The sequence below is a fragment of the Nipponia nippon genome, unplaced genomic scaffold (genome assembly GCF_047370975.1).
Source record: "Nipponia nippon isolate SJK-2023a ecotype South Korea unplaced genomic scaffold, ASM4737097v1 scaffold_3, whole genome shotgun sequence".
Classification (NCBI taxonomy): Eukaryota; Metazoa; Chordata; class Aves; order Pelecaniformes; family Threskiornithidae; genus Nipponia; species Nipponia nippon.
The window spans coordinates 78,832,946-78,955,693 of NW_028262347.1; the positions used below are offsets into that span (position 1 = coordinate 78,832,946).

The window sequence follows — 122,748 nt, forward strand, 5'->3', positions numbered from 1 at the left end:
TACAAGCATATGTATTGCTGCCCATATGGTATAAGCGGATTGGGCTATTGGCATCCACATAATTATATATATGCATATATGTAATATTACTTATATATGTACTTTTATATAGAGAGGTAATATTATTTCTATAAAGAGCAGTCCAAATTTAGGATGGTTATAAATTTGACCTGACATTGTCGTTTTTCTGGAAGGAGTCCTGAGCCAGCTTCTCTGTCTGACTTTAGCTACAAGATGCCATCATAAGCCAGATGGCATAAAGGTGGTGGCTAGGTCAGCCTTCTTGACTAGACTTGGAGGCACAGTTTCATTCACACTAGGGAACAGAGGAGGCTCTCAGTCCTCCCACCTTCCTTTGCTTATCTAGGGCCTGGCATGGCTCAGGCTGGTAGCCATTTGGTGTGGATAGTCAGTAGTTTGGGATTTGAGAATGAAGATGACCCTGCAGTGTGGGGGACAAACTGACTTATCTAAGGGGAGGTTTTCTTCCAAGCTAATACCTAACAAGGACATGCTAGATGCGTATGAAGTGTCCACAAGCTACGCTACCCTAGGGTGCTTTGATGGTCACTGATGATGCATAAAGCATTGAGTACATAGTGACAGTAACTTCAACATGAATACAAACCCAGAGATCTATTAAAAACTAAACTAGATTGATTGAGACTCAAAATAAGCAACAAATTGTTATCTGTAATGCTATTAACAGTTCAAAAAATAACCAAGGATTATTGTGCATCTGTCTCTGAAAACTCTGACTTTAAAGTTCTAGTTCAATCGGAAAGCCTGCCTACACTATTCAGAAGGATAGGCAAGATGATCAGAATGGTGCCCATAAACCTTAAAAATCCATTTCCAATATTAAGATGCTAAAAACTAAAAATTTCCAAAACTTCCAGTATTAAAATTATGTGAGACAGTTGTTACCACATCTCTTTTGGACAGAGGTCTTCCTTATTATTCTAATTATTTTTTAATTCATAAAAGATTCAGGTAGCATTTTCTCCAGGAAAGAAGCTGAATGCCAATTTTACTTTGCACATACTAGTGTCTGGAGCTAAGCTGACTGAGTGGATCATTTGTACTCCAATAGCTATGGATTTGCCTACTGTAGAGTCTAGGGTCTTATTTTTACAGTGGGAGATGGTAAGATCCACACAGGCTTTTCTTAATCCTTGTGCGTCCATAGCAGTCGGTGAAGTATTTCTTCCTATTAAGAAGGAAAGAGGCCTTTTATGCATCTTTAGTGTGGCACATTACCTTAATGAGAGCCAAACAGTAGCTTCATTTTTTGCCATAGGGGCCAAGGAGTTTCCCTTCACTAACTATGGGTAGATTTCATTTCTAGGTAAATGTTTTCTTACTTACAACAACCTTTTTGAAAACAGGGAAGATATAGCAATATCCTTTCCCTCTCTTTTGCTCAACTTCTGGGACAGATGGATGGAGGGAAAAAAAATATCAGGGTTTGGGAGCTGCAGTAAAACAGAGGAGCTGGGAGGCACAACAGCTGGGACTACGGGGCAGCTTTGTTCACCAGGCAGACGTTGATGTCCTTATATAGGCTTATTCAGGCCATCTCAAGAATTCCTGTTCCCATGAAAACTAAGTAGCCGAGGACAACTGTGAACCTGCTGCCATAGATGGTAATGGATTTGTTAGAGTAATTCTAAATTCTTTGTCAGTCTACTTGCGTGTATCTACTCTCAACAAGACCCTTGGAAATGACTTGCGCAATGATTTGTTACGCTGTCATTACTCATTAATCTGAGCTTCTGCAAATGATTTTTATTCTTCTGAAGTAAAAATAAAATCCTCATTAAAGAATTTGTTTGTTTTAAAAGCTACACAAAGGATTACAGGGCCTTTGCAAATTGATGTAAGAAAAAATGTGGTTATGCAAAATGTTCCCTCTCATAAGCCTTTACTTTCCGTTGACTTCCAGGAGCTTTGAATCGAGCCCGAAGTGCACGGCTTAGCTCACTACAAAGCTTGGGGTCAGTAATTAGAATCACATGTACTCGAGGCCACTGAATCTGATTGTAGGCGAGAGCGCCAATTTATTCGGGAAATGTGTATTAATATTATGCAAAAAACCCCACCCCAAACCAAGGAAAAACCTATTATCAGATCTGCAGATGACCATAGCCGTGATAGTTTCTAGAAATATTTCTTACACTGTTACTTGAATTTGCCTCATTTCTGGTAAACGGCTTGTGGTGGCAAACTAAACAGGAACAAGGAATTCTTACTCTGGAGTAAGAATGTCCACACATGGTGTTAATCAGGGTAACTCCATGTGTGGACAGGCTAATATGTGTGACTCTACACTGTTTTAGTCGAACCGGTGAACTTCTTTCTACCCACCTTTAATCAATTAGGAGAGGATTTAAAGTAAAGTGAAATAAACCAATACTGAACTGAATCCAGGGTTTCTGTAGAGGGGATTCCACTGGTTCAGTTAAGCTGGTACAAACTCGAGACAAGGTGTGATCTGTGTTAGTTGCCTCCTGCAGCTGTCTGATACATGAAAAACAGTGGCTTGGAGGTTGTGATGAAACACTGCCAAGGTCCCACTATAACTGATGTAAAAGATCCTTGTAAACTGAGTTAGGGCATTTAAAGAAGAGACAGAAATAGACATGCATGTGTAGGAAAAGGAAGCAAAAAATACCCCTAAATAAAGTCAGCCCTCCATCCTTCTTCCCCTTTTCTAGTTGCCCCTTCCCAATAAAATAGGGGGGGGGGGGGGGGGGAGAATGACAAAAAAGAAACAGCAGTCGAAAAAAGATGACCTGGGCGGGATATGATAATGGCATTAAGAATGTGGATAGGGGTCAGCTCTTCGATGTCTCTTCCTGCAGCAGAGTTAGGAGGGACCACGAGAAGGTTGGTGGAGCCAGGTTCAGAAGGAACAAAAGGAAATGGCTCTTCACACAGTCACGGGTAGCTGCGTGAAACCTGTTGCCACAGGATATTTTGGATGATAAAGGTTTACAAGAACTCATGGGGAGACAGGATAAATACCTGGAATAGAAATTCACTGGGGGCTACTAACTGCACAGAAACCACATTCCACTGAGGAAATGCTCCAAACTCAAAGCAGCTGGAGGCTGGGAGAGCAGTTGGGAGAATGATCACGTATGTTTTCCTTGGTCATACTCTTCCTTTGGTGACCACTTATGATCATTGCTGAAGACAGGCTATTGGGATAGTTGGACCCTTGGCAGTATGGCCATTTTTATCTTCTTGTCTAAGAAAAGAAAATAGCAAGTAACCTGGGGCAGAACAAAACATGCGCACTTTCAACTCTGACTGCCTTAAATACTTTTTCCAGTTGGACATTTTAAGGAGACATATTGAAAAGCTGAGTTATTGAGTAGTTACAAGAGGAATAGTCAAATCAGAGTCCACGTGGGTCAACTACCAAGTAAACACAAACTAACTTCCAACTGTTCTTCTGAGTAAAACCGAGGGCAAAGTATAGCGGGGTGATGAACTCTCCATTTGCTTCCATGCGCATTTGCCTGCAAATATTATCCCCCACATTATCTTAAGGATCTTGGCAACAGCATAGCCAACTGGGTGCTTTCAACTCTAGCTCTTCTTTCGACCACTATCAGTGTTTGTGTTCCTGTTTAAATAAGATAAGGTTTAAAAAAAAAAAAAAAAAAAAAAAAGAGGGGAGGGGAGAGAGAGAGCAGAGCTGACTGCCTCATTTGGGTTGAAATTCTCATCCTGACTTTTGAAGAGGAGGGGGAGGAAAGAAGGGATTTTTTTCCCAGTGAATTTCATTGAAAGATTCTAGAATATCTCTCCTTTTTAAAATCCTTTTTACTGACAAAAGTTGTGTTGATGTAAAATCCACGGAAAGACCGAGAACGGGGGTTGAAAATCTCCCCTCCAGAGGTTAAACCTTTCCTTCTCTGCTAGGTGGCTTCTTTTGTTTTGTTTTTCTTTGCTTTGCCTTTGTTTGTGGCTTTCTCCTACTTGGCACCGAGAGAAGTCGCTGCATTTCCATTTCTCCTTCACAGAATCAGTCACGCCGGCCCTAGGTTCACGCTGAGTATCTGTAAAGTTTTCCGAGCTGAAGGGAGTCACTTTTACAGCGTGTGTGGGGCTGGCGGGGAGAGAGGCAGGGGTATCAGGAGCAACAGGGTCTCTGCCTCCGAGCTGCGGTGGCGGCTCTGTTCTGCTAAGCACTTGCAGGCTGTATAATTAACCGGGTAGGCAGTGAATTAAATCTTTGTAAAGCCCACTGAGTGGGGGGTTCCTGCGAGCTCTTTTCCAACCGGTCTCAGGCGGCTGGGATAACATCAGAAACAGCAGCGACGGCAGCAAGCAAAAAGGGGGGAGCCCACTGGACGCTGCAGGAGAGCCAAGCCCCCGCTCGCTGCGAGTGCTCCCGGCGGCGGGGAGCTGCGGGCGGCCGATGGACAACCTCCGCGGGGCCCGGCCGCTGCGGCTGCTCTTCCTCCTGGCGCTGGTGCCTCCGCTCCGGGGCCAAGGTAAGTGCGGGGAGCGGCGCCGAGCCGATGACCGGGCGTCCGCCGGGCTGCGCTGCGCTGCGCCGCGCCGAGCCGCGCTCTCCCCCGCAGCCGCCGCCGCCGCCGCGGCCCCGGCGGGCCCGGCTCTGCCCCGCGGGGTCCCGGACGCCCCGGTGGGCTGCGGGGCGCCGGCACAGCCCCGCCTGGCCGGGAGGCTGCCGGCGGCGGGGCGCCTCGCTGCCCCCCCGGGCTGCCTGCCCCGGCCGTGCCCGCTCCCTCTCTCCCGGGGCCGCGGAGGGCGCGGGCGGCCGCGCTGCGGGCGCCGAGCTTGGCCCCGCGGCTGCGGGGCGGGAGGGGGCCCAGGGGGTACGGGGCGGCTGGGTTTCCCCTGATGTCTCCCCGGTTCCCGTGCCCCTGGACGTCCCGGGCAGAGTTTAAAGCGCCGCTGCCATGTTCAAGTGAGCAGAAAGGCGTGGCGTGCACCGGCTCCGCCGCAGCCGCCCGCTGCCGCCGCCGGCTCCCGCTCGCCCCCCCCCCCCCCCCCCCGCGCCCTCGGGGCCGCTGCCGCCCGAGCGGCTTCGCTCTGCTCCGGAGGGTCGGTACGAGGCTCCGCCGGGACCGACCTCGCCGCTGGGAGCTGGTGAGTGCGACCGCCGCGGGGCCGGGCTGCGCCGTCCGACCGGCGCCCCCCGCTCCCGGGGCCGGGCGCCCCGCGGGCTCCCGGCGGCGGGGCCGGCCGGGCTCCCGGCGGCGGGGCCGGCCGGGCCCCCGGGGGCGGCTCCGGAGCTTTTGCAGCCCCGCGTCCCGGGAGTTGCGACATGTCGGGGCGGTTGGCGCTGCCGCCCGCCCTTGTGCGGTGCCACTCTGCAAGGAAGGGCGCCCGGCGGTGGGCGGCGGGTTCACTTGCACGGCGCGAAGGTGATGTGTCCCGAAACCGGCGGTCAGGAGAGGTGTCAGGTCTGATCTGCTGGGGACCAAACTGCGCCCCCCAAAAATGAGAATCAGGATCAACAGTTACTTGAGATCTCCCTGGAGCAGGAGGAATTGTGAAGCAAAAGATGCAGGCTTTTTTGAAGACAAAACGTGAAACCTTTATGAATGATACTGTGTGATGTGGTTGCTTTTGAAAGCAGGGATCTGGATCTGGGCCGTGACTCCCCTTCCATACTGTGCACTTTTTTTCTGTTCTCTTAACACTGTATAAAAAGAGGATATTCTCTTGATTTAATTCGGTGTAGTAATCCAGCCAAAACCTAACGGGTAAGATACACCAAAGAAACTTCTTTCCATATGGTGATAATGAATTTATCATAGCTAACAGATAAATGACCTTTTTCTATTAGAGTAACCCCGAGGGGCCCATTCAGAGCTGAGGCTTGATTATGCTGTACTCCAGGCAAACATTTACAAACATATGGTCTCTGGCCTAGGCCTAACAATGGCAGACAAAAGCCAGTGAAGTAAATTATTTGTTACTATCGCAGTATTTTGGCTCTTAGATTTTCACATAGCAGAGGGCTTGTCACAGATATCCTTCAAAATATTTGCTTTTGATAGAGAGAAGAAGGAGGGACAGAATAAAGAAGGTTAAAAAAGCAGCGTTCAGTGCCAGAATCCCAAGATAGCTCCTACTTTCTCTCAGACAACAGGGTACATCAGCAAAACTGTGGCTTTGATGTATCCCAGTGAACAGGCATAGTAATGTTAAGCATTCGACATTACTGTAAAACACTGAAGAACTTAATTTTGTAATTTCCGTGTACATTTAACCTTAATTACTAGACTACTTTTTAAAAAAAAGATAAGTAAGTAGATATGTAAGTTCAGGTTTTCAAAATTTTTTTAACACAAAGTATAGCCAAATTTGGCAATAAAAGGTATATCAGGTTTTTATTCTCAAATAAAAATCCATATTCTAGTTTCACCAAGAATTTCTACACTCTTAGAACTTTGAAAACAGTACGCTGGATAAAATTAGATTTAAATGTCTGAAAGCAGATGAGGATCCTTGCTTAGCACAGTACCTTTTGAAGAGTAGACTTTGCTGAGGTAAAATAACTACTAGTAATTAATAATGTAATAATTACTAGTAATTGCTGTAAGAAAGATCTTTTCTGCGTTATTTCTCATGGCCGTCTGTGTTTTGCAGGCAAATGAAGTAATTACCTTGTGAGATTATGTTGTTGAAGTGCAGGCTCTTTGGGGCAGAGCCTGTGATCCTCTGTGTGACGAGCGTAAAGGGGCTTGGGGCAAAGCCCAGCTCCTAAGTGCTTTAGTGATACAATTGCCAAGTTACTAGGACAACGTATTTCTGAAATAGACCCTCCTCATAAGCTTGTTACCATCACTTTTCTTAGCATGAAATCATCGGTATCTATTAATGAAACTCCTCATTCCGAAAAAACAGAAGGGACTACCTTCAGTGGAACTGCCCAGTGCATATGAATATAGATGTGCACATCAGTCTTTGCAAGAGTAAGAGTCTTAAAAACCTTCTAAATTGTACAACGCAGCTTCGTTTTATTGTAAACATTGCATTTTTTCTAAAACTTTTTTTTGCTTATAATATAAACTGCCATCTACTGAAGAAGATGAATTACTGACATCGTTATGTCCAGTCAGTGTATGAATAGTTCATCCTCTAGCTGCGTCTTTGGCATGTCTTGGTACTACAGGCACAGACAGTTTAACTCACTAAACATCTGGAAACATGTCTATTCAGGGTGAGCTTATAGTTTGTAATAAAAAAAAATGTTCCACTGACTTTGTGGAATGAGTTTTATTTTAAGATTATGATTTTTACATGTGCTTTTATAGCAGTAAATTTATAAGAAGTATATGGGTGGAGGTAGGACTTATAAAAGGCTAAATCTATGCTTTCTTGCCTGCTATCATAGATAAAATCTCCCTAAAAATCACATATTACCAAAAACACAGTTCTAAAATGTGAGTGCTATCTCTAAATTAGTTTTCAGTTGAGTTTCTTTTTAATAGTCCATTTTCAGACATGACATTTTATTGCAATCAGGGGAAGAGTGAGATGTTAAACTCTTGTTTTTCATGTGCATAATTGAAAGCAGACATGTTAGTGAAATCCAAGATGAAAATCCATAAACTAGCTTATCAAGTTACTGCAGTATATTTATACTGTTCTGTCAGATTTCAGGCATTATCTGATAGCAGATCAATGTATTCTCAAAAGTTATTTATTTATTGTTACACTTTAGCCCATTCTGCAAATTTCATATCAACTTTACGTGTGTTTTTAATAAATAGTTGTGTTAAGACCAACTTGTTTATAATACTTTTATTAACATTTTCAGAAATGAAAGATGGATCTTAGCCCTCTGCGACTTGACAGAAATAGAGCTACCTGGAACCATAAAAGAATTTGTTTGGTTTTGAGTTATGGATAGATCTAGAGAAGTAGGTGGCAAAATCAATTCAGTAAACAGAGAATATGGGTTTACTAGATGTAGTAAAATATCTGTAGAGAATAAAAGGGGATGAGACAGAGAAGGTCAAGAAGGAGAGAGCTGAAATTGAAATTAAAAGAAAGTCAGGGCACAGGCAAGAATTTTAATGGTAGCGTAAAGTGGTTTAGTATGAAAGAGATAAATGAACAAAAGCTTTTGTGAAGAAGGTAGCAAAAAGTGATGGTTGACAGTGACAGGGAATAAGGAAAATGAGTAAAGTTAAGAAAGAACAAAATAAGCAGATCATTTTAGTCAGAATAGGTGACAGTTTTTGTAAAGCACTCAGGAAATGTCAGTCACATGTATTTACATGTAGATTCAATGGAAGGAAGTAGGCCAGGTGTGGAAATTTTAATAGTCAAGTCATCACATGTAATTAAACTGGGAGAGTGGATAACATTGCTCCAAGATAAAATGTAGAAGTGGAGGCAGGAGACTGAGAAGACTACAGGGTGAGAAAGAACAGAAAAATTGTCATAGAATGATAGAATCGTTTAAGTTGGAAAAAGACCTTTAAGGTCATTGAGTCCAACCATTAACCTAGCACTGCCAAGTCCACCACTAAACCGTGTCCCTAAGCACCACATCTACCCGTCTTTTAAATACCTCTAGGGATGGAGACTCAACCACTTCCCTGGGCAGCCTGTTCCAATGCTTGACTACTCTTTCAGTGAAGAAGTTTTTCCTAGTATCCAACCTAAACCTGCCCTGGCGCAGCTTGAGGCCATTTCCTCTTGTGCTATCGCTTGTTACTTGGGAGAAGAGACCGACCCCCACCTCACTACGATCTCCTTTCAGGTAGTTGTAGAGAGCAATAAGGTCTCCCCTCAGCCTCCTTTTCTCCAAACTAAACAACCCCAATTCCCTCAGCTGCTCCTCCTAAGACTTGTGCTCCAGACCCTTCACCAGCTTCGTTGCCCTTCTCTGGACACGCTCCAGCACCTCGATGTCCTTCTTGTAGTGAGGGGCCCAAAACTGAACACGGTATTTGTCCACAAAGAAGTCAATGAAGGAGTCGTCAGGAGCAAGAGGGAAAGCAGTGGAAGAGGGCACGAGAAGCAAAAAGACAGAATATAAAAGAGAGGAAGAGCCCGTACAGATCAGTGAAGAGCCCTAGAAGAATGTAAAGAATTACTGGCCATAATATTTTGTGAGTAAAAATTAGTTTAGAAATGCTCAGGGTAATGTCAGGGAAGTGGAGAAGGAATAGTCATAGTATTTGCAGAGATGATGTACTGGGTAATTTGCAGTGATGGAGAGTTTGTACAGTACGGGAAAAATTGTGACGGTAATCTGCCTGTTTATGAGACTGGGTGATGATTGTTGTCCTGCTGAAATAGTCTCTGGCAAGACACTGGGATGGTCCAATAAAAGTTGTGTTGAAAGTCTTCTCCGAGCAACAGTTCTAAAGAAGGATCTCCAGTGCTAATGTTTTCCTCAATACACTGGCATGTCTTGGGCTAATGTAGCACCCACAAATAACCCACGCTGCACAAGGATGCAAGATGTTCCCTGCTAAAGGGTTCACTTTTGAATCTAGCACTATCAAAATCTGGATAGAGACCTTAAGCTTAGTAATAAAGAAAGAAATACCTAAAAAAATCTTGGTATCAATGCCAAAGTAAGTGTACGGATGTAGAAACACTTTGTCTGGTATATTCCAGCTTTTTAGGATGTTTCCTAGGATTTACGAAGCATCCAAATGATATACTCTACAAATGCTACCAGCAGTACATCCATTCAAAATATTACAGTCTTCCAGCTTTGAAGGTCTTATCACTGACTAAGAGTACTGAGTACTTCTAATATCAATACTATGGCAGAAAGTCTGGAAGAGTTAGATATCACTTTGCAGCTCAATATACATAATTTCAATCATGAAGAAGCTCTCATTGAAGCGAGAGTTTTAGTAACATGTTCTCCAAAAGAAAACTTTCCCTAAATCATTGCTGTATAAATATATACAAAAAATAGATCTTTATTTTCTCCCTGCTCTGTAAAGTCTGTTGTTTCTTCCATGTTCATTAGCTACTTGAACCTTGTCTTGCTGTGCTATAAATTTTATCCCATCTACATAGTGTTTCCAGACTATTCTTTAAGTAAGGCAGTAGTAGAATATCAAAATCTTTCCTCATTGTCCATCTTTTTTTTTTTTTTTTTAATTCCACGATAAACAGGCCTACAGTCACTTAAGCAGTATATAAAAGCATAGTTATTCTTGCTAATTTGCTGATCAGGTGAAAATAGAGAAATCCCAGTGTGAAAATGTTTTTCCTGTAACCATTTTACATGAGAAAATATAGGAACGTTTGAGCATATATGTGTTTGATACTCTGAGACATACTGCTCTGTCATTTTCTTATATCCTTCCTATTTCAATTGCTTTAATTTAAAAAAAATATATATATACTTGGACTCAATCCAAAACTCTTTAAGGTCTGTCTAAAGACTCTCATTTACTACAGTGTATTTTGGATCATGGCCTTTATACAAGTGAACAGGACTAATAATAGATAAATTGTAACACCAAAACTTCCTAATCGCACTTTTTTTTTAAGATTTGAAATGAGAAATCAAGAGAAGATAAAAATTTGTTCTTAAATGAGAAAGAAGTGCCACGTTAGGCTATCAACACGCTGTGAAGTAATTTCATTGTTTGCATGATTTTTTCATACAAGGAGGAATGAAGGACGGAATTCAGCATGTGCTTGTCAGAAAGAGCAGTTCCCGTTCTTCTTCCAATTATAAGTCTTTTTTGTAGGCCCACCCATGTCATCTTGGTGAGACTGGGTTCTTTAGGCCACCTGTGTCCATCAGAGCTGTGAATGCATCCTTGTTTTTCACGTTCTTGTGAGTATGTAAAGTGTAGGACAGCCATTACTTGTACTAAGCTGTTTATATGATGCTGACTCAGTGGACTCCAACACTAAAATTCTCTCAATTTCTTCATGTCTTCTAGAAATCTTCAGAACAGCCTCAGTCTTCTAGTCTTAGTACCTTTCGAACTCCAGCCTCCTCACAGAAGTCTAAAAAGTAACCTATCCAGAAAGATGAAAAAATTCAATTAATTTGTTCAGAGAAAAGACGTCTCCATGAAGTAGCAGTCTTCAGATACATAGAAGGTTGTTGAAGTGTGTAAGAGCCTGTGTATAAGAGGTAGTAACAAAAGAATGGATGTAAATGGGCTTTTGGAGTGGACAGTGAAGTAATATACTATTAAAATTCTCTGTCATTAGGGGCATTGAAGCACAAGAGCAGATGGCCTAGACATGTTGTGGAATCAGCCTCACTTGATACCGTTTTGAACAACTAAATAGAAATCTGCCTAGAACTGACCGAATTTTATCAGTTCTGCCTGACAGGAGTGGGTAGGACAAGGTAACCTCTTGAGGGCTCCTACATCCCTATCTTCTGTGGTATTTTGATGTGTCTGTAGGATGCCTTATAGTCTTCCTGCAATAGGGGGAGTCTTCTTTTCTAATTTTTTAGTAGCCGGTTGTCTTCTTTTTTGAAAGATTTTTTTATTAGACCTGAGACAAAATAAAAAAACCACAGTAAAGCACTTACTTTCCCCACCAGAGAAAATAAGACATGTTGCAATATAGCATTGCCTCCCTTAGGCCCCTCCTTATCGCCAAACACAGCAACTACCTCATCACCAGCTATTGCTGTCAATGATTTTAAGAGCTTCTTTTATAATCTGCAAACAGACACCTCATAAAATGAGGTTTGGCCGTATCTGAAAAATCCCCCTAATTGTGTGATGGCCACTGCTGGTGCTACCAGAGCCACATTCCCCATAAATGAGTGTTCTCCAGACCTAGGAAATTTTCCAGTAAAACGTTGGCTGTTTTAAAACCAACCACAAAACACACTAACATACCAGGCATTTCCTTTAGGGTGCTGCTGCTTTAGTGAGTGGGCTAGCTGGGTTTCTTCAGTGATTTCAGCTATCCTGAAATAATCACACTCAGCTGAGAATTCATCTGAAAGTAAAGGTTCAAACCCTTTAAGGCTGTTTAGGGAGAACATCATATTTCTAAGCAGCACATGAACTGTAAGTGATTGTCTGTCAGTCCATAAAGATCCGAGATGACCTCTACACTTGGGAGAGACAGGCACCATTGTCATCGGCCCTCTTTGAGGGCAAAGAGGAGTCTAGAGTAGCACTGGAGAGGGACAGCTGGTGATGAACACAGCCTTGCAGACTGCAACAGATGCATTGGAGGCTGCCTCCTGGCTCGTGCTATTGTGGGGATTACAAGAGAGGGCATCCTGACTCCAGGTTTCATGCATTTGTTACGAAGTTCAAACTGGTATATTCTTTAAAGGAACCTGTAAGAACAACCTAGTGGAAGGACTAAGAATAGCTTGCTGTACAAAGGTGACTAATGCTGCAGCTCAGCTGTGTCTATTCATCTTACCCCATGAGTATATTGGCATATTTGATGTATGGACTTGGGGTAAACGGGAACGTCTGTGCAGAAAAAGAAAGGCTCTTATTCCCCTCTTTCTTTGCCTATAAAATGGAGGAGGGGCAACTTCATTCAAACTCTAGTCTGAAGAGATCCAGCAAATACTCACATCATCTCAGATGGAGAATGGTAATGCTTTCCTGCATCGTTCCATTACTCCCAATTCAAAGCATTTGTTTCAGGGAATCACGAGGCCAGATTTTCTGTTGTACGTTTTTCTCTTTCATAGTTTCAGGTCTCCTCTACCCTTCCTCTACTCTGTGTGCCTAATCCCTAGGCTTATACACAAGATCAAGACGCAACAAGGCTGTACTTATCGTTTTAGTCTATTACCAGTTCGACCTTTGAAGTCAGCTGGCTTCCCTCTTGTCTGAACATGTCTCTGGGTCTATTTGATGCCTTAAATGGCCAGCCAGAGTGTATTTGCATTGCCAGAAACAGCATTTCCACAGTTTGTTGTAAGGACAGCCAAAAAATCAAGACTACAAATCCCAGCTGCCAGCAGTTGACTGCCATCCCTGCTACAAAGGCAGCTGGCTTGTCCACCTAATATTAGCCGGGTGTCATTGTTTCAAGAACAATTGGTTTGGCATAGCAGATCAGGCCAAGCACATTTTGTCTGCCCTGAACCGATAGCACAGTGGAGCCTTGGCCAAAGGGATATGCAGTTGCTCTGGTTTTGTGTCAGAAGAGTACAGATGTGAAGGGAGGCTGGAAGAGAAAAAATGTGATCCTGAATAGTACAGATGGCTGATCTGTCATTTTGACGATCAAATTCTGTATGTAGACTTGCTTTTTTTTTTTTCAGCTGACAGTTAGATGGATGAGCATCACTAGTAAGAGAGTTTTCTTGACAGGACAAGAAAGGTTTCGTCAGAAAGGTACGCTGTGAAAGTTGAAGGTATTTTTCTTACTGGAAACCTAAACCAATGCATGTCTGTTCCGAGCATGAGTTCCAAAAATTCTGGATGACATGCTGTTACTGAAACTTGTTGGATTACTGCTGAGCTTTCACAGAGTCCATCTGCTGCCTGTATCTGCATATGCTGAGAAGTGATAATCATGCTCTGTTTTCTCACATTCCATAGTGCTGAGTCTCTTACAGAGTAAATCGAGTGAAGGGCAAGACCTGCACCACATTTTACAAACTTGTCAATCAATGTGCTTAAAAGATTGAAAACATCTTAATAAGGAGGTGTGACTTTGACCCCTTGACCTGGACTCACTTCCAAATCCATACCCAACTACAGCTGGTTATGTGGGCTGGGTAGTCGATGAATTTGACAGTCACATCACTTATTGCACTGAAGAACTGGAAAGCTTTACTAGCAGTAGCTTGATAAGGCCACCTAGGCTCAAGTGTAGCTTTGGTTTGATATTATCATCAGCTTTATAACTGTTCCATAGATCAGCACTGAGTAATGAACAGCTATCTAATCCTGGATTGTACATAGGCTTTTCCATCATCAGCAGCTGTACAGAATAGCTGCTCTTGTGGATTGTTACTTAAAAAATCTGTCCCTTTTTGATCTAGCTGGAATGCTGCTGCTGTGAGAATGATCCAGTCCTTTTTACTTCTGCTTATTTTTTGCACAATTCCCAGAAACAATTCAGGGTTTCTCATTCCAGGAATCATGCTTTTGGGTAACATTCTTAAGCTTATCTTTCTTTTGCAGAAAATATTCACTGTAGCAGCTGAATAAGCAATTATTACATCATAGAAGTCTAAGGTTATACAGATTTTAACCACATTTCTTGCTTTGAACTCCCACACAGTATGTTAAGATTAGCAAACTACCTTTTTTTAAAACAACCATATGCTCATACACATTTTGTCTATGTAAGCATAGTTCATAGCTAGCACATGAATGCATCATGTGCACAAAATGTTTTAATTTGTGTGACCTTTAATCACTTCTTATCTGATACATCTTCTTCATGACAGCTTTTGTAAAATTAAAGATCTGAGTTCCAGCTGTGTTTCTACTGTCCTCTTCCCGAGACTCCTGAAATCTCTCTCACAATACTACATATACCACCTTAACATCAGGACAGGCATCCTTGCTGTTATCATACTAACACAACTCAAGTTCTTTTGGATGCCCTGCTGCACATACTTTTTTACAGGGACAAAGTAGTGATGAAGCTGCATTTGATTTTGTCTAAAATAGACTTGGATTTTCTCAATTAGTCAATTAGCATGCAAAATTACTTTATCTGAGTGAAAAGGAAGTAAACATGCTACCATCTTAACAGATCTCGGGTTTATCTTCATATTTTTCTGTCTTGTGGTATCAAAAAGCTGAACAATTGCTTCACAAACTTACAAAATGGACCAGACAGTGTATTCCTGCATGCTACAACTTTCCTGAAGGGCTTCTCCCTCCAAGTAAAAGGGCACATTTCAGCTGAACGCAGACAATGTCATCAGCCTTTCCCAGAAGTGTTTTGTCTCTCAGGTGCCTGAGATTTCTCTGGCTGATTTGCATGAAACATTATGCACTTGGCTAAGCAGTTGAAGGGGCACCGGGTTCAAAAGAGCAGTCCTGTAATTCCTGTTCGATCACCTTTGGCACTCCAGCACTGAGGGGTGCCACGAGCCCATCAACTGCAGTAAGAGACACATGGTCACATTCAGAGAAAAGAGAACCATCACTTTCTGCACAGTAAGTGAGATTCTTCAAGATGTCGTAATCACAGTAGTTTCTACCATCTGCTTTCCATTATCCCTTCCTTTCAGATGCCGTGCATTACAGACTTCTAGTTAGGAGAAACTGAGGAGGGGCCATGACCACACCATGCTGTTGGTCTCCTGAAGAGGGTGTAAGGAGGCACAAATAGCCTCAGTGTGAACTGTGTGCCCAAAGATTTCCACCTGGGAGCCACATGAATATGCATATGTACAGTTGAATCCAGAACACTGGAAAAACACAGTTATGAGACAATAAGTTTGTCTTGTTTCTAAGTACTAATTAACAACTCTTGATGCCAAAATTGTCAGAATCAATTCCAGTGCAATCAGGAGCTGACACCCGAAGTGTGAGACATGTACTTTCTGAGATTTTGAAAGGGCAGAGATTTGTCCACGAATGAGCATTTTTGAAAGCAAACTGCAAAGCCAAGCTAGAGAAAATGTTTTTTCACTGTTTTATTGTTATGTTTTAGAAGAATGGCCTTGAGGGTGGAGTTCTTTTTTTTTACTGCTTGTTTTTCACTTCCCTTTATTCTCAGGAGATTTTTGGCAGGATCTTTGGAGGATATGAATTGTGATGTCACCAAAAAAATGAGCCTGGACCACAGTTCTCCCTCAGCAAACTATCCGAAATCCTTCTTTGTCTGGATGCGCTCCTACAGACGAGCTCGCTTAGCTTGGCCTGCTTTGAATTCTTGAGTTATTTGGTTGGAGTAGAGGTGTGTTGCCAGAGCTGGGAGGGAAGAACTGGTGTCCAGAGCCAGGGATTGTCCTTCTGGGGAGGAACTTGGCTAAAGACCCATTTGTACAAAGCCCTGCAAAAACCTGCAGCCAGCTCTGCACTTCAGTTAAATGTGTATCATTTTTCAACACGGTTAAGATTAATTGCAGACAACAGGACTAAAAATATGGTTATTTGTAACACATTGTATGAAATTCGATGCATATAATGTTTGTTAGCAGTACACTGGCAGACAGAGAGAACCAGACAGGGTCCCTATTCCCAAAGAAGAGATCAGACACAAATTCATGTCTTTCACCACAGGCAGATATTTATTTACAAGACTGATTTTCTCTGTAGCATTAGAAACTACAATTAGCTTTCAGACACTGGCATGAATTCTGGACACACTGAGGAATTGAAGAGAAATATTGCCTTGACTTCATAATGACAGAATTTTGACCATTATTTTGGGTATGTAAGTAAGACTAGAAGGATGACCTGGGTCATAAAGTACAGAGCTCTGTTATAAACTAACATTTAATGTAATTCCATTTATAATTATAATGATTTTCGTATTAAAAATGTCTGGTTTACTTGATCCCATAATTCTGATTATTGTTTACTGCTGTAATATTTGTTGACAGGAACCACATCCTTTCACAAGCTTTACTTATGTAGGCTTAAAATAGTCTATTTCTTCCAGTTTCTCCTCATGTAATAGAGCTCAGATTCCCCGACCATCCTCCTAGCCTTTCTTCACACATTTTCTATTTTGATGTAATCTTTTCTAAAGAGGGATAGCCAGAATTATGCTCAGTGCTCCAGAGCTTTGCACTGTAGAATTGATAACTGCCTTAAGACTACCTACCTTAAGATGACCGATGCATCCTAAAATCTCATTTAACTCTTTCCTTTTTGCTTTGAATTGTGGATTATAATCACTAGTCAGGAATATAGGTTGTTCCCTGCAAACAACTGAGTTACTGGAGGGAGTTATCTTCTCTGCTTGCTTTCAGCTGCTTTTTCCTTTCCCACGCATGAACATCTGCCAGTTGAGGTACTCATGTAAACTCTGTCTGATGTGTGTCAAAGTCAGTGTAATCATGAACAGGTTAAATAATATTTCCACTTATTTTGATAACTGCAGTAGGTTAGGAGGTGAATACATGGACAGATGGAACGAGGCTGTAACCCCCGTACATCAGGAGCACCTGGGGAAGGACGGCTTTGTAACTGGTGTAGGGAGAGCCGGAGGAGACAGATGCTTGTCCTTACTAGACTCTGCAGGAAGTAATTTGTGAAGATGGATAGTCTTGAATATAATGCTGCTGCTTATTGAATTTTGCTCCCTTTAGATGTGCTTGGAGCAAAACTAAGAATGAGACAATCGTGTGAGGCATTTTATGATCCAGTGGAGGGAGAGGGTCTGGGAATGACCTGGTGTGCTCTCCCTGTTCTGTCACCAGCTTGCTGTGTAATTTGGGCAAGTCATTTCATCCTTTTGTACTTCAGATTCTCCCTCAAAAAGGAGTAAAAGAGATTTGCCTTCCTCTGTGCAGCACAGCGACCTACAGATGAAAGGGTCTTATTTATTTTTCATTAAGTAATCAGTCACAGAATCGTTGAGGTTGGAAGGGACCTCTTGAGATCATCCAGTGTTTGAAGACTCTCACAGTAAAGAAGTGTTTTCTTCTGTTCAGATGGAACTCCATATGGTATAATTTGTGCCAGTTGCCTCTTGTCCTGTCAGTGGACACTATTGAGAGGGGTCTGGCTCCCTCTTTTTAATCCCCTCCCATCAGGTATTTATAAACATCGATCAGATCCCCCTGAGCCTTCTTTTCTCCAGGCTAAACAGTCCCAGCTCTCTCAGTCTCTCCTCATATGAAACATACTCCAGTGCAGAAATCATCTTGGTGGTCCTGCACTGGACTCACTCCAATAAGTCCATATCTTTCTTGAACTGGGGATCCCAGGACTGTACACAGCACTCCAGGCGTGGCTTCATCGGTCCTGAGCAGAGGGGAAGGATCACCTCCCTCAACCTGCTGCCAGTGCTCTGTCTAATGCAGCCCGAGATGGTCTTGGCTCATGATCAACTTGGTGTCCACCAGGACATCCGGGTCCTTCTCTGCAGAGCTGTTTTCCAGCTGGTAAGCCCCCAGTGCGTACTGGTACATAGGGCTTATTCCTCCCCAGATGCTGGACTTCGCGTTTCCCTTTGCTGAACTTCATGAGGTTCCTCACTGCCCATTTCTCCAGCCTGTTGGGATCCCTCTGAATGGTACCGCAACCATCTGGTGCGTCAGCCACTCCTCCCAGTTTTGTATCATCTGTGAACTTGTTGAGGATGCACTCTTTCTCATTGTTCAGGTCATTAATGAAGATGCTGAACAGTGTTGGAACCAGTACTGACCCCTGAGGTGCACCACTAGTGACTTGCCTCCAACTGGACTTTGTGCCACTGATCACACCCTGCTGGGCCTGGCCATTCAGCCAGTTTTCAGTCCCCCTCACTGTCCACTTACCTAATCTGGACACTGTCAGCTTGTCTATGAGGGTATTATGGGAGACAGTGTCAAAAGCCTTACTGATGTCAAGGTAAACAACATCCACTGCTCTCCCCTCGTCCACCAAGCTAGCCACCTCATTATAGAAGGCTATGAGGTTCATCAAGCATGATATCCCCTTCATAAATCCAATCTGACTTCTCCTGGTCACCTTCTTGTCCTTCATGTGTTTGGACATAGTTTCCAGGAGGATTTTTGCTATCACCTTCCCAGACAGTGAGAAGAGGTTGACCAGCCTGTAGTTTCCCAGATCTTCTCTCTTGTCCTTCTTGAAGACAGGAGGGCATTTTTTCTCTACCAGTCTTCAGGAACTTCCCTCATTTTCATGACTTCTCAAAGATAATCATGAGTAGCCTGGCGGTGACATCAGCGAGCTCCCTCAGCGCTTGTGGGTGCAGCCTGTCAGGGCCATCAGTCAAAAAACTTATGAAACAAAGAGAAAACATTAGAAAGCTGTCCCTCTGGATAATCAGATGGGTTTTTACACAGATTGTGTATTTGTTACACAAGGAGCTGTTCAGTGTCCGGACAACAAGATAATTAATAGGAAAATGTGACTCGTGTTTTATTCCAAGTTCTGATACACCTGCTGTGCAGTGAACTTTTGCACTTGGAGTATGAAGCAAACCTGTAGTGCCTGTCAGTTCATTAACAGTATTTAGTTTTATTAAATTAGAGACTTTTGCAAAAATCATACTCTGCACAAATAATTATCTTCAGTATGCTTTTCCCTTTAGTTTCAAGGTTGGTATCAGTTGGTATCTATATTATTTTTTCTTTCATATGTTAAGTGATCAAAATACCATATACCTTTCTGTCTCTTTGTACAATACTTTTGCATTTACAGACATAGTTTTGAGTAAAACAGGTTAAATGGATAATAACCTCAGGAAAAAATAGTTCTGCAAATTAACTTGCAATGATATTCATCTGTCTTTCATATCAGGCATTTATTTGATTTATCCTGTATTCTTCATGATTTTAAAAGGTTGCTAATTGCTACTGCTGCTTTTGATAATAAAGGAGTGCAACCCAACAGATCCTTTTAGGACTCTATCTGAACTGTTTTTTGCTGGAGTATCAGTCCTTAGGCTGTGTCTTTATGTGGAAGGTTAAGGGAAACTGCAGTTTGCTTCACTGAGGAAGGAATACCTCCAGCGCTTGGGCTGATTGCAAGGTGCTAACGGATGCTCCATTTGGCCACGGCTGCCGTTTGGATGGGTGCACTATTCTGTGTGTAGATTAGGGAGAGGAAACCAAACTGACTCTTTTTTTTTTTTTTTTTTTTTTTTAACTGGCAGATGCAATACCATTTACTAAGGTTGTATTAAATATATTGTGTTTTTCTTTCTTTCCTCATTTCTGCAGATCTTTCAATGGAAGAATGCTGTGACAAGGGTATTGAATGGGCAAATAAAAACAGAATATGTACTTCCCTACCGTTAATATCCGAGGCCAGAGAATGCAGGTATATAGTTATGAATTATATATTAAACTATAGTTTATATTTTCATGTAAAACCATGGGAATGGCAGGTATGAAAGCTGATTTGGAAGATGAAGCTTCCAGCTCTTAAATCCAAGTTTTTCAAATCCACATCTAGCCTTGGGGACTACCTACTTTTCTTCCACTACATCCTTTAAATTGTTGCTGTTGGTTAGAGTCACCCAGCTGTAATCTCTTTGACATGTACTTTGTCTTAGTCAGAAGTTTCCACTGTACTCTACTTGCAGGGCTTGGACTCTGCCTACAGTCAATACATCTCATGGCTCCCCTGGTGTCAGCAAAGCTTCTTCAGTTTATACTGATTGTGAATCTAGCCCAACGATGGTCCAAATTCTTGGGCAAAAGTTTATCAAGAAACACAAAAGATCCTGTACATTGATAATCTATAGATTGCATACGTACGTATGTATATTTGTAAGACAGCCTTTGAAAACTTTCTCCTATGTGATGCCACACAGATAATTGCCCTGCAGTTCTCAGTTGAATTTATCTTAATTCTACTGACATTTAATAGGATACTAACTTCGATTATGTAATCTAGCATTAATGAATATATAAATTATATAAACAATGAAGTTAAATGTTAAAATTATTTGCAGAGTAATATTTTGGTTATACTGAATCTCTAACATTGTTGGGGCATTCATTTTTTATGTCAATGAGTTTGCATTATTTTTGCTGTTAAATGCACTTGTTACATTTAATTTGTGGAGCTAACAATTTGTGATTGGTAGTTAGAGGGGCAGTTTCACAGAGGACTTTGTACGTAGAACACATTGCATTACTCCCCCTCTATCTTTTCAAATGGATTGTAAAGTGATTTAACCTTGCTAATTGTAGAAGTGTTGGATTGATCTTTATTACGGAAAGAATGTGTCTTGCAGGCAAGTCTGTCCATGTTTTTGGACTTTTGCATTTATATTGGCATAGAAAGCAGTCTCTTACGCAGAAGAATTGACAGATAGGACTTAAATCCCAATTTAGGAAATACTTGAAGTGTCAGAAGAGTTACAGACAAAACAGCGGCAGGAAAAACAGGAAACTAAGTTTATTGAACAATCTGGGAGTGAGAATCTTGATGATTTAATGATCATTTGATTAATGTGAGTTGCGATTCTGCTGTAAATGTAATTTTTTCTTTTAAAGATTGCCATTTTAGAGAGTCTTTAAGACTTCACAGGAACTGAAAAAAAACTTACTAATACTTCCTCTAGCTTTTGTTCATAACAGATATGTAATTAAGAATATTACAGTGATGTAATGGTAAATGAGAAATGGGTAAATGCACATATTCTGTGAGAGGCATGAGCACTTACTGACAAAAAAAGAAAGCAGATAAATTCAGTGCAGTTGCATTTATTCATGACTGTACGATAAATAAACATAAGTCCTCGTGAAGCTTGGCCTCAGTATAAAAATGAGTAAGTAAAATGGGCACCTTTGACTGCTTTCTTTAATGGCAATATTGTTTTACTCCAGTTATGATTGCAAACTGGCATATCTGTGAAAGGTACAGAAAAATCACTTTATGATGCCGTTTCAGACACAAAAGTAAGGGCCAAATTCTACTCCTAATTGCTGGTGTAACTGGAGCCAGAATGAACAGTGAGGGAGCATGGCTCTCTTTGCAAGCACGTGAGGGTAATGACACTGATTTTATACGTTTAGTCCTACTGCACAGAGATGCAAGCAAAACCAAAACCAGGTTCATTCCACTTGCTGAGATCTAGGCAGGTGAGAATATGGTACAGGATGCCTTACTGGTTATAGATTTTCAAAAGAACTTGCTTCCTATTCAGACACCTACATGCAGTGGGAGCTGCCAGGGGCCAGATACCTGTCGTTTATGTGGTCGCTTAAACCCCAGCTGCGATCTTTTGACTGTCTAGTGCAGAACAGTTTGGACAGTGTAGATCATCTGACTTTGAGTGCTCTATAAAAACATGGCCTGTTGGGTGTACAAACCCATATTACTTCATGCCAGCGGGAGCTCTCTTTGCCCTGCGTATTTCAGCTTGGGTTTGCAAGGTTAGCAGTTGAATGCAAGGGAAAAATACATTGTGAAGTGAGCAGATTTGGTGAAGTTACTGTAAAGTAAAAATGGTTTTGCACGGCTACATTGCAAAGACCATGCAACACAGAACAGATTGGATGTGAGTACTTTCCCCAACACGCATTACAAGAATGTACATGCTGGTTTTGAATCCTCTGCTTAGAATAGCAATAACATAATGACATCTCAGAGTCAGTCCTTCCCTCAAAGCAAGCCCACTGCTAGAGTTTCTTTTGTTTTTCTAACCACCCTTTCTTTTGTTCATGTGAGGAACAAGCTGCCTTATTGAATTAGAAGTGCGCCCACTTGACCTTTTGCTAGCCATTTAAAGCACATTCATGGTAATCAAGAAGGGTTTCCACGCAAGCACTGACATTCGGATGTCTGCTGTGCACGCTAGAGATAAGCTGAGAGTTCTGGGTTTCAACATCTTTCTAAGATCCTTCCCCCAAAGTCTCTTGTGGTTCTTGAGGGACTTGCCGTCTGTGTGAGCATCACTGGCTGAATATGGTACAGTTCAAACTGCAGATGTGCTCACTTTCTTGTCCTACACCACAGGTGAGCTAGCCCTCTGTCTGAAGTTCACATGAATTTGTAAGATCCATCTGGCTACCGTTACTCAGTTGCATTTAAGTTGAAACAAGGCTCCTGGCTCAATGTCCAGTCATGTCTGCAGTCTCCTATTGTGGTTGCTTGTCCCACCAATGAGTATATCTCTCATTGTATTATCACTCTGGAAATGACAGTATTTTTCTGTGTCTTCATGACTCAGTAAATATGAGTGTAGAATTTTAATGAATGATATCTTTGGCTGTCATAACAGCAGCTTTTTCCCCATTCATCCATTTTCTTGTGATGTGATTAAACTCACAGCAGCTGGAAACAGCTGCCATTTATTTTTGGAACTCAACCTGCCCAGTAAATCTTCTTCCTTTCAAAATGAAGAGTTTCCTCTGCCTAGAGCTCTTCGCAAGTGAACTTAATTCCTGAGCCAGAAACAGCATATCTCCATATGAGAATTGCATGCCTTTAGCACTGTGTAAAGTTTTTGGAGTTATACTGGGAATAACATTATTTATTATTAGTGTTGCAAAAATGCATAAAAGAAGAAGCTACAGAACACTCTGCTAGGTGCTGTGCAAAAACGGAACAAAAAGGTGATCTGTGTTCCCAAGCAGAGACAAATGGCAGCACTTGGATACAGATTCAGATGGGAACACAAGGAAATAATAAGACAAGAATAAGACAAGAGTGTCTGGAGTGATAGGCACCAGATGCTTAACTGCTGATAGATGTTTATTGATTTATGCCACTGTAAGTCTGGAGGAGCCTGAGATTTTGGACATCAAAGTTCTGACAGTTTTATGTCTGAAAAAGCTGTTTAAGTTATTTTTGGAGCAGTTGTCTTTATTAATGATTATCTCTTCTCTGTAGCCTGCTAAGTGTGCCTCACAGTCACTAACATTTTTGGCTGCACAGTCAGAGGGATAGAACAGTCTGCTATGTTGTCAGGGGTTTATTGCCACTTACTTAGAAAAAAATTGCTTACTTCGCTTTTTGAATAATGTCAAACACGGTCCTTTCTCTGCCACAACATTATCAGTATTGTTTCTCTACATAATATATGATATCAATATAATTTTACCCTTTACCTTCAAGAAAACTTTTATTAAGTAAACTACAAAGTTGTTTGTGGATTGCAGCTGATTAATTTTGAGGTTTGTTGAATCAATTATTTTTACTTGAGTGCCTTGCTAATTTATAACGCATGTTCAAATATATGTATTTTCATTGTTGAGGCACTCTTTATTATTTTCATTTGTCATATTGTGTCACTCATAATACCAGATCTTGTTCTTGCTCTTAATTTTCCTAAGTTCATTTCGCTTGCATGTTAAACTGCAAACTGAAAGGACTAAGGGTAGAAGACCCAGCATCTTTTTTCAAAATAATTCTGGAGCGGAATCATTCCCTTTTTAATTTTAATATTTTTTGTCAAAGGCCTTCTACCGTGCACATGAATAGCACTGACCCAGTTTGAAGACAGGCTAATAAGTAGAAGGAGAGAGGCAGAGCGTAATGAAACTAGACTGACAACAAAGACATTGTTTTCAGAGCAAAGTTAAATGTTAATGCTTTTATGGAAAGAAATGAAGGGAGAAATAGGTGATTATGAAATCTGTGCTGGTTTAGGAGTGCATCCTCTGGGAAGGAGAAGAATAAATGTGAAAGGGTTGTGGAGGTAAATGGGCATGTAGCTTCTCAGCTGGAAGTTTATTCCATGAAAATGTGTAACATTGCTTCATTTTTAACAGAAAGTAAAAGTGAGAATATAAAACATGGTTTCTTAACTTTATTTATAATCAGATCCCCTAGTAATGAAATAACTTGGATTTTAGATCAGCATCTGCAACAAAGAATAAGGATTTTTTTTAAATGTCTGGGTGATCTCTGTTCACTAGTGAGCCATGAATAAAACTCATCTTTCAGAGAAACCAGAAAATGCATGATTTTATCTGAAATATCTTGAGTGAATGTCGGTTATGAGGCCTCATGCTCCTAAAGATTCTGTATTTAGTGTTTTAAGATTTGAGCCCTATTGTAAATATTTATTTATTTCAATAAAGTTCTGTGGCACTGTTTTAACTGAAAATCAGAATATGGCAGATAAGGAAGAGGTAGCCTTCGGCTTTTTTAATTATTAGGAGTAATTAAAAAAAAAAAAAAAACCAACCCAAAAACACAGGAGAGTACTTTTCTACTTTCACCTTTTTTTTAGAGACCAATATTATAAGCTGTCCATAGACATGAAATTAATAGGTATGCTACACAGGAGGAGTTGAAAGGTTTTATGCAAAGAGGCAAATCTAGATGTCCTATTAGCCATTAGAGATGGCTCCTTTACTCTGCTGTGAAGTAGAAAGTGGGTATGTATTGTATTAGGGTCTAAGCCAAGGAGACACACATAACTTACTTAGCAAAGACAGGGAGAGACACTCTTAATCTCAAAAGTCTTGGAGTCTGAAGAGCTTGTGGTGGTATGCTCTAGTGACCATCAGCACGTGGGCTGGCATGCAAAGGGAGAAGGATGGTCAGCTGGGCAGGCGAAGTCGCAGCCGGAAGACCAGTACGGTGCAGATTTTTCTAGCATTTTTCTCTGCCATCTTTCAAGGATTTCTACCTCTGTTACAGCCACACAAGTGCTTACAGTGTCAAGCAATATTTGCTACCAGTGCAACTTCACTGTAGGATTTGGGCAATGAAGTGTGATTTTTATTGTTGTTGTTCTGAGAATGAACAAATGGTATTTTAATCTAGTATTCAACTGATGTTTAATTCCTTATTACAGTTGGGGTGGGCCACGTGACTTACGAATACACCTGTGGGAAACATTTTAAGAAACTTTTCTGTTTTGGTCGAAATTGCCAATTTGTCAGAGATTTCAAAGAGATTACTTGTATTTGAAAAAAAAAAACCCACACTGGAAATCAAACAGATCTACTGAAAGACTGCTGCTGTTTGTTTGTTTGCTTGTTTGTCTGTGGCTAACATATCTAGCTCCCCAACAGGACTTGGAGGGTTAAAGGAGCTGGAAAGTCTCAGCTCCTGCACTCTTGGGCTTGAAGTTCAGGTTTTACAGGCTTCCAAAGTCCTGACAGTCAGACCACCCCAGAGCTGGGCAGGGAATGGAAATTCTGCTTCAGAGGGAATTTCAGCAACAAAAAAGCTACATATTCTTCCAAACTGGAACTAAATCAAATATCAAAAACTGCAAATATTCTGCCAAATAAAGTTACTGTCCTGGGCTTAACTTCTTGCTATGACTTTAGAATCTATTTTTGAATAATTTGTTCATGAACTTATCCTGGGTTTTGTTCCTATGCATTGAAATCTCATAGCTGTTTTTGTCCAAGTGAGAACTGCACAGTCAGACCATTACAAAATCCAATAAATAAGAATTGGGAATCTTCAGGAATGTAGCTTGACAACCTTGCCTCACCAGTGTGCACAGAGATGCACGATCGGAGCCCAGCACCCACGTGTCCCCTGCTTTTAGTGGGCTGGACTGGATGGCCTGGCCTTAACGCTGAGGGAATCCCTCTCGCTGCCTGGGAGCTGAAAGCTCATCCTATGGTCATCGAGAGCAGAGAAGCTCCTCCAGAGGTGATGCATGGGAATCCACTTACCTCAGGTAACAGTAGGAGAAGCCTGTAGTTCAGTGGTGGAACTAACACACCCGTCTTCCATATACTTCCAAAATTTTCAACAGTGTAAATAAAGGATTTTTAAGAGTAAAGAATATTGGTTTGCTGAATATCTTTATAAAATTCTATGTATTTCTAGGTAACCCTTGAAAAGATTTACTCATCAGTTCAAATAATTAGAGTTGAGGGGAAAAAAAAGGTGAATACTCTTAACAGCAAAGAGCATGCGTTCAGTGTTGTTGGTCTGTAAGATGTATAAGGTTTCTGATGCCAGTGGGTATAAAAGTGCATTTATAGGGTTTTTCTGTGCATTTCTTGTAGAGCTCTTAACATATCAGGGCATGACTTTTAGGTGCTGCCCCTGTTGTATCATAAGTAGAATTTATCAGCTTGGATTGCCTTTGGGATAGTTTCCTTTCCCCCTAGCAACCAGGTAGCATTATTCTTAGTGAACGCGGGTTATCACGAAACACATGGATATGTTTATATCCCTGTATGTGTGATCTGATTTGTTACTGTCTTAACTTTTTTTTCTGTTTCCCGGTGTCTATTACAGGAGGTAGCGGTGGAAGAGCTTTAAACTGCAAGCTCCACCCACAGTGCTACCCGACAAGGCAGAGTTGACTGTAAAAAGAGAGTGGAGAGAGGGAAGAGATCTCCTTGAATGGGCTTTGCATGCAAGTGGCAGTAGCAACAGGAGTGGAGGAGTTTAAAGCCTTCTCCCGCAGATTATTTTCCACAGGAAGGAGTTTTCGATTTATTCACTGAAAAGGAGATAAAATAGAATGATTTTATGAGCAGTGGAAGTAATAAAGCTGAGTTTCCTGTAGATTTATATCCTGTCTCCTCTCCTCATCTTCCTGCCCTGTAGTACCCTTCTCTCCCTTGTTTTTCTTCGCCTCTTGCTGGCAATACACTGTGTTTCTCACTGTGACTTTTGTCCGTATCTTCACTTCTCCCCATATCTCCAGTTGTCCCACAGAGCAACATTATGAGCTTCCTTCAACATGCCTTACCTGTTTGTTTGAGCAAGGGGCAGCAGGTGCCAGGGTTGACTGGCCATAGGACTGCAGACTCTCACAATGTCCAGGGCCTGTCTTCTCCCTTCCATCAGTTGGAGCACTGATTTCGTTCTCACTATCCTCTGTTCAGCCACCAGCTGTCACAAAACATGCAAGAAGGCAAGTCCTGGAGACCTTGAACCCTGTGGCAAATGTGGTTGAAGTTATCGATTTCCTTAAAAAATTGTTAGGACAGACTGCAAGGTAGACAGGCAGTTAAACTGTATTAAACATACGACCTTACCTGTATTAAACATATCACCTACGCATTCTGTCTTCTCCTAGAGAATATTTTTATTTTGTAACAACTAAAATGCATGCCCACAGAACCTCTTTCCATGAGACTAGTGCAAGTGCTAGATGTTAAAACTTGCATCATCTGTTTTTTACCTATATATGACATTCTTCTCCCATTGCTTCCATTCTTTTGTCAGCATGACTCAGATACAGTGCTGCCACAGCGAGCTGGAGAAGCAGTATTGTTCAGATGGGACTGAATTTGCCAACCTGCGTGAGGAGTGTGACTCACATATTGTTGAAAATTCCACCTGTGAAGCTGAATACTTTAAGGTGAGACATTAGAGCTACTTCTGTTCATCTTGAAGAAATGGTATTGACTGTCTAGATTGCTTTTAAGGGTTGACCCTGAAGGTCACCATATTCAGTTTGATGCACATAAACAGTTTTTTCCCACCTGCACCTCATGTCTTTGTTAAGGCTGTCCACTTTGTGCTTCTTGGAGAAAAACAGTTCCCCACTGAGTGAAGCAGACTGTCTCATTGCATTTTAGCAAAGGCAGAGGGTTGAATGCAAAAGGGCAGAAAGTCTTGAATGGGTAATTGGCTAGGAAACTACTTTTGCATGAAGAGAAGACATCAAAACTGTATGAAGGGATGGGTAAGAAACTCAGTCTCATTTCAGACTTTAGCTTTCATTAGAGCTTCATGGCCTAAGGTCAAACTCAGTGGTTTTCAGTCTTGGTGGTCCAAAGGGGTAGGACTGAAGTTAATCCTCTCAGTGTGCTTATAATTCCAGCTTGTGTACATGTCCTTAGTTAACATGACTTTGATTTACAATTGAGTAGAGGCATCTATAAGCTTGTGATAATAGCATTTAGTATTAGAATAAAAATGCCTGTTGTTGGCATCTTTAGTTAATCTGTGCCCTGCCCTCCACCTTTATTACTATGTTTGTCTCTCCTTTCTTGAAAGTGAGCATATTCATACCACTCTGCAGAGTGTTTTTGGAAGAAAGTTCCACCAGTAAGATCATGACCTTGACCATGACCCGGTCATGAACAGCTCCGGTCCTATTACAGATTTCTTTCAGTGGTCATGAAAATAGATGAGAGTGATTTTACTTCTGCCCACTGCCAAAGATACTGAATGTTTTGGTTCATTCAGTTAAAAAAAATGTACTGTATAGAAGATGGCAGGCAATGTCTGACTTGCAAGTTGCATCTCTCTCCAGAATGCTGGGTTGATCATGTTCCTGGCAGTAGGATGCCGCTGATGCCAGGGCTATGAGGTAAACCATGTTCTCGCTGTGAGTAGAAGAAAGGTAACACATACTGATGAGGCTGGCATTGTTGGGTTGTCACAAACTTGTCTGCATGTGCAGCGTGATTTTGTCCCACAGTGGAGCATGTCCCACAGAGGGGACATTTCTCACCTGTTCACCACGTCCAGGGTATGCCCTGCTTCTGGCATGGAGATTCCTCTCTGCAGCCTGTCCACCCCAATCTGGATGTGGCATGAAGAAATATTTAGCCCTCTGTGTCAGTACTTTGAGGGGCTATGAACAAGGACTGTGATGGTGATTACTCTGCAGATTCAAGTGCTTGCTACCAGAGACAGGTTTATAACAGCAGCACTATTTTAAACACGTGCCAACTCTAAAACAGAATGCAACTGTTCAAGGAAACCCACTTTCCCATCAATGTGGGCTTGTCAGCCTGAGGAAGAAGAGTTAATGATGTTTTTTAAAATGGCCAGACTTCTGTAAAGATGGCAGGTTTTCATGGTGACAGCTGTATTATTAAACAAAATGGGCTGGGCCTTGATCTCTGGCCCTGAGAATAAATGGTTCAGCACAGCTCGTCACGTAACTGATGCCTTTTCCCTGCAAAACACAGTGCATGAGGGCTTTTGGGACCACGCGCTGGCCTGTGCTATCCCCAAACTATGCTTCAGCATTGCCTGAGAGGATGTTAGTTGCCATTAGAGCTTGCTAATATTTAAACATTACAGACGATTGCGGGACAATGCCTGAGCCCATATTCTGTCCCTGTTTAATTTACTGGTATAAACATTCTCAGTTTTATTTAATTTTTGTGAGCCATGTTCTGCCCCCCCATTCCCTAACAGGAATATCCTACACTTAATAACTATACTGAGGTAGTTGTAGGAGTATCTTTGTAGATAATCTCTTCGATCCATGATGGACATAGATGATTTATGATCTAATATCGGTGAACAATTCATCATTTCTTTTGTTGAATACATTTTTAATCTGATGACCTTGAGACATAAAATTTGTCTGGCAATTGTGCCCTGCTGTGGTAAACTTTTACATTCACACCAAGCCCGTCTCACATGGGCTTGAATCTCATTTTGCCTAAGTTGGTACATTTTAGTTTAGCTTAGGTAGCATGGGAAATCTTTTGGATCCTCTTTGTCTCCTTCAAGGAAGTAGAAGGAGTGATTTAGTAATTCAATTAGTAGGATTAATCGCAGCACTTTGCATCAAATGAGGCAGCTAATCTTTCTTTTGAATCCAAAACTTGTGATTGGAAAGAAGATAAAAAGACCTTATTTTGAAAACACTTGCCTCAGCTTTTAGACTTAAAGGTGGTAGGCATAGGTAATAATGCATATAATTTTACTCCTCTGTTTTTTTGGAAGCATAGCTTTTCTTACCTTGGAAAGAAGGATGCAAAATTAATCATTAATCTTTAAAATCTTCATCAAAAGACAGAAATCAATTTCTAGATTTATTGCTGATGCCGGAGATGTAGAAATGGTTTTATGAAAGTTTCTACCACAACAGCCCTGCAGAAAGGAATGATGCTTGTAGAAATTTGACCTTTTTTAAGGTGCTCGGACATTTTCCCCCAAATTTGTCATAGGTAGTTTCTTTTTCCAAAGATCGAGGTACAGCTGTATCTCCCCAGTTTTGTCAAGAATACTTTGGTTCTGTATATTAGGTGAGCACAAAAGTTCTACTGTTTTGGACTGTTGAACATTTTTTACATTTTTGTTCAGATCTTCAAAAGTTCTGAAAAAAATTTGCGCTGAGTTGTTTGTATTTTTTTCAGTCTGTTTTTCATAGCATCTACTAGTTAGTCTGGATTTCAGCAATTGAGAGACCTCTTGTGGACAGATACACAAAAGCAATGTTAATACATGGTTCACCCTTCCAGAGCTGGTAACTTAAATGGTGACATAAATAATAAAGAACTATTATAAAATTTATTATATTATATTATTATTTATTATTTTATTTATTATATTATAAACTAATTAAGAGAGCTTATTGATGAAAGCAATTTCAGGTGCTTCCTAATCACACCAAAAATAAAGCTTCAAATTTCTTACATGTAACTATTTATTCATTTATTGTTTCCATCTTTATTCCTTTCTGTGAGACGGCAAGGTAAAACAGCAGTCAAGGGATCATTGGACTTAAAGTAGGTTGCAGCTTTCTATCCAAACACAAAGATCAAGGCATGGCTTTGAAGCTGCATGGGCTTTTGCTAATAACAGGGGAGAGGCAAAGGAAAAAATATTTGAGATTATTATCGGGATCACTTAAGAAGCAAAGGCTTACAGGCTGTGAAAGTGTGTGATAACAACTCAATCATTAGCTTGTACCATCCATGAAGGCAGCGATGGTTCTAGCAAATGGGTGAATGGTCATTGCAACATGCCTCCGGGCAGCTGGCAACCTTTGGAAAATGGCTGCAAACACATCAAGAACTGAACTAATATGGAGTCTAGACTACATTCCGGATTTCAAATCAGAGTCTTCAGATCACATCAAAGTCTTTCAGAATAGGCTTACAACCCTGAAAAAAAGAGTGTGAAAAAGGAACTGTTGAGATTAATCTTACCAGGATAGTGATAGTTACAATGACATACTGCTTTGTGTCTCAGAATACCAGACTGCTCCGTGAACGAGTTAAACTAGCCTTATCACTGCTATATTATTACCATTCCACAGTGGGAGAACTGAAAGAAAAGGTGACTTTCCAAGTTCACAGGTGAGGTATGTGGAGACGTATGTGGTTCTACAGAGTCCTGGGTGTGCTCTGAGCACAAGGCCATTCATCAGCTTCTCCATCTTTTTTTCTTTACTTGAACAGGAAATATTAGCCTTTAGGACTGCCAGTGCAGAATCTTCTAGGGTCAAGATTAAACACCAGTTACCATAAACATCAGTTAAGAAAACATTTGACACTTTCCATCTCTGGATCATTTTGGCTATGGTATAGCAACATAAATGATTGTAAAGATGTTAAATCAAGATGCATCATGCACAGTTAGAACAAATACAGGTTGGAACAAATGGTTCAATGCATACAATTATGTTAGATGAAGACAGAGTCTCTTACAGACATTGCAAGACTTAGCAAGCTCTGTACTTGAAGATTCACATTAGCTGGAGACAGAGGTCTTTCAGGTGGAGGCTCAACCTGGGAGAAATAAAGAACATAAGGTTATTCAACACTTCAAGAATGACAAGATTAATGATCACTCTTTATAAAAAAATGCAGAGAAACTCTGTAGCTCCCAATTTGAGCATTGTGTGACAAGACAAAGAAATAGATTGAGTCAATACATACGCCTAACAGTAGAAGCCAGTGAGGATATCCAGAAGTATATAATGTCAAAATTTGGCAAGGCATCAGCTGTATTCAGTAGCTTAAATAAGGTTTGGTTAACAAAAATACGCACACGTAAGTCAAACAATGAATCTTCAGCTCAATTTTCATTTCTGTCTTCTTATTTATGGTTGTGAAAATTGGAAATCTAACAAAATTATAGACAGATGTTAAAAACTTTGAGCAAGATGCATCAGGAAAATGTTTGACGTGTTAGACGGAATAAATATTCAGAAATGTTGCAATTCTTGGAAGAGGTCATCAAGTATTTATTTCTAAAGTCATCCAGAAAAGCCAGAAAAGATGGAAATATCCCAGACATACTAGTGATGAAACCAGAGCATCCGTCACTGGATGGATGTAGTTGGAGAACCAAGTCAAAAAAGTGGGTAGTGAGCAACCATCCTACCAAACAGTAGCTAATAAGGGAAAACATGTATCTTAATGTTATGGTGGGCATGAAAATAACACCCCAGCACTGGACAGGAGGGAAGAGTTCCAACCGTACAGCATTCTGCATCAGGGAAAGGATTCAGTTGTGTATTTAAAGACAAAGTACAAAATGGCATGCTGACATACTTCAGAGTGCTGTAAAGTAAAAAAAGATTGAAGAAACAAGGAAAAAGGATTTTATTATTTTACTTTCCTGCTGCTCTAGGTTTTAAAAAAACCTTTCACTGCAGTACAGAGAGAGAAACATATGTAATACTTTGCAAGGGAAAACTTAGAATATAGGCAGGGGTATACATCTCAGAGTAGTGAAAGAAATTTAATAGTTGCCTTCTTTTCAATAGGTGTGGTGCTTAAAGTACCAAATTACAGAAATTTAGTTCAATGTTTAGTTATTTATATTCCATCTGCTCTGCTTAATAGTGCAGGCTATTTTCTTCAAGCAAAAAAGAGTCTGGAAGAATAATAAAATTAACAATAAAAGCTTAAATCTGCTTTTACATGACAGTAGCAATTGGCAGACGCCAGTTCCAGAGAACCAAACGTCTTTGCTGCTTTCTAACAGCAAGGAAGAAAACTGAAAATATCAGTAGTCCCCCCTCAATTTAAAATAAAAGGAAACCTCCACAGGATTAACTTGTCCTGTGTTCACTTCTGTGGTGTATTCTGGGGCCGTAATTCGGCAGGTCTGGAAGAGGCGGATCACATTTCATTGCTGGAAGCCATGTCAGGACTGTGACGCTTTTAAATAATGTTTGACCACGTAGTCTGTTTTTCAGAGCAGAATTGCTTCTCTTTGTGACCTGTTAACACTAACCTTGGATGAATCATGTTTGTTCACTTGTTTGTCTGTTAGTTCAGAGAGGGGTATCTTTTGCTGGGAAGTTGAGTAGGCAGTTTAATTATAAACTGAGTCATGCACTTCATTGATCATGTCCCACTTTAATTGAACCGACACAAAAGGGAAGCAGAGGTGTTAAGAGTTCCCACTGTTTGCTGGTATTTGAAACTGGGCTGTGCAGGCAGGGAGCAATGGAATTCCATATACATATGCGGACCATTCTGGTCCTCCACATCACCCTGCACACACATTCACACATACACAATATTTGTGAGAACTGGATCCAGGTTCTGTGCTTGGCTCTGTGTAGGCCAGATGCAGAGCTCACTGAACTCAACTACAGATTAAAATGTCTGAGCCTAAGTATACCAGGAGTTCTTAAAGAGTTTGCAGAAAAATTTCCATCAGTTTGCCAAGGTGAGATAACACTATTGACACTACTGACAAAATTTGCATTGCTTTGTTGAGGGCTAGGTTATGACTTTTTCTTTTTTTTAACAGATATGTTGTTACTGTTGTTTGCTGGGAAAGGCTGCCCAAATTCAAGGACAGAGTTGTGAACCCAACCCAAAGACAGGATACCAGTGTGGAATTGTCTTCAGAGCTTGCTGTGTGAAGGGTCAAGAAGGCATTGATGTGTCCATCAGCGATGATGCTCCTAAAAAGGAGCAAGGTATTTTATGTTGCATATTATAAAAGAGTGAGACACAAAATGATGTGGGGTACAAGGAGTGCTTGTACTGTAAATTACTTCTGTTGGAATTCCTCTAACTTGAGATCTCCTCTGAGTAATTTAATGATGCATGTTCTGAAGCTCATTTTTTTGGCTAGTGATAGCTGAAACATTGTATACCACAGGACGCTAAAGGAGCTGGAAATTGGTCACCCAGTTCCTGGTGTCAGAACTTAACTATAAGACAGATTATTTTGGTCACTAATGATCTTATCTTGGAAACTGGGTATAAGCTATTCATTTTTAATAGCATTTTGCCCACTGATAAATTCTTAATTAAAAAGAAAATCGAGAACCAATTCTTTTAATTGGATTTAAAAGCCAGATGGCCTTTGCCAGCTCATCAGAATTCAAGTCTTGCCTTTTGTGTGAGAGGCAAATGCCCACTAACTGGGGGCATTTGAAATGCCTGGACTGTCTGGGAAAACTGAACATTTTCAGGAAACATGGTTATCTGCATTTCTTTCGACATTATCATAAGAGAAGGGCGTCTAGATGGCAGCAGCTCATGCCGCCCTTCTCCATACCTAGTCCACAGAGCTGAAAAGAGTGAATGTGGACATACCCTTACAGACCTGGGTTTGGGGGTTTTTGTCTTTTTCACTTAGTAGACAGACCTGAAACTGCAGAAAAGTCATGCTGTATAGTGTTGTCTCCTTCATGGGCAGCTGAGTATTGAAAACATGCAGTCTGGCTTGCAGATCACCCGTGACAGATTTTGGGAGACATCATCCTAATCAATCACTTAAACCCAGACCCCACCACAAAAGCTTGCATTGGTCTGCTTGAGCCAGTGTGTTATGAGACTTGTTTCAGGTCTTTCAAACCTGGCTTATGTCAGTGTACACCCTTATCAAGTAACACTGAGAAATGCCCTGCCACTTTCTTTGTGTACCACTGTCTCAGCAGGGGAATTCCCCTTGTCCATTAGCACTGGATGAAGTGACTGGACTGGTAGATACCTTGTACTTAGACCACTCTGCTAATAATAAAAATTTGTACACTCAGTGTACCCGCATGACATGAGAAGTATATCAACACCTGAAAATCCAGAACTGTGAGCACAGCATACAGTATTTCCCCACTCACCCTTGTGGGCAAGTGGCACACATAATAACCATTATGCATATGGTTAGTATGGTTATTATGGCACACATAATAACCATTATGCATTGCAAAGATGGGTCTATGTCAACAAGCAGGGTAGGACAATGTTCTCATTGTTAAACTAAGAAACAAGTAGGTGGTTGAACGTATGTAAAATACCCCTATCGACAATAAAAATTGCCTGTAGAAAGGCAGAGCAAGCAACATGAATAGACACCTTTGTTAGTCATGAAGGGGAGATCAGTCTCCATTTTGTAAGGCAGCTTCTTGGACTAGCACCTTGTGTTTATATTATGCAATAGCAAGGCATGCAAGGCATTGTGCTGCAGAGGGTAAGGCAAGCTGACTCCCTGTACAATGCTTTCTTAGTCACATAAAGGGTAATCTCTGGTACTGTGTCCCCAGAGACCTCTACAAAATCAGACCAGACTTGGGCAAACTAATTTCATTAGCTTCTGTGTGACCAAAATGTACCCCTATGGCTTGAGGACTCAGTGTACCAACCCAGTCTTGTGCCACTGCACAAAAACTTGCTTTCACATCTGTGATGTATTATTTGCTTGTAAGTGACCACTGGCTGAATAGGCTTATGGACAATCACTGAAATGAGACTAAGCTTCCTATTCAATAGCTAGAGTATTTTGAGATTGTGTTTTTACACATCTCACTACCAACCTACCATTTCCTCTGTGTTCAAAGTGGCGGGATTGGAGGAAGTCCATTAGCTAGTCCTTTCAGCAAGCAAAGGGTTCAAGCAATGGATGTATTCAGCCCTTTTATGTCCTCCACGTGGAGAGAAAGAACTCTCAGGACACATGCACATAGCAGAAGTACCGCTGATCAAACCTCTCCAAGCTAAGGTATATTATATACCTTAGTAAAGTATATATGTATATTGCCAGCAGGACCAGGGAGGTGATAGTGCCCCTGTACTCAGCACTGGTGAGGCCGCACCTCGAGTACTGTGTTCAGTTTTGGGCCTCTCACTACAAGAAGGACACCGAGGTGCTGGAGCGTGTCCAGAGAAGGGCAACGAAGCTGGTGAAGAGTCTAGAGCACAAGTCTTACGAGGAGCAGCTGAGGGAACTGGGGTTGTTTAGCCTGGAGAAAAGGAGGCTGAGGGGAGACCTTATTGCTCTCTACAACTACCTGAAAGGAGGTTGTAGCGAGGTGGGGGTCGGTCTCTTCTCCCAAGTAACAAGCTATAGCACAAGAGGAAATGGCGTTGAGTTGCACCAGGGCTGGTTTAGGTTGGGTATTAGGAAAAACTTCTTCACCGAAAGCATAGTCAGGCATTGGAACAAGCTGCCCAGGGAAGTGGCTGAGTCTCCGTCCCTGGAGGTATTTAAAAGACGGGTATACGTGGTGCTTAAGGAGATGGTTTAGTGGTGGACTTGGCAGTGCTAGGTTAACAGTTGGACTCGATGGTTTTAAGGGTCTTTTCCAACCTTTTCCAACCTTCCAACAATTCTATGATTCTATGTTTCTATATGAAGTACATTTGAAAGAATGCCATAAGTAGGTGCCCAAAAGTTGGGTGTGGAGTTCTTTTTGGAATGAAGTCTAAATAAATAACTGAGGTTAATCTGATTTTCATTAAAACTGTGAGTACCCCAAGCTACTATAAAGTCAGTGGAAGCCAAGCATGCCTCAACAACATGTCTTATGAAAATGAGGTTAAGCTCTGGTTAAAAGCCTAATGTTAAGAACCTGCATTTGAAAATCTCAGCCCATATGTAATCTATGATCACAGCATGACTTTCATATTGAATCAGTCAGATAGAAAATGCCCCATGGCCATGTGCATTTGAATGTCAAATTTGAGTATGAAATAGCTGTAAAATATGTAAATAATGCTCTTTAATTTTGTCCTGGTTTATCCAAAACCCTGGTCTGAGTCCCGTCCCAAGCAGGCAGCTTTTTACTGTGAGAAGAAAAGTGCTTTCTCCTCTAATGTCTGTCTCTCCTCTTTTTAGTTGAAATTTCAAAGGAGGAACTAGACCAAGAAGATCCTTATCTGCATGATGGCTGCAGAGGTAAGTCAGGTGACTAGTCCTGTTAGCCAGCTCTTTTGTGAGTGCCTCCAATAAAAGTGAAGCAAACTTAGATCTAGAGATTAGCCAAAACCTTTTGCCTAGGCTAGTTATGGGTAAAAATAACAGAATGAAGATCCTTTCTAAGAAATTGTAGGCCATTATCTGATGCCTCAGTAGTTCTTAAATATAAGGGAGGCATTGTCTTCCATTGTGGAGTTTGTTTTACCCAACTGAAGCTTGGACTATACATTTAACTTTTATTTAACTTCTGGTGGGTAATATCTCAGAGGTGTTACCATTGAACCTGTGGAGTACTCTGGATTCTTCAGAACATGGGGATCCTATATTAAATATGTGCATTCTTTTATTCTCCTCTTGGGATGATCAGGGCGATTGAATTTGAAATGAAACTTGTTTCCTTTTGAGATGCATCACCTGAAAAAAAAGGAAGAAAAGCGGCTATTGTCCTCATTAGTCAGGCTGTTCTGCCTCCTGGGAAGAATGTGTTATTGGGATATTGTTCTGCTAAGTATTCTGATTTATTGCTTGTCACATGTGATTTACATGTCTATAAACTTAAAACAGCAGTGATTTATTATTTTCTACAAGCATTTCAGAACTAAGTAATTTATTTAGGATAAAATCAATTTAATAGACTTATATTCCAGTTGAGAGATGATTTACTGTGCTGCATGTTGTATAGCTATTACACTCCTAGAGAGGATGGAAACGTCTACTAGGTTATTAGCTAGTCAAAACCAACACTGGCTCTCTTCCTTGTCTCCAGCTCCTAATTACAAGAAATGACATAGAAAAATGTGTTATATATTTTCCTAGCATTATTTCTTTATGTAATCAGTTGTTGCATTTGTCAGTTAATCAGCTGCCTGCAAGAGACAGATTGGTATGACTAATTACAAATTAGAGTTTCTGTCTATAGTACATTTTCTGATAAACTTGGCATGCCAAAATTACTTGTGATTGTCTGATTCTCACCAGGGGAAACTTAAATTTCCTAGGCAGCGGAACTTCCAGCAGTTTGTTTTGGACCACCTTCATGGTATATGAGGAAATTAATTCTGTTCTTCCAGCACCTCCACGATAGGTTTTACTGTGGCTGACAGGAGTTCACAGTATTAGCAGAGGTTTAGAAAGCAGTAGCTGTCCATCTCAACCACAAGACTATGGTTCCTTCTAATTGCCTTTGCCAGTATTGTGTAAAGGCGTAATTTTCTGTGGTGCATTAATGGCCCTGTCCTCATTAGAATTTGTTACAATTAAAAAATTTTTTTTATTTCACTCAAAAGTTTAAAGCATTTTAGCTGCATTTGCCCACATTGATTGTGCTTATCTCAAACCTTTTGTTTAATGCCTATGCAGCCATTCTGAAAAATGGAAGACAGGTTCTATTTGTACTAAGAATATCAGTACTCTTACAACAAATAGTTGGGAGTATATAACCTTTTCTCTATTGTGAGAATATTAAATGTTTTTAATATTAATTTATTATTAACAAGATCAGAAAAAGTAAGTTTTCTTAATGATGAGCCAAATTTTGTGTAAATTTCCTATAGTATCCTCTCTTTCTGTCTGCCAGAATAACCCCAGCTCTCTTTCACATCCTTTGTGACTCCTGCACATGCCTCACTACGTCCCTAGTACCCCAGTAGTAAGTCTTGATTCCTTTAGGTTCTCTGAAGCCTTTGTCACGCACAATACCCTCTTCTCCCTTTCACGTTTCCTGCCTGCTGAGTAGGAAAAGAGCACATGCTATAGCTAATTCAGGAGCATGGTTCTAATAATGATGGGCTAAAAATTAAGCCTAGTGCAGCTAATAGTGAAAATGTTTCATTAACTTAGGGTGATTGTCTTCCTTAGTGTACAGTAATCACCATACAAAGTTTTAACTTCCCAGCCAAAACCTGAGTAGGTGTCTGAGCTCATGATGGGCTATGAGCAACTCCTTAATTTACTTCCTTCTTATATTCATTTTTAGAGCTAAAAGAATCCGGTGATTACCAACACTTCTTTCAGTGTTTAGCCCTTTCCTTCTTTTGTATGTGTGTGTTTAGTTATCTGCTTTTCTAAATAAATCAGCAAGTGTCCTGTAAATCAATGATTTGACTCAGTTCCTGTGAAGAGCTTCTTAATTATAAAAGACTTCTTAACATACCCAATTAGGTGGTGGTCCCTGCTCTCAGCAGTGCAGAGACACAGGATCCAGTTATGTCTGCTCCTGCTTTGTTGGCTATCAGCTTCAACCAGATGGTGTCAACTGTGAAGGTAAAAGAAATAAAACCATTGCCTTGATTATCAACATCCTTGTTTTAAAAGAGCAAGAACAGATAGATAAGAGAAGATCCAGACAGAAGAGATCAGAATATGCTTATGCCAACTGGGGAAAGAGGTGAGATCATGAAAAGTTGATTTAAATGGAGTGTTGGAGTGAGAGTTGTGGGAAGATGGAGTTAAGAAACAGTCAGTAAAACAGATGAAGGATTTAGAGTGGAGAAGAAGCAGAAGATCTTTAATTTATTGTTGTGAATAAAACCAAAATAAAATACCTGTTCTCTTTTATAGTAGCAGATAGTAATTGATAAGGCAGATGAAATAAAGTAGGATTCTTCAGCTTGTTAAGGACATAACTGACAGAAATGATGAAAGTCTTGGATATCATGAGTGGCATGGGAATAGTCAAGGGGGAAGAATTGTTAAGTTTCTTCCAGAACAACTACTAAAGGGACATCAGATAAAGCAGGCTGGGATAGAGCTTATGACACTTGACTTCAGATATGTGCAGTGCGGACATCTGCTTCTGGGCTAGTTAGCCAAGGCTCCTTTTGTTGCTAACTGAGAGAAACAAGCACTTCCAGGGCACAGTTTATCTTGCCTATTTTGCATAGCTGTTGTAGGATGAAAGGCGTTACTCATCAGGAGTGCCTTTTTCTCTCATTGACTGAAAAGGGAGTCTAGGTAAGTAGCTCATACAAACTTCAGAATATAAAATAGATATTGATGATTGGTCAGATTAACACTAACCTAGTGTGAAATATAAAAAGGAAGAACTTTTACATTTGATACACATGGATGCCAAATATTCTTATGTGTTTAAAGAGAAAAAGAAAAAAATTCCAAAAGAAATGTCCATCAGTAGCTATGAAATAGAAAGTTGCAACTTGTGGCTCAGGGAGTTGCTAAGCCATATGTGGGTGGGAGGCAGAGCAAGCAAAGGATTTCTGAAAGTTTGCCTCATTCATACAGTCACTATAATCATCTGCTACTGGACTCAGTCAGATGATGTTGGTCCTTTGCTCTCACTCAGTACAACTTTCTCCTCTTTCTTAAGTACAGTGAATCAGCAGTCATAAGTCCTGTTAACAACAGGGTCAAAATGTCTTTACTGGCTCACGCTCTGAGAACAGAGATGAGTAGCCACATTGTGGGTGTGCGAGGCCAAATCCCCACCATTCTTTGTATCCTGATGCTCAAAGTAATGACTGGTTGGAGGTGTGCCCACAGCTAGCCTTTGATCTCATCTCTTCCCAGTGATTTCATGTTTCTTATTTACCCTTTTTTTAATTTTAATAATTTTTCATATTCTAGATATTAATGAGTGTATCACTGGGACACACAGCTGTGGGATTGGACAAACTTGTGTCAATACATTAGGATCCTTTCGCTGTCAGCGGGACACGAGCTGTGGAACTGGTTATGAACTGACGGATGACAGTCGTTGCAAAGGTACGTCATGCGCAGAGAAACTGAAATCTTTTGGACTTAAGTAAAAAAATAAGTACATCATCATGTCATACTCTCTTACTTTTGGTAAATACACATGTAAGCTGTAGTTACACAGGGACACACAGACAGTGCTAGTTCTTCTGGGACGGTAGTTTTCCACCTGTCACCTTGCAGATACCAGATCAGGCTGTCTGTGGACTACTACAAAGACTTCCAGGAGAGATAACTACATTTATTTTACACTAGCAGTTTGTGTTGTGCAATAGGAACTGGTCTGGGGACTGAAACAGTTGTTTTTCAAGGCCCAGCATTCACACTATACCCATTTTTCTGGTGTTTACTTCTGGCTAGCTCTAGTCGGGTCCTGTGAATTAGTTGCTCATTAGTGAGTGGAGTGGCTAAGTCCTGCTCCTGGAGCATATCTAATGGTTTGGTTTCCCCTGAGAGAACCAAGTTTGCACACCTCAGAGTGTGAAATGAAGTGTGGCAAGTGGAGCGACCAGGTGATTCAATTTGGAAATGCTAAGGTAGATGTATCTTTTAAAAAAAAGTAAGCCTTTATCCTCAGGAAGTTTGAATTTGTTGCAAAGGGATTAATTTCTTATTCACAACATTCTTAAGGATTTAAAAATGAAAAAGGGTTAAAAGCACTTTTTCATGACTTTTTCTTGACTAGCTATGTTTGAACACAAGGGTAATAGTTTTATTTACTAAAGTAATGACTGATTTCAAGTTGTATCTAGCTCAAAGTATGCTGTTAAGTGCACCCATAACTTTGTCTGACATGCTACCTTCGCAGAGATATAAATTAGCAGCAAACTCCATTTGATGTGGAATGGGTTTCCACTATGAGAAAGTCTGTTCCCCAGAGCTTAGAATTGTTCATAAACAAACTAATTTCATTCCACTGAGTAAATTAACTCAATCAAAATTCTGGCTAAAGTTTTGTTGTAGGAACTGACCAGTGATGAATAATAGATTGAATAAAAAACCTGATGAACAAACTCCAAGGCAAAACCTGCAGAACATACAAACAATGTTTTTCAAAGTATCATGGTCTAACTTTGATCCCTTTGAAGTAAGATTTCTGCTGATTTGAATGACATCAGATTTAGGCCAACAAATAGCTTACCAGCAAGTATTAACAGTCTTTCGCTGGTGGAAAAAAAGGGGTACAGGCAGTAAATTATGCATGCCATTAATGTTAGAAAGTTCATATCTGGATAATATATGTTAATAATGTTAATTATTAATGTTATATCAATAGCAATGAAAACAGAAAATGTATAATCTTCATGTATGATTTTTAAATGCCAAGTAAAATGACTGAGTTGTGCAACATGTAGAACCCTGCTGAACCCAGTTCAGTATTAACCCATCCTAAACTTAAAAAGGGCTCCACAATAATTATTAAAGTCTCACAAAGCTCTAGGGATAAGCAACTGCATCTACTGTTGTGTCAACTGCATAAATGGGAAAGCTGGGACATCCTATTGCTAGAAAGTTTCTGTATTTTAATAGCTTTAGGAGATTTCATCCCATTGCAAGGTGGCAACATTAAATTTTAGCTGCTTTTATGTGGACAAGGTTACATTCATGAATGAGGCGTCGTTAGCCCTTGTCTGCTTTATGTGGATCATAATTTATTCACAAATATTTCTTGTCTATTCTGAACTGGAATGGAATATTAAAGTGAGCAGAAATCATATTTCTGTGCATTTTTAAGCACAATATTGCAAGGATATTGCAAGCCTTAATATGGATGAGAATCAAGGCCAATTAATTCACTTACAAAAGAAATGAGCAATGTCTGTACTGGATCTAAGGTTAAAATTAAAATTGCACTTGGACATACAATTAAATCTTACTGACTTCAAAGCTGAGCCCATGTATAAGCACACTGCTGAGGTGCTCTGTAATAATTTTGAATAATTTGGTTGTGAGAACTAAACTTGTAAAGCATAATAAACACACACCCCCCTATATATAATGTTAAAAACAAAATAATAAAAACCCCTTAACTTATTCTACCTGTTTTTACTGAGATTCTGTTTGAGGTAGTAGGTCAGATTGATCCTGGCTCACTGCATTGAACTGCATGAAGATATGCTGAGGATTAATCTGTCTGACATTTTTAACTATGTCTTATGTTTTAAATGTGATGAAGAAGCTTCTCTCAAACTCCTGCTAACCATGTTTTTTTTTGTGATGTACCAGATATTGACGAATGTGAGACTGGTACTCATAACTGCCCCCCCGATTTTATCTGTCAGAATACTCCCGGATCTTTCCGTTGCCGACCCAAGCTACAGTGCATGAATGGGTTTATACAAGATGCACTAGGCAACTGTATTGGTAAGATATATTCTTATTTCAGTGAATACTTACGTCTCGCCTATGAGGTAAGTTGTAGTTTCACTGGGTGAGTTCTGAGCTTCTCAAGTCATTCTTCATGCATGTATGCATTGCTCTGCTATGTGTTTTTTCTGCTCCTTTAAAGGCAGGCTTGGTCCCACAGGTAAGATTTACAGACAAAAACCATTTAAATAAAAGACTTACATACTAGATCTCTGTTTGTAGTGAGATTTGGTTACCTAAGGCACTTTTAGCTGCATTTAAGCATTTTCATTAAGTCTTTGGGGATTTTATCTGAAACAAAATTTGTAAAAAATTTGTGATATGGTTTATCTTTCTCTATCCAAAAGGTTTTAGCTAAAGCTTAGTATAAAAAGCTGTAATTTATGACATCCTTTGTAACATACTTTGTTGATATTAGTATGCATGGTTCTGCAGGTATGTAGGTATTTCCAGACCTGTCCCCCTTTAGTTACAGCTTATCAAGAACCTTACTATGTATGAGAACGATGGGCCAGTTATAATACACCATGGAGAGGAGTTTTATTTTAAAGACTGATTACCACCTGTCGGGCTAATGCCTTGTTTCCAAGGCTCCTATAAACAGAATGATAACGTTTATATATATAAATATGTTAGAATTACTGGTATCCAGCAGACTCTAAATGGAATTGTCTAATGTGACCTACAAATCTATCAATTATTCCCTTGAGTAGTATTTTCAAGTCTCAACTTAACTTTGAATTCCCCCAGCGGCGTAGCGTGTCTTGGACTTGTGGAACTGGCTGAGCAGCAGCAGCTGCCAAGTCTAGCTCACTGTCAGCCCCTCATTCTCCTGACCATATCATACCCTGTAGTGCCGAAATCTGACACTGGAAACACTGAGGCTGAAAACAAAATTGCAGCCTTTAAAATGAAGGGGGCCAGGGCTTGTGCACAACAAACCCTTTGAAGACGTATATCTGCCATAGCTAGCACCAGGTCCATGGTTGTTAGAAGTCAGCGTGCCTTCACTGACACTAGCAAAGCCACATCAATTTGCAGCAGCGATAGTTATGTCCGCTAAAATGCATTTGCTCAAAATATTTACCAAAACGATTTCACAGGCTGATTTTACAAAATGTGAATCAAATGCTGCCCTACGTGGTGTTGATGGGGGAAGAGTATGAAAACTTTCCTGTATTTCCAGTGTTAATTAAGTTGAAAATTTTACACTCCAGTGAGCTGGCGTAGGCCTGGCTGAAATGACATACCCTTCTCCATCTTCAGGCAGCCAACGTTTTGCAAGCTAAATACTGTGCTTAATACTATACCAACTGGAAGGCAGTAGCTCTTCAACAGTTAACAGTACCACTGTGTAAAATGATGATAATACCCCGGAGAAACAGTTGGGAAAATTTTACGCAGAGAATTTTAGTCACGTGAAGCTGGACCTTGCTGAAGGTTGTGGGATGCAAGCCCATACACTCACAAACAGTGCTGCTCCTGCAAACTGTCAGGTCTTAGTTGTATTAACTTTTCCAGGTAGCAAAGGCTGCCTCGGTACCTCCTGTAGCAACTGATTGCCAACTCTGAAACTCCTTTCCCCCAGACTAATAGCACATGCTAACCTTGTGTAACAGTGAGTTCCTTACCTTCATGGCTAGATACACCACACCAGATCATACTCTAATACGGCTTAGTCTCACCTCATTACATTTTCTGAGATTTTACTTTATAGTGGCTTCTTACCAGGCAAAGGATATCTTTGTCACAAAGCGATATGATGTCCAGTTTGTAACAAAACAGACATTCATTTGATGGATGGTAGAGGGCTGCATAGTCCTGTGAATACATGAAGAAGCTATTCGCATTCTTATGTGTTTACATGGACAGCTTATCATAAGACAAGGTAAGGTACTCATGGTGAATACCTGTGAGCAGTAGTTTATCTCTAGCAGCTACTACCTATATGAGTACATATTACCAAATAGGTCCTTCACTGAATTGTTGATCATCTCTTTGTATGTTTAGGGGAGACTTTCAAAGGCTTTTAGACAAACACAAGTTTTTGTATACCCAATTTCCACTGCTTTTCAGTGACATCTGGGCCTCTCATACCTCTCCTGATCTTCACCCTGGAAGCATTGTATCGGTGAAGCTAAATGACAGGAATAGTTGTGTTTTCCCATGGGCAGAGCTTTTCAAATTCTGAAGGATTACAGCAGGATGTAATCCTCTTAAGGTTTACATGAGGAAAGCATCTTGCCTTAAACATCTTCAGACAGCAGATAGTTACTCTGACTTGTTGTGCTCTTGTAGATATCAACGAATGCCTGAGCACCAACATGCCATGCCCAGCTGGGCAGATGTGTATTAACACTGATGGCTCGTATACCTGCCAGCGAATCTCACCCAGCTGTGGCCGAGGTTATCACCTCAATGAAGATGGAACAAGATGCGTAGGTAGGTAACAGTTTTGAAGACAAAACTGTTTGAAGAAAATAAATCACATCTATGATTTACGTTTACCAGTTTCTTGCAGTTTGCCCAAGTTTTTCTCATTCTCACAGTCAATTCTTGATCCTGTTCTTTCCCTCATGGCTGTCCCAACAAGTGAAAAATGACAAGGATCCACTCTCTGACCTTCATATAACTCATGAAACCCGATATTCTGAGAAAAGGAGAAATGATCATCATCCCCAAAAAATGGCATTGTCTGTGACTATATTAGTGTATTGGAACAATGCTGTATGGTTTCAAATCCCCCCAATACAGAGGTATAACATAATGCCCACGTAATGTCCCACGGAAGACATTCAAGTAATGTTGAAAGGCATATATGCCTTTGGCTGGCTTTTAACTAAGGCGGCTTTTCCAAAAAGAGGTGTTTTTATATGTGTTTTCAGTTTTTTTAAATGGCTTATCAAAGCACTACTGACTGTGGGTCTCTGGCATCTTACGCTAGCTGAAGATCTGATCCATGAACATTGAGTGTGCATAATAAAACAATTTTGCACCTGATTTCCTCCAAAGATTGTCTGATTTCCTGATTTCTTTTCCCTCCTAAGTCCATCAACATTAACGGGAGACCTGAGAGATTACCTGTTTCAGTAAGAATAGTTTGGATTTGTGACTCTGACCTTCTTGTGGAAGCTGAGAGCTAGATCAAAATCTTGCTTTCTGTTTCAAAACACTTCATAACTCTGAGGGGACACAGAAATATGTTAACATGTTGCTCCTCTCTCAACTTGCATGCTCAGAAGTGTACTTTCATCACTTCTCTCATTTTTTCAGATGTGGATGAGTGCTCATCCTCTAATCAGCCTTGTGGAGAAGGACATGTTTGTATAAACGCCCCAGGCAATTACCGTTGTGAGTGCAAATCTGGCTATTCTTTTGATGTCATCAGTAGAACTTGTATTGGTAAGTTGCACCTATCAACTTAAATATGTGCAGCCATGGCATTTTAAAAAATGATCCTGTGTAAAGAATGTTATTGCTCTCTGCGTAACCTCTTTCATCTGAATGTAAAATTGACTACTATATTATTTGTATAAATCTAATACCATATTAAAGAGATGCTGATACTTCAAAGGAAGCTGAATTAGTATTGTCAACATGTTATCTGTTATCCTGTTAAAAGGTAAGATTATGAGAGTGCGTGTAATTGTTTTCTATGATACTTTTGTATGTACCTACAGCAAAACATTCCTTTGGAAGATCAAAGCAACTTTCTTCTTTACAGATCTAATTCAATTATTCACTAAGGTGCTTCTAAATGAGCATTTTGAGCAAGTCCTTCCCTCTCTAGTATGAAATTTAGATGTGGAAAATAAAAATAAAATTTTTGTGATCACATTCTTGTCCAGACTACCACTGCAGTGAAGCCAGCCAATACGTAGACCTCTGTATATATTTATCATTGCAGATATCAATGAATGCAGACGCTATCCAGGCCGCCTGTGTGCTCACAAGTGTGAGAATACTCCTGGTTCCTATTACTGCACTTGTACCATGGGATTCAAACTTTCAACTGATGGCAGGTCATGTGAAGGTACGGCTGTCATATGCTTTGGCGTATAGTGTGAGATACAGCTCATTGCTGTTTAGGTATTTCTGTTTGATTTTAGCTTGTAAGACTGCACTGGAATGGCATGAGAAATCAACACAGTTATGATTAATCAAGGCCACTGTGGCCCAGCTTCCACTGTATTGCCCTTTGGCTGGATCACACAGAGGTGTATGAGTCTGCATTTACTGTGTTTTGAAGGCTGATTCAGCTAGATCAGATTCAAGACCTTCAAAACCATCCTTGCTGATATCCAGATATAAAAATGCAAGTGTGGTCCTAAAGACTCCCTCCAAGTCACACACCTTGAAGGACAGTGGGAAATAATAGCACAGTGCAGATTAATCTATACTGGCAGACCCTGTTGAGAGTAATACACTCAAAGCCCCTTATTTCTAGCTTACCCAGTGACATGCATACCATCTTTTTTTAATTTAAAAAATTGTTTTCCAGAGTTTTGCCTTAGTCCTGTAATAGGAGTGATGAATATAGCAAGAAATTTGGGGTTCAGGTATATAATTTTGCATTTCAGATGTAAATGAGTGTGAAAGCAGCCCCTGTAGTCAAGAGTGTGCCAATGTGTATGGCTCCTACCAGTGTTACTGCCGCCGTGGCTTTCAACTTAGTGACATAGATGGGATTTCATGTGAAGGTAAGCATTATCATTTTGCAGGTAGAGGATGAGTGAGCATTTCTTATTCTCACTGTAACATACATGAACAGTTCCATGTTCCTGTAATTGTTTCATTTTAACATTTGATTCTCTTGGGTATTTTCCTGTGAAACTATGAAACTTTATTTAATGAAGGTCTTCCACCCATGTCCTAGTCTAGAAGTATCTCTGCTTGTGTGGTGTCAGTTTTGCTGTTTACACTGAATTGTAGCTTGGCATACTTTTGTAAATTACCAGAGTTTTTTTTTTTCTTTTTGTGAGGAACTAGCAGAATTTCTAGTCTTCAGCAAGTGAAGATACAAACACATTTATATGTTACATATGTAATGCATAACATTACTAGGTACTATGTCATATATCCTCTTTTTGTGGCTGGTTCTGAACTAATGTCTAAGTAGGTTTTCCTCAAGTACAAGAAGGATGTGGGTGTGACTTCATGAACAAGATCCTGAATTTGGACTTAGGTCTCCAGGACTTACTTAGACAGTGAGACCTTGGGCAGAACACCCCGTCTTAATTTCGTTTTTGTAAGAACAGGGATAAAACTATTCATCTCCCTCCCTTTTGTAAAGTACTGTAATACACGTCACTGTAAAGTGCTTGCTCTTATCCATTAACTTTGTGTCGTGGGCCTGTATATTGCTTTTAATTTTCTTCACACCTCCATTTATTCCTGACAGCCTTTATTGACTAGAGCCACCCGTATCTGATGATTTTTTTCTTTGCTCAGCAATTGGAATAATGAAATTGTGTTTGAAGCTTGCAGCAGGAACACCGTACATATGTACTCGGTTGAATGTCATGAACACATAGTAAATTAGTGGTGTTTTCTTCTTGCAGATATTGATGAATGTGCTTTACCTACTGGAGGGCATATCTGTTCCTTTCGATGTATTAATATTCCTGGAAGCTTTCAATGTACTTGTCCTTCCACTGGTTACAGGTTGGCACCCAACGCACGCAGCTGCCAAGGTGAGTTCAATAACTGCAGGAATACTTAACTGGATTGTGGACCTCTGAAAAGTTCTAGCAAGTTTTTATGTTTAAAAGTATGCCTTTCCTAATAGGGAAATAATACAATATTAACAACAATAATACAGGTAAAGCAGTAAACATCAGCTTGAAATCTGAAGAAACCATTAATTTATAATGAATACACAGGAAATTTCTCTTATAAACTATAGAATGCAGTGGAGAATACTTTTTATAACATCATTGAAGAATTCTAACAAATTCTGAAGATGAAGATTCCCACTGTGAAATGGTATGAGTTAGTTTAGCCATTAAAAGGAAATATCATGCTATAAACATTTGAGCAAGTATTTAGGTCTTGTCCACTTAGTGGCACTGCTGCTCTTCCTTTTCCTGTTCTTGCCCGCTTTTTGGGTTAGTTTTCTTCATTTTTTGTTCTCCTGTCCTCCCCTTCCAATCCTGTAATGATGTTTAATTGCATCCCATGTTCAGTAGTATCTAATACGATACTTTTATCATCTGGCACCTGCAAGTAGAGGAAAGGCACATGTTTAATCCACTCACCTTTTTCCATTTGGCAGATATTGATGAATGTGTTGCAGAAAGCCACAACTGCTCTTTCAATGAGACCTGCTTTAATATCCAAGGGGGCTTTCGCTGTCTGTCTTTGGAATGTCCAGAAAATTACCGCAAGTCAGGAGATACGTAAGTACTTTCTTTTTCAAGGTTGAACAGCTTTTTGGTGACATGATCTCCTTTATGTCATGCTGCTGCCAACTGAATACATAACAGATTCTGGCAAATATGTTATTTTGTAGGTAGGTCTTCTGTATGTTTTGCACACACAGGTCTAATCCCTTTCTCATGCTCCTGTTTCAGTCTAAGAAAGAGGTATTCCCTTAAAAAATGCCATGTGTCAGTGGTTTGCATCATAATGATCTCTAGAGCCATAAGCTGATGTCCTCTCTCTGGCTACCTTGCAGGCAACCTGTTAGGAGGGTTACATTCAGCTTCAAAATTCTGACATTTATTTCCTTTCACACGTAGTCTTTCCTTACTATTACACTCCAGTGAAAGAGTTCTTTTTAGCTCTCTCTCTGAATTCTTACCAATGCTGCTGCAAAGCATTGCAAGATTGTCTTATTTTTAGTACCATTTCACCTCTGTTAAAAAAGCTGAGAATCCTAGCAAGGGTGGTATGTTAGCTGCTGCTCTCTCTTAACCTAGCTCAGAGAAAGTCTCTGCATTCTGGTGTTGAAAATATGAGACAGCTTTGGGAGGAGGGGCAGCTGGCAACTCATTTATACGCATCAAATGGTGCTAGCAAAGGGGAGAAGTTGTTGCAAAATTTCAGTTGCATAGCTAGAGTTTATGGCTGATGCAGATGACTGCTTTTCCTCCGGCCCTGTGGCTTTATGGCCCCCCTGTACTCCAGCGATTCCACCAAAGGCTGCTCCGCGGTCCCCCCCATGTGCCCCATACCCAGGTAAGTGTATGCTCTACCAGCTAGGGAGGAAAGCTGGTAAATCACATTTATCATCAGCCTGCTATTGCTTTTCACAGTCAGTGTTCACATGCCCATCATCTTTTCGATAAAATTGAGTACTCTGTGCCTCCTCTGTAGAATGAAGCTAATGCTGATCTTCATCAGAGGGACTTTGTGGGGATTAGTTTCCTTTTAAACCTTAATCTGTGAAATGCCGTATAAGTGGCACGGCAGATATATTTGATCAGAATGCTGTAGAGGGAGTTAATGGTATAAAAACAGATATTTATAAAATATGCTTGTATTCTGAGAAGTGTCAATAGTAATTAAATTATATTTGTCACATCAATAAACAAGCAGTGCCTCGTGATGCAGATGTTCTCTTTATTTGTAATATTGTGGGTTCATTTGTATCCTGATTCAAAAAAAGTCATTTGCAATGGGCCACTAAGCAGAATTAGCAGATTTCTACTCTTATGGACATCCCTGAGTTGCAAAGTTAGGTTTATAAAATACACATCGTACACACACATTCCATTTCATCTTCTTTCTTATCTATATTTTTATGCATGTGTTGAAATTAATGGTTATTTGAGATGTAAGGGATCTTTTGGGGAAGTAGTAGAATGTCTGAGTTGTTTTTCTGTGTCTGGGTTGTTGGGGCCCTGTAATGGCTTACTCTGCCTAACTCAGATTCATAGGGAGAGATTCTTCTGATGTGCTAGGGCTATAATTAAGCTATGAGTCAGACACAAATCCTGTAGCTGCTCAGTGAAGTTCTAATTACTTTAATTCCTTGAGTTATTATCTTGTTGGATTTATTATTTTTTTTCCCTCTCAACAGCTACAGACACAGTTACTAAATTTATTGTCGAAAATGTGTTTGCATAAACCAAAGACAATATGAGTTCATTATCTTTATTGCAAAAAGTCCAAGTTAGTTCAGTGGGTAGATAGGTAGTCTCATACTTAGCCAGTGTACGAGTATTATACCAACATGCCAGGATCAGGGTTTATGTATTGGGTTACCTTGTGCCCACTGGGGAACAGTTTCATAAGACAGCTCTTTAGCACCCTTTTTACATCCAAACCAGTTTACATATTCTTGAATCATTTATTTTTGGCACATATAGCCCAAGATAGCTGATAGCTAGCATATCTTCATTAGCTTTTGCATGATAATGACATTAAATCACTTTTTCACCCAGCTTTGTGCCAGGACTCTAAAATCAAAATAGTTGGCTTCTCATAACATCGCATCTATTACAGATACCGTTTTCCTCCCCTTTTTATTCAAAACACATTCCAGTTTCACCAACTTGGCACATCATAAGAAAGACAACACATTTTCCATTGCCATCAAGTTGGCACCTCATGGGATTTTTTGCCCTATTCTCCAGTATTTTCTTTGGAACAGCTATAATTTAATAGGCCTCAGTCCTGCACATCCAACTTTGTTCATTCTTATTTGTCCTTAAAATCCTTACGTACAGGCAACAGCCCTCAGTGATCCAGAAGCTTCCTTACCCAATACCTTTAAAGCAGAGATTTTTGCATGGTGGCTGTTGCAGTGGTGATTGTCATCAGGTGAAGTAATCGCAGGATCATCCCATGCTACAGGCTAAAAGCTCAGGATGCTGTTAGGTAGCCTGAGCTTCAGGAGGAAACAGCCTGTGTAACCTTCCCCAAAGACCAGCAAAGTGCCTGGCGTGGTCTGATCCTTAATGGTAACAATTTTATTGAAGGTCTTATCTCTTTTGCTTAAATTCTGTTTTTTGGGGTTTTTTTTGGTTTGTTTTTTTTTTCCCCTTGATCAGCCTATAGGCTTGGTATTTTTCCAAGGATAATTAAGATCTACTGCTACTCACAATAGGACTTAACTTGCTGTACTGCCTTGCCAAACACTTCTTGTTTTCAAATTGCATAACAATTAAATTCTCTTTATGCGACACTGAAGTCTAATATTTGTAATATTTAAGCCAAGAAAAAGAGTAGAAAAGATAAAGAAGTGGTTATGGCGGTGTGTCAGAAATGCGTGCTGCACTGAGCCAGGTTGGGAAATATTTTTATATTCTAGACATGTCTGCGTATTATTAAGGTTGCCTGTCGCTTCTCATTATTAGGACCTGTTTTCAGCTGCTTAGAATTTTGCCAAAACATAACCACCAGCTGAAATTTTACATGCCAGGTGTCTGACTCAGGCTCAAGTTTTGGCAAATTTCAGCCAAAGCAGTTCAATCATTTCCAAGAACAAGGGTAGGGAGGAACACATTGTTTTGTGTGTTTAAGACATTTTGGTGATTTTTTTTTTTCTTTTAACAGTTTACTGTCATGTTTTGGTGCATAAATCTGAAATTTGTTAGGAGATTACTTTTGTGCTTTTTGTCATCCTTACCAAAAACCTCTGAAACTTGTGAAATTACGAACTTTGTAAAATTGCATTTAGCCTTTTTTTCATTAACCTTAGGAAATTAGGACCTTGATGGGTGATCTTAATCCACCCCTGTATGCCAAAACAGAGTCAGGTCTACCTGGAGTATTTCTGAGAGTTGTTTGCTTAACTTTGCTTCAAGTCCTTGAATGATAAGGATTTCATAGCCTCAGTGGCAATCTGTCTTTGTGTTTGACTGTCTTCCTCAGTGCAATTTAATTCTTCCTATCAATAGAGAGGTCTTTTTTAGCAACAGACAATTCTCTTCTGATTTAGCAGACCTGAGCTTCTTGCAGCTCTTTACAGCAGTCTACAATGTGCAGGTACCAACTCCACAGACTGTCTGAGCCTGCTCCCAGGTATAGCCACAAGAAAGAAGCCTGATCTTCCCCATAGTGTCAGCTCCTATCTGTCCTGGGCCAGGTGCTGCTGGCCCTGACAACCCCAGAGCCTGTTTCTTCTGTGCTTTCAAAGATCACCCAGACTCCATGGATAAGAAAGCTTCTTTCTAGCACGGGTGAGAGAAGAGCCGACTTGGTAAGAAGGAAAGGCGTACTTAGGGATAAGGAGGCTGAATGCAGGGAGGGAAGGATCTGAAGGTATGACCAGATGAGGAGAATTAATCTGGGAGATGCTTGAGGGGTAGAAGGTAAAATTGGGTAAAATTGGGTAAAACAATTTAGAGACAAGTCAGAAACCAACCACAGGAGTCAGGAGCTTCTGGTTAAGGGTGATTGATGCCAGATTTGGATGAAGACCATCAGAGCAAGGAATAATTTGGGATGGCTGCACAAAGATACTAAGGGAAAGGGTGTATGCTTTGGGACTAGGGCTGTGAGGTAGAAACTGAGAGAACCAAGTGTCAGCCAGGAGAGGATGAAGCAAGAATAGGAGGATTGGTACTGGCTGAGTAGACAGTCCTGATGCCAAACATTGGAGTGACCGGGAAGGGCAGTAGGCAAGGAAGGAGGATAGGAAGAAGGAGCCAGGTTGGGAAAGACAGATGAAGGAGACAAGGATAGGACATAAAGGCTCAGTGCCGAGGGCAAAATGAAGATGGGTCTGTCTTTTCTGTAGCTTGAAAACTCCTTGAGACTTTCCAGCTCCAGACAGGAGGAACATGCAGAGTATTTGTCCATCCTGTCTACTGTACTGCTGTATACTGTATTCCCACCTGAGCCTGAAGTGGGACTCCAGATTCTCCTCTGGTTAAGAAATATCTGTGAAAACCAACCATCAGTTGTTTTCATTCCCTTTAAGTTCTGGTCTGTTTAAGACAAAACCCACCTTCCCTACAGAGCTGCTCTATTAACATAAATATAGACATCCACGGTGTGGTGATGCAGCCCGGCCAATGGCTCATCTGGGCCTCAAGGTGTGGTGTAACCTGCTGAAAAGAAATACACACTGATGATAGCATGAGTGAGTGCCGTTGTAGTGGAGTATATTCTAGGAGGCCTGGAAGATTGTTACAGCTCTGGAAATCTACAGGGTCAAAGCTCAGAGATGTGTAGTGTATAGTTTGGTGATAATACTTGGTTAGTTGTTCAGCATGTTTAGCAGCAGTATATGCTTATTTTTCTAGCCAATGTGCCTAATTGCAGAGGTTTGCAAAGATGCGTATAAAACTGCTTCACTGCAAAGCAGTGCAAGTGTTGCTTGGGCTCTGGGTTGGGTTTCTCTGGCAGCGTCTGCTCAGCGCTCCCCTTCTCCTGCCGGGTCCCCCCGCCCCCCATGCTTTCTCCCACAGCGACACGGCGCAGTGGCAGGGCGCGGTGGCTGTACGGCCGGCTCATCCCTCCTGAGATGCCACGGAGCTGGAGCAGCGCCCGGGGTCTTGGGCTGCTCACTCACTAGCAGTAGACTGTTGTATTCCCCCACTGCATGACTTTCTTCTGCCCACTGAAGGGAAGCATTTAAATAAGATCTAGAGTGTACACTGGGATTTAAATGCTCATTGCTTATTGCCTTTGTGATGCATGACCCCAGAATGAACTCTGGTTCTTGAAAGCAATAATATTTGCTATCTCTCCTTTGTGGTTATTTGATGGAACAATTAGTGCACATTAACTAAACATATAGTGAAGTGTGCAGTGTGTAGTGTGCACCACCAAAGAATAAGATAAAAGATGATGAATTTTGAGTAATTCTGACTCCTAGCCGCAGGCACATCTGTCTCCACAAATAACTTTCTGAATCAGCAGAATGTCCTTTTTCAAATCTTAGGAAGCTGGGAGCTTTGGGTTTTTGTTCTCTTAAAATTCTGGCTATTATTATAAAATGCCTTCTACTTTTATAAAAGAATAAATCATGGCATCTTTATGAGCATCTAAGTGCTCACGAGCATGTAAGTGCTTCCAAAAAGATTTACATGAAGAAAACATTTCCAACTAAGAAATTAACTGCCTTGACTTGCTTCTTGATTTCTGCAAAACCAAGTAGCCTCATGATTTCAACAAAACCAAGTCATTCTTTTTAGTGGAGTTACTGATGACATTTCAGAAAAGAATGCAGAACTCACTATACCTGAAAATATTCCAAGAGTATCCACACCTAATTAGCCGGCCATCCTGTGAAGACTTGTGTGTGCTCTTTACACACATGAATAAAATTAAGAATGCATTTAAGTCTTCAAAGAATTGCTTTGTACTTTGGTTTGCAAGTGGTATTAAAAGAAAACATAGAACACATTAACTGAAGAACTGAGGGTGCTTTTAACTAGTCTTTTTGAAAATGATTATTTTGCATATAATGAGAAGTTCCTGCAATTCAGGTCACCATGCACTGGCAACAAAGTAGTGCTTGCTTATGAGCCACAGTTCTATTGATACCAGATACTCCTGACAGGAGCTCAATTTTATATGTCAAAATAAAATATATGAAACGGGCACTCAAATTTCCTTGAGGTAGTACAAAGCAAAACATGCTTTCATGCTGGAGCACTTCTTAGTAAAGAAATGAACGAATAGTTCAGGTTCCAAAACCTCAGCCTGTGGACTGAATATTGCTTTTGAGTGGAAAGACTCTTGTACATAATTTAATTGATTCATAGCTGTGCATGAAGCAGGTTTGGAGCTAAATGCACAACCTGATCATCCCCAAATTTTGCAAAGTCAATATCCAGCTGAGATTGTCCTGTCTACCTCTACTTCCATGTACCTGTCTGAGAGGATGTTCGGATACCAACTTGAATGTGGTGATTTGGACATATCTTTAATCTGAAATTCATATAATCTTTCCTTGTATGCAGTTCTCTAAAGACTTCTCAAACCCACCAGGTAGCATGACATGTCAGATCTTCATTAATATGCTGGTAAACTACGACATTCTTTAATAGCAGTTACTTTAATGCCCATACCTGTCTGTGCCATATTTTACAGGACAAACTTCACTTCTCTCAGTAACAGAAAGGGAGGGGATTGCTCCCACCATGCAGATCCTGATTTCTAGGGCTGACATTCATTGTTCACTTTCAGCCTGTATGGGTGATCTCTTCCTAGTTCTCTGGATTTGAGGCTGTAATACAGTGCTTAGTGATAAGGGAAGGAAACAGCAGAGGGCAACTTTCTCACTCACCAGCGTCATTCCTTTGACTCAAGGCCGCGTAAGAGTGGACTGAATGCGTAGGGCACATGCTGGAGACATCACACCGTTGGATCTTGTTTTCAGCGCTTGCCTAGGCGTGTGTTAGACTGACTCAGGTTGGTTCTCCTGGTAGCACAGAGAAATACTGTGCCACATCAGGAGGAAGGTTTGTCTTCAAAGCAAATATACCTTAACATACAGGCAGTGTTGGAAATAAGTTTTGCATTCCTCTGTGTGCTGTCAGATGATGAATATGCATAGTGCAGTATCTAGAGTGCCTCTTCTCTCTCAGAAAGACCAACTCCTTGTACGTTTGTGGTTTTCATAATACTTTGCTCAGTCTTAAAATCCAGCCAGACATCCTGAGTAGGACACAGTCAACTCACTAACCACATAGGATCTCTTCCTTTATTTAACATATGTCCAATCAACAAAAGCATAAAACTTGGGGGGGCAAAAAAAGGTCAGTGTTCTCCCTAGGAAGAGCTTAGCTGATCTAAATGCAAATAAACTCTCACCCCCCCTGAGATGCCAGACTCAATCCATCTGTGCATGCAAAGAAATGGCAACACTTCTGAAAACGGCAACGCTTCTCCAAAAGCACCAACTACAGACAAGTTCATCCTTATTTAATAAGTGTCCATTTGCAATATGACTGAGGTGCCAGGCTGAAGAATGGATACAGTATGCAAGTCAACATATCTTTTCCCACCCCCACTGCCCTTGCTCTCCTATCACGCTTGCTAAATGTACACTAATCTTCCTCTTGTCTTGTGTTCTCACTTTTCTTGCAGTCGCTGTGAGCGCTTGCCTTGTAATGAAAATAAGGAGTGCCAGAGCCTGCCTCTGAGAATAACCTACTATCACCTCTCTTTTCCTACCAACATTCAAGTACCCACCGACATTTTCCGCATGGGCCCTTCCAATGCTGTCCCTGGGGATAAAATTCTGCTGTCCATCATCAGCGGGAACCAAGAGGGTTTTTTCACCACAAAAAAAGTGAACAACCACAGTGGCATTGTGGTCATGCAGCGGCAAATCACAGAGCCCAGAGACCTTCTTCTGACAATTCAAATGCAACTTTCCCGTCATGGAACTGTCAACACATTTATTGCCAAAGTTTTTATCTTTGTCTCTGCACAGCTTTGATCCCTACCTTACAGGCATCAGTGGCTACTTTTTCTCTTCTAAGAGTAGCTTTTTTTTTCCCAATTTTAATAAAGTTTTAGTTCATCTGTTGCATGCTGCACTTGCATTTTATTTGCCATCATCGTTACAGTTCTCCACTTTCCCCTATCGCTGAACGTCTCAGTTTGGGGAGATTCTTACGTGTACTCTGCATCATTATAAAAAGCAGAAATTGGTATCCAAGAGCTTATTATCTGAATATACTGAACACTGATGACTATTAATTTACTTCACACAGAAGTGAAGTCGGTCTCATTTGATGATACACAGCTGCATATGTTTAGGTCTAAATTTTTAAAACAAAATAGGTGCATAATTTGAGTTGTCTCAACTGAGACATCTTTAGAGAGTTTCATCACGTAAGGGGCAAATACTGTGCATTTTCTGAAAATCTATTAAAAGGGTATAACTTAGGGCCTTAGGACCTCAGAGGTGCCGCAGCACACAAATCACTTTGAAAGTGTGGAGTCAGATTCTCAAGCTGCGCTAGTTATCATTGCTGTGTTGTAGCCAATGAGCTTGTGCTGATGTCCACCAGGTACAGATCCCAGTTCTAACTTCTAAGGACAGTGCAAAAGAGAATCTCCTCTAAAGAACATGTATTTTAAAGATTTTTCATCTTCCGTTCTGTGGAATTCCCACTGAACTGAAAAACTAATGATGGGAAGACAGCAATGAACTTCCTAACAGTATTCAGCTAGTAGCAGAGAGCTCCTTTCTATTTCACAGGCTATATCCTGAGATGTGTCTACAGGAACATTTGAAAAAGATATTTAATTGGTCTCATAACATTTTTGTCTCTCCAACTTCCATATCAAAGCTGATACATTTTTAACTGTAAAGACTTCACCCACCACCACCAAAAAAACCCCAGCCAAACCCTAGCAGCTCTGAAAGATCAGCCAGAATTCCAATATCCACATCTTTCTTCCTTTACTTCTACGACTTTCTTCCTTTACTTCTATGGAATTTGCTACAACTGGAATTTCTTTGGAATTCTTTTGTTTTGTGAGCTGGAAGAAGATTTATTTTACTCTTCAGTCCTTGTATTGATAAATATTAAAAGGTCAGTCCCAGAGGTATGATCTAAAAATTAATGTTCTTTTACACCATCCTGGGCTATCCAGATATCTCTGCTGCCCGGTGCATAGGCAGAATAGTCAGTCCATAGATGAATGAGGAATAATCCATGTGAATGCACGTATGAAAAATGCCTCACTATGTAAATACAGGCAGCACAGGCAAGGTACAAAGTTAGAAACTGGAAACCTTCTAAACCAAGATCACAAGCCTTAATCACCTGAACACAAGGAATTACTCTGTTAGCTGTAAGCTGTGGGCTCTCAGGCTCATCATCAGCCAGGGACTAGATTGGGGCATGATCGCAGCACTCTGCCAGAGTATTACATGTTCCCTAAGGCAAAGTTTATCCCAGCTGGCTGACAGGAGTTCAAGTCTCACGAGGAATGCCAATGTTTAATAAGTCTGTTGACACATACTTATAAAGCTGCCAGAAGTTGCCAGTGGGGATAGAGTCCCAGCTTTAAATATTGAAAGCACAAGCCCATGCTACTTGAGCTAATGGGGTTTCTTACCGCCACAGAAGATGCTTGTATATAAATGCCCTCTGGCTACCAGTTCATTATGAGGCCATAATTAAGTAGGATAAGATTCAAAAATAAACTTCATTTTTGCAAGTATTAATATATATTTGTTTGGCAGGAAAAGAAGGGAGTACGAGAATTTGGCCCTCAGTATTGTAAAATACTACCATATTAATTTCATTCAGCAAGTAATTCAAGAACATGGAGCTCAGGTTCTCCTGTATTAGATGCTTTAATGCTGCAGTGTAGCTACAGCTTTCAAGAACATGTGTGTAATTATGTAGCACCATTTATGTGCGTGTTTTTTTCCAAATGAAAATGAAATCATGGTTCCTGGTCCAAAGAACTTACTAATTGAATCTAACAGAGAATATGAAAAGGAATGACACCAGGACCCAAGAAGAAATAAAAAATTATATTCAGGAAAGGATTATTTGCAAAATCATCAGAGCAACTGAGCTGTTTCTTAACTTTTTTAAATTAAAAAGGCCTGGAGGAGGTACCAGCTCCAAAGCTGCACTTTTTGTTAGAGGGAGAAAACTTGAAGGGAAGATTTGAATACAGAAAGTTCTCAGCACTTAGGAGGAAACTTTTGTCAGTCACAGTCCCCAGTATAGGAGGACATGAGCAAAAAGGAAAATGTCAGCTAATCAGAAGATCAAATGCAAAGATGATGTGTAAGGATAAAATAAAAAGTGTTTTGAGATCAGAGTACATCATTAATAGCAAATAAGAGGATTTGAAATAGATGCTGGTTGTCAAAGAAGTTGCTCCAGATGTCTAAAGATGTCAAAGCAACGAGAGAACAAAGTGTTACCAACTGCACTTTGGATATGCTGAAGCAACTAGCAGGGATATCAAAAGAAAGGAGATCGGAGAATGAATATTTAGGCAGTGGAAAATGAAAGCACAAACCCAAGTTTAGCAGTGTGGACAGAGCATGCAAAAAAAAAAGGTTGTGGGATTTGTAAGAGGAGAGAGAAATGGTGCAATGAAGTAGAGCTGACACAAATGTTTATCTATATCACATGTATGGTCACAAGCTGGGTGGATCTAGAAACTAGTTTTAGTTAGGAGCTAACACGTATCGATTGTGATCGTTGTGATCTTCCATTTCTGTATTCAGGGTACCTAATTCATGTCAGAATGCTTTACTCCAGTGAATCAGAAGTGAGAATTATGAACGTAAGTCTTACTTACGACTTCATCTTAAACAAATTTATGGCATTATCGAATGAGAATTTCAGAAATATTTGTAGTGTTTGCCAAATTTTGTTCCAGCTGAAGTCGAGAGTAAAGCTCCCTTTCCTTCCCAGGAAGGAGCAATGGCAGACCAATACTGAACACTTCAGACACTCCCACCACAATGTTTTTGCATACAAATTCTATTATCTAAACACAGCTATGAAAATTCAGCATGCTGTATGCATTGTACCGGTACTTCATTAGTGATAATGTCCCAAAATGAGTTATGCAAGCTACTGTTTATAGGTGTCCCTAAAACCTTTAGATGATGGTATAGTTATTATTTATGTGTTATATAACACAAAGAGAGAAACTTTTAAAGAACTTTTTCAGAATTTGGAAACACATTATTGGAAGTAAAACCCGTCTGGCTTGGCTGTTGTGACCCCAGCTAAGCGGGGTCATGAGGAAAGATGCAGTGTTTGGTTGTATGGCTGTATAGATGTAAATGGCTACTGAACTCCTCTATACACAGTAAGGAAAAAAAAAAACAGACAGAGGGAAACAAACATGAATGATGTACATTTTGCCTCAATTCTATTTGTGACGTATTTTGAAATAGACTAGTTTATGCTGGAACTAGAGTATGTAATTTAGCTGATCCTTATTTCAGAGGTTTGAGGGTCAGCTAGCTGGAAGTCCTTTCTTAATTTGGCAGCTGAGTTTTAAAATAAGGGGATGGAATCTGTTATCGTAGGTCAGACTTATGTCCATATATCCAGGATTAATTTGTTCTAAAATGACCAGCATGAGGCATTTCAGCAGAAAGCCCTGTTCTGTCCCTGTGAGATGTCTAGAAAATGATGAAATTTTGTACCCAGGTAAAGGTGGGAAGTAAAAGGTCTCTCCTGGCCTCTGTCTCCTTGCCAGTCTCCAAACATCAACTACAGAGTGAGAATAACAAGCCAGACTCAGCTGGTGTAAATTAAGCCAGCTTCATTGCCTTCCCGTGGACTATGCCAGTTCACATCTGTTGAAGCATGATTTCCTTAATGTTGATTCATGTTTTCTCTTTTATCTTTATTTTAGCTTCATACAATATCAGCGTGTTGGGCTTTGCTTTCTTTGATGAGCAAATGTGGGTAGCATATAATAAGTTACTGAAGTATTTATTATTAATAGAGCCATAAAGTCCCTTTGAACATCTGAAAAAAGATGGCTTGTAGGTGTGGACTTGAGTAACACATTTTGAAAAGAGCAAGAACCATTTGTTTCTAGAGGTATCTGACAAACTAAAGCTTCCATTTTTGTTTTCCTTTTACTCAGTGAATTTTTCTTCCTTTTAATCTTTTAATTCCCCCCCTCTGACACTGCAGTCTTTTCTTTTTTCCACTTAGAAATATGAAGAAATGGGCAGGTCAAAGTTGAGATCATTTGTGGGGCTTAGTCACATTGTAAGTCCCAGCATAGCCCTTTCATCTCTCATGAACACAGACCGGGTATTGTGTGAAGTTCTTGAACTGTAAGTGACTTTAAATTCACTCTAGTGGACAAGGGTGAGAAGAAGTCATTTAACTTTTAATAGACTTTCAAGGACGAATGAGCAGCTGGTTGAGATGGAATATGAAATGACCCTTACCATTTCCCCAAACTCAGAATTCAATCTTTGAGGTTTTAAATAATGTGGTTAACTTTTTTCCTCCCCCAGTTCCCATTCCTCTCTGTTTTCTCAGTTTAGATTGAAGGGGGGGGGGGGGCGTGAAAAAAAAGACTTAAGAGAGGCTTTTCTGGCTCTTGCTGCACTGAAGATCGTGAAAGAAAATTGGCCCTTCAGATATTTCCTGCCAGATTTCCAGAATGGAAACAATTGTTTCTGCTTTATGTGACTGATACCACATGGAGTACAAAAAGGCTTGTGCAAGTAAGTGTAGCTCTGCTGAAATTGGTGAGACCACGCCAGTGCACTGCAGCTGAGGATCTAGCCCTAGTTGTTGGGTCCTGTTTGTAGTTGTAAGGAGACTTTACATGGCATCTTATGCACTACAGTTCTCCCTAGTTTTACATGCCTGGCTTGAAGAACTGGCTTTGAGGGGGTTTTGACTGCAGCTCTTAGCCAAGCCAAATTTTTCAGTGGTCCAGCAGTTCTGATGATCTGCATTTGTCTTAAGTTTTTGAGGTGAAGAATGAACACTTACATCAATTGCAGTTTCTAGCTCCCCAGATTGCAAAGCACAAAGTAATTAATTTTCAGGATATATATGCATCTCTCTCTCGTTTCTCTTAGTGTCAGACTTGAAAAGACAGATACTATCCGTTGCATTAAGTCTTGTCGACCAAATGATGTCAACTGTGTCTTGGATCCAGTCCACACAATTTCCCACACTGTCATTTCACTGCCCACGTTCAGAGAATTGACAAGACCTGAAGGTAAGTGGTTTGTTCCTTGTTCCATTTAATAGACTACAACATATAAAACCTCCACCGGAAATCCTTGCCTAAAGCCAGACTAGCTACCGGTGCAGTAAAATGTTTGCACAGTTCCAAATTATAGTGTACTATTCATTTAATTAAAACCTTCGATATCCAGGAGTTTTAATTTTATGGGGCAAAGAAAGTCATTCTGAGCTCTAACTCATACAGCTTCCCAGTCTAAGGAAATACTGAGTCTGAATTCCCATTTACCACATAATTCACATTTACTCCCATAATAGCAGTGTACCCCATGACTTTCTCCTTCCTTTTTTTGCAGATTTTGCCATAAGAAGTAGGTGCTCATTATATTTCTCTCATCTGTTTATGGTCTGTTTGCTACTGACAGGTGGCTTGTTCCAAGAATATAGCCTTTATCTACATGAAAACGTTAATCACAAAATACATTATATTGAATATGCTATCTAGGACTGTGATTTACTGATTTTTGACCTATGAAAAAAATAAGTGTTGTTTTTTAAAATATAAAATAAAGGAAGGGAAATTCCAAGGACTGGACAGAAAGTTTTTAAGATAAGATCTTCAAAAAGCATCCAAGTGAGTGGCTGTCCAGTCATCCAAAGTGAGTTTTCCAGCCCCAGATGCTGCACTCTCACGGGCATTCGTGTATTTCTTTAGTTCCTTCGGCCTCTGCAGTACCTGTGAGTTTTTAAGTAAGTCCTGCAGTTTCATAAGGATCGCACTCACTTTGCTTAGTTCACATATAAACTTAAGAGATCAAGAGCCAGTTTTTGCTCCTTGGCATTTGCATTCATATTCTGGCAGCTTCATTGGAGATTGCGTACACATCCACAGGCGGAATGACTGCCTGCAGCCCTGCTTCTCTGTAGGATGAGCCACTCGGCAACTTACTGTGTGACACAGAGAGAGAAGAAGGGGATGGAGGAAAGTAAGATTATTTTGGAGGGTTTTTTCAAGATCTTAAATCCCTACTTCTGATGCACCCAGAGTCTCAGCCTTGCTATCTCAGAAAGTTGTCCTAAATGAAAGCCAAAGCTGATTCTTCACTTCTGTACCAGGCAGAAGGAGTAGGGCAAGAGAGGTCCAAATCCTCGTTCGTATAGGAACAATATAACCACTAATAACTTAGCTGCGTAGAGCTGCTGTAGATTGTGTCAGGCCTGTTTCAGGCCTTGGCTGGCCCTACTTCACAGGGAACGGAGGAATGCCCCGTAGCCACTTCTACTCCCATACACGCCCCTTCAGCTTCACCAGATGTACTGGCAGCAGAGCTAAGGATTTGGCCCAGGATGCTTCCCAAACCGTTCCCTCATTAGTCCATCCTCATGATTTAATAAAAAGAGATGAGACCTAGCGAGCTGAGAGTACTAGCGAAGCCTAGAAGATGTTCCTAAACTGTAATTCAGCATATGGCCTTGGGTGAATTCTTACAGCTCCATGGTTTAGTTTCATCATCTGTAGAGAGAGGATAATAATGAGAATGCTAATACTTACCTCCCTCACAAGAGGCTTGAAAAACAGTTTCACTTTTTTTTTTTTTAAATCTAAACCCCTCCTCCAATACTCAAAAGGACTCTGTAATTTGCAATGGCAATACTTTGTGTAACTGCCTAAGGGAATCAGAGTTCTGGGGTTTATCTGTTTGGTCCCCCTCCACTGCCCACCCTGGGGATCCTCAGTGTTGTCCTCTTTGGGTACATGCTGGAAGTCCGACTGGTTTCTAAGAGTGGTCTTTCTGGACTCTCAAAGCAATAGTGTTTTGGCTTCAGGGCTTCTTGGATGGTGCAGGAGGAGAAAATAAATCTATCCAAATCCTCCTTTTCCCCAGATGTTCTTTCTTTCCATTTTAAAGGACAGACTGGGGCTGGGGAGGTGTCCTCCACCAGCTTTGAGGACAAGTCATTTTCGATCAAATTCTGTTGAGTTCTTCAGTGATGTTTTCAAAAACTTCTCAGTCCATTCTGTGATACTCTTTATTTGCAGAGATTATTTTTCTTCGTGCCATCACACCTACATATCCGGCCAACCAGGCAGATATCATATTTGACATAACAGAAGGAAATTTAAGAGATTCCTTTGATATCATCAAGCGTTACATGGACGGTATGACAGTGGGTGAGTAGAGTGTTTTCTGCTTACTTTCTTCTCTCAGTAATGTAGAACAAGGTCGAAGAAATTAACTCAAGTAATTAATTCCCACCTTGATTTTCAAGTCTGTATTGATTTAATATTCTCCAGTCCAATATGTGTAATTTGAACTAATATCACAGATTCAAAATACCAGAGGCCTAAACTTTAATTTGAGAAGTATTTTAACTTTTTTCAGAACTTGCTCTAATTACAAATGCAAATGATTTAGCTTTAAAATGATGAGGTTTGCCCATTATAATCAAACCAAATATAAAACATGTAGTATGTCTGCAAAGAGACTGTAAATTTAATTAACTGTTCTTTCTTGTTTAAACAGCATTGCACCAATTTTTGGAAAATAATCAAATTTTTAAAGCAGGACTGAATTTACTGAAAGTGTTCCCTGTTTTATTTTTTAATGACAGGCTGGTTCAGTTTTAAATAAATACCTCTGTTGAGGGTAAAAGGGATCTGGCAAATGCTGTGGTTTAGAAGAAACTTCAGAATGGATCATACACATTTGATTTACAGTCTCAATTTGGCAGGGAGGAGACATGGCAGGAGGTATACCTGTGTCTATGGGTAATGTGCTAGACCTGCACCTCATTATATAGTGGGGAGGGGCTGCAAGACAACCTGGGGTCGTACTTTCTGGAAGGTTTCTTTCAGAGCAGGGCCCTTTGGGGGGATATAATGCATACTATATCCAGTATGTAATGTGTGTAGTGTATCTAGGATATATACATACATGCACACAGATATATATTTACAGTGTATACTGTAGCTGTTGGCAAATTACGTGAAAGTTGCAGAGCAGGAGCAGGTCCCAGCTGATGTGCTGCTTTGCCCAATGTGCATTGGTAGTGCAGTGGCAGGGGAATGTGCTGTCATTCTCATGATGAGAGAATTAATATGCCAGGTATTAAAAAGTAGTATTTGATTGCTCTTTATTAATGCTTGTTTATGAAAATAAAGGACCGCTGTTCCCAGTGAACATTTGTGCTTCAGTATGTGAATGTGGAGGTTCTGCTCAGGTTTATACATGTGCTTCTGGGCTTCCTAGCAGGACTTGTCTGGATGAAAAGAAGAATCACTGCTGTGCTTCTTCCATACTGATGGTTTGTGAAAAAGTCGTATTTAGCATAATCTGAAGGTGGCACTGTTGCATTTCAGAAGCGTGATAGTACAGCGTCAGCTGTGCAAAGGTTTTATGAACTGTAGATAAAAATCATAAGTCATTAGGTTTATATTTCTTTCTTTATCAAACAGAAGTATACACGTGAATGCTGAGAAAGAGGGAGAGTCTGTTAAAGCGGGATGATAAGATTACAGATTTCAGGTATTGGGTTGATTCTTTAGAAGAGTATAAATGTTATCAGATCCCACAGTAGTTACAGTAGTTTGCTTTTCGTGCTGTGTACTTCTTTCTGCCTGAAGTAAGAAAGAGGGATGTGTTTAGAAATTTGACTGGCCAAGGTATTCGCCTGAGGGAAGCCTTTCCGTTTTGAATAATAGGACTGTGTGTCAATGGTATTTTACTTGGTAAACTGGATATCTGCCTCACAACGTTAGGAGAGAAAGGATATTTTTATACACTGGGTTGAGAAGATATGATATATGCCTAAATACATTCGCAGCTCTGCAAAAGAATTGGGCAACTCTTTCTTCACCTCAGTTCCCCCATGTGCAACGTGGAGATGATAAAACATGCCTACTACTGTCTTAATTAATTCTTGCATGTAAGAGTCTTAATTAATTCCTCTATGTAAAAGTACTTTGAGATTAATGGATGGAAGCTGCAAAGTAAACTGCCTGCAGCAGAATTGGAAAAGGAAAAACAAAACAAAACCCCAGCTGATATTACCTGGAGGGGCAGAGGTTCAGGACAGCATGTTGTATATGTGAAATTAGGATTGCAAATAATTCTGCCAGCAGCAGTTCTGCTGCTCTCATCATAATATCATTTTTCTTGTTATTAATAATCAGAATGTTAGGTGTTCCCATAGAAGTGCTGGGAAGTTTTCAAGACAGATAAATAAGATGGGATCCTAGTCCACAGGAGTTCACAAAGTGAGTCCCTCTTGTAAAGAAAGGGGAAGGGTTTGTATAAGGGTGGAAAAAGACAAAGGGCATAGACGATATCAGAAAGATTTAGTGGTTATCAGAAAGATTTATTGGTTATCCCATTAAGTTATAGGAACATAAGAGCTGTGGGAATGTAACGTAGGGACTCTAGCAGAGCAAATGCCCAACTAGCCCACTAACCAGTGTCCAACATATGGGCCAGTAAGACAGGTATACAGGACTCTTTCTCCAAATATAATGTTCCAACTTGCTGCCATCATCAGTTTATATGCTTCTGAAAAAGCACACCTGGACCATCATGCTTGATGACCACTGATGGATATATACCTCTTGAATCTGTGTAGCCTATTTTTTAATCTTTTTTTGCTGCCTATATTGTAGAGGAAAGAATACATTTACTCTAATAATAAATCATAGATGCATGGGTAAAAGGAATAATAAGGATGTTTCATTTTGTGGTAATATTTCAGGAGCAATGACAGAGTATCAAAGCTATTTTATCTGCTAATGGAAATTAGATCACCAAATATCTTTTCTCGACAAGATAAATTTTCTCTACGAAGCCTCTACAGGAGGTTTTATTTTTTAAAGAAAAGACATGGACTAGCTCAGAGAGAGATGGGATGCTTAACAGCATATAGAAAAAAGCAGGAAAATAGTTACTAGTGTTACTGAAAGAGCTGAGTGTAACAAACCTTGACTTGATGTCAGAGCAGAGGAAACCAATGAAGGGATTCAAAGAAAGGAGGGAGCACTGGAAAAAAGAGGGGAAGAAAGGACAGATCCATGAAAATGCTCTTGTAGGAAGTTCTTTGTTAGTAAAACAGTTTTTTGCTAGGTTGTCACAAACAATAAGAGAGATGATGCCTTAATAAGGACCTGCATCTAAACTGTGTGTAAATGGAAAGGAACAAGATGCTCTCAAAAGTGTAACACTAAAAAAAAGTGAGAAGGTACAAGTTTCTTTTGGTAAAGGTTTAGAGAGGGGGAGGAGCTATTAGAGATGGAGTTACAGAGGAAAAGTGAGTACTTCAACACTCACAGAGAATTGTGGACTGAAGAGAGTCAGGTCATCAGTTTTAGCCATTATCCCTTTAAGTTGACACTGAGAAATCAAGGAGAAGATGTTAGTGAAGCTCAGGAATATGTAGCATTGGATGGATGGAGAGTGGCTGATGAGCCTGGTTTGTGATTTGTTGATGGAGAGAGAGCAGCTGAGGTCACAGGAGGAGACGAGAGTGTGTAGGAGCAGGTTGTGAGGAAGGAAAACGAAGAAACTAGAAACAGAGGAAAGAGCTGCCCCAGGGAATGTTAGAAAAAGAAAGAACATGGTCTCCCAAAGGAGTTGTAGGAGGAGCAGCCACAAAGGCAGGAGAAGAAAGAAGCAAGGACAATATTGCAAAATCAAGGAAAGAAAACTTGTCAGATGGGAATCAATGATCAGCAGTATCAGACATGGAGGAGCCAAAAGTAATAAGAACAGACTCCAAAACTAGCTATGCTGACCTACAGAAAGTGTCTTCCAGTGGAAGAGAAGGAATGAAAGCCAGCCTGCTGGAGTGGCAGTGTGTAGACTTCATGCAAGCTGAAGAAAAAGAAATGTGTAAAAAGTTGCTTCCGATATTTCTACCCTCTTGTATTAAAAAGAGCTGTGAAACCCCATTCTTTCCTGGTTCAAGAAGTGCTGTAGAACTCTCTATTGCCTGGTGTTGTTACAGGCCAAGGTGGCACTGAAGCCAAAAGATACTGTTAACAACTGCACATCACTTATTAGCATGGGCGGTAGAAAACCAGAAGTGCAGACCTATTCAGGTGGGTTTTTTTAAAGCTTTTATAGACTTTTCACTGCATTCCTCCTTTAACCAGCTGTCAGTGAAAAATGAAGAATGCATTTTCAACCTGTACAAAAATGTCCTATCAATGCCTAAGGTATTATCAGATACTGTAAAACATTTCCCCCCTCAGCTATGCATTCATTTCCTTCGGTGACTGTAATACCACCTTGTAGTCTGGTAAACTTCAGGAAGATTTTAAAATTTCATAGTATAGCTAAAAGTAGTTTTGATAGGCTGAAATCTTCCATATAGCATTGTATACTAACCTAAGCATATATTCTGGCCTATGAAGCAGAATAGTACTATTTTTATCAAAAGCATCCAGAGCCAATACAATTATAAAATTTCAGTTGTACCTATAGAGCTTCTCAGGGGTGTTGTGCTGGTGCTTGAATACACTGATACGAATGGTTGCTTATGATTTTACAGATAGGTACTACTGCTCTCCATTGTTATTTGCAAGGGTTTCATTGCTATCTCTGTCCCGAATTTCCAGCCTCTTTTACACGTGTGACAGTTTATGATGTTGCCTTTGAACCATTACAGAAAGTGTCTCAACTACTGACAGCACAACATTGGACTTATTAGTAGTCTAATTTCTACTATAAGTATTACGATTGTTTAGTATGTTCCAGAGGAGAGGGACTTTTAAAAAATGATGAGAAGGTAGAGAAAAACAGGTACCATAAGAAAGTGTGCTTGTGGGATCCCATATTGGCTGGGGGCAGGAGAAGGAGACTGGAGGTTTATTTGACTTTTTGGGAAACCTGTCCTTAGCACAGGGGTAGTAGTTCTGTATCTCTTAAGTAGTTTAGCCATTCCCAGTGTGGCAAAGTCTTTTCACAGTCTGCCATGCAAATGTTTGTATGGTCTGACATTAAATTCAGAGTCACTGGATTGCAAAAGATTTGGTTCTGAACTTTGTCCCTGGACCCACTCTGCAGTGCCGGGCAAGTACCTTCACATTCCTCTCTGCTTCTCCCTTATCCTCTGTTGCTCTAGACTCTTTATCTTTGGGCCAGAGGCTGGCTGGCTCTTACCGTGCGTTTGTTATGGTGTTTAGCATAATGAGATCCCCGGACTGATTTGGGCTTCCTGGCAGGGCTGTGATGCTGAAAGTAGCAGTTCGCCTACAGTTGCTTTTCTGTGGGGAAATGGAGGGTAGGTGTAGGCAGAGCCAGGGCGTCCAGGAGAGCTCCGCTGTTCAGAGGGGCGAGGATTTCAGCACATACGTTATCTCCCCTTGTGGATACTCTTACTAGAAAGTGAGCAACAATAGCCACCTTTTGTCATGACTATAATGTCATTAGCATGAAACGACAATGGTGTCTGGCAATACAAAACCGATGCTGTCCAGTCATTCACAGTGAGCACATAGAACAGGGACATAATTCAGCAGGTTTTTCGACAGGCTCTTGCAGCCTTACATTAAAAAAGACACAGTCCCTTTCAGTATCTTTGTTCTAGTTTCATCCAGGCTTGCCCCTTTCACAAGAGGAGCCCCTCAGCAAAGAATATTTTGTGAGTTTTTCTCTATGCCAGGTTGCCCTGTCAAAATTAGTAGCTACGCATTTGAGACGAGGGTGCCCAGAAGCCATTTGGTAAACGGGATCCTAGATTTATTGCCTGAACCTGCCCTTTCGGGATGCTGATGACTGTGCTGTTCAGTAGTCAAATCTCTCAACACCCTCCCTCCCCTCCAGAAAAAATGTCAGGCTGGAGAGCTCTTCTGGAGGCAAAGAAGCAACTCGAGCAGGAGGTGAATTTTCATTTCGCGTCTGAGAAATGCTGAAGGTGCTTTTCTGGTGAGAATGAGTCTTGTGCTTGAGTGGAACAACCTTCCTAATGCCAAATTTCGCTCTAGCACATTGCAAGTATCTGGTTAATCAAACACTCCTCCTTGATCAATGTTCATCTCACCCCTCGGGTAGGAAGGTGTAACGTATTACAGAAACATTCATACAGACCACCTTTGGTTGCAGTTTCCATAAAGCCAGCAGACAAATAAATAACGCTGCAACTCTGACAAAGTTTCGTGAACTGTGGCGTGAAGTATAAAACCTGCCAACGTGGGAAAGAAATGGACTGAGTCAGGGAACAGCTAAGGGGACCGCCGAAGGTCCTTGATTCAGATTATGTAGCATGCATTTTTTGATATTAATTTTAAACAGTGGGCTGAGATATTACATCAATGAGCAAATAAAGCCAGATTTGGAATCCACTACACCGAGAAACATACTATAGGAATTCCTCTGAAAGATGTCTTTGTGGATTCAACCTTCTGAGGTGCTTTACCCTGGTTTAGAGTAGTCGGAGACCTGCTTTTCTGAGGATCTCCAAGTGTGAAATATTTGTGTGACTGATTCAGCTGCTTCTGCTGCTGCTCCTGAGTTTGTGTGTTGATAGCAAGCATCTCATTCCTGCAGTAGCGCCCACACAGCCTATAAAACAGGAGATGGAAGGTAAGAGACTCAAGGCACATCGTAAATCTTTCCCAGTATGATGCACAGATGCATGGCTCACTTAAAAAAAAAAAAAAACCATCGTAACTTTTATTTTTAAAGGGGTCAAATGTGGTGAAGTGACCCCTTATTTCAGCCTTATTTTGAGAATTTGGTCAGGGATTAACACACATTAAGATTCAGAAAGCTTCCCTTGTCAGAAGTTCTGCTAACAATACCAGCAGAGCTGTCGCCTCTAGGTGATGACTGAGCCCTGATATAAGGGCTTTCATGTCAAATCCTCAGGATTAGGTACTTTTTCTTCCATAGTAAATTGAATCAGAGAGCCATATCGTGCTGTGTGCCATAATGTGGCTCTTTGCCAAGAAATACGGAGGGTTACAATAATTAATTGCCCAGGTGTCATGGATATGCTACTGTATCAAAGCTTGGCTGAAACTGAATGATGTGGTCGTGGGACAGGTAGGGTCAACTAAGCCACTCTCACTAAATGGAGAGATTGCATGTATGTGATGATGTAGCGTGATGGACACTAAACCCCCTGTAAATAAGATAGTGCGAATAAAGTATCAGGAGGCTGATACATGATGTGATTTTGCACATTTTGGACATTCAGCCTTGAAGTTTTTCCACCTGTTTTTGTAATATGTAAGATTCTTATACTACATAAAGCATGTCACATTCTCAAAGGTGGAACAGGAAGGATTAAAAAATATATGGTGGAAACTATTTTTTAATGAGGCTACTTCAAGTACAGTTATTCCATTTTAGGCATGAGTGATTTCGCAGCATTGTCAACGTTAAAACCCATTGCGAGGTTTGGCTGGAAGGCAAACCAGAGATCTAAAAGCACTTCAAGTTTGCCAAACCAAGATAAGAGCACATCTCTCTGAAGTTATTTGGTGTCCTTAATAAAGATCATAGTATTTGTAAACTAGCCAAACCTCAGTAAAATCAAAGGTTGTTTTTAATTCTTTCATAATACCAAGGCTCCATATGATCCAACATGACAGATAATAGCTTTGAAAATATTTACCATTTGTTTATGGCCAAAAAAATGTATTAATACCATGAGGCCTCTTTATTGCCTCTTTATTTGATGCATTTCAGCAATCAAAGCTTTCTAGAGAAGCCCAAGTGTTAATGAAATTAAACTTTGTTGAGTGGTTGAAGGGTAGCATTTATAATAAATTGAATCCCAAATTCCTGATCTGTTGAATAAGGCTAATCAGAAAGATCCTTTTTCATGCTGAAATGTAACTCCTGTACTGTAGTTTCCTTTTTCTTTTTTCTTCAGAGGTGAAATGAAAGGCAAAAAGAGAAGCAGATTCAAACAGTTTTAGCTAAACTTAAACTAAGACTTGTACCCTAGGTGAACACTTCAAAGGCTGGAGAGTTTTAGACACAATGGTTTGGACAGTCTTTAAATGAGTGCTTTGTCTTTACGTGGTTTATAAACGATTACTGTGGTGAACAGATATTGTGAGCATGGAACAGATCTGAGCTGTTGCTTATGGTCACAGGCGCAGGCCCTCCTCTTTTTTTTTGAGGGATGTCTTGCCTTACCTCTGATCGTCTTCTACACCTCTAAGAGAAGGATACAGTACAGCTCTGAGCTGCACTGTTGGGTAGCGCTTATTGAATTGCTCTGGGGACACAGGCGTTTTTGCCTGTTCCTGAGATAACACGCTGCTGGGGTCACCAACTGGCCCAAGTCGTTAGGAGCCCTGTTTATGCCACTGGTGCAATCCTCACTGTTACAGTACCTAAATCACCATTGCCTTTCTGTTCCTTAATAGGGAGCGTTGGGATGGTATTAAGTGATCTGGAGCTTTGTTGGTGCTCAAAAGGGAAATCCCCCTCTCCTGTCTAGCTCTGAACAAACGCTCCAGCCCTTTCCCTGTTGCCAGCATTAGTGCTTGTGCGGCAAGCTACATTTTTTGGTTTTTTTTCTTTCAGGTGTTAATCCAAGGGAAGGGGTGGAGGATATAGCAGGACTACTATTTTCGATCAGCTTAAACCAACAGTGAAATTGCCCTGAGTGTCACGTAGCTTATGCAAGTGTGATTTTATGTGTCCAAACTGACTCCTGAAGCATTTTATAAGCACTTGATTGCTCAACAGTTGAAAATTAGGCCATTTTCTTAGGAATCTGAATGAAGATCTGGGAGGTCCATGTTTGAAAAGTACATGTTTTTGAAAATCTTGTCCCCAGATACTTCAGCAAAGATATGTATAGCCAGCCACATTCCTGTGAAGGAGTTCTCCATCAGCATGGAAACCTTGTTAACATCCAACTCTAACCTGATTCTCCAAATCTATTATTTTGTGAAGTGTTCACCATCAAACTTGAATGAAAGTCTAATTCACAATGTTATGAGGGCAATACACTTCAAAGCAAGAGGAAATCTATTTCAGGACTTGTATTTTGATTAATGAGTTTTCTGAATCCTTTAACCATATTTATGTTTGTCAGGTGTGGCAGCTCAAGGATTAATTACATCTTCAGAGCTATTTTTCTGTATATGATTTGATGCCTGCAGTGATGATTACCAAGAAATATTTCATTTTCCAAAGAGCAGCCACTTATTAATAAAACAGATTATATCAGAAACTATAGAGCACCACATAGCAGGAGCCTACATTGTTATTGTCACAAATAATTGAGAGAAATATAGATAGCTTTCACAAAAAAAAAAAAAAGAGAGAAAATGAAAAGGACTATTTAGCTTTTGAGAGATGGAGGAATCTAAGGTGTACATTAACGTTCTGAAGTCAGCAGACATCTGGTGGTCTGGGAAGTGCCTGCAGTTTGACAGCTAGATTGTGCCTTTAGGCACAGTCATGAACTAGAGAGGACTGGAGGAACATAATGCCTGTGAGACTGCCTACGGAGGCACAGCCTCCTGCTGTGAAAGGCAAAAAGAAGGGCTTCTACATCAACAGCAAAAGAAAGACTAGCAAAAATGTGGGCTTGCTTCTGAATGGGGCAGGAGACCTGGTGACAAAAGACATGGAGGAAGCTGAAGTATTCAATGCCTTCTTTGCTTCATTTTTTACTGATAAGAGTGGCCTTGAGGAGTCCCGGAGCCCTCAAAGCAATAGGAAGGTCTGGAGCAAGAAATACTCACCCTCGGTGGAGGACGATCAGGTTAGGGAACGTTTAAACAAACTGGACATACCCAAGTCCGTGGGAGCTGACGGGGTGCCCCCACAAGTGCTGGGGGAGCTGGCCAATGTCATTGTGAGGCCACTCTCTATTATCTTTGAAAGACTGTGGTGATCAGAAGTTCCCGTGGACTGGAAGAAGGCAAATGTCACTCCCAACCTTCAGGAAGACCAAGAAGGAGGATCTAATGAACTACAGGCTGGTCAGCCTCACCTCAGTCCCTGGGAAAGTGATGGAGCAAATCCACCTGGAAGACATTTCCAAAGATATTAAGGACAAGAAGGTGACCGGGAGTAGTCAGCAAGGATTTATGAAGGGGAAATCATGCCTGACCAACCTGACAGCTTTCTACAAATCTACAAAGTGGATGAGAGGACAGTGAATATTGCTTACCTTGACTTTAGTACGGCTTTCAACACTGTCTCCCTTAACATCCTCATAGGCAACCTGAGGAAATGTAGACTAGGTAAGTGGACAGTGAGGTGGATTGAAAAATGGCTGAACTGCCAGGCTCAAAGGGTTGTGATCAGCAGCACAGCTAGCAGCCAGTCACCAGTGGTGTATCTGAAGGATCAATACTGGGGCCAATTTCTTCATTAATGACCTGGATGATGGGACAGAGTGCACCTTAACAGGTTTGAAGAGGAAACAAAACCGTGATGAACGGTTGATACACCAGGGGGTTGTGATGCCATTCAGAGGGACGTCAACAGGCTGGAGTAACGGGCTGACAGGAACCTCATGAAATTCAGCAAAGGGAAATGCAAAGTCCTACCCCAAGGGAGCAATAACCCTATGTACCAGTACACACTGGGGGCTTACCAGCTGGAAAGCAGCTCTGCAGAGAAAGACCTGGGGGTCCTGGTGGACACCAAGTTGATCATGAGCTAAGGACGTGCCCTTGTGCCAAAAGCAGGCAATGGGCTGCTTTAGGAAGAGCGTTGCCAGCAGGCTGAAGGAGGTCATCCCTTCCCTCTACTCAGCACTGGTGAGGTCGCCACTGGAGTGTTCTGTCCAGTTCTGGACTTCCTGGTACAAGAAAGACATGGACACAGTGGAGAGAGTCCAGAAGAGGTAGATGAAGATGATTAAGGCACTGGAGCGTCTGTCATATGACGAGAGGCTGAGAGAGCTGGGACTGTTCAGCCTGGAGGAGAGGAAGCCCAGGAAGAATCTGATCAATGTAATGGGAGGGAGTAAAGAAGACAGAGACAGACTCTTCTCAGTGGTGTGGAACTCCATCCTTAGAGATATTCTGTGGTGGGTTGACCCAGGCTGGATGCCAGGCTGGATGCCAGGTGCCCACCAAGCTGCTCTGTCACTCCCCCTCCTCAGCTGGACAGGGGGAGAAAAATATAATGAAAGGCTTGTGGGTCGAGATAAGGACAGGGACAGATCACTCAGGATTTACCATCACAGGCAAAACAGACTCAACTTGGGGAAATTAATTTAATTTATAACCAATCAAATCAGAGTAGGGTAATGGAAATAATAAAAACAAATCTTAAAACACCTTCCCCCCACCTCTCCCTTCTTCCCGGGCTTAACTTCACTCCCAATTTCTCTACCTCCTCCGCCCCGGTGGCACAGGGGGACGGGGAATGGGGATTGCTGTCAGTTCATTACACATTGTCCCTGCCGCTCCTTCCTCCCCAGGGGGAGGACTCCTCACACTCTTCCCCTGCTCCAGCGTGGGGTCCCTCCCACGGGAGACAGGCCTCCACAAACTTCTCCGGTGTGAGTCCTGCCCACGGGCTGCAGTTCTTTAGGACCTGCTTCAGCGTGGGTCCCTTCCACGGGGTGCAGTCCTTCAGGAACAGACTGCTCCAGCTGGGTCCCCCGCGGGGTCACAAGCCCTGCCAGCAAACCTGCTCCACCATGGGCTCCTCTCTGCATGGGTCCACAGGTCCTGCCAGGAGCCTGCTCCAGCGTGGGCTTCCCATGGGGCCACAGCCTCCTTTGGGCATTCCCCTGCTTCAGCGTGGGGTCCTCCACGGGCTGCAGGTGGAGATCTGCTCCACCGTTAACCACCATGGGCTGCAGGGGGACATCCTGCCTCACCATGGTCTTCCCCACGGGCTGCAGGGGAATCTCTGCTCCGGTGCCTGGAGCACCTCCTCCCCCTCCTTCTTCACCGACCTTGGTGTCTGCAGGGCTGTTCCTCTCACATATTCTCATTCCTCTCCTCTGGCTGCAATTGCCGTTGTGCAGAAACCTTTTCCCCTTTCTTAAACATGTTATCCCAGAGGCACTACCACCATTACTGATGGGTTCGGCCTTGGCCAGTGGCAGGTCTGTCTTGGAGCCGGCTGGCATTGGCTCTGTTGGACACAGGGGAAGCTTCTAGCAGCTTCTTGCAGAAGCCACCCCTGTAGCCCCCCCGCTACCAAAACCTTGCCACGCAAGCCAGACTGAACACAGCCGAGAGCAACATGCTGCAAGTGACTCTGCTTTGAGCAAGGGGTTGTACAGATGGTCTTCAGAGGTGCTTCCCATCTCAACTATTCTGTGATTCTGATTCTGGATTGTGGCAGTGTTGAAAACATGACAGGGCTGGATTGCTACAAAAGGAAAAACTTTGCAGCTTTCACTCTACTAAAAGCAGTAGGACATTCCCTAATGTGCAATGTTTGAAGCATTATATTTTCAAAGCTAGGATATATTAAGCAATTACCCAACAGTTGATTCACTTCCCTTCTCCCTTGGCATGGTGTAGGTCAGCAAGTACTCTAGTAACTATGTTGGCGGAGCAATTTAAGCACTGAAAATCATTACGTTGGCATAGCTTTTTGGAATAAAGAGCAGCCTTTAGGAAAGGAATTTAATTAAACTTTAACGTATGCAGAGCCCCAAAGCCTTTTACAGAAAAAAAAAATGGATAAAATAGCCTAAAATATGTTTTCTGTTTGTGACCAGTATGTGAATTATTTTTCAGTCTTATTGATGAAATCTCTGTATTTGAATACTGAATGATGATACTGAATATTGATGAAATCTCTGTATTTGAATACTGAATAAGAAATAACTTTTTTCTTACAAATCTTAACATGACTTCTTTGAGTTCAGGTCTACAGAGCCAAAAAACGATTTGGCTATATAGTTTTGGCTTCACACTGTAGATATGTATTTACATGTTGTAGACTGAGATAGTCTGGTATTCAAGCCTAACCTGCAACTCGTTGTCTATGGTTTGATCCAAGGAAGCATTTATTCATGGCTGGATTTTTTTTCTCTTGCTCGTTTCTGGAATGATCCTATCAATTTTGCCTTTCAAAATAGCCACTGCAACAATCATTTCCCTAGTCCTAAATTTCCTAATTGCCTGAACATCTCTTTTGAAACTAGGACTAGGCTCTTAAGTAACAGTGATGCATCTGAGATGTTTGCTCTTAATTTTGAAAATCTTGGCCAGCAGTATAAAGCAAGAGGCCTTGAGGAGAAAAGGAAACTTGAAATTATAGTCCAGGATCTTGCATTAACATGAGGAGATCAGTCTTCTTGTATTGCTTAAGGGAGACTCATAAACATGCTTTTCCCCTACAAAAAGTTGTTCACCACACATTACCGCTAGCGTGCCAGTGTTTTGGGCTACTTTCCTTTAAGAGCCAAGCAATGGCTTTAGGTTCCAGGAGGCTGAGATAACCTCTCGGCTTCATTAGTGCAACATCCATATGAGTTTAAAGAAGTTTGCTGACATTAGAGGCGAGCCTCTGTCCGTCCTTTGTACGTAATCATACGTACCCATGGCCTGACACAGATTAGCAGACTATTTAAAGGCTATTTTTGTGATTCCCAAAGATCCATTGCTTAAAAAAGGGTAGTTACTGTTGTGGTGTGGCAGCTAGGACTATTCATCTCTGACAAGATGAGGACCAGAGTGTTTTTTTGTGGGGAAACAGAGAGCCAGTAACAGCCAAATGTAGGACTTCAGAACATAGGTTGAGATTATTTGGAAGTTAATATAAAGCCCAATAAATTATCTGAGTTTCAGTTTAATTTAGGCTCCAGCTCCACAGCTCTCACCACATTCCCTGGTACTTGAATTTTTCCAAATTAATCATTTCATGTGCCAAGTAGCCATTTAAAGCACAAGGAAAATAGCTAAAGGAAAAATTATAAGGTGTTTTTTGTGTCATTGAAATCTCTCTCTTGTAGGTGTCACTAGCAGCTCATCCCAAAAGTTCCATCTGAAAACAGACAGCGCTAACTCTCACCATGTAATAGCACGTTCTCTTCACAAGCCTTCCTGTGGTTTTTTCAAAGGGGGCACATTTTGTGATGGGCTTGAGCTTTCGCTTACGATCAGACCTGTAGACTCATAGCCCGAGGATTAGGAAATTTAGGGGAAAAACTGATTTGCTTGGGCTCTTATGCATCTCACATGGGATTTTATTTATCTCATGAGGAAAAGAAATGAGTGTATTGCTACCAAAATGTCATATATTCTGCATGAACAAGCTACGCATTTTTCAGCCCTAGTATGTATGCCGGCTTCTCGCCTGTTAAGCCTCATACCCTGCTCAGCTTTTCAACCCTGCTGGCGTGCCTGCCTTGCTGGTGCGTACTTAGAATCATAGAATCATAGAATTGTCAAGGTTGGAAAAGACCCTTAAGATCATTGAGTCCAACCGTCAACCTATCACTGCCAAGTCCCTCTATACCATGTCTTCAAGCACCGTATCTATCCGTTCTTTAAATACCTCCAGGGGTGGAGACTCAACCACTTCCCTGGGCAGCCTGTTCCAATGCTTCACCACCCTTTCGGTGAAGAAGTTTTTCCTAATATCCAACCTAAACCTCCCCTGGCGCAGCTTGAGGCCATTTCCTCTCATTCTATCACTCGTCACTAGGGAGAAGAGGCCGACCCGCACCTCGCTACAACCTCCTTTCAGGTAGCTGTAGAGAGCAATAAGGTCTCCCCTCAGCCTCCTCTTCTCCAGGCTAAACAACCCCAGTTCCCTCAGCTGCTCCTCATAAGACTTGTGCTCCAGACCCTTCACCAACTTCATTGCCCTCCTCTGGAAGGAGGTTAGAAATGGCCTACTACTTGGTTAGAAATGGCCTGGGTATCTCAGAGCTAGGCAGCCAGTGAAACAGGCTGTATATCGGGCAAAGAAACACCGTCACACCTAAGAATTACCAAGAAGATACTAGGAGATTCTTTGGCTTTCCTCAGCCCTTAGACCCTTTGCTGCCTATGACTGTATTTTACAATGGAGCTGATATTAACATTCTTACGGAGCCATATTCCACACAATAATTCATATCATATTTCATATACCAAGTTGCTGTTAATACTAATGCAAAATATTCTTTTTTTTTTTATATACGGTCAGTAGTTCCACTTGCAGTAGTGTGAATGAAGACTAATTCTCAGTTGTCCTATTAGTTTCTGATTTGTGAAAGTTGATTTTAACAATGCATGGCCAGGATGCCAACACGAAAAAAAATTCAATAGCAGTGTGCGCTTATTTTGAAGGAAAAGCAGACAATGAGCTATGCTCAGACTTGTTTGTCTGCCTTTGGTATTTCAAATATATATCCCATTCTTATTGTCTTAGATACTTTTAACAGTGTTTAATTTAAAATAGATCTCAGAATGAATAAAAAGATGTGTTTGTTCTATTTAGGACTGGATTAATATGTTAACTACAGATTAATGATTCAGAAAAGTGGACTGTTCTTTTCACTGCTTCATGCTCTTTCAGTAACTCCTCACCATCCATCCCAAGATTAGTCAGTCTGTGGTCAGTTTTTAGCTGACCACAAATCATACAATTAAACAATGTTAAAAAAAAAAGGCAAATTTTCCTAAATAAATTATTTGTTCCCAGAAAAACTGGCTAAATTAGTACCTGCCTGTAATGTCAAGTGTGAAGTCTTGCACTAATGAAAAAGGGGCAGTACTGTTGGATTCAACTGATAGTAAAAAGCCACATATCTCTCTCTTAACTTGCCACCTGAGAAGAATCACAAAAAGGAGACTGTGTGGTTGCTGTGAGCACAAAGGAAAAAAAAAAGGTAGTTTTGTTACTGTCCTTGGGCATGTGATGACCGGAACAAAACAATACAGCTGTAACCCCGTGTATGGGGGAAGAGATGGGAAGGTGGTAAGAGGAAAAGAGCTCTTGTGCTTCTTAACACAGAGCTTGAAATGTGGTTGAGGGGATTGATCACATTTTTGATAACTGTGTTAATTGTATTTTCCTGAGCTAGCCCACAGGTTATTTGGAAGAACAATTTTTGATTTGGCAGTAATTTGGATTGTTTATATATACACAAATACATATGCCTGCATATGCATATGCAGGTAAGGCAAGAGGAGGTTTACTTCAGCACATCCCCTCTTCTTCCAGCAGTCATCAGATACAGCTCCCCAGCAACCAGCAGTCCCTGGTGCCTCTCCCTTCAGCCTCTGATCCCTTGCCCGCTCCACTAACACTTCTCAGCTTGATTTTGGGGGGGTCCTTAAAAGTTTAGGTTATCAGAGGCTCTCTTTTTGAGGAATGGGTGCAACTTATGTCTGTAGTGTGTTCTTAATGATGATACAGATTGAAATATTTGACTAGACTCAAGAATCAATCCCTGTGGAAAATCTTGCAACCTTCACCTCTAGAACAGAAAACGTAACATAATGCACCCTCTCTACCAACCCAAACCAGCCTTTTCTAGTGGCAGTGTGAAAATAAGCTGCTTTGGTTCTGCTTTGCTTTCCAGCAAACTGTGGAGATCCCTGTTAGAGGAACTTTCTCTAGAGAAAATGCAAATGGAGTGTCCAGCAAGAGGTGTAAGGAGCACAGTGACCCAGATTCATTGCAAGTGTAATTGCTGCAGGTTTTGTGGTTAGCAGTGGGGAAAAAAAAAAAGAAAAGGGTTTTTTTAAAAAAGTATTTTAAAGAGTTTTGCCAGTGCTCCTTCAGCGTGCTGAGCAGGGAGCTTAGCACAGAAGTCAGAATCAGGAGTCTGGATTTCTGGAGACCAAATGTTAATGCATGATAATGCGGGGACTTGTCATCCAGAATGGGTTAATGTGGTAACAAAACAGCAGTGTTTCTCCTAAGTTCAAAATGGACCTTCTTAGCAGATCAGCTGCATAATGCAAAAATACAAGCAGAAACCAGACACAGAGGTGAATTGCCTGAGGGTCTCACATATTTCAAAGCAGAGAAATGTAATGATATCTTAAAGAGGTACAGACAAGCCAAGGAATACCTGTGGCATCTGATTACAATAATGGAAATTCTGCTGAAAGGCTTAGGTAGATTAACAATATTAACCTTGCTGTCTTATTTATCCCATCTTCTTTGATAAGCAAAGCCTCAGTAATCCAGTGACAGTGGCTCTAAGACTGCTGGTTGTTTTCATTATTCTCACTTGAAAATAAGTATTATATATTATTTAGGTTAATGTCTTCACTACACATGGTGACATACTTAGACAAAATCAAAACATGAAACATGAAAGAAGAAGAAACGGGGCAAGAAAGCAGCTCAGTGTATTAATTACAGAGCTTTAAAAGTTCTGGGCCGTGGTCAGACTATCACTGCAGAAATAAATGTGACATCCAAAAGCTTACTGCCTCTCAAGCCAAGGCTGTTTGCTTACACAGATCAGCAAATGGAAAGGATTGGCATAGATCCTGTTTACAATAAGGGCAAAGTGTGCAAGAAAAAGGAGTCTTATCATTGTTTTCTAAAAGGAGGTCAGCAAACCATGAAGATACCCAAGCAGATTTGGGATGTGTAATAACATCTCTGCTCAGTTAACAAAAAAGCAAAAGCAGACAAAAGTGAGCTGATGGAAAGTAGTTTGCCTGGCCTGTGATACGTAGGGTTTTCTGTAGGTCGATTCTGTGTTTGGGTCACAGATTACAAGCCGAAGAGTATAAACAGCAACAGCAGCACATCCGACTGGAGGGTCACAGCGCTTGCTTGCATAGATGTGCCTGTAGGCAAGACAACAGACGCTGGAGATCGCCTGGCACATGGGACTCAGCAGCAGTGCGAATCTCCTTGTTCATTTATTAACAGTGATTCACCCTGTTTTAATATAGACAAATATTCTCCTGGCCTTTTTTTTTGTGCAAAATGCTAACCTAAGCTGAAATCTAATTTTGTTGGAAAAGGATTTACCAACTGTAGAGTCTGCAGCTTTGGTCCCAGAGAGGACCAGCTGATGGTGGTATTTGAGAGCACTCTGTTTTCAGGTCATTTAATGAGCAACACCATTGTTCTCCTGGCATCCGATAGAGAGTGACTCACAGGACAGTGTGTACTGCTGCAGCGATCCAGGACCGAGTCCCAAACTGCAGTTATCCCCATGTCAAATCTGAGTGGCTCCATCCATCTACTTTAGATTTAGGCTGGTAAAAAAAGAGATCAAAAAGCAGCTGCTTAATTTCTACCTTTCCTGACTTTTCAGTACATTTAAAAATTGTAACCTTCCTATTACTATAAAGTATGTTTTTATACTTAATATTCAGCTATAAATGCTGAAGGATGCCAGACCACAAATCTGGACGCAGCATTAGTCTGCCAAAAGGCACAGTGGAATAACATGTTTATGCAAATGTTGCAGCAACTGATAAATCCACGTCGCTTAAAAACATCCAGAGTTATTACACATGGCATCTTCAAATGTGTCCTGTGCTAAATGCTCTCGAGATACTGACTGATTCATTGAGCCACGTATGTGAATTACATGTACCAGGCCCGAGTCTCAAGCTTTTTCTTTAGACATCTGTTTGTGAGAGTAGGCAGAAGGCACTGCTGGCCTTCTTTGGGTCTAGAATAGCTGCATCTCCCTTGTACCTGACATGAAAGGCACAAAACAGTAGAGAATCAGACACAGGTAGCGTCAAAAGGCAGTGACACATTATAGTAGGTAGCCTTTAACAGCATTTCTGAGACAAGTCCTAGGACCACTGCAACAGGATCACTGGGAATTGGATAAATGTGTAGCCAGGTTTCCGGCTCTGAGCAGCTTTGCTATTGCACAGTTTCCACCCGCGTTTGTCCTTGAGTTTGGTGGAGAAAAATGCTCAGGTTTTCCAGTTTAGCACTTTTCACCAAACAAATGGAAAGCTCTCAATGAGTAAATCTGCCAAGAGCTGAAAACCTGTCATATGCTTTTGTCCACTAGAACATTTCAAGGTTTTTTTTCTTACTCTTTTTTTTTTTCTTCTGCCCATTTAGAATGACTGCATCCTTATACGCATGCTGTACCGCAAACCCATCTGACTGCATCATCCTGTTTGTTTAATAGGAGAGGAAGGGAAATAGTTCTTTTGCACTGGTGGTCATTTCAGGACCATCCAGGACATTGGCACAACAAACTGGATAAATAAATATTGTGTTTCTGTGTACATTCCTTCAATTTCTTGCTTGAATATAGCTGTCTTAACATGGGCAGCATTCGCTTCTCAGACCGTTATTAGGCTTGATTTTAAAACTGCAGCAAGAGAACTGTGTTGAAGAGTACTGCCACATGGATCACAGTGTGTTTGCCTGTTCTGCCTTGAAAATAAAGGTTCCGTTTTTTCTGCCTATTAGCAGAATGCATCCAAACAAGAATGACAAAGTTACTAATTGCTTTGAATGCTACATCAATAATATACGGATAGATGCCATACTGTGGCATTAACCATCCTCAGTGGGATTGGACTACAGCAGACTCTACTAGAGCAGAGCAAGAAAGTGTAGGACACTATAAAAAGATTGCTAAATGGAAACAGCAGCCTTTGCCATCTGAGGCTTGGTGATGACTGCATGAGCCGCTAACAGGGTGGGTTAAACAGCTTGCCAGTACGGAGTGATTCCAATGCTGCGTGTTTCCGTGGTTGTCAGTTAAAGCACTGCCTGCAATAATGTGATGTGTTGTTAGCAAAATGCTTTAAATGCTACCCTAAAGGGAGGGCAATTTTAGCAAGGCTTTTCTTTTTCAATATATCATCTGCCAAGCCCAGTCATTTTTATAAGGTGCAAGACAGTAGCCAAGAAAACTATAGAAAAAAAAAAAAAAGTATGTATGTATGTACATATAAATTGTAGGGGGAAGACTTAAAAAGTGTATTCATCAAATATGGCAAGCAAAGTGAATGTGGTGAAAAGTTCGCAATTTTACTGCATGCTGAAGATATTAGTTGGTATTTAAACAGGACAAAACTGTAATGTCATCGCTGCCTTGGAAAAAGGTGCTGACAGCCTGCATAAGCAAACGTTTATCTCTCCCATCAGATCTCAAGCCAATGTGTTCATAGGGGACTGCTGTAGGAGCTCAGCTGGGACTCCAGGAAGGCGCTGGTGTGCTGCCTGCTCGTGAAACATAACGCTCAGCATGCAGAAGGAATACACCTTAAATATTCTTTTCTTAAACGGTGGATTTCCTTCTGAATCACATGCCCTGGCAGATAAGTCAGTTGTCAGAAGGAGGGGTCTGAGGAGGGGGTCTCCGCCAGACTCTCTGTGCCTGCTGGCTCACCTCAGGCTTACACGATTTTGACCTTTTGGATACATCCTTTCAGATGTGAGCCGTTTGGTAGCTCCCTACTCTAAACACCGGACCTAGAAAATAACTGTGAAGTGAGAACATGTTTACAGTCTGATCCTGAGCCTTTGGAGTCAACGACAAAGCTCCCGTTGACTTTCTTTTGTGTAGATCTGAAGATGTAACACTATTCTGTTCAGCCACATCATGTCAAGGCACCGATAAGACCTTATGGCCCAGATGGGCCTCCCCGGGGTCCTCCCCCACACCCTGCCAGGAGCCCCATTTCAGCTTCAGTCCCTGCCTGAGCTGTGCTGGCAGAGTGCTGGTCTCCAGCTCCATCACAGCTGTGGGTCCTCTTGTTCTAGACCTGACCCATGTGTTGCCTTCCTAGTTTGACTTTGGCCCTCCGTCATCACCATGAACTTGCCCAGTGATCTGGGCCCTTGGTTGTATCCGGCTGCCCCCTGGCCTGCCCTGCTGCCTGGCTGGGGTGGTGGGACAAGCCCTGGCTGGAGAAGCCCTGCCCTGCCACCCCCCGAGGACCTCACCACTCAGCCCCCAGCAGTCCCCGTCCTGCTGCGCCCCTGCACTGGGGCTCCTCCTTGTAAAACAAACCAAAAGACTAGAGCCCTAAAAGACACGGCTCACTTCTCCTTTACCACCATTACCATTACCATCTTTACCATTATCAACAGTGGTGTTGGTGAGGGAACGGCCACCATGCATGTGAGGAGTGACACAGGCACAGATGCTGTGATAGTCCCCCTTTCCTCATTAAACTCGCCTGCTTTTATTCCAGTTGCTTCCAGTGAGGTTATCCATCCACGATGCAACACGCTGTCAATTTACAAATTAGTGTTATCAGATATTTATAGGGAAAGTGTTCATTTTATTGCTGCATTGTAATTGCCATTACAAATAATTTCTACTGTTCCAAATGAAATGTGGTTTTCAACATGGTACCAGAAATTGCATGGCATTCCCAGGTGTGCGTGCTTATGTACTCCTCAGGGCAATGTGTGTGCTGGCTTACCTAGGGAAAGCCTCCTTATGTCCTACCTAAAAAGCAGCGTCACAGACTTCTTAAGAGAGTTTATTGCTCTGAATAAAAGGTAAAACAAAAATTCTCATTTCAGAATATATAGTTTTTCTGCCATTAGCAACATTTTAGTGCTCTTTCTAGATCTTCTGCAAGATATTTTGATTGAAAAGTTATATTTTATTCTTATTTTGCAAACTTTCTTGCAAGCCATTTATGGATCCAATACATAAAATAACTTTCCATCAGCCATGCTGAAAATGGAGTTTTTGTCTTGCTGAAATGGAGCAGGGTGTAGCTCATCCAAACCCTTTTGATTCCCCTATTAATCTCAGCAACCTATTTCTATCCCAACAGGTGTAGTTCGCCAGGTGAGGCCCATTGTTGGACCTTTCCATGCCATCCTGAAACTGGAGATGAACTACGTCATGGGTGGAGTTGTATCTCATCGTAACATTGTCAATGTTCACATCTTTGTCTCCAAGTACTGGTTCTGAGAGAGCGTTTAAAATCCCAGACAAGCACGCCGCTCCAACCTAAATCATTACCACAAACTATTATGTCATATACTTGTTTGTAAAACCCAATAGTGGTTTTTTTTGTTTTATTTTTAAATATTTGGTTTAGAGTTTAAGACAAATAACAAGCTATTATGGTGATTAGACATAGGGTGGAGCAAATTAAGTGAGCCTGATGTAGTAGTTGTCTGTAGAAGTAAGTAGTGTGTAAAAGTGCTCAGCTGCCTTTTAAAAGTTTAAAACTATTCTAAATGTTTAGGCAGATCTTAACTATTGCTCCTTGGCTGGATAACCAGAGCGACTGAGGATGTGCAACAAAATAGATGCCAGAGTTCACTGGGATGAATATGTGGTATCTTTGGACGGAAGAAGTTTGGTAAGGATTAGTAATTTCACCTCAATATTAACTACCTTGAAGGAGGCAGATTGCCAGAAAGTGCTGAATATTTGCTTTTGGGACCCAGTAGGATAACTCTGAATAGGCGCCCAGAATTGCTAATCATCTCTGAAAAGTTTAGCCTAGATATTTAACAAGCGCCATTCAGCTACCGCTACAAGAGGAAGTGCCAAAGGAATTAGAAATAGTAAGAGACTAACAATCTATTGCACATATTAAAAAAATACTTCTTTTTTGTACTTATTATTTGATTGTAAGATTATGTTTGATTCTAATTAAACAAATACCTCTCATTGAAATTAACCTCTTACAAGGATAACGCATATTGCTTAAATTCCATCTCATCTGTACTCAGCAATACGCGGGAAACTCAGACCTATAACTCCTGTCTATTATAGGGTAAAGCTCCATATCTTTTTAAAATTGGTAATAAAACCAGCATGTTAAACTGTACACTGCCTATGCACCAAACCAAGGCATATGTAATAATATAATGAAACTCTCACAAATAAATGAATGTTTAATGTATTTTCTGGGCATCAAAGTAACGTATCTTTTTTATTACAGAACAGAAAATAAATAGCTCAATGTTTCAGTTTGTTATGTTTGTTAAGATATGAGGAAATAAAGTCAGATGGGAAATACTCAAACGTGTGCTATGGTTTCTGCTTACCAGAAAAATTGCATAATATACAAAAATATATCTCCTGTAAGCGAATTAATTATATGTATATATTACACATTCCCCACTCAAAACAGTCCACTATTTCATCAGTCATTATTGGTGCTAGGCATTTGTCTCTTCCTTTCATACAAAAGCCCCTGAAGCTTAAGGGAATCTTTCCATTGACCAGAATGATCTTTGAATAGGACTAATAAAGACCCTCCTCTCTGATCCATTGCAAATAAAAGACCATAACAACTTTACTGTGTACGTGCAGAGCTCTTCATTACATTCTCTGCGGCAGGGAAGCCTCTCTGCCTGCAGCATTCTCACTCCTTAAACGAAGATTTTATGGTAACATATTCTCATAAATAGAATTTGACTAAAGGATACCCTCTTGATGGTATTCGTTCCCCCCACACTTGGAGAGCATCCCAACCCCATACATAGCCTGGTTTTCAGGATGCCATCAGCTTAAAACGTGTTCAGTGTTGATAGTGCCCACCTCTACAGTCCTTAGGATTTCAATAAATAGTTACATATTTGCGTAGAAAAATGCTATGAAGCAGATATATTTAGAGCAGGTGATCTTCATCATTCAACTAACTAATGGAGCTTCTGGAAAACTCCAAAGTACAAAAGATACTATTGACTTCAGGGATTACTGGCCTAAATAATTCCGATTTAGATTGCAAAGTAAAATGTTTTATTACTCTAACAAAGTCCAAGAAAAGGCGGATAGAAGACTCTCCTTAAATCGTCAAGTTCTTTTTCTTGCCAGTGTAGGAAAAGTAAGTATCCTTAGTACCAAAAATTCAAAAACTGTTTCCATCTGATTTTCTAGACTGTAATTTTTGATCCTTTATTTCCTCTGTAAGTGGTATTTAGTTGCAGTGGAAAGAACTTCGGGACAGCAGAAATCTAATTTTAGGATCAAACTGATGAACAAACTAATTTACAAGCTTCTTTCTGTAAAGGAGAAACCACACACCACCACACACACGCACACCTCTCCCCTTCTTCGGTCTGCACTTCTGAGTAAAAATAGGATAGAAGAAGGATTACCACTGCTTCCTGGAAAACTGTTTTCCTACATTGTCCCAAATAATCTTTGAAAATTGCAAGCAGCTTTTTAAATAGTCCTGATGTCATATGAGAACGTTGATCCAGGAGATGATTTTATGTTTCGTGTTTATAATAAAATTAAAGTGTGCTTAGTGCCATGGTCACTGTGACGTGTCTTAGCTTTTAATAGATCAGCATAGAAAAACTAGATAATTCAGTAATGATAGGAAAGATTAAATATTTCTCTCATCCAAACCTATGACAATAAAGTTTCATTTGTTGCAAATGGGACAAAGTAAAACTATTTGTAATTTTTATTGGCAAATCATTAAAGCTGTTCAGGTGGGAGAATGTGCTTATGAAATTGTCACCGAGATCCACTCTGAGGGCTTTTCTTTCGCTGTGCTCTCTTTGGATTGATTAGATCCAAGTTCAAGTCATTTTAATTGTGGGGAAACAGAACCACAAGTAACTGAGCATTGAGAAGAAAACAATGAGAACAAGTACAGAGTGTTCATCAGTCTGCTTCAGTCATACACAGAACGACATCACGTGCTGTGGAAAAACAATCGCACACCGTTAAAAGAATGAGTAATAATAATACACAATTACAGATACTACCTAGGATCAAATTACCTGATAAACTATCTTCGTTGATGCTAGATGAGTACGGAGAGACAAAAATCACTCGCATGAGCAAAGGCTCACCGGTGCTAGCCAGATTCTCGACGGGAGGAGCAGCAGGTCCCAGGTTGTTCTGCCGAGAGTCAGGCATCCTGCATAGATGGGAAGGCTTCTTGTGTGCGACAGGGACTGCTTTGAGGACAAGTCTTACGGCAGGAAAAACTGCATCATGGTTATTTCCAGTGGGATTAGGACAGTTTGCCTTGGTAAGCAGTCTGTGTACGTAGATGGTTTTGAGTAATCGGGGCCAGAGCCTTAGTCAAGTAAAATAATAACAAACCAGGAATATTTCAGATCAATTTGCTGATAGACTGATCTACTTTCTACTTCTTCAGTTTAATAATCACTTCTTGATGGATCTGTAATTTATTAGCAGATAGAGAAGGCAAAATAGCATAGGGTATGTAATCCTAGCGTAGTTACTCCTTTTACAGAGGAGGGGCACGACAGCCAAGGACAATAGCAATGAAGAACAAACAAGTTTCGTAACAGTGTTCAAATCGGTACGTTCCACGTATGATAGCTGGAGAAGCTTGTGCAGTGACGACTAAAGTTATTTCATGATTTGGAGAGAAACACTGTGCCTTTCCAGGGTAGCTCTCCTGACTACAGTGTATGGTAACTCCTGGCAGCCGCTGGTGACCGACTGTAACACTCCAACGTGGCAAACTGCTGGTCAGCACTGTGAATACGTCCATTCTCTGGAGCTTGTGCAGCATTAATGTCTTCCTGACTCAACCACAAAATCACACTATGCCTGAGTTTGGCCCATGAAAAATATTATAGCATCCACTTCGCCCACGCAGTTCGTGACTGCTTCTGTGCCTGAACACATGCAATCAATCAGTTCTGCCAACGTGGCCCTGGTGAAATCTGCCCTGTGCAATGCAGGGTGGAGTGAAAAGCAAGGCCCGAGCTGACTTCTGAAGCAGAGTGAGTTACACCGGTGTCACCAACATGTGACAGACTGCACTTTTTACGGGAGCAGGTTCAATGCAGTTGTGTTCTCGCATCCATACCAGTATAAAGGAATTAAAACAGGGATGGTTTCTAGATTAAATACAGTAACTCTTTATAATGATCTGTAGTTCAATTAGCAAGTGATTGTGGATGACAGCCCATGTTTCAAGCCAGTTAAAAACATGCTTACCGGTAACTGAAGTGAATGCAATTATTATTTAATATCTAATTCTGAAGAGTGGCACAAAGCCACCAATTCAACACCAGCGGCTGCCTTATACCATCTGGTATGTAGGTACCCCCGTGAAGACAACTCCTTCCAGGAGCGTGTGTCAGAAGATGTTTACATACGGTGTTTGTTCCACTGAACATGGAGCATACACTCATCAGTCAATGCGATCTTGCTACCTCTGTTTTTTTAAATGAGTATTTGTATTTTTGGTCTGTTTGTGAAAATGTTATTGATGTGGAAAAAAGTAGGTGCCAGCTGTGGCAGAAATGAAGAGCATGGGCTCTTCGAAACATTGTCTGTAAATGGTAGCCTCGAGCAATCCTCTTGCAACATTTCAGCAGCCTGGATTTAGTATTCTAGAAAAAGCTTTTACACGGATGCTGACACACGACTTTCCTGTATTCTGTGGTGGAGTTAATCCATATTGCATAAGAAAATTTTGTATATGTATATATTAGGTGTAGCTTGCTAAGTAGGCTCTTTAAAACACGAAATCCTGATGCCTGAGGAGCAATTCACACCTGCTGGAATGGACATGTACATGCCATGACCATATTGCTTTATCTTAACCAGCTGAGCTTGACGGCTTGTCTCCCAAGTCTCTCGCTCTTGACACTAGCAAGATCACTAATGCAATGGGACAAGAAACCCACCCCAGGGATGCTGTCTATGGGATGGGCTTTCCCAGGTTGGTAGTCCTTTGCAGAAGTTGAACAAAGGATCCGTTCCCTTTGCAATCAGGTATGTTACATACCGAGCCATTTTAATGTCATGTATATTCCAAACTTCCCATGAAATTGCAGCAAAGTCTAGCCTGTGTCCAGTCAGGAGTAATTGCTATTAGCAGATGAGCCAGGGGGAGCTCATTCTGAGTTTTTCCTGTTAAATTCCAGGTTTAGAGGCAGTTGTGTAAAAATTTATTTCATCAGAAGTAAGGGTGACGCACTTAGTACTGTCCCTGTTAAATATGCTGCCAGATGATATCCTTTTTGAGCAAGACAATAATCTTTCTTAGTTGATAGCTTGATACACTTACTGGCCAGTTGAATCCAAGACATTAAAGCCTAGCCTGGAAAACCCCATATTGCTGCTGCTGCTGGAAGCGCCGAGGCCAAGGCCAGGCCGAGGGGAGGACTGGCAACGCTTGGCCATGGTTGACATGGTTGGGCACAGCACACGTGCAGCACAGCCCAGGCAAGAACCAAGGCTGAGGGCCCCAGTGCAGCTCCCAAATCGATGTGTGCAGGCCCCAGCTGAGGCTTCTGGAAGCCCTTCCGCACACCGCTTTCTCCATGGTGGCCGGCTTGGCATCACCCAGCCGCCCCACGTCAGCGCTGGCCTGGAGCAGTGGTGGCCAAGACCCCAGGAGGAGCCGGGGGAAGCGGCTGCAGGGGAGGGCTACCGAGAAAGGCCGTTACAGGTTGGTCGTGCTAATTAGAGCTTGTTGGCGCATTCAGGGCTGTGACAGGACTTGGTACCCTCATGGCTGCCATTATGGGCAAATACATCTGATGGTAATGGAGAAATTGAAGAGCAAGGAAAATATGTGGAAGAAGTTATGAGAGACCAGGCAAGTCAGAGCAATTGCTTTTACAGGTTGCTGAGACAACAGGCACTTGCACAGTGGCAATAAATAGTTTACAAATACCCTGTGAGCGACCAGTGAATAGCACTACAAGGATTTTGAGAAAGGAACATCAACTACTTTAGCTTACTTCCACATGAAGTCAAAAACCAGGTGTCCTGTGGGGATGTGCCTTGCGTTTGCTGTGCTGGGTGTCACACAGCGTGAGCTGCCGTGGCATTTGAGAGCCCCCAGACAAGTGGGCAATGTGCACTGGTTTCAGTGGCCAGATGCACCCAGTCCGGCTCCCCGTGGGCCCTGCGCCCCGTGACAGCTGGGCTCTCCGGGGGCTGCCTCCATGGGAAGTCCCAGGGCTCACAACCCACCACCCGGAGCAGCCTGTGCATGTACGGGGGCTCAGGGTCCGGCCTTGCTGTGTGTGTCAGATGAGCACAGATTCCTCCACATCCTCCACAGTAGCAATTCCCCTTATGTCGTGTCACCGTGACTTATTTCAGAGAGCTTTTGTGAATGTAAAATATTGCTCACTCTTCCTCTACAGAAATGGACGGACGACTGAGGGATGTCGGCTTGCTTGCAGTAAGTAAAAGTGCCTCGTCTGCATTTTGTCTTTGTCTAAATGAGATTGTAAAGTGTCTGGAAAATGATCTTGTCTTCTGTATATGATCCGTGTGCTGTATTAGATCAGTACAAAAGTTAGAGTTAATGTAGAAAATTGGTTGTTTGTTTCCCGTCCCCCCTGTCGTCGTCCCCCCACCATGTGTTTCATTTAACTTTTTTTGCTAGTAAATTGTGAGGATACCCTTTGTAAGAATAGCAGGAAAAATATTCACGCAGTGGTAAACTCCACTTTTATCTATTTTTTGCATGATGATCTAGTGCATCTCAAAATAAGCGAATGATGCTATGGACAGCATAGTATCTTAAGTTTTGGGCATTCAAAATGCATCTGAGGTAGTTCCAAGCAGAATTCAAGACGAGGCTGTTGGAATTCAGTACAATCAAAATAAATAAATGTGCTCCTTAATATTATTTTCTTTTTCTTTTTGAGAAAATCGAAATCTGCTTAGAAAAGCATTCTGCAATTTTTTTCTACTGTGGGCATACCCTTGATATTATGTCTTCTCATTTGAACGTTATTTGTTTTCCACAGCAAGGTTCGAGTTTGGGTCCATTGGCTGCCGCTTTGCTTTTGTTTTTTAGTGTGTTTAACACCCAGTCAAAACTAATTAAACATATTCCTTTTGATTTGTGGAAAAGGCCATTCTTTCTATGAGGAAAAAAAAAATCCTTCTCTTCCCTAAGTTGGGTGTTTTGCTGGCTCGTTAAAGATGTCAGCTGAGGTCTCCCAGGGATGCTCATTCCAAGGGCGTGCAGTCAGTCACCCTTGCAAGTAGCACTTGATTGTTCTCTCTTGGCCAAGTCTGAAGTGAGCACAGTTTTGATAAAAACGCCAGAGCCACTTCTGGTTGGCCAGCATGTGCTCAGCCATTAGTTAAGAAATACCCTTTTTCCTAAGGAGAAACAGTGAGAGGGACCGGAATCTGATTTATATCTCAGGCTCCTGAGTTTGGCTGAGGTTTCAAACCTGCCTGCAGGCAGCCCTGCACCCTCGCCTGCCCTCTGCACACCTCAGACGCTGCCCGTCACAGCCAGGGCTCCCCGGGCAGCCCCGCGTGCCTGTGGAGGACGCCCTTCCCTCAAATTACCCGTCTGGTCTGATGCTGAATGGTTCTCCCCACTCTGCAACAGCAAGGAATGCCAAAGCCCTTCCCAACAGCACTGCTGCTTTCTGAGCGCCTTTGTTCCCTGCTGCCTGTGGCGAGCGCAGGAGGTGTGAGGCTGCGTGGAAATTGCTGCTACTAGACAAGAGAGACATAAAGTACACCCACCAAGTCTCCAAAATCATTGATCTGATGAAAGATTTTTCATTCCTGCTGTGGCTAAGAATGCACTATCTGTTCTGTAATGAGCGCTTTTTTTTTTTTTGCTTTCACCTTATCCTATTTCATCTCTTTTTTTCCTCTCCTTTTCCCTTTATTGGATTCTCTTCTCCCTCTTCTTATTTTCAGTCCCCGCATCCATCTTTTTCTTTTTCTTCTATCGCTGGCTGAATGTTTACTTGTAACTAGGCAATTGAAATTAAACACGTCCACCCGACCCAGAAGAGAGATATTGAAGAGCTGCAGAAAGAAAACCTGTCCTGGGGTCACGGCAGACAGACAGAGGCACGCTGTGCTTTCATACCCCCAGTGTTTCACCATGGCACTCTGTATCACATCTAGATTACGCCAGCATGGACACCTGCATAGGACAGTTTATGGCCACCCTCTTTTAAGTTTATTTCTTACAATTAAATCCACGTACCCCATCACTTCAAGGTGCAATAGCCAATGTGAAGCATGAGGCAAGATGGAAGACTCAAAAGCCCTTTTCTGTAAGATATTCCCATTTGGGATGGTACTTTGTCACTCCCTACGGGATGACAGGCCGCACAGGGGGTCTCTGAGCTTCCTGCATCCGTGGCAAACAGAATACGTGAATTCATCATGCTTCACCTACATTGGGTCAGAGGAGCCAGGTTAAATCCCTGCGGACCGTGGCTAATGCAGAGAAGCCATGTGAGCACAAGATATAAACATACTTTCTCCCTTCTGCTTCCAGATCTTTTTTTCTGAGGGTTTCTCTGTGTGTGCTGTAGATGAGAGAACTGGCTGCTATCTGCTGCTGTCCTTCAAGCCTGCACAGCCATTTGGGGGACCCACCACGCTCTGCAAGCTTCAGTCACGGGTGACACTTCTGCCAGTAGTGCTGAAGCAAAGGGTCAGTCCCTCACTGTGGGCCCAGACTACCGTATTGCAGCAAGGGCCACTGGGTCAGGGGTGTGGGAAGCCACCTCATGGAGTCTGCACCACTTGAAGACACAAGTTTCCCACACTAATTCCCATGTCCTACTGATAGCGTGATCTCACTTGCCACAAAATGTCATGGCCCCTCCATGAACTCATGCTACAATCAGGTTCTTAGAAGACATTTGGGGTCTGCCTGTGTTAAAAGGCAACTGGCACAGCTGGCTTGTCCCATCAGAAGACCTGGGACTTCAAATAACAGCAAGGTGGGACTTTCCCTCCCCTCCTGCAACGAGTGCTGGTTGCTCTCGTGGTAGATTGGGGTCCAGAAGAACAAGAACGGCTCTTCTCTGGAACTGTGCTTAATCACTCAGCTAGGTTAGCTAAATGTCATGTAGGTAACTACGAACAACTTGGAAGTTTTATGATTATATCATTGGACATATGCCCCAGCTCATGCTGAAATGTTATTTAGTAGTGATAAAAAGTGAGGATTAAGGATCTGGGCTGTTTGATGCTATTCTGGTAACTGGGTATATCATATCCAGCCCCTCCATGCCTTCACTTACACATCTGCTAGTGGCTCTAGTAACCTCGTAACTTCACTGAGCCACCGACCACGAGGAGCAAGGAGACAGGAGTCACGACTCGCTCCCCTTCGCTTCATCAACGGTGACTGGGCTACCCGAGTCCCTCTGCTGGGCTACAGGAGTCTCTCCGCTCTGCGGCAAGAGGAGCAGGTCACCAGCTGGTGTCCGATGATTCACATGACACAGAGGTGCAATGCGGAATTTAATGGTATGGAAAGTGTTTGAGATCCCATGAGGGCAAAGCACTGTTATTTTATGATCACACCCAGCTTAAGTCTGGCGTTGGTACTGCTCTATGGAAATGGATTCCCTCACCCCATTTAAATTAAAAAAAAAAAATCAAATCAAAGAAAAGCAGTTGTATCTGACACCATGGGTGATAAATATCTTGGCCTGGCAATTCTCGCAGAATGACCTTTGCGGGTTGATTCCAGAGATGGTGATTAGCTCTTTTGTTTTGCCGTTAGCTGACGGTTCTCACATGAGTGAGGTGTGGTGCAGGTAACACAGTGGTGGCGGAGGAGAGGTGATAAAAGGGAAAGGCTTTTGGGTTCCCTGAATCAGACTGACCCTGGCAAAGGCAAGAGCAACTTTCTCTGAACCTGCCCCATCAGTGACCTTGGACCTGATCAGAGGGACCACCCTCAACTCTGGATGCGAGGTAAGTTAAATTATATGCTGCTAAATTGTCCTAATACTGCCAACATTTTGGGCAGAAGTTGTAATAATGATAAAAAAGCACCAGTGTAATGGATACCATCATAACTCTGTAACTACAGTTTAGGTTTTGAAAATTACAAATATGTGTTTAAGTAAGGCTAACCAGAAAGTACTAGATGGTGCTTTAACTGTGGCCAGCTGTCTAGTATTTAGAAATTAGAAAAGAATGTTTTTTCCTTCCAAAGTGGAAAAATTCCTGTACGTTTGTACATATTGAGCTGGTGATCATTTGTCCAGCTCAACCTGATGCTTCCTGGTAATCTGTTGTATCAATAGATGACAAAGAACAACTGCACAAAACAAAAGGAAAAACGGACTCTGTAGCCTTCAACTTATGATGCACTTCACCTCTTATGGATTAAAGACCCTGTTTGCAGCCACTAAATGTCATAGATTTTTTTTTTTTTTAATCAGTCCCCATCAGCTAACAGGTCATGGTAAGCTTTGCTTTCTTTTTTTTTAACAGTGAGTTTCATTTTGTCTTGAATTGTATGTGCAAGACTTAGTGATATTTCTTCAACTCATGCCGGCAACTCTGTTCTTTCCAACTCGTGTACCTTTGGCTGCTGATCTCTCTGTAAATGTTTATGATTATAATTCCTTTTTACCCCTACCCTGAGTGAGCTTCACACCTGACCTCTTATTCCACCTCCCCCTCCTTAAGTTTCTCAGATGTGGAACAGCTGGGAACATGGAATGAGTATTTCAGCTGCTGATGTCTGTGTCAATCAAACTGAAATGAGATGTTCTGCCCCCATGAGCCACCGTGTTTGTAGAGCTGCTGGCTCCATGTCAGGCAGAGACCCAGTGAAGAAGGCTATGTGGATGAGATGGGCAGACAGATGCAGGAAAGCATCTATGTTAGCAAGCCAAGAAGTGGGCGTTAATGCAGTCTGAAAATGTGGGCTTTCCTGAACTCCTCTTAGGCAAAGGTTATACTGAAATCGTCAGTGGTTCAGGCTTGACTTTGTTTTTGATGTCTGGCCAAACACAGTTAGCTGATAGGCATGGGTGGCTGAAAGATTGCTCTCATTGAAGGGCATTGACAATATGAGCTTTTTTTTTCCTAAACCCACAAGATTTCCCAGATCTGCAGACAAACAGCTTACTGAGACAGGGTTAGAGAGGAGCTAAAACAGAGCTCCACATCTAGGATAGAGATGGGCTTACCTAGGCAACAGCAACAGGACTCTGAACAGGCACAAAGGGGTCAGTTCAGGTTGGATTTGGAGATGCTCTCTTCAGTGGTGGTTTTGTACTTGACACTTGGTCTAGAGGCTGCCTCTGCAGGAACCTTTCTGGAAGGAGAATGAGCAGTTCAAAGAGCAGTTTGGTCAGCAGGGCCTCTCTGATATCTCCACAGCAAAACTCAAGACCCCCTTTCTCTGGACCCCCATCTCCTCTGAAACACAGAGGCAGTGGGTTGGCAAGACAGACTGGGAAAGACCTGGTTCAACCTCTTTTCTGTGGCAGTCAGTTATATTCCAGTGAAATGGAGAAAACACTCCTACTGAACCAAGGAGGAGGAAAAATACAAGCCAACAGGATTGACCTCCTAGCCAGGAAGCGCTGGACTGAGCTGGATGGATGGTTGTGCGCCATTCAGAATCAGCAGGGTCCAGCAGCAGCTGCCCATGGAGGGGAGGAACGCAATTGTAATAGGAGGAAGGGCTCATTGTGTCTTTGCTCTCTACACAACACCAGGTGTACAGGGAAACCACGCTGGCTCTGCTTGTTTCCAGCTGACTGTACTTATTGTACCAGACCTGGCTTCCTATCTGCTCGGCTGCTGTGGTAGGGGTCTGGATGGCTTTTCCAGTGCAAGCCAAGGAGGCCTCGTGGGGGGTTCCTGAGCTATCTAAAGCAGTATTATCCAGTTACTCTTCATGACTGCACCGGGGTCAGGACACTGACTTTTATTTCATCTCCTGGCAATAATGCTAAAAGCCTAAATTGGTGTCTGTTGAAATTAATGAAAAGTTCATGCTTTGTCAGGCACTCGACACTATAAAGAGACCTTGGGCAAGTGTTTCACCTCTTCACACCATGTTTTACCCATTTCTTCTGTCTATGGAGGCTATGTAGATGGGTACCTGAAAAAATCTGTTTTGTTAATAAATGCCAATTGTACTGAACCATTGGGTGGCAGAGACTCCATGGGAGAACAAGAAAATTTTATTAATTGGTTAATAAAAATTTTATTAATTGGTCAATCTTAATAGGTAGCTTTAGATATATAAAAGTGTTAAGACAGTTTGTGGAAATAACCCAGAAGCTTCGCAGAAACAATGGAAAGGCTGGCTGGAACCACCGCAAGCTGGCGATAGTAATTGGTGAGGCTGAAAAGAAAAGTATCTTCTGTAGTCCTGAGCTCTGTGCAGAGATCCAGCTCGGCACCCATGTTGCTGAGGGGTGCTCATCAGCATGTGCTAATGGGGTGGCTTTCATTAGCTTCTGCAGTGGGATATCGTGATTTGGGAGGGTCCCAAAGGGGTGGTTTGATCCTGCAGAGCCAGTCTGAGGCCTCAGTGCCCCATAGCGCAGTGCTCCCCCCTGCAGCTCTTGGTCCCTGGGTCCCTCTTTCCTTGAACTGACTGAAGTCTTTAAAATGACATAAATACTTGCTTTTGGGGTGGGAGAGGTAGTCTTCTCCTGATGAGTGGATGGGAAGCAAAGGTCTACCAAGCAGCAGAGCCAGCTGGTTGAGTGTGCAGGCGAGAGGGAGGAGAGGGAGCTGCAGCCTGGGAGACCAGAGACCATGTTGTCAAGCCACTTCCTAAGGAAACAGTGGCTCCCTGGAACAGCCACTTCTCTTCAGTCTGAAAACACCTACTGATGGAGGTGCAGGTATACCTGAAAAGCAACTGTCTGAAGCAAAAGTGAGACAGGCCTATTAATCTGTAAAGACCAGCCTGGAGTCTCCAGGGAACTTGGTGAGTTGGTAGCTCGTGGCGCGCAGCTGCAAAGGCTCCTCCACAACATACTAGTCCCTGTGCAATAGCCCCACCATGGCCTTCAGCTAGCCCACCCAGTCCTGTCGCAATGACCCCAGGCAGACTGGTAAGTAGAGAGCCTTGTTTGAATTTGTCGTGCTCCCCTCCATGTGGCTCCAAGACCACATGCTGTGAAGGTAGACTGTCAGTCAGAAATACCACTGTCAGCAAGGATCTGACAGGTGGGATTCAATTGTTTAACCATGGGCTTCTGGTGCCATTTGAGATGTCTCAGGATGTCCAAGACATCTGTGTGCGGCTTGGGATATGACAGAGGACTTCCAGGAGACCCACACCCTTCTGGAGGAGGATGGAGACCAGGGGGCATCTAGGCTGCCACTAACTGCCTGGATTCCAGCACCTGAACCCCACCCCAGTGCCAGGTCCAGGTCACCCTAAAGCTCTGAGCTCTCCTGGGGCCTGCTCTGGTGGGGAGACACAGGGTGGGCATGGCTGGCATGGCCATATCTAAACTGGTGGTGCCCTTCTCTCCCTCTGATAGGCGAGAGCTGGCTTTATTGATGCAGGGCTGGATCCAGTCATTGGTGTCAACAGGAATTGCACCACTGAATTTAGCAGAATAAAAGCCAGCACAGCTTCATGCTGATGGGCTTTCATAACCATTTGTTGACAAGCCACTGTAAAAGGGAAAATTAGGTTTAATCTAACAGACATAATGGGAAAATATAGAATTGTGTGGACAAAAAAAAGCTGTTTGCTGTCATCTTACCATGTTCCTCAGAGAAGATAAGCAAAAGCAGATGCTATCAGTAGAGGAATGTGTCTATAAGCAAGGAAGCAAATCTGGAGGAGAAATTATTCAGTGTTACCTTACTTAGCTGGAAGATGGAAAATGCAGACCAGGAAGCAACTCGGCAAAGAAACTGAAAATGCTCAACTGAGAACTGACCAAAATGGAAGAACAATGTAGGCAGAAAGAAAGATTGAACAAGGAGCTGGAAGTTTATGGTTCTGCTTTTGCCTTTTATATCTGATTAAAGTCATTTCAGCCCAATGGGTTGACATTGAAGTGGTTGAGTGGCTGCTGGATAATATCAGTATAACTGCTTAGATGAGAGAAGAGTGTTTGATAGCTACCTGTATGTAAATCAGATAAGTTATTTATAGACCACAAACTCCAGTATATGAATGAGAGGAGCTATCACTTGGCTGGTTCTTATCAGAAAAAAAAAAAATGAGACCTCCCAGTCTGCCAAAAGCTGTGCCCAGGAAGACCTCTGTGTGAAGTACCTTTGAGGGTCTTGTGGGATCCATCTTTGTGGATCTATCAGTAGGAACTAATAGCAGCAGGCTAGGAAGTTTAAATCCTATTATTTTTCTATTACATATGAAAAAGCAGAGTTAAACTAATTCCTTCCCCCCCCACCCTTCACAGAAAGCACATAGAGATTATGGTTCAGAACGACTTATTGATGAAGCAGGAATGAAACAGCTCCATCTTCTTTTAACTCATTCACTATTGGTGTCCACTAACTTGCATCTTTGAATTAATTTTCTTGTGTAAATGTACATAAAATAGACATAGGCACATTTTACAAAAAAAAAATAATATAATGAATAGAATAATATAGGAAACCACATAAACTGTATGCCATAAAGAAATAAAGACCATCAGTGTGTTGTTAGAGGAAACTGTCATTGAAGTAATTCAATTCTATCAATGGTATTTGTTGCCCAGTGACTCTTACCAGAGGGGCAGCAAGGGTCTGTAACTGAATCTTCTTAAAAAGGCTGTTGAAGTGAATTCACTTCAATATCAGGTATTTTTTATGGAAACTGGTGGGAGCTTTAAATGCGAAACTCCAAATCACCCTGTTCTGCTCCATTTGACTGGAATTTGAGGACTTTAGTCAAAAAGAGGAGTCTGAAAAAATAATCTTACTGTATTGACAGATCCCCAGACTGGGAGGGAGGCTGCAGGCTTGATTTGACAGGGAAAGAGAGAGTTACAAATGCTTGCTTTCCTATCTTTGTTAATAGTGGAGGGGAAATGGCTGGAAGTCTAAATGGTTCTGTGCTCGCAGCTCAGGTTAAGGTAACAGGGTTCACTTCTGCTCCTGATCACAAACATTTGGAAAAGTAAACACAGGTGAGGTAGATGCAGTGATGATAGTGCTCATCCTGACAGAGAGGGGATGTCATAACAAAAAAGATAAAACATAGCTATAACCAAATTAGCCATGACTAATTTACAATGCAGTGTTGGGCACTATCAGATACAGATAACTTCAACAGATCAGCTTCAAACCACAGGTGCCTCACTCAAGGTTTTAAGTCCCACACATGAGATTAAAGGAAATTCAAGAATGTAATTATTTGCAGTATGTTAAAGAGTTTACATCAGATTTTTTTGAAGGAGGAGTTTGTAAAAGCAAGTATATTACAGCCTGTTTACAGGCTAAATACCAACCTGGCAATTATGTTCTGCTTATTTTCCTTTGCAATTCTAATTGCATACACAAGTCGTCTTCCTCCCTGCCCTCTATGGCTCTTCAGCACCTGCCATGCTCTTTGGCATTGCTTCGAAATATCATGTAAGCCACCGTGTCGATATAAACAAGCACTGCTCTGTTCTGCAGCTAGTAAATGTTATATGAAACTTAATTCACACTCAAATAAGGGAGTGCTCAGGTAATTGCAGCCCTGGGTTTGGCTCATAAATACAACATGCTAAAATAACTGAGTAGCATCCATGTCTGAACTTACACTGCACATATGTCTTCCCCAGACAATATGCTTTTATTCTCTTCTTCCAATTGCAGTTCATGGCCTGAATTTGCTTTCCTGAAGTCAATGGAGCATTGCCATTAGTTTTGACTGGAGAATTTCATTAATGACTAAACTTCTTCGTCTCTCTCTCCCCACCCTTTGTTTTCTTTTTGTTTGATTATTCTACAGTGCTAATGCATTAGACCTTCTGTAACACATCAACCTTATTTTTTGTTTACCAAAAAGGAAACTCTTGGGGAACCAACAACAAATATTTGATAGGCTCTGCAGATCTGAAAACATTTTTCACATGGCCAGATTTCTGAAGGTCTGCAGATGCCTAGTGAGATTGTCATAAGAGTCAAGACAGATTAGCTATGTGCCATATTTAGGTATGTTAATGCCTTTTTTTAATCTAGTCCTTATCTCCTCAAAATCTGGCTGTATAACAAATAAGAAAGAATGTGCTAAGGTATTTACAGAAAGGCATTTTTTTTTTAATACCATGCTTTCCTGACTAGAACATGAAAATAAAATATATTGGACTTGGTAGCAAGTAATGTTGTACTTTCCCACTGCCCACCCTTAAATTTAAACTACAGATTATATAAATAAAACTTGAAGCAAATTGACAATGGTATTAGCACTTCAACTGGGACTGAGGAATCGAAATGCTGATATCCTATAAGATACCAAGGCAATATGATTCAACTAACTGTAAACCACCTACATAGAAGTGCAAATAATCGCTGGTTAAACAGTGGAAGAAAGTCTGCTGATGAAATGACTTGCAGCCTCTTTGCCTTCAGCTCACGGTCAATAAATCTCATTTGAAAAGTAATACTGCCCTTCACTTAACCCTTCAGCATGAAGAGGCCATCATCATCATTGTGCTATATTATTTCTGGCCTCACAGTATTTGCACTGCTGACCTATTATTAGTCAAGTTGTATCATCATCTATGACTAAGTTGGTTTGTCAGAAGCCAGTAGGTGGAATTGTCCCAGCTTACTGTGGCACTCATTGATGGAAATAAAAGCATTTCTCTGTGGGAAGGGAAGAAAGATGAGAGGGACAGGTCCATGCGATGACTGACTGCAGCTGGTGACAGATCAGATATGCATCCTGGTATGAGGCTATATGTAGCCCAAGTTGCTTGGATGCAGTAGGTTATAACTGCCCACTTAATTGTGTTAAATGTCTTGAAGCGGTGAGAAGCAGCTCAGGAGGGCTGAGCTTTATCTTCAAGCTGTCCTTGATGTTCTCTGTTGCCTTGAGCAAATTGTGTAGGCTTTGTCTACGCTAGCGAGCAGTGAAGCGTAAAAGGATCAGATCTGCAGACTGAAACAGTTGAACGTAAGGAGTTGATGTTCACCCTCCACAAACACTACAGTTGTTTGGTTTTTTTTCCCCAAAAAAAGTCTAGTCTGATCCATAGTACCCAACATCCATGAGGCTGGAGCACATTAGGAGCCCTCGTGGTATGCATCTTGATTTAGTTTCATCCAGGGTTAATCCAGCTGTTACTCTACGACCTCTCCACAGTATAAACCAAAGCATAGTAGGTGGGGACAACCAGGAGAATAACTTCAGAAGTGCACTAATGGTACAAACTGAAATGCCAATGCAGACAACCCTTTTACTCCTGCTGTCTCGTAGGGATATTGCTACACTAGGTGCATTTATGTATGACCTGTTTAGCTACTATCATAATGATAGTAGATGTGATAGCATATTTTATTTCAGCATTCACTTGACAATATGTAAGCAAAGACTAAATGATGTTTAGTAGGTGCATAATTAGCAGAGGTTAGACTGAAAACGAACAAGGAGGAGGTGGTTCTTCACACAATGGGTAATTAAGCTGTGGGGTTCCTTGCTATAGGATATTGTAGGTACTAAAACTTCACAAGGTTACAAAAGTGGCTGCACAGATTCCCGGAAGTAAAATTCACAGAGGGATCTTTTTTCAAAGACTTTTCCTGTGTGTTGGGAACTCTGAGCTGCAAATTGCTGGAGGATCAGAGAGTGTCCTTGGGAAGAATCACTACGTGCTTGCCCCAAGTACACAGTATTGGCTGCTGCCAGAGCTAGGGTAATGGAGCAAGATAGACCTCCGATTTAACATGTTAAACAATTTGTGAATTGATCACTTCTTTCTTTAAAAGGCTTTAGATTTTTCAAATTTAATCATTCACATAAAATCATTCCAATAATTAATTTCAATTATTCAGGTTTTGAATTAAATATATCTCTTTGGAAATTATATTATGGTTCCCCAGGGAGAGGGAAACTGCATATTCCTTCTTCCAGAATAGCTGAGGTCCTTCTACAGACTCAGTCTCACAATAACGCCACAAGCCTTCCCCCAGAGTTGGGAAGTGGTCCATGATGGGAAAGGACACAAACTCTGTTGTCTGAATGATGTTGTGGCAGAGTACTGAAAACTGAACGTTGCTACTTCAGCCTCAATATTTCGGGGACTGGGCATGCATGTTTTTCCACAGAAATGTGATTTCCCCAGAACCCAGATGCTTTTTATGAAAACAAATCTGTTCAGTCCACACCTCAGCATCCCACCAAACAACAGGCAAAAAAAATCCCTTCCTGGCTCACATCGAAGCTTTTAATCTGCCACTGGTGGAAAGCCTCAGTGCACACATAGATTTATACTGCATCGTATAGCTTATATGGACACAAGCAGCTAGTGTCACTGTTGGCCAAGCTCAGACTTCTCCATGTTCATCAGGGGATCGGATGTTCTGGTGGCTCAAACCAGGTCTGAGAGAGCAGCTCCATAATACTCAGAGGGGTTATATACCTCATGACAGGTTTCCTTCTCAAAGCCAGTTTGAGAATCTCCTGCTCCTCAGCAGTCTTTTCAAACCCTGTGTGGTGCTTTGCTATCCCATCGCTATGGCTGACGCAACTCTGTAAGCACTTGTGTTGTAAACCAGGTCTTTTATGTGATCTGTATTTAAAAAAAAAAAAAAAAAAAAAAAAATCACTGCTTTGCTGTTGAAGGTGTTTTAACCCAGGTGCTCTTAGCAGTCCAGTATATAGGTCATTACCATAAAAGATCCCATAAACAGAACAAAGCAGCTATAAATAACAGCACAAGGCTGTAAAAAAAGAAAAAAAAAAATTACCTTTGCTTTATCATAGAAGTAAGGTACACACAGTTTGGTGTGCCTATACTTGTAGTGACTATAATTCCTTTGTCCAAATTTTGGCCTCAAAGCAAGCAGCCTTCCTCCGCAGTCCCACGCACAGTTATGGTCTTTGTGCAATTCAAAATACGGACTTTTGATCAACCAGTGGCTAGAACCTGGCTGACATTGCAGGAAATATATTTAACCCCTTCTCCGTAGACTGGGTGAGGTCTGGCAGTTTTTTCCTTTTGGATCTTAGTGTTTGGGCAGAAATTTTTTGTGCCTCAGGTCAGTTTTTGTTTCTTAGGCAAAACAAGCCTGATGTTTTCAAGCATGAAGCTGTGGCAAATCAGAGTGACTGCAGACCTGAGCTGATGGATGCCAAAAGAGGGGGTGAACATGCATCCTGCCACAGAGGAGCATACGATGTGCTGCCTGTTGCTAATGGGAAGTCTAAATTTGCAGTTTTCCTATATTGAAGTAAGCATGGATTTCTCTCTATTTTTTGTTGGTGATGTTTTGTTGTGGTCTTTTGTTGTTGTTGGGTTTTTTTGGTTTTTCTTTTTTTTTTTTTTTTTTTGTCCTGGCATGCTCTCAGGCTGCTGAGCAAGCGCTCCCTAGTTCCCAGGTGGGATGGCCTTTCTGTCAGGCAGGCAACTTTTTCCAACTCCAAGAAAATCTACAAAAATACAAGAACTGAGAAACTTCTGAAAGCCAGGAGCTTGCAAATGCTCAGTCAATAGGAGTATGTTAGGCTTCAGCGCCTAGCCACTATATCTTTTTAAGCAGGTAGAATTTATGTGCACATCTGTTATAGGTGAAACCATCAGATCTCGCCAAGGCTCTTTGGTATTGAATCATCTTAAGTTTTTATCGCCAAGTGCACTAGAAGCTTAAATCTCTGCCATGGAGCACGCCCTGAAGCGTCAGTCTGACCTGCGAAATTCCTGCCTCCTGCCTTAGGTCACACAGGAGTCATGGATCGGGCACCTCTGCAGCCTCTCAGTTCCCTGGAAAGCCCAGTTTGTCAGGTGTGCCAGGCCCTTTTCTTCTCGGGCACTAGACTAGACTAACTATATGTCACCTCTAGGATAGGCCAAATATTTGGAAGGGGACCTGGTCATAATTGTTATACAACCTTTGAACAAGAAGAGGTGATAAAAAGAAATCTTAGAATGGAAAATGGGGTTTGAAGGAAAAATGTCTGCAGCCAATGGGGTTAAAATACTGATGGAATTAACTGTTTGTTTTTCAAGAAAGAACATTTATTTATACAAAATCTCCCAAACCCAAGGCAATTCTCAGTCCCAAAGGTTGTCATGTAATTGTGGTATGGCATTCAAGCTGTTCTGCTGCAAGAGTCTGCCTTCAGCTATATTGCTTGAGAAAGATTAAAGGTATCCTATCTAGCTGCAGCGGCACAGAGCTGTGACAGTAATACTGTGGTTACTTTAGCTGTAGTGATTATATTTTGAAATGGGAATAATGAATTCAATGCAGAGCTGGAGAAAGCTTTGTGGTGACTTTAATTACTCAGTTCTAGTTGTGTAACTGGATTAAAATGGCATTGCAGAATAGTGGCACTGTACTTGACATCCCAATTTTTCTTCCTTAAAGGGTTTACCATGTCTTGAGCTGCTTATTTTCTCCTTGAGATAAGATTTGGGATGCCAGTTTGGAGGAGTTAAGTATATGTTTCAGCAATATCAGGATTACTTTGTTTTTCTTTAGCTTTTATGTTATATTGATATATAAAATGGAAGATGCCAAAAAAAGTGCCTTTAAAACCATAATACATGTTCTTTTTAGCAACAGATCTGCATGAAAAGCAGGATAGCGTGTTTGTTGTTAAGAGCTGCTTGTAAAGGGATACACACAAAAAGCGGTTTGCAATGCGTGGAAGGAAGTTTGATCTGGTCTGGGAGAAATAAGTGCCATCTATTGGGACTTTATCCATCAGCAATTAGCATATCTCCACACACGTCTCCCTTCTAGGATGTATTACTATGCCCTTTTTCAGTTTGAGGTTTACATTTTGTGAAATGGAGCTGTGCAGTATGGGCAGAAAATGGTCAGATGCCCAAAGGAGTCGGCACAAAACAGTGAGATCTGTAATCAGGCATAGAGTCCTGGGAGCACGGGAGGGATGATGCTGTAGTCCCGTTGAATTTGACTGCTACACTGCAGCGTATTTACCCGTGCATTTATGCAGTATCTTGCCTCACCAATGTCCCAGGGCATACAAATGCAGGGCAGAAACAAGAGCCAGACTATCCAGTCCAATCCCTTGCAGAGATAATGTTCTTGCAATTGAGGAAGTTCACTTTTATTCAGCCAAGGCAGGTAATGGAAACCAGGTTCATCAGGCCACCATCTCTGCGTGCGCCCTCTGTATCGCAGCTGCTTTCCTGCTTTTACCCTTCCCGCTTCCTTTCTGCTCCCCCAGCCCCAAGGAGACGTCGGGTCTCCGCTTCATGTGCGCTGGCTCCTCAGCCTCTGCTTTCCAAGAACAGTACTTCCCTGGACCTGGGCTGAGTTTACCTAAGCATTTCCCAGGTATCTGCTTACGCTCCGTGGTGCGAGACGGGGAGCTAGACCTTAGGTCTGACCCGCAGCCGTTGTGTTTGTTGCTGTCTTTGAGCTCCTGAGCTGTCCCTGACAGAAAGTGGGATGTGGATGTGTGAGGAGGGGTTCTTGGCTGGGGATGTGAGGTAGGTTTAGGAGCCTTGGTCCAGGCAAATTTCTCTAATGAGAAATTTCTCTTGCACACAAGCAAAGTGTAGCTAATGCTAGAGTTCTCACTAAACCAAGAGCAGAAAGAATCCTGAAGTCAAAACAATTCAGAGTTCCTTGAATTGTTCCTTGAAGAGTTTAACCCACAGGCCAGTAGGTTTAGTTGACAAAAGGATTGGAAAATCTGATACATGCAGACAGATGCAGACACGTATAAGACACATAAAGTAGTTACCTGTAGGCATAAGGATTGTAATACAAACATACTGATGTTTGTCCTTACATAGGTGGGAATGTCAGTATAAACACTGAAGTGCTGGTTTCTATACCATCATGCAATGATCCATTTTTGACCCTTGATAATGTACAGGGCAAACTTACTTATCCATTCAGCTGATGAGCAGAGAAGCAATCTGCCCTTCTGATGGCATGGTGTTGCCTGGACAGGCTGCAGGTCTCTGAAATTAGCCGAGATCTTTTCAAGACTGTATTACAGCCCGCCTGGGCTCTGCCTGCCCCTCTGGAAAGGTGTGTATCTTCCATAGCTCCTACATCACAGCCGCCAGCCCGGCGTGGGTATCTCGGCTGGCCTAAATCATCTATTATGGTGCTGGACATCTGTGTTCAGGCACCTGAATTGCTCCCCTCAGGAGCTCTGCTGGAGCCTGTATTCAGAGAGAATTATGGCCAGGCAATAGTGGATTTTCACCATTGGGAAGACCAACACACTGTGGAAGGAAGAAAAAAATTATAATAGATTACATAGGGACTGCCTAACTAAAATGCTACCAGCTGTGCACGGGAGCAGGGAGTTTTGTTACTGCTAGCAAGAAAGGGAGTAAAATGCCCACTTTGTTAGTTTGGGGAGACCCAATTTGTAAAGTTCAAATCTGCATTCAGACCAAAGTCCAGGGTTATTTTGATCAAAGGAGTGAGTATAGCCTGCTGCAGAGACACAAACAATAGCCAGACTAGACTGGCAGAGAGCGAGCTGAAGCTTTCAACCACCAGCTTCTCATTTCTTGGAGCATTAAGCCTGGATACGGCTGTCCAGGAGTGAATTAGTGCACAAAGAAGCTGCATTTGGGAGCACTGAGGCTCTGTTAGGTAGATAAGACACTAGGAGTAGATTAGATTGCAGTGTGCTGAAGGAAGATCTGTTTTGGGAACAGCAGGAAGAACAGAAAGAAAAAGACAATATAATGTGCAGAAGTTAAGTTTTTGACAGTATTGTCAATTATTTGACTTACTGGATTTCCACTGAAGTTCTCCTTGTTCAACCATTGGTGAACTTTCCTGCTGCTCGCTGCTGGCACAGAGCTGTGTCATTGCAGGAGGTGCAAGGAATTTGCATATAATGGATACTGCAGTGGAGAAGGGCCAGTTCAATGGCCACACTTGATTTAAAGTGGTGAACCGCACCAAAGACAGCATTTATGATGTTGTAAAAGCAGCATCTGCATTGCTTAGGGTTATTTAAGAACTATCTTTATTGAATCACTCATCGGGTCAGCAACATGAATTTAACAGCACAACCCCCTCCTGCTCACCTCTTTTATCTCTCTGCATGATGTACTTTTGTCCTGAAAAAATAAAAATAACTGGTCCTGACAACAAGTGTCATTTGAAGAAATAAAAATGCTGACAGGACAGAATGGGTCAGCAGCGGACACCAATTTTGCACTTAGGGCTGCAGAGGCTACAGAGAGCTCCAAGTGCTGCATTCCCAATGAGGATAACATCATTGATTTATTTCATAATTTCCCCTGCCTCTCACTGATAGATGACTGCTTATTTTGATCCCTGGAAAACAGTTCTGCACAATAACATAGGTGCATTGAATGCTCCAAAGGTCAAGCAGCTTGAGCATGGGAAAATATTTGTGAATGAGGCCCAAAAAAAACTACTGAAAGAGGTGATTTCTGGCTCAAAGATTAGTCTTCATTTAGAGACTGAGAATTTATTGCTGCCCAAACCAGCATTATCAGCTTTCTGTCAGCAACAATCATCAGGATTTCCTTTCCCAATCAACGTGAGCTGTGACCTCATCGTTGCAAAGGTGAAACCCTGACAGGGATTAAAGGCTAATAGAGAGAAATGAGGTAGCAGGGCTAAACAAAGAGGAGATTGTTACATGGCAATAGCGAACTCAGGCAGAATGTTACAGCTGAAACATGAACCACTGAGCCAAAGGGGAAAAACAGAGTATTTTTAAGAAGAGCCTTAGTAATGCTGGGTCTCTCCGTCTTTCAGTGGAGAAGGAAGGCAGACTGCCATCCTTGCCGTCAGAGATTTTTGAAGCGGGATTAGCATAGCCTTGTGGTTTGTCAAGTGTTTAATTGCAATTCTGCAGGGACGCAGCCTGAAAGACACTGGAAACCAATTTAACAATCATGCCTATCATTATATACACCAAATTGCTCCTGTGCACATATAGTATTTAGGAGTCTGAAACAGAGAGCCGAGTCTGGGGGCAAGGTTTAGAACATGAAAAGTGATGAAAGGCAAATACATGTCTGATATTCATCAAAGCAATTTAATCCACGGCTGAATAGTGAAAAGAGGTAGAAAGGATTTTATGTTGTTGATCTGTGAGTTATTAATTTTTTTCACTCATCCCTTCACTTTCTGGAACCAACAAGTGAGGATATTTATTCTGGGGGGATTCTCCTCCCTTAAAGGTCACTCTTGGCTGCCGCAATATCTTTTCATGTTAAAGCTCACCGCAGACTTGATTCAAGTCCCAGTGGAAGCAGTCTGTGCCATAACTTCCAGGGGGCTCTGGATCAGTCCCTTCGGCAGTCTCCAACATGCCCCTGGTTTTTCCAGCAGAGGTAGACTTGTGCTGTAGTCCAGACCCAGGTGTTCTAGAAGTTCATGGCAGCTAGGTTGCTTTCTGCATGTTTCAAATGGCTTCAGCCCACCAATACAGGGTACCATCTCATCGTCCTGTGTGCAGGGCCCTCTTTAAAGGCAACCAGACAATTTGACCTCCCACTGGAGCACAGAAATTACTTAACAGTGCTGAAGGTATTCAGCACCTTACTGCGTGTAGTCTCCAGGTTGCAATCACTTGTGAGTCTCCAAGTGGAGGATTCGAAACCAAATCCAACCGAAACATGAGAAGAGTATTGAATTTGATGTGGACCTGTTACATTTAACATGGGCTACTTGCAGCACATCTCAATCTGGCACAATTTCAAGTGAATCTTAAGCAGAAAGGCTAGATGAAAACATTTTGATGATGATGAAGTATATCTATGAGGGTCCTTGCTGATACTGAGCAGCCTTCAGAAACTGCTCAGAATAAAAATACCTCCAGCCTAATGCACTTTAGGGCTTTCTGTGATGAATCAACGCATCTTTAAAACCTCCAAGGTGCTTTATTCTTTACATTTTAGAGATTACTGTCAGCCACAAATACAACAAGGTTAAGCCCTTTTCTAGTGAAGAAATAACCAACTCGAGCAATCTGGTTCTTCCCCAGCTCCCAAAAGGTGGAGCTGCAGGAACAGCCTTCAGCTGCTTTTGAAATGTTTTTAAGCTTGCTCCGAAACTTGAAGTCACATGCAGATAATCCCCAGCCCACAGGGAAGCATTAAGATGCAAGGTTCATATCTGCAGAGGGCAGCCCGACTGAAATTTGGTTCCTAACTAATGATAAAAACACATTTTTGGAGGCTGGGCAAAGTCAGTGCCCTTTCTGGGCTGAATTGTGTGGTTTTGGCATGGCTGGAACTTTTCACTCAAGGGCGTTAAAATATTTAATTGTATGAAAATCTTAGAAATATTAGGATTTAGCAGCGCTATAGCTTGAGCTCTGTTTTTTAGTGCCATCAGGCTAAGAAATATGAAGCCTACTGGCATAGAGGTATAGAGTCCTGTAGCAAAACCCAAAGCTATCCAACATCGAAAGGCAAGTGGCAGCCTTTAGATTTGTTAGACAACAGTTTTCAGGGAGGAAGACCCATACATCATGCTGAACCGAAGGGGAAATTTAAGTAGGCACAATGTAATTACCTTACCTGGAATCAGGCCAGGAAACCAGACTGAGATCTTTAGTCTCAGTGAAAACTGCATGGATTTATGCTTGGCAAACTAATTGCCATGAATAATTTATTAATTTATATGCTCTCTTTCGTTTTCAATTTAATTTTTAGTGACCGACCACCTGCAAACAAAGTAAACTCTTCTCTTTTTTTTCTTCCTATCTTCATTTGTGATCAAACACTCACCAGGATCCGTTTCAGTTGCTGCCTTTCTTACAAAGTTCTTGTGTTATTTTACTTTATTTTATTCATGCTATTTCTGCTTCATGGACGACTGGATCTCCAGGCACAAGAAAACTAAGAAGATTTCAAGATCTCAGCCTATTTAAAGGTCAGGTTTGAATGTTTTTACCAACACCTGAATTTGGGGGAGGTGGTTTTTCAGACTTTTGCAACATGGGAATATTTTAAAGACAATATCAATGAACACCATGTCACCTGTTAACATGTCTTATTCGGGAATGAACACTGGAGGTTTCATGCTGGCATGTGGTATAAAGCACCTGTATCTCCCTCAAATTACGGGGTGTGCTGGCACCTTAATTCCCACACAGTCCTGTGAAAACTCTTATCCTACAGAATGAATATACATACCTTTGAGATCTTTGGCCTGGTGTGTTTGAATACATTTTTATTTGTATTATAATCAACTCTAAAGCATGCCAGCTAGGGAAAATAGCTGTGCTTTCCACAACATAACCTATTAAGGGCAGAGACCAGAATTACTCAGCTACAACTACCAGAGCCCTCCTCATTTCCTCCCTCTCTCTGCAAACACACTCTAATTTGGAATGAGCTGGAACTATTTTTTTCACTATATATATATATTGAAGACAGACTTCGTGTTTGTATTGGCCCAGGGCCTGACATGGCATTTGTGAGGATGAACCACAAGCATGCGTACTCCAGCTACACTGAGCTAGGAAAATGTGCGCTACAACCAGAAACTACCTTCTCCCCCCACCCCTCCATTTCCAAACCGATAAGGCAAGGGGGAAAGCATCCTTCAAGCTTCTCCCTTCTAACTTGTAGCCACAGGTTCCTCTCTGACATCCCACCGCTCTGGACAGACACATATTGAGACCACTTTGCAGTGCTAGGGACGGTCAGGGCTGTGTGAGCAAGCTTTGTGGGATGGCTTTTGCAGGGATGGGAGGGGAGGAACATGGAACTGGTCATAAATGGGTAGCGCTTTGGCTTTTTTTCCAATAATTTGCGAGGCAACATAGCTAAGCTTCATGGAGGAAAAGACAATATATGCCTAATATGGGTAGTAATTGAGCATGTTCCCAACTGGAACAAGGAGGAGAGAATATCCCAAGGAGATTATAACTCCATATCCCAATTTGATGCCTGGCATGGATAGCTCGGCCCCAGCTCCAGCTAGCAGTAACTCACACATTGCGGTGAGCAAAACTCCACTGCGTTATACAAAGACGAGTTCTGTAGTAAGATTAATCCGAAACGGTGCGATAGTGCGGTTTGGCGCATAAAGCAGCTAGTGAACTGCAAAACCTTTGACTTGATGGCCATCAGTTCAGATCTCACCTGAGCTGGTAGCAGTGAAACTCCCCCAGACAGAGACTCTCCTGTTCCTGGGCGCCTTTCACAGGGAATTGTGGTTTTCTCACTGCTACCACAACATCTAATACAAATAACGCCTCCCTGTCTGGTAGCTTGCCTGAGATAGACTGGTCCTGCACCAACAGAGCTGATAATTGATCGTATTTGAACAGGTGCCATCTTAGGGTTCTACCTTTGCTGAGGCTCATCAGTGGAAGTGCTAGAAACTGAATGCCAGCTGAGACCCCGGCTGTTTCTGTCCTCACTGCTGCCGTACGGGAAAAGCTCCTGTGATGCTGAAGGAAGCGATCAGATAGTAAGAAGGGAATGGCACCTGCGCACAGTGGTCACAGAGATGCTCGTCCTTGTTTGAGGTCAATGGGAGCTTCTAGATGCCCGAGTAACTTCCATTTTTAAAGCCACTTACTTTCCATCTGTGCTCAGCAGAAGGTTGTTCACCTCCTGGAGGTAATTCCTACAAAATACCTTCATTCACAGTGTGGCTGGAAAAAATACTGTCACCTGAGCTCATTAAGCTCATTTGACCAATTCATTCAGTGAAAGTATTTCTTTTGCTAAACCAGCAAATTAATTCTGTACTTTTTTCACAATATTCCTTGAGATTGCATTGTTGGCACTTAGTATTTGCAGTTCCAGACTTGTAAAAGTAGCTGTGCGTTGTCATTTCTACCTAGATTATGCAGCCAAGGACAGATTAGGATGCACTCTACTTTCTCTGGTTTTATTCAAACACTGCAAAGCTTTTAATGGAAGTTTCCTTCCTACTTCACATTAAAATGTTAATAAACATTTTTAATCCCCACTTCAGAACATGAACAATTTCACAGAATTCTCTGAGAAAAAAATCAGTTACTGTTTTTGCAAAAATCTGAAAAAAACTTTATTTCATCCAAATTCAAAATTTTAAGAGGATAACATCATCCAAAATTTGGAAAGCTTTCATCAGCTCTGAGACAGATAGATTTATAAACTGTCAAAAAGTGGACGTAGTCTGATTGGGATTTTTTGCGACTGAAAGAGACAAAACCTCTTTACGTTTAATGTTAGCAAGAGCTAACAGATAGTCTACCTGAGCATCTCCTCTAAGTGAATTATTAAGAAGGCCAAGGTAGACACATTGAGAAACTGCAGTTAATATGTTTCCCTGATACATTCCTCAGTCATTTACACATCCTCTTTTTGTTTAATCATTAAATCAGTCAATCTTTTCTTTTCTGCTTCATGTGAGTCTAACTTATATAGTTGTGTATGGATCTCAGACATTTTTTCCTTCAGAAACCTTGCAGTGATGAACGAGATGGTCTTATAAATCAAAGAAAAAAAAAAATCAAGAAAAGAGTTTTTGTCTTTATACAAGCCGGCTGGCTTCACTTCTTTTGGAATTTTTCCCCTTTCCTCCTGGTAAAAAAAAAATTTACCTACCTAGCTCCCAGTGAAGCCCTCTCAGCAAGATTCTTAAATGCAAAAGACAAGTAGGACGGTGCTTTTAAGAGAGATTATTGGACAGGGTGTCTGTAGAGGTTGAAATACAACTTTAAAAAGAGAGTATTTTTGAGAATCTTGGCTTGAGGAAGGAAGGTGGAAGCTGCTGTCAGCCCAACTCTTTGTTTGCCAGAGGTCAACGAGTGATGAGAAGAGATTACACAGCAAGTCCATAATACTGAGTAACGAGCTTTGAAACTCTTCTGAAGCTTTAAGCTTGCATTTACTCCTTTCATTTCCTCTGCATCGGCCTGAATAAATCTTCTTAATTAAAAAAATCAACATCTGGAACAAACATTGATTTGTCACATAGACCACAGTGCTCAACAAGTCTTCTTGCTGTTTCTGGCATTAGCAGAGTGCTGCGGGTGAGTGTGTGGCTGCGCCTGCACCGTACCTGCTCAGGGGACAGACTCTGTAGGGTTTTCTCCATCCACCCCTTCTCAGGAACATTTTCCCCTGGACCTAATTCTCTAGAGCCTTCCATTGACTGGCATTTTTCTGCCCTTTCAGATAGGTGTGGGCAGCCCTGTGCTGCCCTGCACCAGGAGGGGACAGAAGGGATGCGGATGGCATTTTCTGTTTCAGGAGCTGCCTGTGACTTGCTTGGGGTCTAGTTTGGACTAGGTCCACTGTAGCTCTGGGCTGTGTCACAGCACTACAGGTGGCTATCTACCCAGCACAAACTGTAAAATTTATCTTCCTTTCCAGCTCTGACCTGCCTCCCCAAAATCACCCACCCTATCACGCTTTGCGGGAAGGATGGCAATGCCAGTTAGCACATCCTGCCCTCTCACGCTCCCTGTCCCTCGTTCCTGCAGGTCCCCATCTCATCCCTTGTGTTAAGGTGAGTGTTGAGCCACCGCGTGGTGGACCAGCATCAGGAACTAATGAAAATAATGACAATAATATGAATATGGATATGGGTATGAGTATGATGTGGCAAAAGCAGAATGGTCAGATGAGGTCACCAGCCCAGACGGACGTGTGGCCACAGAAACACTCGCACCAGCGCAGCGTGGGAGGCGGGGAGGTGTGGGACACCAGCAACCAAGAGCAGGCAGGAGGAAGGACGGCAGAGAGTCCTGGAGTTGGCTTCCAGCCTTCCTGCTGGATCAGCCCTCTGAATTGGCTCGTTCCTCCCCAGGTGACTGCTAGACCTCAAACAACAGAGCGAGGGTGGGAACCGGCACCCAGGGCAAAGCAGGAGAGCTGTCAGCTCCAACATCAGTCTGCAGCCATCGCGTTCGCCTGGCTCGACTCCCTGAGCTGGATCATCAGCAATCACCACCAGCGCAGGAGGGAGGCCAGATAATTTCAAGGCAGATGATTTAAGTCATCTCTGGCTTCTGAGAGGTACAGTGTCTAACAGGGTATTTACTGCTCTTCCCCCCATTCTTGTCTACCTGCCAGGGAATGCCATGGGGCAGAAATGGCGCTGGGAGGCTCTTCTTGATGTTTGCCACTGGACCAAGGGCTGAAAGGCCCCTGAACACTAAGAAGGGCTGAAATATGCCCCAGTTAATGATACCCCAGTAAAATACCAGTGTATTAGAGCAGAGCTGCTTTGCCCTTGTTTAAAGGAATATAGGAGAGGCCAGACTGTGCGAAGGTATCCTCTAAAATGAGGAGAGGAATTTCTTAGACAGGCTTTTTGCAGCATATCAATATACATCGATATGGGAGTAAAGCAGCCCAACTCATTTAAGACTGGGAACATTGTTAAATAGTGAACACAGTGGCTGAGTCTGCTGTTGTGTTTAAAGGGAGCAAGAAAGACAAAAAAAAAAAAAAAAAAAAGACAAAAACGGCCCATTCATGACAAAACCAGTCATTATTTCTTCCTTTACAAACAATGCGGAAGAAAGGGAAAAGTGCTCTCATGAGAACCTGTATGAATTTCCTTAAGAGGGTGTACTTTAGATGGAGAATAAGCTAAATTCTGTGAGATATTGGGTTTCCAAGGTAACAATGCAATGTTTTCAACAAGAAAGCAAATAGATGTGTAAGCCCAAAGTAAATCATTAATGTGCATCAGTATTTTTGAGATGGGTTGGAGTGACTTATATATTGTAGTCCCTCTTTATTTAATATTTCAAAAGTGTTCTTTGATTTAAAAGCAAACACTTAATAGGCCTCTTTTCAGACAATTACGCTCCCTTTTCTACACAGCACTCTGAGAATAGACTGGTTATTGATGCCATCTAATAGAACAAACACACAAATTTGACGGAGTCAGACAGAACAGAGGGGCCTTGGTACATCAAGAAACTTAAACACAGGCATTACTTTAAGGTTGCTAACCATCTCAAGACTGCTCAGTTTCTTGCAAACTTGCATTGGCTTCAGCACCCTGCTGAATTCAGGCTTACTTGGTCAATCTCTGTTATACTTCTTAACTGCAGTGAACAATTTTTGGTAACAGTATTTTTTAACTATTTCTATAACAACAAATGAAAAAGTGGATATAGATAGCTTGAGGCTGCAAATAACTTTTTCCCAAGCAATTCTTATCTTCATATTCATACTGTTTTCCTTTTTTGATACAATTAATTCAGTCCAGGAGACCTGTTCATAACTGCATGATGAATAACTCCTAAATTAAGTTAAACACTCAGTTGAAGAGATTTCTTACAGGATCATGACTTGGCCTGGAGAGGTACTGAAACTCCAGTTGCTAATGGTTGCTAATAATTGTGAACAATCATTTTTTTCCCAAGATCCAACCACTGTTCCAACATCTTTTCCCATTTCCACCGCTATTCTAGTGACAAGTTTCGGCTACATATTCAGCAGCGCTAAAACATGGTCATTTAAAAATGCTACTAAGATGGAACAAATAGAGCTAGAGGTACTTAGCTCATCAAAATTTAGGACCAACAACAGAGGATTATTTCCCAGAAGAAAAAAAATACACTGCACACCTAACATTACAGAAGGGAATTAAACTATGATCTGTAGTCAGAAAATCTTTCTAATGACTTTCATTAGTCCAGTAGAGAAACAAAATTCTTCTCCGATACGGGAAGTGTTAAATCTGTGGCTATTTATTCAATGCTGGAGTTTTTACAGTTCATAATGTAAAGGAATGATTAAAAAAAAAAGTTCTTAAGAATTTAAGTAGTGTTTCTTCGCAGAATTATTTTTGGAAGCTCCTATTTACTGTACGTTATTTGTGTCCCTTCTATCATGAAACATAAGCGAAAATTAGTTTGTAAGCAGCTTCTGTTGCAGGTTTGAAGAACTACTCTGGTTTCTGCAACTGTTAATGGTCTAACAAAACACACCTTTTCTTGCAAATCTTGCCTCTTTTAGACCATCCCAACTACAGCAAACTCCCGCTACTTCCAGACACAGAGGACAGCCTGCTACTGGGAGCAAGTGGTTTCCCTGCAAAAAGAGCCACATCAGGATGCTTCTCCCTTGGGACATCCTGCTGACTGCGCTGTGAAGTGATGTGCACGTATAGAGGAGAGACAGGGGAGAGCGGCTGCACGGCTAAGGCACGGAACAAGGAGGAGGGGGAACTCCACCGACATTCCCTGGGAAGCTCCGAGCCGGGTGATGGTGCCACACCACATCACTGCTGACAGTTCCCTGAGCAGATTCCTTCCATGGGTAATTAGCCTTCATGAAGCATGAATGGACTAGTTTTCTAACAGGAGACTGAATTTTAGCTGACAAATTAGACAGATTCCCTGAGGCCAGAGTTATGCAGCTTTGCCAGTCTCACTAAAAACGTGATTTATAATAGATTCCTCGGTACAGGCACTCCTTGCTTCAGGAATGAAGGCGCACACCACGCTCAGACTCTTCGCCTAATGTGACGGTCTTAGACACCTTTGTCTTCTGCTAGGAAAAACTGACTCTGTTACCTGCTTTTGATTTACCAAGTGACTCCTCTTTTGCCCAACTGAGTCTGATGGTGCTGGGAAACTACAGCCTGTGTTCAGAAGTCAGGGGTGCACAGGTGTAAATCACATTTTAGGAGGGAAGGGGATGTTAGTTTGGGAAGTTAGAGCATATGTAGCTGGACGAAGTTTCTAGCTGGGAAGGCAACTCAACAGATTTTGCGTAAGATACATCTCCAGCTTTTGATGACGTTGGCATAAAACAGAAGCAGCAGAGCAGAGATTGTGGCCCACAGAGTGCAGGCCTCTTACCTTGCATTAATTATACACGAAATATTTCATCCTGCTTTCGATCCTGCAGCCACCCTTGCATGTTCCCCTGCACCAGGCGATGAGCAGCGTGAACCCCGATGCCTGTTATCTCTGAGCATAGCCCCAGGGGCGCAATAAGCCTGCTATACCGATTCACCCTGCCAGAAAAGATGGCTATTTCATCAGCGTGGGGCAAGCACAGGTAAAAGACAAAAATGAAGTCTAGCAGACACGAATGCCATATTCTGCTCTATCCACCTTCTCATCCTGCCTCTAAACCAGACAATGCAGAAAGGGAGACAAACAAGATGTTTTCCCAAGACTAACGGGAAGACCCAGAGTTTTGTGCAGCTGCAGAGTCCCAGGTACCAAAATGATGGGCAAGGAGAAAGGGGAAGAGAGAAGTCAGGAGGGGCTTTAGACTAATATAATCCCAGGCCCCGTTCCTGCCAACTGAGGTTTCACCTCCGACTCACCACTGTGTCTTCTCCTTATCTACCCCTCCAGTGAACCTGGTATTCGTATTCAGTGAATATCAGCGCTTGCTCAGATCAAAAAGCAGGCTCCCCATCCCTGACAGTGTCTTGACCATGTCTGTGTTTGCACGGTATTAACAGTTAATATTTGTTTTAATTATTAATTTATATTACTTAGTAACTGCATGCAGTGTTATTCAGGTACCAGGCACATCCAGAGGCTGGTAAAATATGTGGGGAGAGGAGAACAAAACCCATGTAGTCTAGATCTAGCAAGTGGATAATGTGTGGCAGACAGATGCAGGCTAAGTGATTTTATTTGTATGAGTTTTGGGCTTAAGTAGGACACTGCACAGGTGGACAAACCCCTCCTTCAAAATTTGCTTTTATCTCCACGTGAGCTGGGAAATTCACAGCTCCACAGCATTACTGCTTCCAGTCATTAAAGAGTGTTTTGGTTTTTTTTTTTAATTTAGAAAATCAGAATTCTGTCATGTAAATACAAATAATGACTTCTGCAGAGGCCGAAACTTATAATCAGCACATGCAGAAGGAAACTATCTAATTTCATTTATATTTGTGGCTGCTTAAGGAAGTTAAGATGGTGGTTTAAAAAATAATCTATGTATCACTTAACCTTAGTCTACTGACATGTGGGAAAAAACATATAAAACATGAATGGATCAAAGCTTCCCTTCACATACATAATTAGATGAACTTTTCGGACAGCCTTTACATACTGGTTTAAAAGAAACATAATTCTCTTTTTTTCAGGTCAACAGGTATGACAGCAAAGTTTCATCAGAGGTTTCTTTGGTGTGTTAAGGTTTTGAAATTAAAAGGCAATAAAATACCCTCATATCCACAAATCTTCTGAAATCTTCTGAAGATGTTACTTTAATAGCAACATTTGTTCCCTTCTTTAAAGTTTAGGTTGCATGTTCCTTTCAAAGGAATATAAAGCTCATGTAGGACAATTCTAAGAAAATAAGATCTGACATTTTTAAATAGATCTTCATGTGTTTCATAGTATTATATCAAAATTAATACTCACTAATTTTCACTACGCTTTTCCCGTAAGTGTTAAACTGCTCTTATAGTTGCAAAAATTGACAAAATCTAAAGAAAAAGATTCTGGAGAATTGAAGTTTGAACCCGTTATTTCTCAGTTCTGTACCTGTCAGTCTAACAGCTCCCTCTATATAATTGGATATATTTTGTCTTTAGAGAGAGACAGAGAACGTATGTGGCAACTTTTGAGTTACCAATAGCATCTTCTAAAATAGTATTTCTTAAGGTGACGTAAGACTGGCTTGCATAAACGCTCCGAAACCAAACTTTGTAGGTGTTTGCTTCCTAACACCTAAGATACAAATCCAACTCCTGTTGCCCTTGTCTTAAAAAGCTTACCTGATGACACAGTATCGTAAGTGCGGAAAACCTTTTAAGTCTTGGTTTTATGTGATTTAGTTAGATGCCAATCTTATTTCTAGGTAGGCTAAATGAAATGCTGCAAGTTTACCTATCATCTCCTGTGATTTTAGTTTACAATAAAGACTCATAGATTCACTCATGAAAATATTTTATATTTCACAAATGGAATTAACAAATTAAATGAACTGAACATCTGCAGTGAGTAATATGAACTCAGTATAGTCATTCAGAGATGATTTTAGGTTGAGTTCTGCAGCCCATCATTTTACTTCCACTAGATGTCAGTCTGTTGACAGAGCTGGAAGGGCTTAGTCCCTATTTCACAGTAAGGAGCATGGTCAGGACCACAGCTACAGTTCTTCACTTCCAATCACCAGCAGTAACCTAAAATAGGAGATACTCTGAGTCACTATATTGGTTTTCCTTGTTCTTTGCTCTTTTAGCCCCTGTCTTTCCCTCCAGCAAATTTCTCAGCATTGACAAGGTCCACCAATGCTGATAAATGGGAGCAGCACCGAGTAACGCAGGATTCCCTGTGGGCATTTTCCTGCATTCATCCACTCATAAGGGGCCAGCCTTGACACATCTACTCATGAGGACTACTTCGTTTGCGAGTTCCTCGAAAATATTTAAGTGCATGCCTTTTTACTCGCTGACAGCAACCAGGTGGTGAGGAGCTTTTTGGTTATTTCTGTTCCTTAGGAGGGATATTTATTTTTATTTTCTGGGAAGAAGATATAATTTCAGAAAGTATTCTCACCACTCCAACAGTATCTTGATAAGACAGCTGAAGGAGCCAGGCTTGACTGCAGGCTTAGCAGATGAATTAAATTCCCCAAGCAGCAGAATCAGGATAATATTTCCAGGACTGTACACAGGATTTTGGAGGATTTTGCGCACAGATCCTAACCGGTGGCTTCTGCAGCCCCAAAAAGGTAAGTTTCCCATGTGCAGCTCTGCAAACATCGTGCAAGGTCAGCATGTCAGGTTTAATGTGCATGTGGAGAGTGACTGCACACTGCATGCAAAGGCAGTGAGTCTGCTTGAACTCGCTGTCCTATGACACTAAGCTACTCCGTGTATGCACAAAAGCCTGGTGAGCTCAGTACAGAGCACAGGAGTGATTTATGTGCGCGTACTTAATAGCAACTTTTTGAATGCTCAGCTGTCCAGGCTGCTGAAGTCCAGAAAAACTGTTGCTGCTATCAAAACACAGGAAAAGCCAAGAGTTTCGTAAGAGATGAGACCTGATTGTGTTTGTATGGGAAATCTGTATTATATGGCACAACTTTCAAACTTAGTGCTGCTCGTGGGAGCGTTTTCACGCTGTAAGTGTAGGACTTAAAATAACACTAGATAGTTGAAAAGATCAGAAGAGGGGACTAGTAACTGCACACTCCCACCTTCACAGTTCTTCTCAAGAATATTCCTTTCCCACAAAACCTTAAACAAAAATACTC

The 122,748-nt window shown here is 41.5% G+C and overlaps 1 protein-coding gene and 1 long non-coding RNA gene across 3 annotated transcripts; both read left to right on the forward strand.

Annotated features, from left to right (window-relative positions):
* Positions 1-3,714: 3,714 nt before the first annotated feature.
* FBLN1 (fibulin 1) lies at positions 3,715-87,793 on the forward strand. Of its 2 annotated transcripts, XM_087767339.1 has the most exons (17): positions 3,719-4,508; positions 19,793-19,892; positions 27,684-27,819; positions 33,924-34,095; positions 37,239-37,298; positions 39,480-39,581; positions 40,902-41,039; positions 43,257-43,394; positions 45,696-45,839; positions 46,671-46,799; positions 47,305-47,430; positions 47,978-48,097; positions 48,959-49,090; positions 49,672-49,795; positions 62,854-62,996; positions 65,004-65,135; positions 86,586-87,793. In XM_087767339.1, the coding sequence occupies exons 1-17, from the start codon at positions 4,433-4,435 to the stop codon at positions 86,723-86,725; spliced, it is 2,112 nt and encodes a 703-aa protein (XP_087623465.1). In that variant the 5' UTR covers positions 3,719-4,432; the 3' UTR covers positions 86,726-87,793. The 2 variants fall into 2 exon arrangements, with proteins under 2 accessions (XP_087623466.1, XP_087623465.1); XM_087767340.1 differs by lacking the exons at positions 62,854-62,996; positions 65,004-65,135; positions 86,586-87,793 and adding an exon at positions 57,387-57,830 and having other exon boundaries at positions 3,715-4,508.
* Positions 87,794-96,344: 8,551 nt separating this feature from the next.
* On the forward strand, positions 96,345-121,002 carry LOC148054716 (uncharacterized). The gene is made up of 5 exons (XR_015706689.1): positions 96,345-96,433; positions 105,675-105,847; positions 112,436-112,480; positions 116,363-116,571; positions 118,531-121,002. It is a non-coding gene; the product is annotated as an uncharacterized LOC148054716 (long non-coding RNA).
* Positions 121,003-122,748: the final 1,746 nt, after the last annotated feature.

Excerpts from the sequence above, each read along its gene's own strand:
- FBLN1 (XM_087767339.1), top strand. The coding sequence starts at position 4,433 with ATGGACAACCTCCGCGGGGCCCGGCCGCTGCGGCTGCTCTTCCTCCTG. Across the intron at positions 4,509-19,792 it reads GCCTCCGCTCCGGGGCCAAG|ATCTTTCAATGGAAGAATGC; the intron begins GTAAGTGCGGGG and ends TCATTTCTGCAG. Across the intron at positions 46,800-47,304 it reads CATCAGTAGAACTTGTATTG|ATATCAATGAATGCAGACGC; the intron begins GTAAGTTGCACC and ends TTATCATTGCAG.